Below are 131,047 nucleotides of genomic sequence, written 5' to 3' on the forward strand. Positions count from 1 at the left end.
TCCCCTGCCAGCCCAGACCACCCCCATCTCCTGCATCACACCCTAAGCTGCACTGTGTGTTCCCTCTGGTGAGGAATATCTTATTCCCATGGTTTTGGATAAAACCCAGCACAAGCAAACCACAACTGATGGTAGATATGACAAATAATGATGATCACGGGAATGGTGGCATCACAGCTTCTTCGGTGTTTCTTCTGATTTCTTCCATTAATTAGATATACGTGCAGAGAAGACCACAGAGGTATGGCCATATAAAGAAGAAGTGGGCATATAAAGAAGCATCAAAGGAACATATTACAAAGGACAGTAACGCCAGTCTTCTGAAGACTGGAAGAATGTTAAGAGTCTGAGCTCACCTGCTATTACTGTCCCAAATTATTGTCTGTATTAATGCCACTAACCGCGGTGTTATATGTGCCCACAGGAGGCTCCTAGGCACTATGAGGGGCTGTCACACCATGCAGAGATGCAGCCTTGGCTGCCTTCCTGCCTTCCGTGGGGCTTCCCCAGGACCGAGGTGCAAAAGGACAGCTTTGTGGGATGAATGTGGTTTGCTAATGCTGCAACAGGTCCTGTTTTGTGGCTCTGATGGTCCCAGACAAGCTGCAGAAGAGCAGGACTCTGCCTGCTTTTAGATGGCATTAGAGCATCCAGCCTCCAGATGGTGCCTGGCAGAAGTGACCACTGATGGCTCCTTCCCCTGCACTGCCCGCACCTGGGCAAAAAGGCTTTATCCCTCCGTCTGTAGCTTTGGCTGCAGAAATGAGCTCTCTGTGCACTTTCATTAGATGAAATGAGAGGAAGAACATTTGAGGCCTGGACCCATCTGCAGAACGGGCTCAGAACAGCCAGGGATGGAAATGGCAGGATTTGATTAAGTCCATTTCCCAGGCAGGACAGGATATGGTCCCCTGACAGTGGTGTAGATTTGCCACTGTTCTTACTCAAGGGTCATTAAATTAAGATTTCATGAGACCCCACACTGTTATAAATGTTGCTGAGCTCATTTCCCTCACTAGGCAGTGATTTATCTCACAGGCTTGATAAAATGACTAAGCTAAAAAATGTCACCCAGTACCACTGAGTTGTAAGTAAGGTAGAAGGAACAGGAGAAGAACATGATGGATTTTCCTACCAAGGGAAGCATTAATAGATGGTTTCTTCCTGATGTTCTCATTAGTCCTCTCTCATTCATCCTCAGGACCTGCCGAGCACAAATGACACCACTCATTCTGCACCAGAATGGAGAGCAGATGCCCCTGTGCAACCCTCTTGCCTCCAAAACCCCTTTAGACACCCATTTCTATCTCACCCTGCTTAGCGGCTGATATAATGGAGACGAAGGAAATAAGAGATCAGAGTACTTCAAGAACCTCGTACTACCACATCCAGCTTTGTCTCCTGAAATTTTTTATAACTTCTGGCAGGAATGGTTTAGAGGAGACAGCACCACAGTGCTAGGACATGACCCTTTCTCCTCTCCCAGCAGCGCAGTGGGAGCTCACAAAAAATGATGCCTAGGATTAATTTGCCTTCTTTTCTTTCTCTGGGTAGGTTGCAGACTCCTTTACTTTCTTCAAATCTAATCAAGAATATGTGGGTTTTTTTTTTCTCGAATCCTTACTCCCAGGAACGAATGCCAAAAAATTAACTTTGTTGCTCCGTTGTGACTGATCATGAATCACATTAAATTGCTTCTGTTCCCTTATTGGACATGTTGGCTGGTTCCTGGTATGTGTTATTGAATTACTGCTCTGACAAAGAAGAAATAGCAACCAAGTGGCAAGTGAGTCCAGAAGACCCGGGAAAGAGGCAGATTCGGAGGACCACAGCCCTCTTGGTTCCCCTAATAATCAGAAGAAAGTCAGAGTGTTTATGCAAAGGAGTGTACTTAGAACAGGAATTGGAGCAGTGGGCTTTTGAGGCTTTTTTTCCCAGGGTTTCTGAGCACCCCAAAATCCCAACCATGCATTCGGGGTACACTCAGAGCAGTCCCAAGGTTCCTGTGGAATTGTCTGGCAGACCCCAGAAAGGAAGGACCTGCTGTGCTCACTCAGTGCGTGTCCAGCAAAGCCATTTTTCTTGGGGGGTACCAGATGCACCATGCAACAGCAGAGCCCACGGGCAGGAAAACATGGAGAGGAGAAATATGGGAGCCCAAACACAATACTCCATCACAGCAAAAGGCTTCCTACAAGCAGAGATAATGGTCTCAAGGCATCGATTGTCATCATGATTGTTCAGAGGAGAAGAGCTAGTGAAGAATGGGGGTGTGCAGGAGGTTATACGTGGGCTGAAGGAGGCCTTGTGGGTACCACAACGTTGGAAAGGTATTTGTTTCTAAAACACTTTGTGTAGAAGGACCATGACCCGTACTTGAGCTATTTTCTGTTTCTTTCCTCTTAGTGAGTGGTGCACAGTTTTCTCCTGCGTCGCACGCAGAATCAGTAAAACCTTCCAAACATTATGGCAAAGCAATCAAATGAAGGGAAAACCAGCAGGCATAGAACGGGGCGGGGGGTGTGTGTATAGAAACTTGCATCACTGCAGCTTGCTGAGCGAAGCCACTAAACCACAAATGAGGAACAGAAAAAGAAAAGCAACTTGACATTGCACCTTTATATGACCCATGTCTACAGATCACATGGTTACACCAGCTTGACAAGAGCAAAAATACTTCTTTTTCGGCTCTTTATTGTTACTCTGAAGAGCTTATAAATGCTGAAATGTTGGCTTGCCCATTTCACTTTGCTTTCCTGTTGTGGCATTAGTGTTGCCTTACCCCAGTTAAGGTAATAATAAATGAAGCAAGACCAACTTTGGGCTGTAGAAACCCTTCTTCAGGTGCATCTGTCCGGATTCCTTATTTCCTCACACTATCACAGCTACAATCAGCCTAAAGAAGGCTATATGTGCTGGAAAGCTCATCTGGGTTTCCCAGCTGGATCGGTTAGTCTGCTAGAAGATATTCTCCCTTCTGCCCTGCCGAGTTTGCCGGGCCTCTGGTCCTCTGTCCCTGCAGCTGATGGGTCGCAGGTTTGAGCGCAGCTCTGGGACATCTAGCGGCTGGTAGCACTCACAGTTCCAGGGCTCAGGGCGATTTTGCAATTCTGCAAGAAATCTGGCAAAAAACTGATTTAAAACAAAAAGACACACGCTGTCTCAGTTCCTGGAGCTACAGCTACAGATGACTTCGTTCTTGATATGTTTACGTTTGCAAAATGTTTAGGTATGCCTTTGTGAGGGGTTTGTTATCCCTTTGCATCTCAAACGCGCCCAGCTTGGGGAACCGTCTTCTGCTATTTTCATTTCATCGCTTCTTTGCCACAGTTGCTTCTTTATTAAGGGCTTTTTGTGTTCCAAGGCAGCTGGCATTAACATAGATAATTAGATAATGTTTTGGCAATCCAAGGGTAAATGCGTTAACACGTTCCCATATACTGTCCTGGCCTTTGGCTGATCTGTGAGCATTTGATAAATGAATCAGGACTGAAATAAATATGTTTTACAGACCCAAGCAGATCTTTAATATGAGTAGGGAAGTCTCAGCTGGGATTTTCAAGAAATCCTCAGGCTGTTATGGGCCTCAATCCTTATTCCTGCAGGACTCACCTTAGGCAAGAACCTAAAGAAGTCAAAAAAGAAGCGACATTCCTAGTGTGTTTTTCTGAACATGGAAAGTCTCAGACCAGCTGTAGCATCCTGGCCAGAGATCTGGTGACGGTGGCTTTCTGGGAATTTGAGCAAAAATTCAGCTATGTCTTCTCTTCAGCCTTTAATGCAGCTTGTTCCTTTCCACCCCTGTTGATACTTAATTATCCCTGGGCAGAGGAAAGAGTCTGTCTCAACCAAGATGACTGCCAGGCTGCCACGGGAAACAATGCAGCACTGAGAGGAGCTGTGTAACTGTGAGAATCTCTTCTGATTTCATGTTGTTGTCTGCCCTGCTCCAAAAAGGTGGCCTGAGGCACAGCTGAAATGCCAGCCAATGATCCACAGCAGCCCCCCCTTGCTCTTACCCACGCCAAAGCCCTTGGGCAGCCTGTTGGGTACCTCCTGCAGTGCCTCTAGGACCATAACTCCAGACAATGTATTAAACTCCCGGGTGTCCTGTGCTCTCCAGAGTACACTCTCTGCTGGGTTATAATTTTTTCACCTATACAAACACTAGAAGAGGATCAATTTTCCCTGATTCTCATCTAGGAATCCTGCCGAGGAAACTTGGGTGACCCATGATCAGCCCCGCTGACTTTTTTCTTGCTCTCCTCCTGGAAAGCCGGACTAACCCATACCGTTGCAAGAACGATGCTCACGATGTTAAGAGGTTCATTAAAAGGTGGGTGTCAGAAATTACTCATTTGGAGGGTTTCTCCTGGAGTCAAAGGGCAGTTTAAATTGCTTCTCACAAAGCGAAAGGGAATCTGCAAAAAGCTGACTTGCACAGAAGACAAAGCTCAGGCCACCTCAACTGTCCCACTGTTGCTCTCATCAAGAAGTTGCCAAGAAGAAACTTTTTGGTCACGGTGTTCTTCATTTGTGCCTGGCATAAAAATATGGTCTGTGCTTGGAAATCATGCCCTGGTTTCCAAAGGCTTGTCACTAGATAAACCTCAAAGCTAAAGTGAATCTTGGGTTTGGATTCTCTTTCGTGTTTTGCCAGATGAGACTGTCTTACAGTTCAGCAGGGAGGTGACATTTTGTTTTGTAAATACCCACAGACAGAACTCGAGGTTTTCCCGAAAGGCTTTACCGCTCTGTGAGAAAGTAGAACCATTGTAGTAACATATTGAATTTGGTGACTGAAATTTCAGGAAGATCGGTGTGATGAAATGTCCTTAGTTTGCCCTTGGGAGAAACGGTACCTTCATTATAACAAAACAGCTTTTTCATATGGAAATAGCAGGTGGCAGGAGTAAAAACAGACTTTCATTTTCAGAGAAACAGACGGAACAATTCCAAGAAAAGTGGGATAGCAGAGCTAGCTTGGAACTGTTGGCGGTTTCATTCTGCAAAAATATTCTACTTTTGCCTGATGGAAGTGAGAAAAGGTGTCATCCCATAGCCTCTGCGTTTATCAGTCCAATCACTGTACCTCAAATACAAGAGTCTGCTCTAAAGAGCAGAGTTTAAATATAAATTAGGAAGAAATCTAGTTCAGTTTGTTTGGGAAAGCTCTAGAAAGCCTATCCCAGAGCTGCACACTGCACTTCTGGGGAGAAAAAGCAATTAAGAGCACTGAATATAGGAAATAATCCTCAGTGCCAGTGTCAGACAAAACTGAACTCCCAGCTCTTGGTGCTGTGATTTATTAATCCTTTTATCAGACTTATGCCAACCTCTGAATTATTTTCCAGCTCTGACTGCTGGTAAGCATTTCCTTGGAAGCTGTGGACTGTTAAACTATCAATGGTCTGTCTAGTGGTAGGTGCTTATTAAGGAAAAGACATCTTGAACCACAAAGGAGAATAAAGAACAGAAATCCAGATGGAGACGTGCTACTTCAGAGCTCTCACCCTGACTTCTCTGAGAAAAATGAAGTTTTTGAGAGCTGTTTGCACGGGGAAGTGGAGGAATGGTCACTTCTTCTGCAATTGTTCCTCGCACACTGGAATTTGAGATTTGGGGTAGAAATGGAAGGAGGGAAACTGTTGCCCTATTCAGGAGCAGATAAAACTCCACCCTATGCTGTAAATTCTTTTTTGAAAGTCAGGGTTTGCACAGGATGAAGGCTAAATATTTCATCCATTTATTCTAATTATAAAGAAATTCTTCAGAGCTCTAGGCAGCTTGCATAGTTCTTTAAGCTTCCGTTTTTCAAGCCTTCAGATAGTTTCTATTTAAAAGGAGCAAAGCAAACACCAAAAAAGCAGGCTCAGCTTTGAAGTATGGCCTGAAACAGATACATATTGCCGGGAGAAAAGCTGCCTTTCCCCGGAGACATTCAGAGAAAACATCACGCCAGGCTCTCCGAGGCTTTATACCAAAGAAGGAGCTCCACCACTCCGTGCACTAGGGAGAGGTTTCTCCCATATTTGCCATAAGGGGCCCAGGCGTGTCTAAGTTGGTCTCATCAAACCCCAAAGGGTCCCGTCCTCCTGCCAAATGGAGGTTTCTCCTTTGGCTGCGTCTCTCCATGAAGGAGTCCCGCTGACCTGCACCCGCTGAGGATTCACACCCGCTTCATCAACATTTTAACAGACCCAACTCTGATTACAGCATGGAGGTGTATTTCTTCCATAGCTACTTTTCTAGCAGAAATCACACTTCAAAGGAACCTGGAAGAGAGCTGGTTGTGAGGAAGCTGGAGCTGTGCAAGCCCCAGGCAGCCAAGCCTTGGAACTGACACTGGCTGGGAAGAGCAGCAGAGCCGACTGGTATTAAATACCAAGGGAGAAAAAGAATGAGAAATCAGGAAATGGAATAGTATCGGTATTTCCTAAAGATCAGAGTTTCCTATGAAATGAACGCTTGCCATGCAATTTCAAAATATCAAGACATTTGCCTTTCTTTAGGGCTTGTCAGAAACAGCTAATAAATAAAGAACAGGGCTTGGGAAATTACCTCTTCAAACCTCTCCTCACATGCTGCTTTGAAACTGGATTTCCTTAAGGTTGTTGCGTTGGCAGCTTTGAAGGGCTCGCAACGTGTTCCTTGTCTGGAATGTTTTTTTAGGCATTACCTGGCATCAGATGAACCCGACAGCTCTACAGGTCTCAATGGCTACAAAATTCACAGCAATATATTCTGTTCCATTTCTGCTCGTTTTTTCACTGCCACTATTTATGAGCCAAACATAAATCACCTGAATTTAATTCCTGACCCAGAGTTCAGTGCATTTCCCCAGAAATAGCATTCTTTGTTTGGGACACTACTGCCAAAATTGCATTCTTGGAACTGAATTCCTATCCCATCGAAGACATTTCTTCTACCCATATTTCCCATCATACTATTTTATACTGTTTATGTCATTTATATTTTCGTGCCCTCACAGTTTCTTCTTATATGTCGCTTTGTTGCTTTGCAATTAGGCTCCTCACTGTGTTCTCTAAAGTCACCTTCAGACCTTTAAACACCTTCAAATTAAAATAGCCATTTGACTTCAGTCCAAATTGCATTTAATAGAGAAGCTGCACTAACCCACTTGCATTGCTTGGACAGAAGGAAGAACTGAAAGATGCCTAAACAAAGTATTATTTAGTCTAGCATTTAGCTGGCAGGGACCATAAGGAAAACCTGCTGCTCTTTGCCTTAAATGTTGCTTTAATTAAAGTTAATAATAATTCTATCCTATGCAAGATGTTTATCCCTGATCCCAGTTTTGTTGTAAATTTAATTCTAACTAACCTAATTCTAGTTTTAACTTCATCACAGCTGTCTGTAATGTCACAGTTTATGTACAGAGAAAATACAAGACGGACATGAAATGTAGAAATTCTTCCCTTCGGGCTTTTTTTTTATTTCCTATTGCAGAAATATTAATGAAAAAAATACTGATTGTTTTCCTTCTGTGTTCTGTGTCGCTTCCTCATCTCCACCATGTACAGTTCAAAGCAGCACCACAACCCGCCCTGACAAATGATGAAATTCGTAATTCCAGAGCAGACTTCTGCTGGCCATCCCAGCCACCAGTGCCAGCCAGGTGGCCGGGACCACTGTCACAGGCCACTGCGCTAATTCCATCTGGGATCCATCACCCAATACATTATTAAGTGATCTGTGAGATCCAGCTTGAGAACAAGTGAAACGTCCAGGCAGTAGACTCTCACACATAGAGCAGAAGAGAGAGAAAATGAGTAACAGAAGCAGCAAGAAATAAAATCTGCTTAGTAGGTAACGATTCCATTTCGTGAGTGTTTTTCCTACAGCATAAAAGTGTCACACCTTCCCTTTCCATTCAGAGAAAGGCTGTTGGGAAGCCGGGGAGGCATCAGTTGCAGGGACAGTGATCATGCAGTGCCATCAACTGTTTGCTTCTGGTATCCACATCGACATCTCCTGCTTTCAACCAAAAATCACTGAAAAAAAAATAAATACAAAATTTGAACAATTCATCAGGATTTTATTTCTGCACGAAAGCTTATCAATTTAAACGCAACATTTTGCTACAAATCCCGGATTCTCCTTTCTTGTGCCAGAAGGCTCCGGACCCCCGAGGGCACGTGCCGTGGTGGTGGGAGCAGCACTGGGAGCAGCTCAAGCACTGGTGCCATCTGCTGGGACCACGTTCGATGCTGCTGCTCCCGGCACAGGGAGCGGAGTCAGCTCTCCCTGCTCGGCAACAGGCCATTTTTGACAATGAGCCTCTTCCCCTTCTTTTCACTATTATCGATGCTAAGGAAATTAATGCTGGAGCATTTTGAAGACTGAGACCCTCTCTCTGTAGCGACAGCAGTTACAGATGACAGGAGCAAACTGTCCTCGCACACATTCTAAAGGGGAAGCCTCTTGTGTAGCCAGGGAAGAGCATGGGTCTCACAGTTCTTGTAATGAACCGCTCCTCTAATGAGCGGACTCCATCTTGGCCATGGGTTGTCTCCTTTTTCGGAGCAGAATCCTGTGATTTCCTTCCTTGCAGTTTTACTCCACTCCTGCTTGCAGCTCCCCATGAGCGGGACAGCAAAGTGCACATTCTGGCCTCCACAGGGCCACGGCAGGGTTAACATGAACCAGCTGCTAATGCCAAATATCTTTTGTACTTCCCCAAGCTTATTTACCTGAAATGTGGTTCTTTGGGAACACGCAGAGCAGTGCGTTTGCTAGCGGAGAGGCAGCAGGTTGGTCTCTGTGCTGAGCTTGTTTATTCGTGGATCGAGCCTGTCCCCGAGATAAAGGCTGTTCCTTCACCAAGGTTTGGATCTCCTGCCTCAGACGCTCTGAGCTGCCTCCAGCCGACCTGCACTTCCTCCTCTGAAAGGTGACACTTGACAGACTCGCTGCTGTTGCAACACGTTCCAGAGCTGAGGTTTTTGGTGTTAGTTCCAGCCTTCACCCTTCTGTGCCTGGAGAAGCTGCAGGAGGCATTGCCTGTCTCTCCCGCTGAGCCAGGACTAGGCAGACCCCAGGGTAAGAGGAGCTCATGGAGGAATGAACAACAAGGACAACAAGGAATGAACAACAATGGCCCAACAAGGACCCAGTGGCAGGACCCAGCGTGCTCTGTAACAGCACAGGGTGGTATTTTCACCTCTGTGCCTACACAGCACTGAACTGCTCAGCCTGGACAGTGGGATGGAGAACGCACAGTCCAAAAGTATCAGCGAAGAGGGGTTACCAGCAAGCACTTCAGAAGTGACAGTCAGAATTTGATCTGGAGAAGCCTGAGGAGCAGCAGGAAGGGAGCTGGGAGCACCTTGCTGGAGGAGGAGGTTTGAGCCGTGACAACGTGGGCAGTGACGAGCTGGAGCTGGCAGCAAGGAGAGGAGGTCGAGGGAGGTTCAGCGGGCAGCAAAACGAACAGGCGTTGACAGTGCACTTCGATGAACCCAGGATTATATGGGGATATATGTGAAAGGAAGGGTGAATTCTGCCATGAATCAGCACACCCCAGGCTTTAGCAACAACACTGGGAACGGCCCTGATGGAAACCTGGAAAATAGAGGCTATGGAGAAGATCAGGGGAAAAAACAAGTTTCGCCTAGAAAAGAAAAAAAACTAGAGAGAGATGACAATAACTGATCTAGCTGAATCAGTGTTTGCAGCTTAAGATAACTTGTGGGTGCCAAGTAATTTTCCTCCTGACTTTCCAAAGTAATTAACCTTTGGACCAAGACTAAGCAGGAAACTAATGAAGTCCTTCCATCACCGAAAAGGAATCTGACAGTGACTTTGACAGGAGCAGGACTGTATCTGAAAGCTTAAGAGAAAATCAGGCTCCAGGACACCGTAATTGAGCAGGCTGCCTTTCAGCCCCAATAATAACGCTTTGACGAGCCGTGCTGCTGTTAAACTGGAGACTGGGGAGCGGGGGGGTTGTGTGTTCAGCCAGTTCCTATCCAAAAGGATTACATGCATTATAAAATTGAACTCTTTTCCTTGGATTCCTTCTTGAAGACCAAGCTAGACCTTTCCTCATGCCCCAAAAATGCTCTCTCTCTCCATTTCTCTAGTAAATGTCATTTATTACAGTTGCATAAAACTTATCTAGCTGATAAGGATCTTGTTTTTTTCAGTGAAAACATGCAATTTAAATTTTAGGGAGGAGCCACTACTGAAGCAGTGTTTAAAGGTGACCTTGCAATTCGAAGCATTTGTGAACTTTTACTGGTATGACAGAGTGCAGATCGGCACCCATTGTCTGTGGTCTGCAGAGACGCCCTTATCGTGAGGTTCAGCCAGAGAACAGTAGCGAGAAATGGCAAGAAAACAAAAAAAAAATGCTGTCATCTTGTTGCTGAAGAAGTTGCTGCCTTTCCCAGCCACAGCAGCTCTCTCCCGTGGAAACCCACCCGCCTCTTTATTGTGGTCGGCATGGAGCAGAGCCGCATCAGGGATTGCCCTACATGTGTGAAACGAGCTCAAACAAGACAAAGAGCTCACAGTCTAAAGGGTGCCCAAGGTGTGACAGAATAAGCAGGCCCTGCCTCCGCTGCAGCCCGGGGTGGGCCCATGCAGCGGGAGGGGGGTGCCGGGCCCTCGGCCACCTCGGCCTCCCTGAGGGACCACCGCGCTGAGGAGAGCCCTGCTCCCTCCGGCCTGGCCCAGCTCTCTCTCCGCTGGGCGCTGGGCGCCGGGGCGGTCCATGGCGGGATGGCGGCGGCCGAGGGGACGGGCAGCGGCTGAGGGGAAGGCGGTGGCTGAGGGGAAGGCGGTGGCTGAGGGGATGGCGGTGACTGAGGAGAAGGCGGCGGCTGAGGGGATGGCAGTGACTGAGGAGAAGGCGGCGGCTGAGGGGATGGCAGTGGCTGAGGGGGCTGACGGGATGGCGGCGGCCGAGGGGACGGGCGGTGACTGAGGGGGCGGCGGCGGCTGAGGGGGCTGAGGGGATGGCGGTGGCTGAGGGCATGGCGGGAGCGCGCGCACCGGCGGGGGGCACGCGCCCGGCTCCCCCCATGGAGGCGGGTGGGCCGGGGAGAGTGGAGGGAGCTCAGCTCCCCCCTCCTACCCCCCTCGTTGCTATAGCAACCGAGAGCCGTCCGGCGCCCGGCGGCCCAATGGGGAGGCGGGAGAGGCGGTGGCGCCCCCTGGCGCCGGAAGGGGCGTGTCGGCGGGGCCGGAAGCGGGGCCGCAGCGCCGCAGGGTGTGTGTGCGTGCGCCGAGCGGCCGCCGCGCTCCCAGTCGCCTCGCCCGTCGGGATCCAGGCCGCCGCCCCGCCGCCGCCCCCGCCAGGTGAGGGTCCCGGGCCGCTCCCCGCCGCCACAGCCCGTCGCCCGGGCTTCCCCCCGCCCTCCTTCCTCCGCCGCTGGGGTTGAGCCGCCGCGGCCCCGCGGGAGCGTGCGGGGGAGGCCTCCCCGGCCTGCCCCCCCCCTCCTCCTTCCCGGGCCGGCGCAGCCCTGCGGCGGGGAGGGGCGTCGGAGGCCGCGGGGGCTGCCTGCCTCCCTCCTCCCCGCTCCGAGTAACGGTGTGACCCTCCCTCGGCTGCCGCTGCGGAGCCCGGGCGGGCGGCGCCGCCTCCTCCTCCCCGAGCGGCCGGCCCTGCCCCGCCCGGGGTGAGTCACGGGCTCCCCCGGAGGGCGAGGCCGGCCGCGCACACCTGTGCCGTGAAGGGCTCCCCTGCCCGGCCGCCGGGGAGAGGAGAGGGAGGCGAGCCCCGCCACGGGGCAGGGCCGGTGCCGGTCACAGCCCGCCTCGTCCCCAGGCCCTCAGCGCCCCGCATCGAGAGGGGGCTTGGGGCGACCTCCCGGCTTCACCGCACCGGGAGCGCTGTGCCTGGCCGAAATGCGGGGCCGTTTTGTGTGCCGCTGGGTCTGAGCCTGCTCACCTAGGACCAGAGGCGATCACAGCAATGCCGTGAGCACTGAAGAGACAAAATGATTTTATTGTTATTTTCTAGTTTTGATCATTTGTGTCCATTTGGGAATAGAGGTGTGTTTAGGAAGGACTCCAGAGGGAAGGAAGGTTGCTTCAAGCCAGCCCCAGTCCACAAGAAGGCTGGGCAGTAACCCCAAACTAACAACCATAGGTTTTATTTGAGGTATGTATAATCAGGTATTAATTGGGATGATCAAATGTCAGTGGTAAACAGTCCCAGTGTTAGCATATGGGAGAAAAAAGGCATCTAATGCAAAGATCACAATACAAATTGGTTGCTTTCAGCTATATTTCATTGTTAATAGTTAAAATAACTTGTCTGGTGGCAGGAAAACAAATTGCACATCATCCAGCACTATAAAAGCTGAATTCCTGCATAAAAATATCAGAGAGTTTGAGAACATTTGTAAGGTTTTGTAACTTCAGTGGCTGGAGGAATATTTATGTCTTTACACATTCACTGCTGCAGGACACCTCAGAAATCTTAATACTTACTTGTGAAGAGAAGAGCTTGCTTTTGTTTTAAAATAATAATGAAACATAAACTGGGCTAGAAAAGACAAAAAGAATGCTCATGCCTTTTTCACCCTTCATATTAAAGGACTGCAAAAATATACCTTGTATAATATTTTGTTTATTAAATTGGTACTGATAAAGTGATAGACTCGTTGCACAGATGGGCCTAGTGCAGTTTTCTCAACCTCATTATGTCAGTACCGCATGTTCTGATCTCTGCTATTTTGATGTTGAGTCTTTTTTTTTTTTTTTTTTTTCCCTAAGCAGGCCTTTGCCAGGATGCAGCTTTTTGTGCTGCATGTGAATAAACTCAGATGAGGAGGAGTTAAGTAAATAATGATTTGAATAATGAGGTAAAAAGCTAGCACTCTAATCCGTATCCGAATACATCCCAGTAAGACTAGGCATTATAGTAGCGTGTCTTTTATATGGCCACGCTTTTTGCCCCACCCTGTAACATAAATACTCTCAGTTTATTATTAACAAAAGCGATTTAGCTGTCATATGAATACATTAGTTTGGCATGAACTTTATGCCTAGGGGGGGAAGATTTTTTGGGATAACTCACTATTTCCACCTGGACTCTAGCCAAAACCAATTCTGCTAGTTGAAACAAAAAGGTGTTACCGTGTAAGTATATTGTACTTTGGAACTGTGCTTGTCTCCACTTGCATGAAGTGTCGTAGGTGTGTGGCAGTGCAGCGCTTCTCAGCCTGCAGGCCCTCGCTTAAATGACATTCAGAACAAGGCTACTACTGTCACTAAATTTAAGTTGTCCATACAATGTCGGTGCCCCTACACACTCTTGGTACTTGTCATAGAAATTTTGTAATTGTCTATTGAGATTAAAAATCATTTAACGTTAGTTTAGTCAAAAACTTATGTTGATCAGTTTTAGGAAGCAATAAGTAATGATGGCAGAAAATGGCCAGAGAATGTTTAGGCATGGCTTTATAGAATGTTAATTTTACCTGAGCATTTGCATAAAGATTTGAGCTGAAGGCCAGGGCATACGGTTACTCAGTAGAAGCAGAGGAGGCTAAAGTTATGTGCTGCACAAAGTCAGCAAGAATATCACGACAATGAAGTCATTTTCTTTTCCCTCATCATGTTTGCAGTATATTTTACTGAACTTGCTTTTGACAGTTGTAGGAGATTTCACTGGTCAGATTTCACCAGACACGTTCATTTTCTAATCAGTTATTTATCAATACATGGTAGCCTCTGAGTGAACCAAAATAGAGAAACACAACTAATGAAGAGAAATGCCTAATACTACGATAAAGCAAGGAGGGTTCCTCACGCTCCATTTATAGAGAGTTGATTCTTCTTGTAAGGAATATCTATTGGGAGCGATGTCTGTTTGACAGTGAATGCCATAAACATCGTGCAAATTCTTGTGTCAGCATGTGTATATCTGAATTTTGGAGAAGGATTTTCCATTTGTTTTAGAAATAGTATCTCCAAAGCTCTTACTCTGTAATTATAGAACTATAATTTGAAATACCACTTACCTCATGTGAATGTTTAATTTTGGAATGAACTGCCCATCCAGAAATCAGATAAGGTGTGTTCACAGACTGTTGGAAGATTGAACTACAAATTCTGTACCAGTCTGCTGCTTTTCCTGTTGTAATTTGAATGGTCTCACAGATTCTGTGACTGAGAAGTCTGATTGCATCCCATTTCACCCAGTCTGGTTTCACATTCATTTCTCATGCTGTAACATGCAGGTCTGTTAACCTGCATCTCTACTTGACTCACTAGGGACCAGCGTGTCAAACCAGTAACCGCACTGCTTTCTCACCGTTTTTTTTTACAAAGTGGAAGTGTTTGTCTGATAGATTCTAATGTTTTCTATAAAGAGAAAATACAGTACACAAAAATCAATGACTTAATTAGCATCAGAAGAACAGGTCATGGAGAGCAGCAGACTTCAGGCCAACGTAGGCTTATTGGTATTGTCTTGTCAGTTCGATATGTTATATAAGCCAGATTTTTTTCAGTGTCAGTTTTCGTTTGATTTCTGCAGACTTTAAAGACAGTTACTTCTGATCTGTTTTGGCTTTACTCTAAACAGCTCATGGAGACTGGAAACAATAAAGGCTACGGAGCAGATGTAGTAACTGCTGAGCAGTAAGATGTAGTTCTCGAGCTCCTGCAGTCTCCTGAAGCCCCGTTACCTGTAGATTTTGCTCCTCAGCTGTTGCTGAGGTGTAAATCTCCAGTTCTATGTCCATCCACTTTTGAAATATCTGTGGCCATGCAGACTTCAGGTGCTGTTCCCAGGATCGTTGCACCATCCCTTTCTTACCGCATCTTCCACTAAGAGCAGCAAGGCAGCTACAAACTAATATGTTTTACGGGTTCTGACCCTTGATTCTCTACATCTGATGCTTTCTAATACATTTCAGAGTCCTGTCTACATAGGCATAGAACTTTTCTGGAGGCGGGCAGTAAGCACTTGTAACTTTTAGTACCTTTATATGTGCTATTCTACATTTGTAAGGGAGATTGAAAGAACTTAGGCTGTATGGAAGGTAGAGAAAAAATAATAATAATTTAAAAATTATGTTTTGAGTGTGGGATTTAGGGTGATTCAAATTTCTGGTGGTTGGGTACTATTGGCTGCAACTGCTGGCTAGTGGTTGGCATTCCTTATTGTAAATAGTGGCCAGCCTCTTCTTTTTGGAGGGCTACTAAGTTGTGATTTGACAGAGTCTTAAGAATTTGAAATGTATTAACGCATGTGATACAAGAATCTTCTGCTTAGAATGGGCAACTGTCAGGACTCCTCCATGGCTGTGATCTGCACGTCTCCGCTCCTTTTTCCATCTTCCCTCTTTCCCCCTTGCCGACACGGCATGGCTTCGTTAGTGCTAGAATAGCTCGTTCCCGTCGGCCTCCCGTTCGTCACCTCTGTGTGTGTTGCTCCCAGCTGCAGGTAACCTTTGTTAGATGGCTTCTGTTTGTGGCCTAGGAGTATTTTTAGCCGTAGGCTTCGCTTGTTTGAGCCTGTGGCACACTGATCCATTGTTAGAGTGTGGCTTTCATCTATCTCCTCGATGGGAGGTACCAGTTATAACTGATAGTTGCTTCTTTGCCTTTTCAAACATCACTCCTTTCCTTGTATCTTTTTTCCTTCTGGCAAACACTTCCCTCTTTTGGAGCTCAAGCCAGCATAGCTCTGCAAAGCTCTCTCCAAGCTTCTAACAAGGTAAGCAATGGAGAATCCAATAAGGATTTTAAGTGTTCCTTTACGCAGTGCCCTGTGAACAAAATAATGGTAGGCTTCCTGTCCATTGCAGATGTTTTGGTGTGGGCAATGATTTTTCTTACTGCATTTAAGTTCTGGTAAATCCATGTTATTGAATAATACTTCGTGTTTCGTAGCGAACCTACTAACAGTACAGATATTAAGATGAATTAACGACAAAACTCATGCTCCTGTACGCTGAATTTTTATGTCAAAACTAAGCCAGTGAAGTTCAGAGGAACTCCATCTTCAGTAATCAGTTTGAGTTGCATTTAAGATGTGTATAAATTAGTTACATTACTGAGGAAAGTAGTTCGGTGAGAAACAACATTCTAATGATTTGTGCTGGTATTTCGCCTGTATAATTGATACATCAAACTGGTTTCTGAATCTCTTTTGTCCACTAGGTCTTTATGCCCTTGCAGTTCCCTCTGTGATTTCCTTTGTGTGTCCTTATATGAACCCATTGACTGCTGTGAACTGACTTGCATCTAAAGATAAATATGTTAGTGAGCCTGATAAAACAAACTGCACCATCTCTAAACTGAACTCCATATTGTTTGTAAACATAATTCTGCAGGGATTACTTGTCTACAAATTAGACCGCTATTGGTAAAGTGCAGATCAAAGATAAAGCTGACCTTTCAATGGCAAAATGTAAACTCTGTTGGAGCAACTTGCCTCTGTACTTCAACAAGCAGGCTTTTCCTACATAATAGTCACATTCCGCAAGAAGAGGAGGAGAAGATAAGAGGGTTGCAGTAGAAATGCTGCTAGAAGCTGTGCAGAATGTGAGGAAACTAGAACTGCTCAGAAACAGTTTTGTTTAAATGTCCTGTTATTTAAGTTGGCTCTTGTAACTTTAAAAGCATTCTTCAGGTGTACTTTGTTCACGTTCAGATTTTAGTGAGTGGGTAGAGAAATGCCACTCACAAATTACTTCCTGTGTTAAGCGCATAGTCTAAATTTAGTGCTGAGTTAAGGGAATAGTTTACGAGGTTTGATAGACTCGACAGGGAAAAGTGGGATGGGTTTTCTCAATGGTAAATGGTCTGATGATTTCCTGAGGCTTGTTATGCCTCGGTACTGAGATACACTTCAGAGTAGGGAGAAAAAAAATGCACATCACAAATTCCATTTATCCTGTTCCGTCCTGAGGAACTATCCTTTTCATAAGTCTGCCAAAGCCAATGATAATTTAGCATATCCCCTGTGGTAAAAGCCTCTTGGGGAAGAGAGAGCCAAATTAATCATGCCTTACAGGAACTTCTCACACAACTACCCACAGTCAGTCTGTCTTGTTGAGGGCTTCGATCCGAAGTCTGTGTGTCACCTTTTAATAGGTGCCAGAATCCACTGGTTTATGGAAGCGTTTGAGATGGAACTGAACTGCAGCCCAGCTTTACTTACAAATCTGCAAGAGGTGTCTCTCCAGGAGGCTGGGTTTAGCGTTACATATCCTTACTCGAGTGCCTTACGTGGATGAATGCATTAGGCTAGATCTACAAAGGATCAAACGCAAGCAGGAGCGAGTGTGACTTGAAAAGACATAGCAGGTGGGACATTTGGTTTCTGGGTTTACTTCAAGAGCTTTCATGTGAAATAACAATGTTTGGCTTGATATCTTGATGGTTTTTGGTTTTTTTAGTTTTTTTGCTGAAGTGGAGTATCTTCAGCTGGAGGGACTGAATATGCTCATCTCAAAGTAATTTTGTAGTTAGGAGTCCATCCTTGGCAGTAGGAAACTCTGAAACTGCTCCTACACGATGGGAATTTGGGTCTGCATCTTCTTGTCCTGGTTGAAGATTAAGTACAGGTCTGGTTTCCCTGTATAATAGCGTGGTAGGGGATATTTGGATTAAAATACAAGTAAGCGGTGTGTGCGAGACATTCGCCATCAGGAGCCTGTCAGACTGCGATCTTCACAAGGGAAAGCCAGGGGAAAAGCTACAGCAATCTCTCTCAGCTTGTTGGTTCTTTCTGGTAGGGCTGTAGATGTTTGTCTAATGAGCAGAAGCCTATGAAAGACAGTTGTGAACTTACTGTTCTTGTTTGCTTTTTATTGTGCTTTTAGAAAAGAAGTTGGTTTTAGGCTGTTAGGTCTCAGCCTGAAAACTCATCTGGACAGTGAGGGTCCTGATTGGGATTTAGGGCATAGGAGAGGAATATTATTGCTCAGTACTGACAAGAATAACAGTTCTGAATCTGTCCAAAAGTGAACCTGTGCACCTGGAGAAGTTTTACAGATGAATTTAGGGCATCTGGGAGTTTGTGAGATACTGAGGTCCACTTACTTTATTAAAGACAAACAGACTTGTTTAAGTTCCCCTGTGAACCTGGCCCTTGGTGGTTGAGTATAAGGCTGGTAGCTCAATGGCTGCGTTAACTATATGTTAGCGTTGTCCTGTAGAAGTAAGAAACACTCAAGCTGCCTGCTGCCACGTTCCTTACTAACTTCATTTTTCATTGCTGAAGCTCTTCAGGGGCCTTGTGCTCGTGTGATGTGTTTTTCTTGGCTTTGGTTGCTAAACTGCATTATCAGAAATGATAAACAAGTTGTTTCCATATAAGCAATTAGTTTAGCAGTAGTGACCATCACGTGAGCCAGGTCCCATTTGGGTTCTGTGAATGTCAGTGTTCTTTAGAAGGTTTTGAAAACCTGAGACTGCAGGCATCCTAGCTGTGTAGAATTGTCTATTATATGTATGTTGATGCAGGTATAAAACCCCCCAGTTTTCTGGCAGAATGGCATAAATGTACTTTCCAGAGTTGCCAACAACTACAGCGTTATTGGGTGTGGTTTATTTAAATCCACATATGTGTCTCCTGTAGTGTGGAAAAAATCTTCAGTGTCTGTTGGAGCTGTCCAGGGCTTCCATGCTCCTGAGCAGCTGCTGTTGTATAATACTGGGGAGGGGGGAAACAAATGGAAAAAAACCCACAAAAAATCAAGCCAAAGTGGCAGTTTCTGAGTTAGAACACGCAGTGTCTCCCAGGCTGGGCTGTGGCCAGTGTAGGACAGAGGAGAGATTTACAGAGGGAACATACTGACGTGCTATGCTTAATGCCAATATGAATTTTGCTGCATTTTGAAGAATAATGCTTACATACCTTCAGGATTGTGATTAGTCATACACACCGAAATTATACATATTTGGCAAAAGATCAAACACATTTTTAAAAATAAACCCTTCATATTACTTGATTAGAGTTGATAGATTTCTTACTTATTAGTGACTGTGAGTTCTGCTTCACCCTTCAACACTAACTTCCACAGTGCAGGCAATCAAGAAATGTTTTTCTCTATTTTTATCCCCCGCTAATTACAGGAGAGCCATGGATAAAAGTGAGTTGGTACAGAAAGCCAAACTGGCTGAGCAGGCTGAGCGTTACGATGACATGGCTGCTGCTATGAAGGCTGTCACTGAGCAGGGACACGAACTGTCCAACGAAGAAAGGAATCTACTCTCGGTTGCCTACAAGAACGTGGTTGGTGCCCGTCGCTCCTCCTGGCGTGTAATTTCCAGCATTGAACAGAAAACAGAGAGGAATGAGAAGAAACAGCAGATGGGAAGAGAATATCGTGAGAAAATTGAGGCTGAATTGCAGGATATCTGCAACGATGTTCTGGTAATAATCCAACAGCAAAAATACCCATAGTTGGTTCTGCAGCGTTCTTCAGGGAGGCTTAAGGAGTCTTAGAAGTGCTGTAGACGCTGCAGCACCCTAGCAGGGGAATAACTTTGCGTAGCCACATACTTGGGTCCAGCTCTAGCTCCTAAGTCATCTAGTTCGTTTCTTAGGAAGTTTGTTATAGAAGAGCATTTATTTATTTTAATAGAAAGAAGCAAACAAGGCAATGTTGAATACCCCTAACTGCTGGCTAGGGGTCACCATGAAAACTAATTCAGATCTGGGGCATTGGCATAAGTCCTGCTAAAAGGCCTGCCATTTAAATTCTTTCATTAATGAATGCTGACATCCTGAGACTTGTTTAGTACCCTGTGGTTTTTTGGATGGAGAAGATGTGTACTTCCCCCAAACTGATTTTGCTATTTCTTTACTTAAACAAGAGGGATTCTTTTTATTGCTGTTCAGTTTGCTAAAGATCAGTCAGGATCAGTTGCTGTCCGTCTCTCCACCTCTTTCTGGATGGACACATGCTGGCTGTGCCACTCTTCAGCTTTCCAGCCAGAGTCACAGATAGAATCAGTTTGTTGCGGACAGTTTCACTGCTTTTTATAGAACTCAAGTTTGTGGCAGCAAAAGTGACCAGACTTGTGCTAATGCCAGGCTGCTGCTTTTCATTAGCTCGGTTGTGGACATAGATTTGCATCAGTTTATTTCAAGGAAAATCTTTGCAGTCTTAAGCCCTGATATCCATTAGATTCTGCCGGAGTGAATTGTGGATAGCCTCAACATAGCGAGTTTTCTGCTTTCCAGGGATTAGGTTGCAAATAGTTTCTCTTTCCTTTTCTGACTTTAGACAACAATAGGCAAAGTGATTAACGCATGAGTATTAGTATTAGTCATTGTTAACGTGTTTTAACAGTTCATGCTTACCATTGTAACGAAGGCTCTGTTTCAGACATTATTTTTATGACTTGGAAAAAAAAAAAAGTGATGTTTCCTTTCTCAGGAACTCCTGGATAAATACCTTATTGTCAATGCCACACAGCCAGAAAGCAAGGTCTTCTATTTGAAAATGAAAGGTGATTACTACAGATACCTCTCAGAGGTGGCATCTGGGGACAATAAGCAAAGTAAGTAGAGATGAAGTCTCTCATTCTGCTGAGGGCTGAGCAGAATAAAGTACAAAAAATACTTGTATTCCTTTTTCCATAACATTAAGTATTTATTTCTTTTCACTACTGCTCTGTAGTATTGAAGACAGGTGCAGTGCAAATCACTTCTAGAGAAAGATTTCACTGAAATTATAGAAGCGATTGACAGACATTCATCAAACCAGTCCAATTCTGCTTGCAGCCCTCAGCCTCAGTGACTGATTCTCAAGCATATTTGACAGTGTAAAATCCTTTTCCTGGAGAATGTGGGGTTTTTTTCTCATGGAAAATGCTTTGTTCCTGTCATCTCTTGTTTAAACTCTGAATTTAGCTCACAAATCTTCACTGTTTGCAAGCTTTCTGCATGTAGGTATGGGATAATGGGTTACTGGTCCTAAGCCAATTAATCCTGAAATGTTAAAGTAATGCTGAATTTTGCCTGAGTTCCTGGTGAGTATCTGATGTAGTCCATGTCTTGCGAACTTAGTTTTATGCCATTCTGGACCTTATTGTTAACCACCAGCCAGGAAGGGAGTATTGTCTTTCCTCTGAAACCTCAGAGTGAAATATAAAGTTCATGACCTACCTGCTAAATGTTTCCTTAAGTTTAAATAGGTGGTTTAGATGCCTCCTCTTCCCCATATGGTTTTCTCTGGTTTTATTATTCAGAACTACTACTTCTTCAGGTAGGCTGGAAGTGAGTGTATGCTTTGACTTAGGTAGAGTTTGTATGTGTTCAGATTGGTTGGAATTTATTTTGAATAAATTTCATTTTAAGTCTCTCAAAATGTTGAACTTAATTTCTGTATGTCAAAGCTTTATCTGAACAAATATTTCTGCCTTAATAGCTCAGTCAGTGGTAGGTTTTTACATCTAAAAACATCGAAAGGAGCATCTGTGCATATGTAACTGTGTGAATTTCTGGTGGCACGATAGTCTAGGCCAAGAATGTAATAGTTTCCCAAAAATCTAATAGTTTCCCCTGTAAAGTACAGTGTATTAATATGATTATAATTACTTCTTGCAGCAACGGTAGCAAACTCTCAGCAAGCTTACCAGGAGGCGTTTGAAATTAGCAAGAAAGAGATGCAGCCAACACACCCCATTCGACTCGGTTTGGCTCTAAATTTCTCTGTCTTCTACTATGAGATACTAAATTCTCCTGAAAAAGCCTGTAATCTGGCAAAGACGGTAAGTGGACTCTTCATATTACCATTTTATATGGATGCTCAGGAGATAATTACACGGTTGCAGCAGCACTTTGTAGATGATTATGCTTTTGCATATCAGATTCCTTAAAAATGCCGTCATCTTTAAGCTGTTGTCATCATAATATATTTCCAGGTAAGTTGGCCAGACTGTCTTAGCTTTAAGAAGAGCTAATTTGCTAGTGCAGCTGATCCAGTGAAAGGGGAGACAAAGTGCCTCTTCTTATGTCCATGTAATTCTCTTAGAATGCAGTTGTGTCAAATTTGAAAACACTTGGATTAATTTAGCACTTCTGAAGTGAAATATTTCCTTGAATTTGAACACTTAGCAAATACATCAAGTGTCGTCTTTGTGACTACGGTTGTAGCCCTAAATGTCCGTGTGTATCTGTGTGCATGTGTGCCTTCCTCTCCAAAAAAAAAATCTTGTGTGATGGGTTGTACCAAACAAATAGCAATTCACTTTTTTTTTTTTTTACCTCCTTCTCCCTAAAATAGGATTAGAGCCTTCTAAACAGAGCTTTTTACATCTGTGAAAATTGCCTGGTAGTAACTTGAACAATATTGCATTAGGTGAATCTTTTTGTTCTTAATATGCACTTCAATAATACTTTGTAACAGAAGCAATGTTTTGCTGTGTAAAATGCTGCTGCTGTTCCTGCTATTTTAGTTAATATGCTTAGATCTGTTTGAAACCTGAATGAAGAAATAGCACTTATTCATGGCTCTCAGCTCTCCAACTTGCAGCATGGGGGTTTTCATGCGTAACAGATTGATGGAAAGAATGGCTTTATTAATCTCTCATCTGATATCCTATGCTGTTCTGACAAGAAATCCAAAACTTCCAACCCCACTGTCAAAAAAACCTTGTCTTCCATTTTTTTGCCTACTTACTTATGTACAATACATATATATATATATATTTCAACTTAATGGTACCTTTGGCTTTTCCTGTCAGTTTAGACCGGTGAGACCTTAATTTTTAAAGTATTGCTTTTAAGTGTTGTTCTTACATCCATCTTCAAGCTGTGTGAATCATTCTTCAGTATGACAGGGAGCGCGCTTGTCTCTTCACTACTTGGTATTGGCACGGTAGCAAAGCTGTTCCGGGCTTTCATCTGGGTCCCCTGAAGACTTCTGTTTTCCTGCTGGTTTTCTAGTGTTCTGGTGCTCCCTTTGGTTTATGTTTCTTCTCTTGGTGGAAAATTAAAATACTGGAAGCTTTTGTCCCAGGATTTGAACAGTGATGTGGCAAATTTGTAAGCTCTATGTAAGCAGAAGTGAATGCAGAGAGCAGAGTGTGAAAGTCTTGCGTGTTTTTAGGCGTTTGATGAAGCAATAGCAGAGCTGGACACGCTGAATGAAGAGTCCTACAAAGACAGCACTCTGATCATGCAGCTGCTTAGGGACAACCTCACTGTAAGTATTGCGGGGTGAACCATGGCACTGTGCACTCTTAATTCTTCAGGCTGCCGGACTCCACTAAGGGGGAATCAGCAACTGAAGGCTTTTGTGGTTCTCTGCCATTAAATGCCTTTTCTGAGGCATTAACTGCATGTCTCAACTGCACTGCTTTTTGTAACCAGACCAGTTAGACTTGCTTGTTTAAACCAGAGATCACTTGTTAACCACTGTAACAAACTCAGCTTTTTTTGTAAGAGAAAGTGCAGTTTGTCGGTTCTCAACAGCCACCTTGTCGTTGGGTTGAGCTTGCAAACTTCTGCTGGCCTTCTGTAATCCTCCATCCATTTTCTAGTTCAGTATTCTTTAGCTTTACTGTTCAGTTCAGTTCTGTAGTGCTCTTAGCTGAGAAGATTGCACAGCTACTGCTAATTATGCTGTCTTCCTGACGATTGTAATTAACTGCGTGCTTTCAGCATAAACATGTGTTTGTGTTTTCTTACAGCTATGGACGTCGGAAAACCAGGGAGACGAAGGGGATGCTGGGGAGGGAGAGAACTAATGGCTGTCACGCTTCACTATATGTTCAATGTCACCCTGTATCCTACACATATATCCCTTTGTGCGACAAGCAAAAAGAATAGTACATCGACTTTCACAACCTCAACGTAGCAAAAAAAAAAAAAAACTGTCTGTGGGGTAAAAACGGTTGGTTGGTGTTTTGTGTACTTAAAGCGGAGGTCGGTTATTATAATGGCATTCCGAACTTTCCTATTCTGAACATTTACAGTTATGATTACCGTGTTTATATTTTTAACTGAACACTGTGATTATGGGTTTTGTGATTGCAATTTGACTTTACAAAACTCTTATTGGTAGAAAAGTAGACATCAATTACGTAACTCTGGCGAGCTTAATTTGGCACCAAAATAGTCGAAGTACAATTCTGTTGTAAAGTTGTACAGAAAGTTATAGAGATTCTATTGTGACACTGGGGCATGGAAGGAAAACGATCCGACGTACGGCATTCCAGTTAGTGACACTGCTATGGATTAGTTGAACGGGCACACTCTGTAGACATTTGTAACCCAGTCCGAGGCACCGCTTTCAGTCAAAAGCTCACTTTGTCAGTCCTGTCTTTTCTGGGGATGGGGTTTGTTTGGGGGAGGAGGGTGATGGGGGAATTAGCAGCTTGATTTCCAAACTCTTTACGCTGGCAGATAACTGGGATTTGACTTCTAAAAGCGCTTTCATGCTCATACAACATGCATGACTAAGCCCCTTCCCACAGCAATAATGTACCTAATTATACCTTAGCTGTTCTTCAGTAGTGAGGATTCTTGGTTCGCTACCATGGACTTGCAATAGGAGAAGATTCAATTTTTTGAATGGCCTTATTAGTTTGGATGATACCATGAAGTGATCTCCCACTTTGGCATTACTTTACTCTTAGGTGAATCGAAATCTCCATGGTATTCCCATTTTGAATTTATCCTGAAAACTTCTTAAGCTGAGCCACCTTTAAGTTCACTTTAGAGCAATTTTTTCTCCCATTGGACTCTGTTCATCCTTGACCCTCTCACCTGTTTAAACTCCATTAAAGCAATTTTGGACTCCCACGTACACGTCATCCTTTCTTTGATTATGGGTGATGTCAGGATGGTGGCTGAGACCTGGGCCTGCTGGAGGACAGGTTTCTTTCTAGGATGTTTGAGAGCTGCCAGTGCTCTTGCAGTCTTCAGCTCTTGTCTGCCTCTTTTTTTTTTTTTATTTTTATATATATATTTTTTTTTTTTGGTAGTATCAGGATCTGGCTCAAATATTCAGGATTTCCCATTTATTTTACTGGAATGCAGACCTACACATTTGCAACGCTTGTAACCTGTGATATTTGAGCTCCAAACGTCCTCACCTAGTTATGTTTCAAACATGTCCCATTAAATAAAACCTCATAAGAGTTGGCGTGAATAATGCAGTGGAAAAGATTAGGAATAGTCACCTCTCAGTCCCGCGCTATCATCCCCTGCCTTCACATTCCATTTAGGTATAGGAGCCATCTGTTTGTCTGTCCATCTGTCTGCTGAGGAGAATTTCATGCACTGATTTTAAAACTCCCCTCTACTAGCTGAACAAATTGTGCAGTTAATACTTGGCGCTTGATAAATGCAGTAGTGAATGTGGAACCGAGCCTGTCTGTATATCTGGTAGCTCTTTTCGCTTTGTTTTTACTGACCAGTATTCTGCCTAAAGTTTGCTTCTGTGACGGTTATATTGCCTAGCACACACGTGGTTGTGAGAATAGTATAGCAAAAAGAAATACCTGGTTATTGATGTACTAGATTTGTGTATGTCTTTTAAACAGTTCTAGTTTCACCTTACACAAAATAATCAGGAAAGTGTAAAAGAATTCAAAAGTGAATAATAAAAAAAAATTTTATCAAGTTGTTTGTGTCTGTTATCTTTGCCGTACACGTGGCAAAAAGAAAAAAAAACTTGTGGTAGTAAAATCACCACTTAATTTTATTAAATGCACAGATCTTGGATTTTGTGAGTTGATTCATGGTTTCTAAATGGGACTAATACTTAATTACTCATTGCTTTGCAGAGAGACTTCCCCCCCACACCCTCCCGGATTTGTAGTAGAGAATGTGGCTTCTCTTCGTTTCTGTTGAGGTCGTACTTACAATGTAGTGTCATGGCAGGACTTAAGAAATGCGGCTAGAAATATCTATTTAACTTGCCGTGAGTCATTGCATGTTGCAGGGTTGAGCACAGCGTATGTGAGAAGAGGCTGTGGGTTACACTTAAAGGTTTTTCCTCGGGGAATCCTTTAAATGCACCCTTGGGGATGCAGGCTTAGCTCTTTGGCTGGCCATCAGTCACCCGCACACCCGCCTGCACCGGTGAACTACAGCCTGCCCATGTTCTGGGTGACCGCTCTTCCCCGCTGGTGGTGCAGGAGCACTACTGGGAGTGCAGATACACATTTACGTGGAGGTTTCTCCCTTAAAATCAAGCGCCCAAAGAGCTGGGAGGCTGTAGCCAGGCTGGTTGATACCAGTCAGCCTGAAAGCACCAAGGATGGTGCCGAAGCAAGTGTCCCCCCTGCTCTCCAGCCTTGCGCTCTTGTGGCGAGGTGACATGGAGCTGTGCTCAGTGGGTAATGTCACTCGGCTTCTTTGGATTAACCACTGCAAAGGCCTTACACCAAAATCGAACTGGCTGCTGATGGAGCCATGGTCTGTCCTACGCCATGGCTTTAAATGGTGATCCCTCTGTTTAGGTCTATAATTATTGCTACTTTGCCATTTTCTTCAGCCTTTATAGACACACCTGCTCTGAAATGCCTTTACAGTATACTCTTAACTCCCAGTCTGACTCACGCTGGTGACATTGTCAGCTCCAAGAAGAAAAAAGCCCTGGTCCTGCTTGGGTGCTCCTGTTCCTAGAGCACTTGTCCTGCCTCAGTTCTTTCAGATAACATCTCCCATCCTTACTGTCCATTTTGGGGGAAATGATGAGCCAGGAGACTGGTCTGCAGCAGTGATGAGTTGAGGGAATATCTTAATTTTTCAAGTAATTATATCTTTTGGGGAAAGGGCGTTCCAGCTGGCCCAGCCACAATAAGAGTCTGGGCGTACTCTGTGTGTTTAAACTGATGTAATCGCTGCTGCTGTGGCTTCTCCTTCCTGGCACTGGTGCTCATCTGGACTCTGGGTGAGGCCATCCAGTGTGGGAAACCACCAGAAGGGCTTTTGGGTAAGGTTTCTCCTGATGTGCGCTGCAGCTGACCCTTCTGAGAGTATGGGATGGGGTGGATCTGAGCAACCACACTTGGGTTAGTTTTGCTTTAATGTGTGGGAGCGGGGTGCTGGGTGGTGTGTGCTGCCCAGAGCAGGGCTGATGCAGGAGAACCTCAGAGTCTCCTGAGTAGACTTCATGGCAGCAGAAGAATCACCTTTTTTTCGTCAAATCCAGCAGATCTGTTCAGCTGAAATCAGCATGTGACACTTGTCCTGCTGCACTAGCTTTCCCGCTTAAAAGCCTGGAAGCAGAGGGAGCGGGGAGGTGAGGCATGGGTCTGGATGAAACGTGGAGGTGCTGGTGGTTCAGCCCCACAAACACAGCCCTGCTGGGGAACCTGCTGGTGGAACTGCCCTGCCCGTCAGCCCAGGCTCCCGAGCTTCTTCATCCAGCGCTTCAAGCTGTTTAACGACAAACCATCACCCCACACACAGGTACCATTATGTCCAGCGCATAATGTCGTGATCTGTGGGTGAAGGTGACCTTGCAACCTCCTCATCATCAAAGTGTGTCATCAAAGGTGATGGCAGAGGCCGGGTTCTGTATCCCGTGGGGCTCTGCTGGGTGTTGAGGGAGCTTGCTGTGGAGTTTGGGAGTGTGTGAGTGCCTAAAGATGAGGGGTTTGTACCGAGCTGTGTTACCTTAGAATCATAGAACCACAGAATTGTGTAGGTTGGAAGGGACCCCTGAGATCATCGAGTCCAACCATCGACCTAACACTGACAAAAACCATCACTAAACCATGTCCCTCAGCACCTCGTCTACCCATCTTTTAAATAACCTCCAGGGATGACGATTCCACCGCTTCCCTGGGCAGACTGTTCTAATGCTTAACAGCACTTTGGGTGAAAAAATTTTTCCTAATATCCAATCTTATCAGCTCCCACGTGGATTACTTGACTGTAGGGAATCACCTACCAGAAATGGCAGGTGATTTCCTAAAAATCCGTGGGTAGGACACGCGGTGCCGTTACCCCGCCGTTAATTTGGGAAGACCCGAGGAGGGCAGGCGGCTGCCCGAGCTGCTGTTTCCAAAAATTAGGAGCCCTGACTGCTGGCCCCCTGCCCGATCCCCTTAGCCCCCGCGGGGCTGGCGGCTACCGCGGGGCTCCCGCTGGCCGGCCCAGCCGTCGGGGGGTGCCCGCCCCTCCCGGGGCGGTGCCGGGCCGGGCCGCAGCTGGGGGAGGGCGGGGAGGTCCCGTCCCGCCCCCGGGGCCGCCGCGGGAAGAGGCGGTGGGTACCGGCAGTGGCAGCCGGAGGGGTGCTGCGCTGCCCGCCGGAGTCCTCGGCGTGAGTGCGGGGCCAGGGCGGCTTCTCCCGGGGGTGTCGGTGGCCGGAGCGGGGGTGGCCGGTGGTGTCCCACACGGGGTCGGGCAGGGCGAGCAGCTCCCTCCTCTGCCCGGTCCCCGGCTGGGTGGGCCCAGCCATTCCGCTGCTGCCGCTGAGGCTCGGCGGGGATGGGGCTGCACCGCATCTCTGTGGGCTCCCCGCCTGCCCCGGGGCCGGCTCTCTGCCCGGTCCTCACCGCTCCCACTTGGTCCTCTCTTAACCCCTTTCTCTGGCTCTTTGCCCCTCCGGCTGCAGGGGAGCGCTGTGTTTGCTCTCTCAGCCTGGGTTTTTTTTGCTGTGACACCTTGGGAGGTGCATCTTGGCTAACGGTTGGACTCGATGATTGTAAGGTCCCTTCCAACCTCAACAGTTCTATGGTCTTGGTTGGTCTATGGTTGTGTGAGGGGTAGGGCTCTCTCACGGAGCTCATGCGTGGCTCTTCCACGTCCTGCCCTTGATGGTGACTTGCCTTTGACTGAGGGATTGCTTAATGCACCTCTCCGAAGTTTGAGCATTTATTTTGGGTGTCCATAGGGTATCTTAACAAGTGCCTTGGGTATTTTAAGCTCTAAGGTAAGAGCCCCAAAAATGGGCTTATAAGTTTTTAGGGCAGAAGCTGCATTTCTGTTTTCCTGGGCAGTACCTTGGCGTTCTCAAGCAGTGACTGACATCTTCGCTCACTGAAAACAGTGGGAGACAGCATCAATTTCCCTCCCCTGCTTTGGGGGGGGGGGGCTCATCAGCAAGCTGGGGCTTGTTGCTCTGGGAAAGGTTGGCTAAAATCCTGTGTTTGCCTTGTTAGGGATGAAGACGGTTGCTGGGAGCACTGGCCGCAGTGGTGTGGGCTGCGGGGCTGCGCGGGGGAAGCTGCTCCCCTGGCAGGGCAGCTCTGCTGCACCAAAGCAAAGCCATTCTCCCTGGGTTTGCTCTGGCTGAGCAGCCGGCTGGAGGGAGCCGTCTAGGAGGGATTCAAATGGAAGTCTCGGGTGGGGGAGGGCTGTTTACCTTCTGAGAAATTAAATTCCGTCTCATTTCTCTTGGGGTTTTGAGTGTTGGAAGGCACAAATTGGCATGTGTGATGTGTTGTGTCCCTCTGGCCGCTCCCCAGGTTTGTGGGGGCTCTGACATGAGCGTATTGCCCCAACTGGGCTTTTGTACCAACATTGAAATATCCCTGAAAAAAATCTGGTAACTGCAGCATCCCCAGGGTATTCCTGTCCCACCACTGCTGGTGGGAAGGGCACGGCTCCCACTGCTGCAGTGGGGCCAGTCCCAGCATGGGTCTGTGGTTGCTGCAAGCGATCTAAAACCTGTGTCCTGCAGCCTCGGCTCTCTCTTCCTCCACAGCTGAGCTTTGTGGTTGACCATGAACGCTAGCGGCCCTGGCTACCCGTTAGCCTCTCTCTATGTGGGAGACCTCCACCCGGACGTGACCGAAGCCATGCTCTATGAGAAGTTCTCACCTGCTGGGCCCATCATGTCCATCCGAGTGTGTCGGGACGTTGCCACCCGCCGATCGCTGGGCTATGCCTACATAAACTTCCAGCAGCCTGTGGATGGTAAGCTCCCTGTAACGCAGCCCCGAGGAGCTGCCTCCCAACGGGGCTTGAGGCAGTGCAAGAGAAGGAAGGGTAGGTGGTAGAAAAGTGGGTTTGAGTAGATGCATCAGCTGTTGGGGCTTGGGCAGTATGTTCTTAATGTTGGGTTTTGGTTGTAACTAACCCCAACCTGCTCTCAGATGGTGACCCATCCCATTCCCGTCTCTGCTCTGACTGGGCTTTGGGCTTGTAGGGGGGAGGAAGGTGACTTGCAAGACTCTCCTTCCTCTATGAGCTTATGGAGAAAGCCACCAAAACCCCTTCTGCCCTTCCCCAGGGCAGCCAGCTACCTGCTGGCTCGCAGCATGGGTAAGTGAGGCCCCTCTCCTGGCAGGCATCACAGCGATACAGCGCTGCATAGAGTGGTACCCGACAGGCATTTCATGCTGGAGCGAGGCAGCGGTGAGGGGAAGGTGTTGGGTTAGTTGCCCTGGAGACCAAAATCCTTACTGGGTAAACGAGTTGGGCACCTGCCAAACTGGAGCTTGCAGTGAAATGGATGATCCCGTGGGAGTTGGACATGCTTTGGAGAGGAAAAATTAAAAAATAAAAAGGAATGAATGTTGTAGCTGGAGGGGAGGGGAGCAGAGCAGCCCCTGCCTGGCCCTGCTGCCCTGGGAGGCAGCGCTGCCTGTCTCTTTTAGGTTAACGAGCTCCTGTCCAACAGTATCCCTGACTCCTGTGCCTGCCTCAGCTGCTGTAGGACATGAGAGGGATCTATCTCTGTTACCCTCCCCTCTCCCTCTGTCTTCGCTTCTTTGCCAGCTGAGCGAGCCCTGGACACCATGAACTTTGAAGTGATCAAAGGCCGTCCCATCCGTATCATGTGGTCCCAGCGGGACCCTGGGCTCAGGAAGTCGGGGGTTGGAAACGTCTTCATCAAGAACCTGGATGACTCCATTGATAACAAAGCCCTGTACGACACGTTCTCCGCCTTTGGAAACATCCTGTCATGCAAGGTACATGGGCCCTGCAGGAAAGGGCTGGCTGCAGAGCTGCCCCATGTTCTGGGCCGTGTGCTCCTGCCAGATGAAACTCACTTTCTTGTTTCACTTCCTACAAAGTTTCCTCTAAAGTCCCACCTGCTCTGAAGCCAAAAGTCCCTGCTGTGTTTCCCCTGGGAACGGGGGCTTTCCCCTGCCTCCCAGTCCCTGCACAGAGATGTGTGTTGTCCTCCCTGAGCTCAGCTCAGCGATGGCACTTGGGTCGTCTTGGTGAGCCACAAGCTCTTGGGCACCATATAAAGCACTGGATGTCTGGTGCTTGGCTCACCCAGCTCCCTGCCCTGCTGCCAGCACCCAAACATAGCTCAGCTGCTGTGGGAGTGGGATGTCAGGGAGGGCAAATGCCTCTGGAAAATGACGGTGGGTTTTCCTGCAACTTACTCCTGTGCAGGCATGGAGGAAACCAATGTCCATCTCATTTTGGGTTTGGTGGTTTTTTTTTTCCCCTCCTCCTCGCTCTGCATTTGTAGGTGGTTTGTGATGAAAACGGGTCCCGTGGCTATGGCTTTGTTCACTTTGAGACTCATGAGGCAGCAACTCGGGCCATCGAGACCATGAATGGGATGTTGCTCAACGACCGGAAGGTGTAAGTGCCGGAGAGGAAAGTGTCTCCTCGCTTTGCTCCTCCCTTGCCTTGGTGCACGCTCGGGAGCAAACGCCTGCCCTTCTGGGGCTCCCACCTTCTGCTGCTCTCTTTTTCCTCTCTTCCCACCCGTTCTTGCTGGGCACAGCGGTTCCACTGCTCTCCGGGGCAGTGAGTCACTCGTGGTCGATGCTGGTGGAAGTGTGATAATGGCTTGGAGCAGTTCCTAGCACTGGGGAAGGAGTCCAACCCCGGGCTGTATTTTGTTGCTAAGGCGGTGTAACCAGTGCCCACAAAACAGGGCTGGTCCTCGATCTCGGCTGTCAGCATCAGATAAACTGGGCAGGAAGAGGTTTTGTTGTTCTTCAGCTCTCTGCTTGTATTGCATCACCTCATTCTCTACGTCCCGGTCTCCACAGAGGCAAGTGGCTGCCCAAGGGCTTTGGGGTACCTCAGAGGAAGAGAGCTGGCACTTGGTGGTATCCCTTGGGAGTCTTTTGGGGTCTCGAGTTAACACCCCCTCTTTCTCCCTGTTACCGATCTCCCTGTTTCAGTAGTGCCAAGTGGGATCTGGGTAAAGGAACCCTTGGTGGGACATCAAGGGGAGATTTAGACTAGATCTTAGGAAGAAATTCTTTCCTGTGAGGGTGGTGAGACACTGGCCCAGGTTTCCCAGAGAAGTTGTGGATGCCCCATCCCTGGAGGTGTTCAAGGCCAGGCAGGATGGGGCTTGAGCAACCTGGTCTAGTGGGAGGTGTCCCTGCCCATGGCAGGAGGGTGGAACTAGATGGTCTTTAAGGTCCCTTCCAACTCTAACCATTCTATGATTCTATGATCACCAAGTTGGTGGATGTGAAACTCATGGTGGGCTTACGGGTGAGCAAAGCACAGCCTGAGGTGATGGGGTCTCTCTCGGCCTGTACTGAGACAGATGTGCTTGTGTCCATCTTCCCTCTGCAAAGGATGTGGAGGGTTTCATATCCCTTTCCCTGCTTCCTGCAGGTTTGTTGGCCATTTCAAATCCCGCAAAGAGCGCGAGGCTGAGTTTGGGGCTCGGGCGATGGAGTTCACCAACGTCTACATCAAAAACTTTGGGGATGACATGGATGACGACAGACTGCGGGAAATATTCTCCAAGTTTGGTGAGTAGAGTTGTTGAAGCAAAATATCCTCGTGTCCGATAAACTGGAGCAACTGCACAGAAAGCTGTGGAAAGTGCTTGATGGAAATACCGAGCCCCTTCTCTCAATGGGATCTGACTTACTTAAATACCATATTGTAAAAGGACCACAGTGGCTTAATTCGTCAGGACATCACGTGCACTTTCCTACAATGATGGAGGATAGCTTGTAGTAGGTGCTGTCCTGGGAAAAAAAAAAAAGGAATTTTTTTACTTTCTTTGGGAACAAGAGAGGAGGTTTTTGTTGTGTTAGTCTTTTAAATTGTTTTGAAACCAGCACATCTGGTTATAGGAGCCCTGGGAATAAGAGATGCTGAGTCTGATATTAAAGCACAAGTGGCTTTTCCAGTTCAGTCTGTTACTGGAGGATGCCTTTTGCCACAGAATTTATTGTTGTGCCAACCCATGGACCATACTGTCCATGCTTGGCCAGTGTTTGCTCGAGTAATTTGTGAATACCCTTTGTACAAACACAATATATGTGTTTATATATAAAGGAGATGAGAACTTCGGACTAAAGGAAGTCAGTGCCCTGGCTGGAGAAACCAAAAAGCCAACGGTGATGACAGCAGCATCCAGGGTGGGAGGGATCACAGTTGCTGACACGTGCAGCCTCCTGGTCCTGCCTCGTGGCGGGCATCCTGCTCTCTGTCCCCCTGTTTGGCCTTTCTGTACTGTCACAGCCATCTGGTCTCCTTGCTGAACTGGCTTCGCATGGTGGCTCCCGAGCACAGTGCAGCACGTCACGGCACCCCCTGGTGGGCACCCTTCAGAGGGATACTTTCCTTTCCTCTTGCAGGGAAGACGCTAAGTGTCAAAGTCATGATGGACAACACTGGCCGCTCGAAGGGCTTCGGGTTTGTCAACTTTGAGAAGCATGAAGAAGCCCAGAAGGCAAGAGGCTCCTCACTGCCCGTCTGCTGTCTCAGCCCCGAGCTTCTTGCCTGCTGATGTTCCCACCTCGGGGGGGGGGGGACACCTCACTGGCTTCGACCATGCCTGGATGGGCAGGACCTGGCAAAGGGGAGCAGAGCTGCTGCCCTGCCCTCACCCAGGGGGGTCTCTGCTCACAGCAGGGCTGGACTGGGGTGGTGGGTGAGGAGTAGAGCCGTGGCCGTTGGCTTCCTCCAGCACTCAGAGCCCTTCCCTCCACTGGCAGGCAGTAGCCGACATGAACGGGAAGGAGATCAATGGGCGGATGGTGTACGTGGGCCGAGCCCAGAAGCGGCTGGAGCGCCAGAGCGAGCTGAAGCGGAAATTTGAGCAGATCAAGCAGGAGCGAGTGAGCAGGTACCAGGTAAGGGGAGAGCGGGATGCTCCATCCTGCAGGTCTACACCAGGGACATACCCCCGTGGGCATCCAGGAACATCCTCTGCATGGGGACAGAACAGGGGTCTCCAGAGCAGATCAGTGTGCTGGGTCCCTTCTGCAATTAAAAAAGGCCCACACAGGGGTCCAGTCGCAGACTGGTAATGTCCTGGGAAGCAGTATCAGGAAAGAGGAGAGAGATCTAAACCCAGGATGATGTTGGCAGGTGAATAAACAGGTCTGCTCTTTTCCAGAAATTAAAATATTAGCCTGGAAATGAGGCAGCTTCCTGAGGTCTTGGAGCAGCTTCATAGCGATGTTCTGGGTGCCCTCTTTACTTGGGGTGTCTCATCTATGAAGGGAACACACATATGGTCCTGGCTCTTCTCCACACCACTGGTCCCACAGCAGGTCTGGAGAGGACGTGTTTGTGGGGTGCCCCAACCTCTGGCTGAGCTGCTGGTGAAGCACTCTTCCAGCTTGAAAAGCTGCTGTAAATTTTAGGAGCCTGGAGGCCAAGCTGCTTTTTTTGCCTGTTTGTAGGGGGTCAACCTGTATGTGAAGAACCTGGATGATGGGATAGATGACGAGAGGCTGAGGAAGGAGTTCTCTCCCTACGGCACTATTACCAGCGCCAAGGTGAGGGACCCGGGCTGTCACTGGGGCTCCCGGGGTCAGCCCTTGGAAATGGATCAGGAGTATCATCCTGTTGAGTTATGCTGATGGCTTTGTATTTCAAGCCACGTCTGAAGGACGTGCCACTTGTCCCCCACGCTGTCCTGAGGAGCTTATTGATTCAGCAAATATTTTGTAGCCCCTTACCCCAGCCCTGGTGAGGTCCAGAGTATGGGACCCTAAAGCCACATCATTCCAAATATTGCACAGTTACTCTGTGGTTTGGGACCAATGTGACACTGATACAAGTGGAAATGACCCAAAAACCACCTCCCTCTGAGGAGAGTGGGGTCTTCCTGGCTGACAGGCTGTTGTTTTGCCTTTTGGAAAAAAAACATGAGAAGTGTCAGTCCTGCCACCAGGACTGGTGTCAAGCTTCTCTTGCAGGCTGTTTGTACGGGTGCAGAGGAATGGTCTGGCTTTAAGGTCAGATACCTGTAACCTGCCAGCTGCTGGGGACAGATGCCACCTGGCCCTCAAGCAGGGCACGGTGTCCCACTGGTCCCCAGCCCTTGCTGGCTCCTGTGGCATTAAGTACCGGAGCATTGCTGGCCCTGTGGGGCTGGGGCACAGACACCTGGAAATTCATAGGTCTTGGGCTTGCCCAGACTCTGCCATCTTCATTTCCCAAACCTACTGGTTGTGTGCAAGCAAACCTCCCCTTCCCTGGAGAAACCTCTCCATGGAGCCCCATGGGCACAGCCCCATCCGTCCCACCCTGGGGGTGGGGGGTGCAGTGGGGTGCCTGTGGGTCCCACACACCCCTCCCCTGCCGTGCTGTACTTTGCGGGTGCTGCGGTGATCTGTGGACTTAGCTGTCTTGTTCTAATCCAATTTTAGGTGATGACAGAGGGTGGCCACAGCAAAGGGTTTGGGTTTGTATGTTTTTCCTCCCCAGAAGAGGCTACCAAGGCCGTGACGGAAATGAACGGGCGGATTGTCAGCACCAAGCCTCTCTATGTCGCGCTCGCTCAAAGGAAAGAGGAGCGGAAAGCAATCCTCACCAACCAGTACATGCAGAGATTAGCCACCATGAGGGCCCTGCCTGGCCCTCTCCTGGGCTCCTTCCAGCCCCCCCCGGGGTACTTCCTACCCCCCATCCCCCAGGTGAGTCCCCATTCCCAAATGGCAGCCTCTCACAGGGACCCCGGTTTGCCCTGGACTAGAGGAAGGGGGTGGCAGTGGGGCGGAGGACCTCATGTATCTCCAGTTTATGGAGACCCAAGCATACGTTGGTGTGGGACCAGTGCCAGGCTTCTGCGTAAGCGGCAGGGCTTGCCAAAACGCTGGTGGGGTGCAGGTGTTCCAGGCAATGGGCTGGGGGTTTAGTAGCCACCAACTGCTCCTCAGAGGAGGGAACCAAGGAGGAGTTTGGTGGGCGGGTGTGAGCATGGAGGAGTCATCCCCTGATGAAAGGAGGGGAGGGAGAAGGGTTACAGAGGTGCAAAAGCTGGTGGGGAGGAGATCAGTGGAGCTGCTGGAGGACATGCGGGCAGCAGGACTGGGGATTTATCTTTAAAGCCCTCTGGCACATTACAGAGCATGGTTTTGGCTCGCCTGACTCTGCACGGCAGCCACTGAGATGCTCTGTGTTAGACCTGGCTCAGCTCAGCTCCCAAGTCACCTTGGATAATGTGTTCTCCTTTCCTAGCCACAAACCAGAGCTGCCTTCTACAGCCCCAGTCCAGTTGTCCCAGTCCGTCCTGCCACTCGCTGGAGTGCGCAGCCCTCCCGGCCTCCCCGTGAGTCCTCTTGCCTCTCCCTGGGGGCTCTTGGTGCAAGCTGGACTTGGTTAGGGACTGAGGGTCTCTAAAAGCAGCACAAAGCATGTAACCACGGGTGGGGGGGGGGCATCACCTGGAGAAGCATGTTGGGGTTTGGTGCAGGGGTCATGGTGATGGGCACTGGCGGATGAGCCGTTGGAGTTGACCCCAGAGGTGAGGTGCTCCTGAGCCTTCGCCAGCTCTGTTCACTACCCCCCACACATCTCCTTCCATACCTTTTCTACCAAGAAGCTTTATTCATTGTGCTCCGTCTCTACAGCAGCGTATCCTGCCGCTACCCCCATCCTGAGGGCTGCTGCGCCACCCCGGCGCCTGCTGTCCAACATCAGCACCATGAGACAGGCCTCCACCCAGGTGCCCCGTGTGCCCCCCCAGGCCCAGAGAGTGGGTGAGTGGGGGAAGGACCCAGCTGGGACATCGCTGTGGTGGCTGGGTGTTGGCAAGGGTGCTTGCTGCATGCTTGGATCTGCCTCCAAAGATGGATCGGTTTGTGGAATTACTCGTGGAGGATTCTGGATGGTGCCCTCAGGTGTGATGGGACTGGAGCAGTGTCTGTAGTAAATAAGTGTAACTTTTGGGGAAGGTTGTGGTCTTTCAGATAGTGGGACAGGTCTCCGATATGCAGATTGGTCTTGTTGGCTGCTGCTCCTTGAATACGTTTGTTAAAGATGATGATGATACAGCCACAGGGCCCTAGGCTTAGTGCTCAGACCGAGTTGGAGGTTGGGGGACAGACCTCTTGAGCAGAAGCAGAGGTTCTTACAGGCTCTGGCAGAACCACTGCCAAGTCCAAGCCTCTAGTAAAACACATTCACATTAGAGGTGTTTGGAGTCCAAGAACCAGACATCACTGGCATCCCCAGTGCCTGGCTGTGCTGGGGCTGTCCCTGTGTCCTGGAATGTCCCCTCTGCCTTGCCAGCACAACACAGCCATGCTCCTGCAGGGCTGGTGGGGTGGTGACCAACCTGCTGTCCTGCATGTGGTATCTAGAGAATTCCTAATCCTGAGAGTGCTTCAACCCTATGTCTGTCCTATCACCCCTCTGCCTTTTGTGTGAGTGAGGAAGAGGAGGATGCTTGCCAGGGTTTGCAGCGTAGCCCCCTTTGAGGCTCCTCCATGGATGGGCTTTGAGAAGCAGCAGAAATAACCCAGGGTGGAAGTTGCCCACCTGGTGACTGGGTGAAGTTCTGAGGTCCTCCAAAATGTGGGACCGTCTGGTGGGGCAGTGTCTGTCTACAACCTTCATGGCTTCATGTGGTTTAGCCCAAGGTGGTCTTTGGTGTTGAGTATCTTATCACTGAAATGACATGGGGGACCAGCAGGGCTGTCTTTGGTTTGTCCCTTCTACTCTTGCCCTTGACTTCTCCTTCCTCTGCCCTTACCTCCCTGCAGAAGAGGGGCCGGGTTGGGATGGGGGCACTTGCAGTGCCCTGCCTGTCCTGGGGCTGAGAGCTGCTTTGAGCCCATGGGGAGATTTTTCAGGCCCTCTGGTTGACCACGCTGCCCTTCTTGCTCCAGCCTCCCCAGTGCAGGTCTGTGTTTAAGGGGCTCCTCCTTAGAAATGTTCCTGTCCCCATTGCAGCCAACATTGGGACGCAGACGGTCAGCGCTCGGGTGCCCTCCTCACCTACCCTGCCGCGGGGCGCCCCGCAGTACAAGTACTCCTCAGCTGTCAGGAACGTCCAGCCCATGGGGCACATGCCGCCGGTGGTGGCTCCGCAGGTAAACAACACTCTTTGGGCTTTGGTGTGGCCACTGCACCGTGCATCAGTCCTGGTCCCACTCCGGGTTGGTGTGGCTGATGGCCCCAGGCAACCCCATGGCTCTGTTTGACTGGGGCTATGGGGACCTTTCCCGGGGGCTGCTGGGGTAACTGGGGCTAGGGATCTGGTAGCCACACAGCTGTGATGCCTGTCTCCGGCTTTCTTGGAAACGAACGTTTGGTTACAAGCAGGCAATGCCAGGGTCTGCGTCAGCATCTCAGAAGGGTGAAATGCTCCACTGGCTTTGGGGACCAGCACCATTCCTGCAAGCCAGGCAGCTCATGCATCGCTTCCAGCATTTCTGATTGCTGCTCTTCTCTGTTTGCTTGGGGTTTTTTTTGGTGGGTTTTTTTTTGTTTGTTTGTTTGTTTTTTGTTTTGTTTTTTGTTTTTTTTTTTTTCTCCAGGTTGGAGAACCTGCTGTGCACATCCAGGGCCAGGAGCCACTGACGGCATCCATGCTTGCAGCAGCCCCTCCTCAGGAGCAGAAGCAAATGATAGGTGGGTGTCAGGGCTCCCCTGATGGAGCAGGTCCAGCTGTGGGGCTGCACATGCATGCCAGGACACACGGACTTGTAGGCACCAGGGATAACTTAGCTGCTAGGAGAAGCTGAAAGCCATTGCCGGGTTTCTCTGATATTATGCTGCTTTAACAAAAAATAATCTGGGCTGTGTTGGAAGGGTATGGAAGCAGCAGAACCAGTCCTCATCTATGTTAGCTGCCTGGCAGTGAGTCTGACAAAGCTTTGCAGGAGAGGCAGCTCCATCCTACCAGGACATTGGTGATTCCTCTGAACTCTGAGCCATCCTGCATTGATGCTCTTGGGCACTTGGGGGCCAGAGGGGATAGGGTCAGCCCAAGATTGGGCTGGGAGCAGACCAATTTGGGGAGGCATATGCCCAGGGCCAAGGCACCCAGGCTAAACTATGGTGGGAAGCCTGCCAGTGAAATAATTTTTGTACTGGAGGATGGAATGGCAGGAAGAGGGCAATTAAAATTGTCCCTGGCCAGTCAAAAGTGGCTTTCTTTCTCCATGCTGCTTTCCTTCTATGGCTTTCCTTCCTGGTAAGCATGACCCATAGGTAGGGCTAGTTCTCCCAGTTGTATGGGACTGCGAGCATTTAGCCTGCAGATGCTATTGCTGTGATGTGCTGGAGTAGGTTTCCTTGTGAGCAGTGCTTTTTCCACCACCATCACCACCCTTGTGTCCCTTCTCAGTTGGGAGGGCAGGAGGGCTTGCACTGAGTTTGAAATGTGGGAGGTCTTGCATAGTTCTGATGTCCTCCCTGGGGTTTGGAGCAGGTGAGCGCCTCTACCCTCTGATCCACGCGCTGCATCCCTCACTGGCCGGCAAGATCACTGGGATGCTGCTGGAGATAGACAACTCCGAGCTGCTGCTCCTCCTGGAGTCCCCTGACTCCCTGCGCTCCAAGGTAGGAGGCACTCGGTGCCCGAACAAATTGCATCCCAAAGGCCTAACGACCTGCTGCTGCAAGGAAAGGTGACCATGGCCCAGAAGATGGGCCAAGGACATTGATAGCCATGGGAAGAGCAAGTAGCTGCTGCTTTTTTTTTTTTTTTTTTTTATAAAGTGAAAAAATGTGCAGAAAGGGCCCCGGGTTGATGGCACCTCACCCAGTGCCTGAAGGTCTACCCACCTTCAGCAGAAGGAGAAGCCCAGAGCAGTTCCCCGACAGCAAGGGCCAAGCTCCAAGGGTGATTTGGAGGTGGCTGGGTTTGAGAGGGGAAAAGCAGGGTGGGTGTCGCTCCCTGGAAGGAGATAGGGAGATAATTTTTTTATTTCTTTTTTTTCTGAGAATAGAAGCCAGATAAACACTGCCTCTCTGCAGCATTTCTTCAGTTTCCTCCTTAATCCTGGGGAATATTTAGCTTTGGTTCCCATCAAAACAAATTTTTGCAGTGAATTGACTGCATCTCCTTGTTGCTCCTTGGGGACAGGAACAGGATTCACTTTCACCCTTTCACCGATGTTCGTTCTTTTTTTTTTTTTTTTTTTTTTTTTGAAGGAGCCTGGGCTCTGCTAGGTGACATTAGGCAGCCCCACCATGGAGAAGTCTGATTTCTCTCTGGCAAGTTCTGACTCCTATAGAAAAGGAGAGATGCCCCAGCATTTCCCTAGGGAAGACACAGAAGAGGTTTTTGGGCTGATCAGCCTCCTGCAGAAGCAGCAGATTCGGATTTCATAATTATTATTAAGTCCCTTACCTCTTGGAAGTGGGTCTGTGTGGAGATGGAGACCTGGGGACATGGCATTTCTTGTGCAGGGCTCTCCTACGTTGCAGCAACTCAGCTTCTCCCCTGTCTTGTGCTCTCTGTCCTAAGATGGAGGAAGCGGTTGCTGTTCTCCAAGCCCACCAGGCTACCGAGACCTCGCACAAGAGCAGCGCTGCCGCCTTCCTGCAGTGACTCCGGGTAGGTGCGGGTGTTGGGGCGTGCGTGGTGGGCTCAGGGTCTCTGGTCTCTGACTCTCAAACTGGGGATTGGGTTTCTTGTCCTGACCAAGTATGGCTCGATGAGCAATGTAAGTATCTCGGACTGTAATATTCCACTTCTTAAATCGCATCCTCCATTTCCCAGACTTAATTGTGCTGCAGAGATGTAGTTCTATGTGGGTTTTTTTAGTATGTTCACGAAGGCAATGACTGTGCAACCAGAAGGGAAGATAGGGAAGGACTTTCCTTTTCTGTACGTCTAGTGGGGACTGCCACAATCTTTCCTGGGGTCTCCCAGTGGTTTATTCAGAACTGTGTCAGTAGATGCCCTATAGATTGTTGGTGATCCTGCGTGAGCTTGGTCAGGAGGGCTGGCCCCACTGCTGATGGGGGGCGGACAGACGCATTAACAAGCGATTCAGATTCTCATATACCCCTTTGAAGATACCATTTTCTTGACTTGTGATAACAGGTAAACTGTGTTAATCCAAGTTCAGGTGAATTTTTGTCTGGATGAAGTTGTTCCTTTAGCAGCTGAAAAATGCGTATGTGGGTTCTTTGGGTTGTTTTTTTTTTTTTGGTAGACCTCGGGACTGAGAACATTGCCTTTGAAGAACAGCAGCAGCAACCCCACCATGCTTCTGGAATAGTGCCTGTACGATGACCCTGGTTTGTCTTCAATGCCCCTTTCTATTTTTTCTTGTGTATTGTAAACCTTGCAGAATTCCTTCCTCCTGCACCTGTAAAAAAAAATCCCTACATTAATTCTCTTCTTGCTACTGGAAGGATCTTGTGAAATGTAGTGTGGAACCCAGCCTGGTTCAGTTGCCCAGGAAATGACAAGTGCTGATGAATCATCACTTTTAGTGAATTTACTGGGTTCTGTAGTTTTATTTGTTCCTGTAGCTCACACTAATAAAAAGCTGATGCTTCCACCCCCAAAGCATGGATTGGTTCTCTTTGCAGAAAGGCAGCAAATACTTCTCCTTTGTTTCATGCAGGTGGAGGGATCGACTCAGGTCAGGCCGCTCTAATTAGCGTTTGAAGCTTGTGATGCTGGTGAGGCAGCAGTCCCAAGAGCTGACGGGAGGGGACATACAGAATTAAATCAACAAATTGCCACCCCATAGGCTCTCCTGATCCTTTCCAACTCTCTAGGAGGATGGCTTTAAGCAAATTTCACACCATCTACTTGGATTTTATCCTTTCCAGCTAGTTGTTTTTAAATTCCTTTTGAAAAGTCATCATCTTCCTGTGGTTCTCCTTTTGTAATGGACCATGTATGCCTACAGGAGTACTGGCACCGAGTGTCTTCTGCTGGTCACCACGCTGTGTGTGTCTGGTGTGCAAGACGCAGCTTTTGAGGTATTATGGATGGAGCAGCTATAAATCAAAAGTTGCTTTTCCAATGTGTGTTCCTGACCGGGGGTTTCAAGCAATCACTGATGGGTCTGAAAACGTTCATAACTGCAGTGCATCCCACTGGGACACTTCCTGCTCACAGGAGTAGCTGAGACCCATTATTATTGTGTTCTGCTCCCTGGGCCTTTCCCAAAGCATGTTGCTATCATCATCCTGGCCTTGATGTTCTGCTCTTCCTATTTAGGAAAGGAATTCCAGTCCCTTGAGGCTTCTTGGGACTGGCGAAGTATTGACCTTACTTGACTGGTTCCTTGGGCTGGCAGGAGCACACCTCCATCAGCACCACCTACCTTCTCTCTGTCCAACCTGTGTGCTGCCGCTGCTGGCTCATCCTTCCTTCGTGCTGTATCATGCTCTCGCTCCAGCTTGCTGCTGAGTCACCCCTCCTACCTCTTGTTTGCCTTCCAGCATTTTAATAGAATCACTTACATGTTTGCTCCTGCGTGGTGTCTGTTCTGCTCTGCTGGAGCTCTTCAGCATTCCTTTTTCTTGCTTTTTTTTTTTTTTGGCCAATTTTTTCTCTGATCTCCTTAAATATTTCTTTTCCTCATAGTGGACACCTCAGCTGTGCACTACTTAGATATCTCCTTCTCGGTGAGACACTTATAAAGGACTTTAATCCACTTAATATACAGGACCTTCATTTAATTTGTTATTTCTCCCAAGGTGTAACTGGCTGGAAGCTTTTATGCTTTGTTTCTAGAGGAAAAAAATGTATATTTGCATGAGTGTAACCCATATAAGGAGCTGGAATAGAACTGTACAGGTAAACTTTCATTTGGCTGTTGGCTAGCTTGTCTGCAACCTTGCAATTCAGGTTGCAAGTTCAAGGCAAGTTAGCTTGCAAGACAGGCAAGTTCAGCTGTGTCTGTGACACCACCTGCAATGCCAGATGTCACGGCTTGAGAAGACAGCCGTAAAGCTATAGGGAATTCAGAGTTGGGCCAAGGAACACAGAGACATCAGCAAAGCCCAAGAAAGTATGTGAATGAAGACCAAGGTCTTCAAAAATTATTAGAAAAGGTGAGGTTGGAGCTGCATCCCCACGTACACTGGAGGATACTGGAAAGCTTTCAGAGTAGCTCCCTGGCCAAACTCCTCGGGGCAGCCTGAGGCTTTAGGGAACTGAGGCAGGAGCAGCAATGCAAATGTCTGGAGTCTCAGGTCTGGAATAGTTGCTGTGGCTTTTGAAAGGGGTGGGTGAAGCTGTTCCTCTGACAAGCGCTCCCCACCTGCCCATGGGGACAGCACTGCCCGTGTATGCCTGGGAAGTGTCCTGCAGGGACAGCAGCAGGGAAGGTGGGAGCCGAGATGGCCCTTGGCTTGGGTTAGTATGTCTTGTTGCTGCGCTTGATCTTTGTCTACCTGGTGGTACTGCTGGGGAAAGTCTCAGAGATGATAAGGTACAAAACCGCACTGAGAGGGGAAGGAGATGGCGACTGCCGCTGCTTAGAGGTGTTGTAATGAACTCTGGTTGAACAGGGCAGGTATCTGCCACTCCAGGTAACAGCAAGGCTCTTCAAAGGATAGCTCTTAACTCGGTGAAGCCAGTCTCCATCCTGCGACCTTCCTCTGCTTATCTGTGTACTGTCCTTCCCCAGCCTGAAACCCATCCTAGTCACTCGCCAAGAGCTGGGGCAGCGCTGCCTGCGGGATCGATGGAGCTGTGGCCTTAGAAGTGGGAGTGGAGTGAGTGGAGCAATTCGTGCCCCTCAGGGATGAGTTGTGTCAAGTCCTGGCCCATTGCAGCTGATGGAGTACAGCCCTGGGACCTACAAAAAGCTGCTTACAGTCAGACTAAGGCAAGAGGTCCTTGTCTTTAATGGCATTAGAGGGATTGCTTTCTAAATTCAGTTCAGTGGGGTACCTGCCTGAAACACCGACTGCTGGCAGAAGTCTGGGAAACAGATGTGTGAACCCTGGCTTATGGGCCAGCTTCTGTCTCCTGGCCTGTACGGAGGTCTAGGGTTGTCCAGCATCTTGATTTACCAGTTAAAGCACTCTACCCATGCACAGCGTGCCAGGTTCAGCCACGGTTACAGACCCTGATGTATTGTCACCAGCTGACGGGTGGCTTCCAAAGCAAGGCATTGTACAGCAGTGCTTGAAGCCCTCTGACAAAAAGGGGGGACAGCGTGAAGTAAAGTGGTAAAACTGTTCCAACTCCTTTATATACCATCCATCACAGAAAAACACAGCTCTAAAGTGAAAATAAACATGGCTTTAATGAGAACTGGTTTTAAGAGTTCATAGAGTAACTCCAAATGTCTCTTTACCTACCATTTTAAGTCAGTGCCACCAATACCAGATAAGAAGATCAAAAAGTATAAACATGCATTGAAGTAATAAGCCAGACCTCAGCTGGGATGTTACTGCCTATCTTCCACCCTGTAACACCCCGGAGCAACTGTTCCAAAAGGCACAGAGGAGCTAAAGTGTTTGTTTTTTTTTAAAAAAAAAAAAACCAACACAAAAAACAACACAAAAAAAATTGTAAAATTCCCAAGCACCCAGAATCTCAAAGAAGTAGTGCACAGTGTGACAAGGCAGGCTCAACTTGCTGCTGTTTCCTTAAATGTGCAGAATAATTAAAAATAAAAGAAAGCTGCTACTGCAAACATCTGCCCAGGCACACGAAGCAGCAGAAACTCAGCCAAGGGCCAGCAGGTGTCAAGGGGGAGAGGGAACAAGCCCGGCCCTGTGCAGGTAACTGTGTCTCTGTTACAAGAACAGTCTGTGGTGCTGGTGCAACTGCAGCAGTTTCTGCAGCAACTTTACTTAAGTAATAGCAGCACAAATGCAGCAAAACTGTCACCTGAATAAGGACTAAAAAAAAAAACCTCTGCTTGTAGCTCTTCAGAAAGAGAATAGCCACTTCACATGCATCTTAGCCAACATGGGAAGAGTCCCTGAGGCCAAGAGTTATACGTGAGTTGACTTCAACCAGGGAAGTTAACCTGGATGCCTCTCGGGGAGAGGCATTAAATCTTTGAATCATCTTAGAGCCAGATAATGGAGTTTGATATAGATTGTGTGTCTTAACATCGACTGTGCTAGCACAGAACCTGTTACATCTCAGCTGCAGTGGAAGATATATCTCAACACCGATCCTGCGTTAAGAATGGTCCCTGTAACAACATCAGAAGGGATAAAAGCTTTCTTCTGCAGTGAAAAACAAGGCTTTTCTCGTTGCTTGGTTACTCTAGGCTCTGTTCAGTTCCTGCAGTAATCTCAGTGCAGCTGTGTTCTTTGGTTCAGTTTTCAACAAGCTCTTGATATCAGCAATACTTGATTTGTAATCCTAGAAGGAGAATATATTTTTTTAAGTGTTAGTACATTGAAAATGCAGTCTAAGGGTCTTGCTGCAGAATTACTACCCCACAACACAACTAAGCCCATGACTCCCTCCATATAATTGCTTAAGCGCTGCCATCAATGTAGCTGTTCTAAAACATGCTTAAGCTAGGTCTAAGACAATTTCATCACTTAAGTGGGTTCTGAGTCCAACACCAATGCATTAAGTCTTCCAGTCCTGCCTAGAGGATCTTTCCCCAGACACAAAAAGATAAAGCTCAATGCAACATAGAGCTGCTGCCAGCATCTCCAGAAACAGGACCTGAAAAAACTCATGAGAACCAACCAGCAAAGAGCGATGTGAAAGAAAATCCCTCCAGTCCCCACAGGTCCCAGCTATCCAGTGGCAGATGCTGTCTAGCACAGAAATGAGTTCTAAAGGGCATCTCTTGCCCTGATCATGCATGAACAAGCTTCTCATCCTGGCTTATAACTGTTCAAAAACTCCTGACTTACCTTCAGTTCTTTAAGTGCTTGAGCACGTCTGTAGAGCGCCTTAACGTTTTTAGGATCTAACCTCAGAGCTTCCGTGCAGTCCTGCACTGCTTCCTTGTATTGCTTCAGGGTCAGGTAACAGAGAGCTCTGCAACAGACACCTGGTTAGAGACCCTTGGCTAAAAGCAGCATCTACTCCTCCAGCAGATCTCAGCCAACTCATGCGCAGCACAAAGCTGGACTCCAAAACCAGTCTTTATCCTCGTATGGAATGTAATTTTATTTCTTGAATTCAAGTTTTTTTCAGTTATAAGAGGGGGGAAAAACAAATCAGTTTTTCAGACTAAAAAAAGGAGGATTTTTAGAGCGACCTGCTCTAAAGCTAAGGACCTGCAGTCCCAGGTGCACACTCCTAGCTATACCAGTCCAGAATACGCTGTGATTTTGTGGTTTGTGGGGCAGCAGACACCACTCAAAATACCACAGTCCCAGCAGACAAGCAATAAAGGGGGAGAAACCCTTAGCAGCCCTAAGCAGTGTGTCTCCAAGAGTTTTTGCAGTACTTGATCAAAGAACATTATACAAACTACGGGGAAGACTGCACTTGGGGCAAACGTGTGGGTGTTTTTGTTTATTCATTTATTTGGGAGCAAACATTAGACAGCTCTGTCAGAAGTACCACGGTGGCTTTTATAAAGGGCCAGGAAGGACTTGGGCAAAGAGCCGAGTAGTACCTGTTGGTGTAGGTCGCACATTCCTGGTTGAGCTGTAAACTCTCACTGTACTTCTCCACTGCTTTTTTATGGTTTCCTTTCTTTACAAGTTCATTTCCTTCTTCTTTCAGAGTTCGAGCTCTCTGCGTGCCAGCAGCAGTCTGGTCTGGAAACAGCACGAAGGAACACAGAACGCTATAAAACTGACAAGATCAGTGCAGCCTCTCGGAAAGCAAATATCCCCATACCAGAGGTGAGACACAGAGACATCAAAGGAGCCAGAATCAACCAAAAAGACTGTGGCAGAACCAGGCGCGGGTTTCTCCCGGCCTCAGCCCCAGCTGCAGACACACAAAGCAGGTGGGGAGGCTGCCTTCTCCATCACCCTTCTGAGCTACGGGGCTCCATGCCCGGCCCCAGGGTTCACTCTCACCTGGTTCGCCCTTCGGAGCAGTCGCAGGAGGAGGGTTTGCCCCAGGGGCTCCAGCAGAAGGAATGCTCCACCTCGTCTGGGCAGAAACGGGGACCGTGGGGATTGGCGGGAGCTTCTGGCGCCAGTTCACGCCATCCTTTTCCAGCAGGGCTTTAGTCATCCTGGAAGAGACGGCTGGCAGTCACCCCGTCCGTTGGCTGGACGGGCCATGGAGTGGCCAGTAGGGTCACTTTTTAACCTGGCTCACGTATAGGGACAGCAACTCTCCACTGACCCCTTTACGTGAGCCTAAACTAAGCTCCTTCTACAGACAGGACACTAATGAAAGGACCTTCTTTGTATCTGTAAGGCTAAAAATACCACAGGACAAGGGCTGGGACTGTTGGTGCTCGAGCAAGCAAGAGATGTGCGGGTCCCTCCTCAGCCTGGCAAGCGATGAAGTTAAGCAGAGAGCTCCAGGAAGAGAAAAGGACTACAGCAGCCTGTAAACCCAGTCAGCATAGGGACGTTTACTGGATAGGGCGCTGGAAGCTGTGATTTATTATTTGCTTTAAAACAGGCACTGAGCAAAGCAGAAACAGTCCTCGGGGAACTCATGACCAGCCTGGAACCAGCACCTCGAAAGGAGCAGACACAGGGAGCACGGCCAGGCCTTGCATGAAGCATCCTCAGTCACTTCATCCCTGTGCTTGGGACCCCGCTCATTCCTGCCACAGCACAGGGCCCACAGCCTTGGCTACTGACCCGCCGTACCCCCGAGCCCTCCAGCGTGACCTGCAGCCATGGCTACCGACCCGCTGTACCCCCGAGCCCTCCGGCGTGACCCACGGAGGGCACAGCGTGGTGTTACCTGTTGACGCCGTCGTGTGCCGCCTGTACGGTGCAGTCCACCTGCAGCACGGTCTTGTAGTCCACGTAGGCCAGCCGGTAGCTCTCCAGGGCCTCGTAGGCGGCCGCCCGCCTGAGGAGGGGCTTGATCCCGAAGGGGACCAGCTCCAGGGCGCTGCGGCAGAGGGGAGAGGGACGCCCGGGGTGCTTAGGAGCGGGGGGCGGGCAGCCTCGGGCAGCACCGCGGAGCTCTGCCACGGGCCCGACCCCCGTTGCTCCGGGGCTGTCACCGTCCCTGCCGCGCTTCCCGCCAGACCCTAGCGGTGGGGGAGCAACGAGACCCCTCACGCCCCACCGCCAACCTCGGCCCCGCCGCCCCCGGGCCCACCGGTCCCCGGCCCCGCCGCCACTCACTCGCTGCAGTCGGCGACGCAGAGGCGGCAGGCGCCGTCCTTGAGGTGGCAGGCGGCGCGGTTGGCCAGCAGCACGCTGCGCTCCTCGGCGGCCTCCCCTGCACCGGGACACAAGCGGGACAGAGGTTCACCCCGGGTCCTCCCGCCGCCCGCCCGGCCCGGCCCGGCCCGGGGACGCGCCGTACCTGCGGCCTCCAGCAGCGCCAGGGCGCGGGTGTAGAGCGCGGCGGCCGCCCCGTACTGCCCGCGGCGGAACTCCTCGTTGCCGGCCCGACGCAGGGAACCGGGCGACGCCGCCATCGCCGCGCCGGGCCGGGACCAAGAGAGACCACGCCCACCCCCCTGCCGGGACAAGGGGGCGGGGCTTATGTAGACCACGCCCCCCCCGCCGAGAGACATGCAGAGGGGCCGCACAGGTCTTACCCTTCCTCCGCCGGCGGGGCGGGGCCTGGGAAGACCACGCCCCCTCGCGCAGGGAGGGTGCTCCTCGCTGGCTTCCGGCGGCGGGCGGAAGTGGTGGCGCGGCGCGGCGGGCTGCCATGGAGGAGTGAGGGGGCCGACCGACCTACTGACCGCCGCCCCGCAGCGCCATGGAGACGGTGCAGCTGCGGAACCCGCGCCGGTAAGCAGCGCGGGGGCGTGTGTGTGTGCATCCTCTGTGGGGACCTGGGGTGCTGCTGTCCGGTCCGCCTGTGCGTGTGCTGCGGCCTTCCTCTCTCCGGCGCGCCCCGGGCCTGAGCGGTGCCGGTGCGGGGCCTGAGGCGGCGGGAGCGGGGCAGCCGGCCGCGCTCAGCTCCTGCCCCGCCGCCTCTCCGGGGCCCGGCCGGCACACGCCGTCCCGAGCGGGCGGGCAGTGGCTGGTGGAGGGCTGGGGCTGCCGCCGTCGGTCGCTTCGTAGCGGGGCGAATCGGGCAGCGCCCCGCGGTGACAGCGCCCGAACTCAGGTGGTGGAAAAACGGCTTAAATTGAAATATCGGAGCCCGCGGAGGAGACGCGGGAGGCGCGTCCCGGTGGTGACAGAGCCCCCGGGAGCTCATTCTCTCCTCTTGTCTCTCTTTGGGTGAGTTCCGTGCAGGTTGGTGACCCTCACCCCCCCGGTACAGCCTGCCTTCCGGGCTCGGGCAGGGCGGCGGGGGGCCAGCCTGGCTTGGCCAGGGGTTTCGAGGCCACCTCCGAGCGAAGCTGTGAGCCACCGGTCTCTGAGCGGCGGGGCGGAGCAGGTCGGCGGGGGTTTGAATGGAGCGGTGGGCGGTCGGAGCGCTATCGGTTGTTTGCAGCTGGGGCCTTTGGGCTGCCCAAAGGAAGCCGCTGGCTCTGGCCTTCAGCGACACGGCCTTTTGTTTTGTTAATCAACATCCAGCAACCTATCTTCTACTTAAAAAAAACCTCCTCTGTATTTATTCTATAATTGCTTATGCCTGGAAGGTGATTCCGATGAGATGTGAATAATAACTCGGGTGAGATGGGGTTTGTGTTGCTATTATATCCGTGTTGGATGAACATAAAGTAAAAAGGTAGAGGGTGCCTTTGACAGCAGTGACTGCGCTGGGCAAACTGGACAGGGCGAAGTGATTGCACTCTTGGACTACAGCAGAACTGAGGGAGTTTGGTGCAGTTTAGTTGTCTGGTTATTGTGTTTGGGTATGTGAAAAGCTGCCTTTTTTTTTTTTTTTTAAAATAGCATTTAGGTCTTAACTTCAGCAAGAAGGATCTGCCTCTTGCATCGCCACTTTTTGGGCTCCCTGGAAATGACAGCTTGTGTGATCACTGATACATTTATTTTTTTTTTCCCCTTTTCTCCTCTTCACACACCTCCCCGTTTTCACAAGGACAAGTGACATTCTGTTGTTTAACACTTATCTTTGCAGGGAAGCTAGTGACTACTTTCAGTATTTCACCACTTCCTGAGTCTGCCTCTTTATAATGTTTCCTTTGCTTCAGGAAGCCATTGTACATACTCCACGCCTGAGCTGCTTCTCCTCTACGGCTTTTGTGCATAATAGCTGGGGATCAATGAGCGGTTTCTCACTCTGTTTCTGAGGGAAAAAAATACATATTTAGTATCAAAATTAGCATGCCCGTGGCTGGAGCCGGGATCTTTAACAGCAGGAGTAAGAGGTTTCAGTAGTACTTTGCAGTCGTAGGCGACCGCACACATTTCGTTTTAAGCGCTGCTCACTGTGAGACCAGTAAGTTCTGAAAACTCCAAGACTAACAAGTTTCTGGGTTTCAAAAACTTGCATGAGCTGGTTTGGGGAATTTGGAGGTTTTTTCTTTGGGTGGTTTTTGTGTTTTTGTTATTGTTTCAGATTTATTTTTATTTTTTAGTTTCTGTGAAAATGAAAGAGCATTTGTTTGTGGGCTGTTTGATACTGTTTGTTTGACAGTAAAATACTTTGTTTTCAGAACTTTTTTTTTCTCATGCAATCTTTACCTATTTCAGGAGGTTTCACTGCTCTCCAGTGTGGTAGCAGAGGACTGAAACAAATGTGGTTGATCTTGTTGCATTACGTACTGAATCTCCTTGAAAGTTGTACTGGGGGCGAGGGGGGCGAAGCGAAGGATCACAGTACATACCATGTAGCGATGCGTTAAAAAGGGGGTTGAGCCAAGCAGTATTAAGAACCTGAAAGAGTCAGGTTATCAGTTTTGGGGTTTTTTTTCTTCTTTATGGAATTATCCTATTATATGCCCAGGCCCTCAAAGTTAAGATCTCAACTTCTGGTGTTAAAAATGTATAGGCGATATCAGTATTGCCTCCTTCCTCCCTCTCAACAAATGCATTCCACATGTGCTCTAAGGCACCAGGGAAGATGATGTTCCCTTTTGCATGGCCTTAGTATTTATTCTTCCATTCAAGATACTGACCTTTAGCAGGTATGTCCAATAGCTGGGAGACTCTGGGGTGCTGTGTTGGGATTTGACCACCAGCCCAGAGATTCTGAGATGCGTTTCCACCAAGAGGAACTGTAGATTTGTGTGCCTGGTTAAATTCCGTTCTCTGTAATTCTCAGTCCTCTTTTGCTGTTGGATGCTAATAATATTTGGTCTCCTGATCAGGTGAAATAAACTTACTTCACAATCAATTTACTTTATGCTAAGCCTTGTGTACATTTAAGTGGTGCTTTTTATTCTTCTGTCTCAACAAAGCCCAAACTGCCATAAAATTAAATGTAATAATTTCTCTATTCTCACACATACAGGCAGCTGAAGAAGTTAGATGAAGACAGTTTAACCAAACAACCTGAAGAAGTATTTGATGTATTGGAGAAGCTTGGAGAAGGGTAAGTGTTCTGTTGCAATGTGCCCAATGTACGTTTCTCTAAGAACAAATCTATGTAATGGGGATGTGTTTTGATTTTTTTCACTTCTGTCATGATCCTGTTCCTGCAAAGGTACATACTGACATAGTGACAGTGTTTGGTTAGTAAGCGAATAAAGACTTTGTTTCCCAAGAGTAAGATACCTTAATCCAAACAGTAGCTTACGGCTCAGCAGCAGGGAGTCAACACACTTGAAAAATGCCAGCCTGGAGTCGATAGGGCTCTGTGGAAACTCAAGAGGTTTCGTAATTCATCCCTGGTACCTCTTGTGGAAGATCAGTGTGGTGGAAATGAACTTGTGTTGCATCGTGCCACTTGGTAGGGCAGAGCAGCATGGGAGTGCTCAGTGAGTGACATGTTTGCCTTCTTAAGCAGTTCATTTGAAAAAGCTGAGCTGTAAATTTGCCTGGCTGCTGCAAGTAAAGAAGCTGGAAATAAGACAGATAATATCTGACAAGAATTAGCAAACCTCTCTGACCAGAGCTGTAGTTCTTATTGATGCTCCGTTGGTACTGTTGCTGGAAAAAGGGAGAATTGCATTTGGATTTGTGTAAAAGGCCCTTCCAAAGCTCAGGGCAGTATAATGGTGGTTGGCTTATTTCTGATTGTCTCAGTGTACTGTGATTTATTTGTATTATTATAGTGTTTAGAAGCTAGTGGACTGATTATTTACATTAAAATATAAAACATTTTTAGTAGGGTAGTTAACTTTTACCTGATGTCTGCACTTGCAAAAAGCAAAACCATAATATTTGCATTTTTAAAATGTTACTGTATTCAGTGTTTGTTTAATATTTTGTTTCGTAGTTCCTATGGCAGCGTGTTCAAAGCCATTCATAAAGAAACGGGTCAAGTTGTTGCAATTAAACAAGTTCCTGTGGAATCTGACCTGCAAGAGATTATAAAGGAAATCTCCATAATGCAGCAATGTGACAGGTAAATGTATAGAGCAAACCCCATTATCGGTATGCAAAGAAAAGTATTATCTGTGATCTGGCATTTAATCAAATAAAAGCCACGATGTTGCCTTAAATGTTTTTTAAAAGGCTGGACTTGTACCATCAAGTTACCTCATATCAACTGAGTCATGTTAACTGAGCGTTTGGGTAGTGTTAACCCAGGCAAAGGTAAGACAATACAAATTTAGCTTCCACCGAGAGAGCGTTAAGCTGAGTGGAATAACCTTGCACTTGCTGCCAGCAACGAGCCAAGCGTGTGAGCAGTGACCGCGGTTCCCCCCATGTGCTGTCGCTTGTCGGACGGTGGTAACTTGATTGCGCTACAGCAGCAGCTCCCGTGCCCGAAGGGTGATGACTTCTAATCGAGTTTTGATATGGACATAGAAGACTGCTAGAAGAGGGATTTTTATTTGTTTTTAAGGGCTACGTGGCTGAAAGCCACTGCTGCATGACTGCTCTTGCATGTGCGTAATCTACGTGCTGTCATCTGCTTGGGTGTCAGAGTTGTCCTTCCCGGCCTTTTTCTGCCTGCGCGGGTTCTGGTGCGGTACAAGCTCTCTGCTGATCTGAGCATCCCCAGAATAACTCGCTGGCGGCTCTGCGGCTGGGGGTTGTCTCTCTGGGTTGCCTTTGCATGTTCCTTGTGGGAAAAGATTTTTTACTAACTTCGCTAATGAAGAGCTCGTGGGTGCAGAAGACGACCTCTCCAAGTGTGTCCTGGGCTGAAAGTTCAAAATACACTAATTTACCTGGTATTAGGCATCTAGCCTTAAAAAACACTACTTTGGACTTCAGGCATGGAAAACCATTTAAAATAAGTTACATTAGCAATATACAACTAAGATCCCAGTCACTTACTCTATTGCACTTCACTCTCACTACCTTTAAATGAAGCTGACTGGGTGGCAGACAACAAAATGTCACTTTAAAAGTATTTGTTTGTGAAAAAATCTTACTGCGTAACTTAGAAAGCATTATTATGTGTCTCCTTCTTAAAAGAAATTAAATATTAACATTGTAAGGCCTAAAATGAGAGCTTACAGCTATGAACAGCAGAGGGAGTTGATCACTGGAGCATCTCATTTTCTGTGCAAGTGTTAAGGCACACTGTGCAGCGTGACTGACTTGCTAGTTTTACAGTTTTCCGTTAGAAAATATTCAGCAGAGAATAGATTAAGCACACTATTGTTCCTTTGCTCCATTCCCATAAGATCAGGAACGGTCTTTCTATTAGTTTGCTGCTTTACCTTTCCAGAGGACAGATCCTTATTCTGCCCAATGTACTTTACGAGGTGGTTAGCTTTTTGGGCAGCCAGATGTGAGAGACAGTCTTAGGTTGTTCTGCATTCCTAAAATACATCCTCAAGTAAATTGTAGAAACAAGTAGGTGCATGTGGTAGTGGGGGAACGTTCCTTTTAATGAAGATTATAGCTATTTTCCAGCAAACTTTGGAGACCTTATTTAGTGTTTTGATTTGGTTGCAAACGCTGCGCAGCAGCTTTACCAGGGACTGCCATGGTCCATTTCTCATTCCCGTGTCCTGCCTTCTTGCTTGCCACAGCACTGACCTTGTAATGTGGTTCAGGGAGCTAAACCAGGTTGAAGGCTGGTCACTCCTTATTCCTGTAGGATTTATTTTCAGAGAGTTTAGCTCTGAACTGACTTACCAGCAGGTCAGATGAGCAGCGCTGTGGGGCAGGGGCTTGGCAGGACTGCAGTAGCCCTGGGCGAGTTCAGATTGTTTTGGAATAGTTTTGATCAGGATTCCAGCGCCGCTTCAACTCTGAGTTTCTAAAACATACGTAGGGACTCTGCAGTGTATTTTGGTTACTCAGTTATGTTGGTTACTGGTATTTAACCCTTTGCTTTCTTCTCCTTTTTTCACATTTCATAGTCCTCATGTGGTGAAATATTACGGCAGCTATTTTAAGAACACCGACCTGTGGATAGTCATGGAATACTGCGGCGCTGGATCCGTGTCTGATATTATTCGATTACGAAATAAAACTGTACGTCATTTCTCCTTTGAGTGCATGAATGGGAAGTATGGGTCTCCAGCTGCTGAAGGAAGTAGAGTAGTTTTGGGCATAATTCTCCCAGTGTTCAGTGCCTGACACAACCATTGGCCATGGCTTGAGATCCAGGTCCTTTGTTCCTCTGAAAATGGGAAAACTGATTACATTGCTCGAGTTTTGGTTATCTGGATAATGTAATCAGTGGAGCAGATTCTGGTTTGTTGGCTTTTCTGAAAACCCAGACTGATTCCGAGTAACAGCCTCCACTTTTCCTTACTTTGGTTATTGCAGGATAGGAATTAATAGTTGAGAAAGGGTTTTGGTGTGTAAAATATGGTACGTGTGTATATATGTGCTGGTTGTAATCTAATTCTACTACATAATGCTGTAAGTCACTAACTGATTTCCCATTAGTATGGCAACCTTTAGTGAAGGCAATTAAATGGTAATTAGTGAATCTCAGGAAAACATAAACTGAAACACAATAGTGTTACATCTCAGCAACTGAGAGGTTGGCAGTAACTTTCCTTTTCCTTAGCTCACAGAAGAGGAAATTGCTACAATAGTGCAATCAACGCTGAAAGGACTAGAGTACCTGCATTTTATGAGGAAGATACACAGGGACATCAAAGCTGGAAATATATTGCTAAATACAGAGGGACACGCTAAACTTGCAGATTTTGGAGTGGCAGGACAACTCACAGTAAGTAAACCCAAGGTGGTTGTGTACACTTCAGTTTATCTTTTTAACCTGTATGCGAGTGTGATGTGCCTGTGAAGACTTTGAGAAATTGTTCTAAACTGGTTGTTAGCACTTTACATCAACATAATGAGATACTGAAACAGCAACACATTAGAGCAGAGCTTCCTCTCTGGAAGCTGCTGTACCTGAGTAACGGGTTGCAATAACGCTTGCTGTTTTCTTCAGGATATTTGTAACTTCTGTAAGCGCATTTCAATTCCTCTTTGCAGCCTTCCATATCCCAGTCTTGCTGAGTCTAATAATGTGGAAGTGAAAGATAATTAGGGTGATAATTCATTAATGAATGTTTGTGGCTAATATAGTTACCATTGTCTGGATCTTTATCCTGCTCCTCTTCTCAGGACACCATGGCGAAGCGGAACACAGTTATAGGGACCCCGTTTTGGATGGCTCCAGAAGTGATTCAAGAAATTGGGTATAATTGTGTTGCAGACATCTGGTCCCTGGGAATCACTGCAATAGAAATGGCTGAAGGCAAACCACCGTATGCAGATATTCATCCCATGAGGGTAAGGACTGTGGCCTCTGGAAATGTATTGCTGTATGGAAAGGATTTGCTGTTACAGCTGGCTGAATAACATAGCAACATGCCATCTTGCTTTTAATTTGGAGTAAATGATTTGTTTTCTGTCAGTTCTTTGTACTGGGGACTAAATGAAAAACAGGTCTTTGAGGACAATCTGCACGGGCAGGGAAATCACGATCTTCTGTAAAGACATAGCTGAAGCTCCCTGTGTTGGGTGTGAAGAATCATAATTTCAGCTGTATTATCCAAAGCAATTTTTTATTTTAATGAAAGCACCAATTTTTAAGACTTAAAACTAGCGGATTCACACCTTTTGGGACATATAATGGCTCAAGCAGAAGTGTAAATACCTAGTAAGAGAAGTCTGATTTCTGGCTGCTTGATCCCTCTGAGCACCTTTGTGTATAATATTGGCACAAACTCTTCAGAAGCAGCAAACTTGAAATATCTGTCCTTCTTTAGTACCAGCATATGTTTGTGTGTATCTGTGTTGTATTGTTAGAAAGCTTTAAACTGAAATCTGGAATATTTTTCTTTTTTCAGGCAATCTTCATGATTCCTACCAATCCACCTCCAACGTTCCGGAAACCAGAACTCTGGTCAGACAATTTTACGGACTTTGTAAAGCAGTGTCTCGTTAAGAGCCCAGAGCAGCGAGCCACCGCCACGCAGCTGCTGCAGGTCTGCCTTTTCTTACAGGAATGTAAGCTCTAGGGAAGGCTTGTTGGGGAAGGCAGTGCTGCCTGTCTCTTGAGATGTTGGTTTCATTTCTTGCCGCTCCTGCTCACTACAGATTTTGCTTTTTAATAGGTCATTTTAAGAAATCAACTTCAGCTTTTCAGTTCTTCTGTAAGAACCAGTCTAACTTCAACTTCCTGTCTTTGTCTTCTCTGGGTTGGTTTTGTTTGTTTGTTTGTTTGGCTTTTAAATTTTTTTTACTTTCAAATTCTCACCAGCACTGCCAAGAAACTGTCTCCTAAAACACTAAAAAGGGGAGGCTAAATGAAAGTGATTTGCTTTGGTCTAGGCGTGGTGGTGATCTGTGTAATTAGTTCTTGACAGCTAAGCTGCGAAGGAGCGAAATTACTTAGAGTTGTGGGAGGGGAATGAGCCCAAGGTCTCACAGCACTGGTGCCTCTGGAGCATGTTTGGACGGTGGGAGGTCTCCCTCCTGGGTCAAACAGAAATACTGGGCTTTTATTTTAGTAACATATGGAGTTAAACCTTAATTTTCATTGGAAGTAGGCCATAGTTAACAGTATTTTACTGTTATATCTTGGTTCGGATGTGGTGCTTATTTGTTTTTAAAATACTTCTCAGCATCCATTTGTGAAAAGTGCCAAAGGAGTGTCAATCCTGCGAGACTTGATTAATGAAGCAATGGATATCAAGCTGAAACGTCAAGAGGCACAACAGCGTGAGCTAGATCAAGATGATGAAGAAAATTCAGTGAGTATTTAATAGCAACAGTGTACTAAGTCCAAACTCTTGCTCCTTTCATAAGGCTTAGCTGCTTTGGGTTTTGGTTTTGCAATATTTTGTCCAATTGCCTATGGATTTGACCTAGTTCTTGAGTTTTCTGCTTTATGACTGCTTAATCTGAGGTTTGGCCTCTGCTCAATGTTTATATTTGAGTGGGATAGCCAGTGTGGATGGCTTGCTGCTTAGCTTAGAGTGTAGTTAGAGACTTGTGATTGAAAAAGCCTGCAAAGTAGCGTATGCAAAACACTTGATACGTTTTTTCCCAGTTGGATTATATTATTTATGCAGTAATGAGAATTTTTCTCTTAGACTGTTCTCCTTGTATAAAATAATAATATCATGTGTGATGCACTATGATATAAGTATGTTATGTTGTTTTACTGTTGTTGTGCTTTAGAACCCCCCTTATAGAAACTTTCTGCTACACAAGAGCAACCGACAGAAGCCTGAGGTGAGGGCATGGCAAGTGTTCAGGGGATTGCTGTGAATTTAAGTTCGGGCTCCTTGTTTCAGTGGTTCCAGCATGTGAATATGGAAAGCATGTTGAAAGCTGTTTTTTGAGCCTGCCTGCTTCAAGTTGAATAAATGAAACGGGCAACAAAAGGCATTGAATGCCAGAGACCTTCTCAGAGGCTAGACTTGAATAGCATGGTCGATGGTATCTATGCTGAAGACATTGTTTGTCTGGTTTTCCAGTTTAGGAGTGCCTACTTGTTCCATGTGAAAGTAACTTTATCAATCATGTCGCCATGATGTTGACTCTACGAGTGTTGTCCGTGCCCTCTCCCCTTCATTTCTGACCTATCTGGAGTCAGGCTGCTGAGAGATGGTGTCTATATAGTGGAGCTGAGTGGTTTCTGTCGGTGTGTGTGTTTCCCTGAATCTTCTCTGCTGTCTGCCTGCCAGCAGGAGAGTGTTCCCAAGCACTTCCCAAGTGCTGTGGAAATTTCTGCTCTAGTCCTTTATTAAATGATGCATAGCTAACAAATTTATTACTTCCTCTCACCCACTCATCTCCACATAAAATTACTTTTCCTCCATTAACATCACATGTATTTTTCTCCTCTTGCTATTGGTTTTGAGGTTGGGAAGTAAATTACATTGACACCCGTGGCAGAACAGATAAAATGTATGAAACACCAGGATGTGGAGAGGTGTGCTTCTTTCTTTCAATGACATTGAGATGGAGAATTGCTGTTTGATGTGCAAGACCTGTGTGTTCCCTCTAGCACTAACACAGATCAATAAGCCCATGGTCACATATAAAGAACTGTGAATTTCGTCCTTATAACAAAACATGAGCATCTCATCCAAGGTGAGGTGCTTAGAACTCTCTGTAAACCTGGGGTGGGACTCCTGTTGCTGTAGTTCAATACCTGGTCCACATTTCCAAAAAATGAAATAGATTGTGGGAATTTTGACCTTGTTCTTCATGAGATCGTAGTCACAATATATACTTGGTGAAGCACACACCACCTAATGAAGCTACTACCTCTGGCCAGGAAGTGTTCCTACCAGAATTTGTTTCAGGAGCCTGTGTTTTCCTGCAGAGTCAGTCTCTTAAGCCTCTACAACAATAATTCAAACTTCTATAATATTAGTACCTGTTAAGAAGTAATTTTCATCTGAAAACAATGACTAGACTTTGGTAATTTAATTCCTTTTAAAGATTTGCAAATTCCGTTCTTTTTTTCTTCAGTGCTTCTGAAGTTTACAGCAAGTAAAACTACCTAAATATTCAAAACAAACTCCTAAAAAATAGAGTGATCATTTTTTCTTCAGTGTGCCACACGTGCTTCAGACTTAGACCTGTGGTGCTGAGGGACATGGTTTAGTGATGGTTTTTATCAGAGTTAGGTTGATGGTTGGACTAGATGATCTTAAAGGTCCCTTCCAACCTAGACGATTCTATGATTCTGTAATAACTAATGACTCCTCAGTGAACTGCACCATGTGAGATAGGGGGGTTAGGTCAACTGATAAAACTAGCAACATAAATAGAAACAATAATAATTGAATGACTTTTGTAATGTACTCTTACAGACAGGTCACCAGATATGAGATACAATTTGCATTGAGAAGCTTTTGGTGATTATTTATTTGTTCTCTTATTTATCAAGCTGACAGAAAAGTCTGAAGACTTTTCATTACCTGCTTGGAGATGACAGGGAGAGAATTAAGTGCATAAAATGTCAATGGCTTCTGTGTGTATTTGTAAAAAATCTCTGAATTAGTAAGACTTGCCAGTGTCCTTGAATACAGACACTCTTCATGGGACCTCACCACCATCAGTAAAAATGTATTTATGGCATCTTTGTATAGGAAGAAGATGAAACCGATTCAGGTACCATGGTGAGGGCGAGTGGAGATGAAACTGGTACCATAAGAGCTGTCAACACAATGAGTGATGGAGCCAACACGATGATAGAACATGACGACACCTTGGAATCCCAGCTGGGTACAATGGTGATAAACACAGAAGAGGAAGAGGAGGAGGGCACCATGAAAAGTAAGAAAACATCTTTAACTTCTAGAAAATAACTTAGGACCTACTGTGGGCGATAGTATGTATTCTCAACCTGCTTTGATATTTTTGGTAGCTTATTGTGATGTCTTTTGGTTGGAGGGAGCTAAAAATCTTAGGTCAGTGCTTTCTGGCAGCCGCAAAAAGAGACCCTTCCTAGGTCCAAGTTTCAAGCTGTTCTTTTTAGTCTTGCACTTGGTATAGCTGTGCACAGTTTCCACAAGTTTCTGTGCTGATCAAATATGATGATTCTAGATAGTATGGGGTTTTTTTTGTTGATTCTTTTTTGTCTGTTTTGCCTTTTTCACAGAACGTTGGGGAGGGAGACTCTAGCAAAGGGTTAGTAAAACATACCTGCTGCTTTAGAAGGTGATCTGGCTGTAAACTGGTGTCTGAAAACAGCAAGTCTGTTTCAGAACTGATGCGTCAAATCAAGGGCTACATCTATGAAATGAGAAATACCCTGTATGCTTCCAGCACAGCAAGGCACCGTAGGAGGAGCTAGCATCTCTCCAGGCTTGGAGAGAATTCACTAAGGAAATTCACTAAGGAATTCACTAATTCACTAAGGAAAACTAAATAAACTGCATGTTGTTGTTCTGAGACATTCAAGTTGAAATCTGTTCTACCCTCAAATAGAAAAGCTTGCTGAAACTACAAGCCTTGTCATGGGATGTAAGATTTAAAATGATGTGGCTTTGATCCCTGGTAGTCTGTGGAAGAGCTCACAGCTTGTCCTGGAAAGGGTTAAAAATGCTTTTTTGGTTGAAGAGATGGCAGGGAGAGCCTTCCTGGAAAAGTATGACTAGAAGAAAAAGAATCTTTTCTCAATGATGGATTCATTCCCCCTGATTTGGGTAGTCTGACAGTATTGAGGCAGAGGCAGTCGGAGATGACTCAGCCTGGCCAGCGCGGATGTTTGCTCAAGGACTGAGGAAAGTGCTGAGTGAGGGCTCAGCAGTGGTAAAATATGGCCATCCTAGGCAAGGCTTGTTCTTTTGGCTCTGTCTCTCCTTCCAAAGACTTCCTTGGCCATCTGATTTTGAACCTTTTGCTATTGTGGGAGAGGAAAAAATTCTCCACAGGAATTTCCATGTTGAAAGCTTCTTCCATGTGAGGGCCCTCTAGAGCTTGTGGAAAGATGCTGGTTTTGAGAGTGAAATTTCAGAAGAACCTGTTCAAAGCGTTTTGCAAACTTTGGCAAATGCTGATTCAGCACATAAAAACCCAGAGGTGTCAGCCTGTGTAGCAGCTTGTGGCGTCAGTGATGATGGAGCAATGCCGTGGAGTTTTGTGGAACAAAGTAGCTCTAACAAGGAGACGGAGGGATGCTTAGAGTAGCTTAAGAGGTCAGCCAAAGAGTGGGACATGTTAATGGCCTTAAATAAATCAGGTGAAGTTGCTATTTCTCTACAAATAGACAACACTGTTAATTTCTCATCATCAGTGTGTCTGTTCCATTTCATGCTTCACCATAACAGAGGTTTTGCTGTCTGTGGTGCTGCTGCTCCCGCTCCCAAAGGTGTGTATGTAAAGTACCTCTTCAGTTTATCTTCCTGTGTTTAACATGTCCTTATCTTCCCACCATCTTTTTAAGATTGCAACTTGAAAGCCTCTATTTCTCTAGTGTACAGAGGTTTGAGGAGATGCCTTTGATGGTATCTCTTTTGCAAGGACATGCTCTCATTTGGAGTAGAATTGGTTATGAGGCTGTTGCAGTGTCTTTAACACAGTGTAGTATGTAACCTCGAGAGGGAGCTCCAGAACAAGCTCTCAGAGCTCTAGATCTATGACTAGAAAGTTGAGTTTTTGCTTTTAACCTCGCCTAGACTTCAGACTCCTTAAACCCGCTGTTCTGCTGCTGTGTGACCGCACTCCAAGCTGACGTGCGGCCAAAGTGTGTGAGCAGCTCTGCCTTCCAGAGGAAGCGTTGGAGCCCCTGGGTGCTGGTTGGCACCACAGCCGTGTCCCTCTCGGTGGTTTTCGCCCAGCAGTGTCCAGTGAAACCCAGCTGTTCTTAGCGCTCCCTCTGCTGCAGGTTGAATAACTTGAACCTTGATTCCAAGAAACCTGATGTTAATGAAAATGGTTCTACCAGACAAGAACTTAACTTTTCCTTCACTCCTTGCAGTTTCCATATTTATATTCTCTTAACGGTCAGTTAAATTAATTTAATAGTGAAGCTCATCAGCCTGCTGCAGAACTCTCTGGAGCAAGTTCTTTTTTGTAATCTTAAACATAAACGTAATAATCCTTGAAAACCACTGAGTTTGAAGAAGCTTCATTGATTCATAATTTTAAAGTCTATATTTCACTTGGCAACGTGTTATGGCTTGCAGTAAAACCTGTTTTAAGTCAATAAAAAAGTTCTGATAATTTTTTTTTTCTTGCACGGCATTAGTAGGAGAATTTAGCTTTCCTGCGTGTCTGGGGCTTTTTAACTGCAGGCTTCTGCACTAGTGGTCTAGCCCTTCCTCCTAATTTAAAAAATAAATCTGTGTCTTTGCCAGTTTTTGGCTTGGTTTTATTTCTTTTTAGGATAAAAGTGTTTATAGGACATTGAAATGTAACTCTGTAGACAGGATTGTCTTCGAAATTTCTAGCAAGCAACTCCCAATAGCCTTGAAAGTGACTCTTGCTTAAATCAATTCATAACTTTTCAGGCTCAGAGGAAAAACGTTCTTAAATTCTAGTATTTTACATTGTAGGGGAAGTTTTGTTTAATAGTCAATTGAGCTGTAATTCTGTTTGCTGAAATTCTTTCATTTGCTTGGCTTTTTTCTGGGCACTCAATATAAATATCCAGGCAGCATTAAAAATGTCACTCTGACATTCTGTTACGCATTTTGAAAGCACTCAAGTGATTGCCTGAAACTGCAGATACTAAATTGCGCTGCGACACATTTTACTTATAAATCGATTGCTAACAGATTACTTATGGATTGCAGTTAAACTATTCCAGGAAAACTTTGGAAGAAGCTGAAGAACTATAGATGGACAATCATTTGTAATAACAGACATTTCCATTGTGCTTGAGAGCCAGAATAACTTTTGTACTGTGTATATGTATGAAATCATCTTTTTTAATTTTCCTATGAGAGAATATATAGTGCTAGTAAATAACACGGCATTTTTTACTCTTTTTTGCTTTTTCTGCTTTATTTGCTGTTGGTCTTTAGTGGAAACTTGGCATGAGCTTGTCTCTTCGATTTAAATGAGTGGAACATAATTTCATAATAAAGCAGATAAACATATTGTCTTCCTTGGACGTTGCAATACGAGCGGATCCAAGTGAAATAGGATCTAGTTTGTCTAGTGCTATAATCTGTCTTATTTTCTATGTTAAAATGCCTCTTGCTTGTTTGAGCACCAAATAAAACAACACTGGAGGATGGAGAACTGCCAACAGCAGCATGAGTCGGGCTGTCTGGTCTCTGGGTGGAGGTGAATGAGGGGTCTGGAGAGGCTGGAAGAATTGTGGGTGTGGGATTTTTGTTAATGTGGCACACATTCAGGAGAGCATCTGCTGCAGGGGTAGACCAGAAGCTCTAATTAACGCAGTTGCCTCTACCTTGATAATGTAATGTGTAGGTAAAAATTCCTAGTAGTTTGTGAATGTTTAAAATAAAAAATTCTGGGCTTAATTCTTATAATAAAGTTAGGGGTGGTTTGGGTTTTGTTATGTTTCTACCATGCCCACGCTGCTAAGCCTGGTTGTGTCCTTTTGCAAAGATATTTCCCCTTTTGAGGGGAGATTGGGTTTCATTAGCAAATTAAACGAGCTGAGATGCAAACTTGGCAATTTCCTATTAGAAAAATGATTAAGTGTAAGCTTGTTAGTCTTGGTGGCTTTGTGAGACATCCAGTGGGTGACACTGAAACCTAAACCAGAGAAGTGTTACTGCCAAGACTCAGGAAACTTTTTGTCTCCGCTAATTAACCTGTAATTTTTCATGTAAAGCAATGAGTATAAAAGCTGTAACATGGACAGCAGAATGAATGCGGAAGGTTTATGTGATTGCATTAATATTATAACTGAATAAAGTATTACTGGTATGTAGCTGAGGTAGCTATAAGTGCTGGAATATCAGTAGTTGTCCAAAAAATGCAGATGCAAATCACTAATGCAGGTACTGGAGAGAATAACTCCAGTTTGTCAGGGTTTACATCATGTGTATGTCAAAGATACTGGCTGTGTTTTGCCTCTGTCTTTCTGCGCAGGCAATAGCTCTTCAAAGCTGTTTCCCACAGCTTAGTGTTATTAATGTCCAGTGGTGCATTTCTGTGTTTAAAATAAATTGGTCCATTTAGGCATAACCGGACCATAAAACACTCTTAGCGTTATGCATTTAAATAACACACTGTTTATAGAAACACCTACATTGATTAAATTCTTCTCGGACTGTAAGAAGCATTATACTGCCACTCTTGAGATGTAGAGAATATAAATCTTCACAGATAAGTCTTCCAGCTGTGGTACTTTTTGACTTTTATCTTAATAGCAGCCTTGCTGGCAAACTTGGCATAAACAATGGCCAGCACAGTTTGTTTAAAAATATCAAGTTGTGCAGAAATGCAGACAATTTTCTTGAGCGATGGGAAGTGTAGATGCTGTCATTTTTGTAGCTGGGTTTTTGCTGTAGGTTTTGTTGTTTTCTGTTGGAATAGTGGTGAGCTACTAGACTTCTTTGCGGTGTCTTAGCAATCGAAATACTGGTTCTTTGCAGACTGAAGCGTGAAGAAAAGTCAAGTCTGGGGTCTAAGCTGGATGATTGTCCACCTTTGGTTGTCCTGAATGTTTGGCAAAGCTTTAATTCTGAGGCAAAGTTCATCATCTGTTAATACTTATATTTTCAGAGACACTGAAATGGGAGAAATAGATCTATGTGTTTAACACAGCTATTTTTGCTGTTCCTAACACTTTGTTACTATTCACCCCTACGTTTGTGATGGTGGGGGATAGAAAGTAGGGGGATTTTTTTTTTTCCTGTACAGAAGCATTGTCTTGAGGAAGATGGGAGGTATGACTAACAGAGTCCTGAATAGCATACAGGAGAAAACATCTTTCAGGAGACTCAAGCAAGAGACAGAGTAGTAGAAAATCACTTAGTAAGTATATCTCTGTCCTATACACATGCATATATTTGCACGTACAGGCAAACTGTAACCTACCTGTCTCTTCTAAGAATAAACTCACCTCCCACTGGATCAAAATAAACCATGGAGAAAGCTTTCCTCTGGAGCAGGAGGGAGGAAAACTATAAACTCTTAAATTCCTTAGTCGCAGAAGTTTTAAACCAAATTCATTTTTACCAGCAGACTTTCAAGCTTCAGAAAAAAACCCAAACTGTTCATTGCCACGTTGTTTTCTGTTCTCTCTAGATAATGAGGTTTTGGGTTGTGAATATGACAGATGAGTTTCTGGGTTATGAACAGGAAGGGTGTTAGGAAATGCTGAGTTGGATACGTGCCACTCGGGGAGCCTGAGCTGTTGCACATGGGGCACTGGACCTGAAGACTCCCAGCCCTGTCGATGAGGTTGTTTCTCATTAAGATTCATCAGGACCTGAGCCAGAGGATGCAGAGCATGAAATGTCCACTCTTTTCCTGATGCACCTTCACATCTCCCTGCCTCTGTCCTGTACTGTAGTTGCTGGACTACATTAGCAATTCAAGCTAATGAGGTGAAAGATGTAGGTGTCCACTGGAAATTTGTGATGGAGGAAGAAAGCTGCTCTACATGTATAATCTTTTCTGATTTTTTATGTGAAAGAGATCTAAAAGGAGGTAACCTGGTCTTAAAAAGCTTTCATTACTGTGAGGATTTCCTCCTCGTTCAGAAAGAGTCTTAAATTATATACACCACAGCTTTGGATGAGTGTTGCTACTCTTCCTTAGATGGCTTTGATGTTTTATATTCATTAAAAGAGATTAGTTAGGATTCCTAGCATTGATTTTTTTTTTTTTTTTTTTTTTTATGGTCATTTAGGAGCTCCTTCTTAATATCAGGACCTGTCAGGCATGTTCTGCTTTGATTTAGTTTGAGATAGGCCATAATTATGGAAAGGCTTGTCCTCATAAGCTTCAATAGATACGAAGTGTTATGTGGTCTGCTTTTAATGTGAGGAAATCTCAGCTTGTGTTGCCATGGGGTGAATTCATTAATGATGGAGCACTTTTTGCTCTGGTTGAATAAATTGGTATCTCTCTGCTCTGCTGCATAAAACGACTCAGTCCTGTTCATACTGTACAAATTATGCTGTCCAGCTGTTAAAGTTCATCTGTGATATCTAAGAAATAGCCTGAATAAAACTGTAATTGCATTTGAAATTTAATATTAATGAAGTGTTGCTTGCACATAATCATCAGGCGCTGTTTTGTGCATCCTAAATGTGAGCGTTTTCAGCCTTAAAGGTATATAATTCACTCCAAAGCAGACAGCAGCTCACCCAGGCTGCTGGGGACTCAGCCAGTGAAAGGGCTGTGCTCGTTTGGACCATTGAAATGAAAGATGTCATTGGATATGAGAAAGCTTTTTTTTTTTTTTTTTTTTTTTTTTTTTTAAAAAAAAAAAAAAAAAATCATTAAAAAAGGGCAAGGAGGGAAGGTGAACGCTGTAGAGGAGGATGGTTTGAGCGCCGAAGAGCTGAGGCTTGCTCAAGGACAAGCACATATACACTGGCTGCCCATAAACTTGGGACTGGAAGTGAGAGGGTTCATAACTTCAGGAGAACAGCGAGTCTGTCAACAGCAAAGACAAAGCAAACCAACTGCTTTACAACAGATCTTGGTCCCTCTGTGAAAGGGAGTATATTATCTTGTATAGGATAGGAGAAGGCTGTGCTGTGTGTCCCAGGGGATCCTTTCTGGCGTCACGTCTGACTAAAGGCAGCGATAGCTCCGCTTTCTTTAAAGTTAACAGGAGTGCTCTTCACTGTGTCTCTGCAGAGCTGGTTTGAGCTCCCACTCACAGGGACGCATCTTCCTGGGCTTTGTGCGGGGCATTTGTGACACTTTCCTAGCACAAATAAACTTCAGAATTTTTAGTTTGTTGCTCCTGATACTCCATACTCGCAAACATGAGTATTCTTCAGAGCTGAAGGAGGTTGTCCTTCTAAAGAGTGCAGACTCATGTCATCTTGACAAATACATCTATGTGTACCAGGTATCACGTTTGAGTTTGATCCTGCTAATTTAGCAACTGATCGCTTCATTGCTGTTGATTTGTTACCTTCTTCATAGATGAATTTGTAGCATGATGTCCTGACTGTTCCCAGCCGCAGCTCTAGCTCTGATTTTTGTGATAGAAGGCAGGAAATCTCTCACCGTGGCTTCAAGAATACGTGTTTTCAGTATTGCCAGACTTGAGTAAAGAGCACACAAAATGTGTTCTTGAAGTTATCTTACTCTCTCTTATGACAAGCTTTGTGACTCTAGAATATTCACCCAGGGTAGATAATAGCAATCTCTTTCAAGAGGAAAGAATAACAGAACAGGGATTCTTCTGCTGTTAAGTTTGAGTAAAGAAGAATAATTCTAGAGACAAGCAGAAATTCTAGTTTCATTACTCAGCAAGCTTGTTCAGATAGATAGAAGGACTTTGTAAATCCCACTTTCCTTTTGAAGGTGTCCTTTGAAGCTCATGAGCTTCTGAAAGTTCTCAATTGTGAGAGCTAATTTGACAAAATCAACAAATTGAGTGCTTTGATTTCTGGGACTAGATGATGCCGAGTGATCTGGTTTCACAGATATTCTTTACTGCTGGAAAGAAAAGCAAATCTCTTGCTGGCTTAATTGACTGTGCTATTTCTTCTTGACCATTCTACTTTCTCTGCAGCATCACATGGAAATATGAATGGCTTGAAGGCTCTCCACACCTTCTTTGCCACCTTTTGTGTGATGTGAAGAGGTCTGTGTGCTGCAGTCAGTCACTAAGACTGACATCTTCCATTCCCTCAACTATTCAGACTGGTGACATTTTTGGGGAGGGGGCACACTGTTTAAGTTTTTCCTTAAAAGCTGCCCTTGCTGTAGCCTGGCAGAGGAGAGGATCCAGTATGCCGAGGCCACCGGCTGTTGCTGATGTTGCCTCACCGGCCTCTTGCGGTGCCCTGACTCTATCTGTCCGTTGGCTTTTGGCTTTTCTGGGCTCTTTGTGCTTCGGGTGAGGACTGTCCCAATTTCCATGGTACCCCCGCAGCTGGACTCATGCTTTCCAGCGCTGAAAGGGTAACGCTATTACTAAGGCAGTAAACTCCTTTAAAAATCAATATCTAAGGGGATGGTGGTTGATGCCAGTTTACAGCATTCTCTACCTTTGCACCCGCTGGTTTCACATCTTTCTCTGTTCTCACACAAAACGTTACTGATGTTCTTATGCTTTTCTAAGCATGACTTTATACCGGGCAGCGCTCATGAGTTTTCTGTGGAGGGCTTCTGCTCTTCACCACCCGGCGGGCTGGGCGCCCAGTGCCTGGGGCTCTGCACAGCTAGCCCAAACCTGCAGTCAGCTGGCCCTGCTCCAGCAGAGCTGTGCTGTTCCATTTGCGTAATTAATACAGCTCCTAAAAAGATGACTGCGTATCTAAATGGTAGACCGTTAATGGCTCTGGGGAGCTCTCGCGGCTCATCCTTACAAGCAACTCCTTAGGTTCCAAAATAAATGCATGGAGAAGCCTTTCTTGTCACCGCAGGGTGACCTTCTCTTCTCTGCCACACTTGTGATCTCACTTTCTGTCAAATGTTCATATTTTTGTCTAACCCTATAAAACTAGGAAGTTAAATGCTTTTTGGCACAGACACATTCAGTGCAGCGTCATCTTTCAGCAGCTTCTGCAAATAGCAGTGATCGATTTTTGTCTTCAGCTGCCCGTTATCAAAACCTTAAAAGATATAGTGGGGTGATTCTTGTGTTGAATTAATAGCAGATCGTCTTTGGAAAGATGACACTGCTGTTAAGTGCCAAGATTGACGAAAAGAAATCCAGTCGTGCTGGGATGATAATTGATTTGGTATAACGTCTCTCTGTCTCCGGGAACGTTTCTGTCGGTCTTGCTGCATCCGCACCCCTACTGAGATCATAGCGGCAACTAACATCGCAGACCTCTTGGATCTGTATTTTGCCTGTTTTTCATTTTATGTTATCTTTTTTCCAGTATTTGTTTGCCAGTTAGCAATCTCTATTTTAAGCAGTTTAAACAAAACCCAACCCCTCTCTAAATGAAGATGCCCTGGGCAGGGACACCTCTCACCAGACCAGGTTGCTCAAAGCCCTGTCCAGCCTGGCCTTGAACACCTCCAGGGATGGGGCATCCACAGCTTCTCTGGGCAACCTGGGCCAGGGTCTCACTACACTCAGAGTGGCTTGGCAGGGACGGCTGGAGGCCATCGGTCTGGTTCCTTGTGCCATGGATGGGACCAAGTGCAGTGTTGAATCCAGCCCAGTGCGTGCCCCCTCCAGCCCTGCTCCCTTGCACAACCATCCCTCTTGGGAAAATGTTCTTCCTTGCATTCAGCTGGGGAGAGCGGGGCTCTGGTGGCCTGTTGGGGTAGAAGACCACAACTAGAGCCCCTCCTGCCCTCCCCAGGCTGGACAAACCGCCTGCCCTCCCACCCGTGGCAGGAAGCCCTTTGGTGTCCTGGCAGCCTTCCCCTGCAGCCCCCCCAGCTTTTCCATCACTTGTACTGATGGGGCTGAATATCCAGTTGTACTCTTCAGGATTATAAGCTACCACCACCACTTCACGGGCTTCCTTCTTTGTCTGTTTCATTTCTGCGTAAAGCAGAAGTTTTATTAAATAAAGCTTGTGTTTGGATATGCCTTTCAGCAATTCAGTGATGCTACAGTAGGTTATTGTTCAGTAGACGTAACTAGTTGTTTACAAATATTGCATTTCTTGGTAAAATACAAGTTATAGGGAAAGGACCACTCTGAATTAAGCTCTGGTATGAGCGAGCAGTCTTCTAAAAAAAAAAAATGAAAAAAAATGAAAAAAAATGAAAAAATGAAAAAAAAAACAGATAAGCCTGTGTCACTGGAGTGAACTTGCTTTCCAAGTCTCCTGTGCTGCAAACAACCGTTTTTAAAAAAAACATACAGCACACATGTGATTTAGATCTTATTTTTTTCTCTCCTAGGAAGCCTAAATTACTGTAACCTAGGCTGGCTGTCAGTAAGCTGTGTTTGCATTAGCCTGGGTAGTCATGAATTCCTCTATTTCTGTAAAATTTGTTGATGTTAAACATTGCCGTGCTTGGCCATAACAACTTACCTCCTGCTCCAAACAGGCTGGACTGCAGCAGAATACAAAGGGTGTATTTACCTCAGTCTAAATAAATGTTTTATCACTTAGCAGTAATTGGATTGCTATTGTATTGCAGTAATTATTCCCAACAGCAAATCAGTTCTCCACTTCGTGGACGTGTTTCCTGACTGACCTTCATGCAGCCTGTCTGAAGGTGTCTTTCTCGATCTAATTCTGTATGATGAGGTTTTTGTTTGTTTTTTTTTTTTTAAAAAAAAAAAAGGGGAACTACTGCCAGGGGTCGAATAATTTGTCTTCGCTCCAGTTGTTGTCGTGCGAAAGTGTAAGCACTTTGGTTCCTGCTTGAGCTTTTAGCTGACCCTGGAGAGGCAGCACGAGGCAGCGCTTTATCAAAAGGCATCATGACATTTCAGGCTGTGTAGAACCACCCATCCCTCAGTATCACAACCCAAATATCCTGCCAAGATTTCTCTTACTTTGCGGAAATTTGTTCTGTATTTAACATGTCTGTAGACAAATAACTTCCTCAAGTATCTCGTAGCTGACCAAGGAATTCATACATTTGTCTGAGGATCAGGCAGAGTCTGCCAGGGAAGTTCTGGATCACTGGACGGCAATTTTATGTGGAAGAATAATATTCTGTGATTAAATCTTAATGGGTTTCCAGGGTAGCTAATATTTTTTCAAGCGGAAGGCACTGCTGAATGTCCTCAGTGAGGACTGTCCTGTGATAGCCTGCCTCTGGTAGGAGAGTCTCTGCATTACACAGACCCCACAAACCCATCAACGGACGCCTCTGTCCCCTGTGTGCTTGTCTGAAGCTCTGAACTTTCGGTTGATCGCCTGCCTGACAGATTATATTTATTTCAAATGTGTTGCATTGGACAGCGAACTTATTTCCGCTGTCCAGAATTAGGCTGTTCTGATGTAGTTTTCTGTTAAGTCTAGTCCTAATCCTGCTTTCTGAAAATGATGGTTTCTGCATTGACAAACATATATGTTTCAAGTATGATTAACCTACTCCAGTGTCTAGAGAACCATATTTTATCGGAACAAACCTGTTTTACTAGGTATTGTTACAGTGCTTGCTTCCATTATGCTCACAGGTTTTTGTGAAGGGTTTTATCACCAAGAGCAGCACAGTGGCCTTAAGCTGCCTCTAGCTGTGATTGCGGCTGTCTTGGTGGGGGGGTGCAGCCCTGGAAAAGCATGTTTGCTGTGTGAACCTGCCTATTCCTTTGGATTGAGACTCTTGACGAGGTGTTGGCTGCGCTGTGACTTGCAGGACAGGCCAGATTTAAGGGTGAGGAGCTCAGGCAGCACGTGATGCTTTACTGGTTGTACCAGTAAAGAAATCTTCCCTTGGAGATAGGGAAGGCCTTTTGGTCTTGACTGGCTGTGAAGTTAAATTTTGTGGTTTCTGCCTGTATTGGCTTTTATGTGGTCTCTGTTAGTAATCATTATTTTCGTCCTCTCCCTTTTCATCGCTTCCTCCCCTATTGCGCTGTTGTGGCTCTGCAGCTGAAGCTGCCTTTGTTGGCTGGAGCCCACTTCCTCGCTCTCCAGAGAGCTCTGGGAATCTGCTTTGTTCTGGGAAATTATGGCCCTGCGTTTCTTCCTTCAGGGATGGAAACCTGTTTGCTGAATGAATTGCTAGATTTATATGTATGTTATGGTGCTTAAATCACATCAACAGGGATTCGGATGGTGCGATGGCTAAAGGAAGAAGGGATACATTAGTGCTTGTATCCCTGATCCCACCAACTTCCCAACGTACCTGGGCACCTGATGAAAATGTAGTTTTACGAACTTGTTGTTCTTAGTGGATCAGCAGCCATCTTCCTTTTCTGTTAACTTCTGCCCATTCTAAAAAAATATTTAGGCAAATGAGAATAATGTAAATGTAGTTGTGCTAAAGCTTTGTGCTCTTGGCTGTATCCTTTCTTCTCCCATCAGTCTGGGTGAGCTCTTTGTTATTGAGAATGGTGCTTGGGAGGCTTATGAGACCTGCTCTTAAAAATCAAAGTATTCGTATTTAGGGGATTGTTTTGACTCCTCTGTCTCTCTTTGTATCATAGAATGATTCGGGTTGGAAGGGACCTTAAAGATCATCGAGTTCCAACCCCCTGCCGTGGACCTTTGCCCGTTTCTTAAGTGCAGTCTAGAATTGAATGGTTCGTCTCTTATCTCTGGCTCATTCGAGTAATCCACTAAGAAAGTATGTTTCAAGGAATTAACTTACAAAAAGAAAACTAGAGCAGTAAATTTGAAAACTTACTAACTGACTGTTTATAAAGAAGCTCTGCAAACCAAATTAATCCTTTCTACCCAAGAAACATAGAACTTGACTACTTCTACCCAAGGCAAGTTATGTGATATTTGTGTGGTAGATGTGGTCTTTGAAGGCCTCGCTTTAGTACTGTTCCATTCATAACTACAGAGATGAGTTTCTGCTTGTAAAACAATGCTGCTTAGTTTGGGAATGTTGCGTGTTTTGCAGAGCATACAACCTGGCTGGGATGAAAAAAAAACCAAATCAACCTCTCAAGTTGGTCACAGTTTAGTTCTCGCATTTGGTGGATGAAGCTCGGTTGCCTGGTAGTGAGCTTTGATAGACGGGCTGCAGGTCCAGAGGCCAAGGCCTGCAGCGTTATAGTCTCTTGTCTGGTGGGCTCTGAGCTCCCCTTCTCCAGTTTTCTTGCTGTACAATCAGTTTTATGTCTGAAAAGCTGCTGAAAGAAATAGTACTTTAGCAGTACTATGTGATTTAGTGTGTGCTAAAAAAATAAAATCGCTTTTGGGTCTGATGTAAAGCAGTATAACCGAAAATATATTTTTTCAAAACAACTATTTTTTTCTATTTTTAATATTTCCAGGGAGAGATGAAACGATGCAGCCAGCCAAACCATCGTTCCTTGAATATTTTGAGCAGAAGGAGAAGGAGAATCAAATCAATAGCTTTGGGAAGAATGTGTCTGGCCAGACAAAAAATTCATCTGATTGGAAAGTACCACAGGATGGAGACTATGAATTTGTAAGTCTATACTTTGAAATTCAATCAATGTGACAATCTTTAAGAGTTTTAGTCAGAGCTGCTGTAAGATCATTTCTTGTTTTGACAGACTAATGGAAACTTGAGGAGATTCTAATTGCTAATGTATTTGGATGGGGCATTTTGAAAAACTCATTTTCTTTAGGTATTTCTCGGTAATCGTAACCAGTCATTATCTGTATACTGTCCTTGTTTAAAAGCAAACAAAAGAGCAAAAAAGCCTGAGGACATGAAGGTACAAGCGATCTTGCTTTACTTCCCATTATGCATTTAAAAAAAAAAAAAAAAGAATTCCAGATGGCAGTTGGAAAATGCAGATCCTGAATGTACAGCGTTTGACAAAAAGCAGTGTTAGAACCACTGAATTTCCTTGTTTTTCTCAAGCTTTGGCACTAGGTTTTGTTTTATTATATAAACGTTGAGCTTGTCTTCATTTCTTTTTCAAATCCTCAATTTCAGTCTTCCTAACTAAGGTTCACATGCTCAGAATTTTCAGGAACTTTTCAGAAGCCCAAAGAAAGATCTATTACTTATAAATTGGATTTAATTTTTTTTGTGAGGATGGAAAATTTCTGGTTTGAGTTCAAAATGCGGGAAGATGCCTGCGCTGCTGAATGCTGCATTTTCTTTCAATGGTATTTCACTGCAAGCGCTTTTTGCTCTGAGTGCGCTGTGCACCCTTACGATGTCTGTTCGTGCTGCCCAGGGTTCAGGTTGTCACGCCGCATTCCGGAGCTGCTGAGATTCACTCCACCTTCACAAAGCAGCGTGGAAAGCGAAATCTCTCTGCCAGTCACGACTCGAGGAGATGCTTTTCTTTAAGACTGGAATAATAGCTGGAGCCTTTCATTCTCTTTGTGCAGATTGTATAGGCTACTGCTGTTACATACATTTTGTTGTCTTTGCTGCTGCATCTCAGATTCTCTTATTTAGACCGAAAAGGATGGTGAGCGGGGGGGACCTGCTGCCTTCTCTCTCATAGCCCTCTGCGCTACATTATGTTTAGCCTGGAGGCTTAAAGCCACTGCATAAACATGTTTTGCAAAAAAACAACCTGCAAGCTGCCTGGGTATCACAGGGTCTGGGCCAAACACGATTCCAGTTGAGTCAGATGCTCTGTTTATCTCACTCACCTTACGTGCTGTTACTTAATTTAATGATAAACAATTATTTTTCAATGTGTGGTATTTCCCAGGAAAGACGGGCTGGTTTGGAGTATCTTAGAAGTCTTTTGTAGTCTGCAGAAAATGGCCCAAGGGGAAATTTGCTGTGATTATTTTACTTTCTAATTTGGTTGATAACACGTTTAGCAATTACCCTTATTTCCAGCGAGTAGGATGTGTTCCACCCTGCGCACCGCGAGCTGTAGGTGCAGGCTGCACTCGGTGAGCGCGGATGACACAAGGAAAGGTCGGTGCCTTTCTAGCAAACAGGACCTACAAATATTTTTAGAATGTGCAAAGCAACTGTTTGACATGCCTGCAACCTTGTTTACTGATTTCCATGAGTACTGAAGTATCGCCCTGTGCATAGATTACGAGTGTGCTGGAAGCAATAAAAGCAAGCGATAAAAGCTAGCAATAAATCCGACTTTGGGTCACCTTCATGTAGTAATTTGTAGAAATTCCGCTTCCTGGCTGTATGTATATCTCTAGTTCAACTGTGTATGAATGCACTAGCCCGTCTTGCATGCAAATTTTGTAGCAGAGCTACTTTCTTTTCTGTAGGATGAGGAAAATGCTTGATAGCAACCTTAAGAAATACATGTGGGTATTTGTATAACGCTTATCTGAGCGTTAGTAGGAGCAACCTCAGGTTGTGTAATGTGTTCAGAGATTTAAAACTGGGTATTTTTCCTATTTTGCTGAAAATAGATCAATTTGGCTAGCTATGGGTAAAAGTCATGTTTATTGATTGAAAGCATCAATGCAGTAACCATTGTGGAATAAGAAAATACACATTCGCTAGTAGGTGCATCAAGTACATCTGTCCCATACTTGCCTGCAGCTATGACTTATTTCTGCATTGTCAAAGTAGGCAGGTTTGAGCAGACGTTGCCAGTAGAGTTTCAAGGATTCCAAGTAAAGATGAGATCAGCGAAATGCTGGGTGAATGCTAGCTCCTCCTGGGCCTTAAGAAATGATTGAAATATTATTGCTTTGTGCTACTGCAGACTAGGTAAATATGCCTTGTCTTCTGTATTCCTCTTCCTCCTGTGTGACTAGCACCTGGAGTCTTCTCTTGTCTAAGAAAAAAAACCAAAGGGCAATATTAAATTACAAAAGATTTTTGCTCTTTTCCCCTGTGGCAAAACCATTTGACCTTTTCTGGATTAACATTGTTCCTCCGAAGCAGGCAAGTAAGACACTATTTATATCACAATGGCCATGTCATGTTAGATAAGGGCTAGATCGAGTCAGCCCCATCCACCGCAGAGCTGAAAACCCAGAGATCCTCTTGTGAAAGGTGATGAACTCCATTCCTCCCCAATGTGATGCTCTGGCTATTCCTGGTTGTGGTCTGAGTTGGTGTGAACCCAGTGGATTTCCAGCCTTGGATTTCTGAGGTAGAAGTTATTATTAACTGATTAGTCAATGCCCGATAATGTTAATGTTAATCCCTGCTCATGTTTGAACAAGGATCTCTAAAGACTTAAGCCCCACTTGATTACAAAAAATGTTTTCAAGAACATTATGATTTATTTAACCGGGGGGGGGGGGAAGTACTAACTATGGGCAAAAAATCTTGCTTTCGGGAAGAATATAACAAGCTCTGATAGGAAAATGCTGCAGGGGTGGGCTGTTAATGGGCAGGCTGCATTGTATGTAGGATTCCTAATTGCCATAATCAGATCTCAAAATTTTTGTAGTTGAATTTAATTTTGCCAGTGAACATTAGTTGCGTACTGTTACACAGACTTAAATTAATAATGGTAGATTTGTTTAGACAATGTCATACATTTTTTCACTTTAATCTTTCAGTAGCACTGTAACATATGGCCAAACTAGTTGTACAGTGTTTCCTGCCCTTAGACACAACAAACTCTTTGCTTATTCCTATTTTACAAGCCTCTTAAACTGCTCTGAGCAGGTCAGTATTCTAATATCACCTGTGGCTAAAGTGGGATCGCTTTGGTTTTTATTCTGACCCTGCTTGAAAGGCCTTCAGTCTTGCCAAACCTATTGTAGCGTGTATTTGTGGATCATCCAGTCATGAATGTTGTGTATTATATCCCTAATCATTTTATTGAAAGCTTATTTCGTTAGCAAATTAGCAGGTTCCAGGCATTCATGGCTTATGGTAGCTATGACAAGACTGAAATCTTTTTGTTTTTGTTTCATGAGTGTGGGTTCACTGGCAAAAATGAGTGGTGGTAGATCCCTGTCAATCTTGAATTTTGCCATTGTGATGCACCTCCTGTTTTTCTAATACTTGTGGTGTTGAGCTTAGGTTTTGCTGTAACTCTAATTTATGATTTTTCGTATATCAGTGAATCTATGCTAATTAAGTATCCTAGGGGCTCGTTTTGGATGTGCAGTCAAATAGGACCTGAACTTTTAACAGGCGTTAGAGCAAGAGCATTGCAGGACACCAAGTCTTTCCGCGGGCTTTACATCAGGAGCTGGAGCTGTTTGCTCCAGGGCTTTTTTGCTTCTGGCACCTGTGTATCTGCCGACCATCCCTGGCCTGTGTAAGGCAGCCTGTCAAGAGTTTAATTGGTACAGACACTTTTATGTTGTCTTTAGCTGCTCTTGTTACCTGTGCTTCACTGGGAGTACACCAGGTGATAGCTGAGCGTTTGAAGGAAAGGGTTGCCGTTCACCTGCAGGACCTCGGTGAGGATCTGCAGCCATCAGCAGTCATTTCTCTCCATCCTGCTCCTGCAGCTCTGGAAGGAAGCTGACCTTCAGAAATAAGGTCTATGTCTCTTTCCTAAGAAGTGTCCTGCTCCCTTTGGGAAGACCTTGATTTGTTCGCATCTGCGAAGTTCTTGGTGAATCAGACCTTTCCTATTCCTACAGTTATCAACAGCCACTAGTTTGGGTCTGTCCTTTCTCCTTGGCTTAATGAAGAGGACCTGCTTTCGCAGGATTTCTCATTGAAGCAGAAAAACTTTGGAGCAGAACTTTTTTCTTTACAAAAATAAAGTTAACATGCATCTTTGAAAGTGTCAAGGTTTGCAGAAGAAGGAGGAGCAGACACACTAGATCTCTCTGGTGACTGTGGAAGGTGGCTGTTGTCATGGCCTTTGTTTGCAGGTTCACCACGCTTCAGTCTGCTGTGAGCAAACCTGTGTTTCAGGTTCTGTGGCTCCGTGCTGGGAGTTGCTGGTCTCTGCACTACTTCATCTTTTTAGCTCCCTTGGAGAAGCATCTCGTTGGCTGCTGATGGGGATTTCGTTGGACAGGAGAGATTGGTGTGATTTCCCCTAGCTCCAAAACAGACTTTATCACTTTTGAGTGCAGTGTCGTCTGTTTCTCTGCTGCTGGGGAAGACTGTCCTACAAGCAGCAGAACTGTTGCTTCTGAAATTTTTGCAAGGCAAAAGAAGGGAGGGTGAGCAGGAGGTGTTAATTGTGTCTAATTGGCGGGAAGAATGAAGGTGCTGATCAGCTGCCACTTTTGTCAGGGCTGCAGAGTCAGAGCCCTCGGAGCCCTCGTGTACAAGCATCAGTTCTTGTGTACACCATCTGCTAGAGAGAGATGGGCAGAGAAGGGACTTTGCTGTGTTACGGGAAGGGCTGGGTTTGATCCCACAGCTACTGATCTCTTTCCAGTAACCACTTGTCTAGCTTGCTTCCAGAGTGCTTGGGCCACAGCTTGCTGTCTATACCAGACTTCTCCATGGATTGTGCTCCTTAAAATTCCCTCATTTTGAAATGAAGCACCTTTGTTTCAAAAGTGGCTGTAGACCCCTTGCTGTGGTCTTTGGTTTTGGTTCCTCTGCCTTACGCTGGGTCCTGCCAGGGGCTCCTTGGAGCCAGAGGCTGTGGGAGCTGGATGCTTCATCGAGCCAGTGGGACAAAGGAGTGAGCAACAGTGACATATTTCATACTTGTGATTGCAATTTGTTCAGGTAAGAGACAAAGCAATAGCAAACTGTTGAAGCAAAACATCAAGAAAACACTTACATTTTAATGAAGTCCAGTTTCTAAAAGTATATTCGCGTCTTTTGGAGTTCTTGAATTATCTGCGCTGCACGAGTTCGTATTGCAGCTGCAGCCTCCTTTAAATAACTTTGAATAACTGTATGTCCATTTACACTTACTTGCTGGGAAACCATGATATTTTGTGTGTCTCTGTCTGTAAGCAGCTTCTAGCCCAGAACTTTTAACAGCTACTGCTTAGATCTTTCTTTTTTATAAGTATAACATAAATGAAAGTGAGCCTTCCTCTTAGCTGAGTGGAGGTTTAATTTCTTTTCTTGAAGTACTAAAGAAAAATATAGTTTTCTGTTTACTGAGACAGTGTTTCATTATGCTGCTCTTATCTGGGATATACGGGTTTTTATTAACGTTCTCATTTCTATGCTTTTACTTAGTAGTTTGAAACACTACATTGGGAACAAAGTAATTATAATAAATAAGTAAAATAACTTCTGGTATCTTTACCAGCAGAAAAGGGAAGTGTGTTAGTCTAATGGTGTCTTCAGCTTGTTCAGTTGGACAAATGACTGCTGTTTTGTGGTGAAATCATGAATGTGAATCCTTTTCCTTCTCATTAGACAAATTAGGTATTGGTGTGATAGGAGGAGGTTGAAGTTCTTACTGAAAAGTTTATAGAAACCTTAATTCTTTCAAAGCAAGTCAGATTGCCTTAGGATCCTATTGTATTTTTGAGTCTGTTGGTGGACACCAGCCTGACACTGCCTGCAGATCAGCATCTACTTAGGCATGTGAGGTGTGGTGCAGGCGGTGGGGATGGCAGCCAGGATGGATGGCTGCGGGATGCCCTCCAGCCCAGGGCAGTGCGGCGAGGGATGGATGCTACAGCTCTCTCTGCTGCCCAGCCCGGCCGTGAATCTGCACAAGCTGCAGCTGGAATCTCGCAGTGCACGGTGTCACGTCTCTCGCATCACCCTGCAGCTTCCCCTACACCACCCTACGACTACCATTAAAAATGGAGATCTCTCAGCACAGTATATTTCTTTTCCCAGCTGCATACTGGAACCATCTGTTTCTCTCATTGGAAGTGATTTATAGGGAGGAACTGTTAGAGGGCAAGTGATTTATTGCTTATCAATAACAGTAAACACGTTCTGCTTTACAATGACCAGAGTCTCTAGTTTATTGTATTCTGTCTGTGAAGGTGTCATTTGTCTTGTGAACAGCTTGTTGTCTACCGGTACCTGGAACATTCAATGTCTTTGGTTTCTCTTGAACATTCATTTGGATAGCATTTATTAGCAATCTAATATTGATGCTCTATACTCTATAGCTTTACTGCCTTTTGTCTGTCCTTCTGAAAGTTGGATCGATTCAAAACTTTGGAGTATTTTCTGTTCAGTTGCAGGCGTTGAAAATGATGACAGGCTAAATAATTGGAATTGGGCTTTGGGTCTTTACTAGCAGTAGGAAGAAGGCGTGCTGAGGATACATGGCTGGGGCAGAAACTAGAAGAAAAGTACTTGTATTATATGCGTAAGCTGCTGTTGTGTGGCTTTTTATAGTTTATCATTTTATGGAATTTCCTGACTCTACTGTGATCCCTTGTGCTTTATCTTCTTTTGACTTCTGTATTCTAAGCAGCTTGGTAAAGGTGTCAGGTTCCGCCTCTACACTAATCTTTCTATTCCTCCTTTCCCCCATCCAAATTATTCAAGTGAATAATCTGAGCTGGTTACTAAGACTCCAGGAAGTCTGTCCATTTGGAAAGGAGCAAAAAAAGCTATATTAGAGTATGTACATTTACACGTCATTTAAATGGGATTATTTGAGAACCAAATAATCTTGAGACTTCTACTGAATTATTAGGAAACTTGCAATCCAGTCTTTCTTTTCTAAGAGAGCAAGTTACTCTGACCCTTGTGTGATGAATGAAGATTGACTGTTCCAAATATTCATTTGAATATGTATGGTTTTGCATAGAAGAAAAAAAAATGTTTGCTTAAAGCAGAAATTTTTTCAATAGCATTTTTTCCAAGACTAAACTAAACACTTTGAGTGAATCTTCAGGGATTTCTCTGTCCAAAAGTTTCTTCCCTTCATCTATCATCAACTCGTTTTTTCCCAGTGGTGGCTGGAATAAAAATTACTTCTCAGGCACTGATTTCTTCCAATAGTCTTACTTTGATCGTAAAGTCAACTTACATGCTGGGGCATTCATCAGTTTGAGAGAGAAAGCCAGATCTGGGATGGCTGATAGATCACCCTGTCTAGGTCCTGTGAAGCTGGGGCTGATTCCTAGTTGGGAAACAAGTAAACTTGTTTGTGCTCTGCTGAATCTAAACTAAAGCTTTCGTTCAATGGGAGAGCAATCAGACCATAATTTTGGGGGGGAAAAAAACAGACTCTAATAAAAGAATATTTTTCTGACAACAGAAGCAGTCTGGAATAGACAGCTATTAATTTCCAAACTCCACGGTATCTCCTGCTAAATGAGAGAGATCTTAAAGTGTAGTACCTACCTGTAATTTCCAGTGTGAAGTATGATTTATAAAGACACAGGATTTTGTGATGTTTTATTCATTGGTTTTAAATGTCACCTGCCTTGATTCATAACATTGAAGTCCCTTAAATGGATTTCCTTTTTTTTTTTTTTTTTTTTCCTTCAGCCATCTGCCAAGAATTTTTAAAGCTCTGGTAATTGTATGTGTTTCTTCTCAGCGTTACCTTTTCAGCATATTTGGGGTGTTCTTCCCAGCAAATGCTTTTAACTAGAGGCATCTTTATTAAGGAAAAATGGTTCATTTTGTCACGTTGTAATCAAACATACAGTCTTTTTAAAAATAAGCCCAGGAACAGCTTGTTTATCTCTTTTATTGTTTAAGTGGTCTTGAATCTTTTGTAACGTTATCATAATGAAGGCGCTCTGAACCTTACTGCAAACCTCAACTTCATGGCTGCTTCAAGCCACTAGTGGGATTTACAGCAAGCTCAATGTATGTAGGTTTTATAAACTGTTCTAAATTCCTATTATAACAACAACCAAAAAAAAAACAAACCCAAAAAAACACCAACCCAGAAGATACCACATTTGGTTTTAAGATTTGTTAGTGATATTTGAAATTGGAGAAAGGTGGTTTGGTGGTTTGACTCTTCTGTCTGTTGCGGAAGAGGATAGATTTCTGCTGTCTTACATTTGGTAACAGGGTCATTGTTCACCGCCTGCTTTCACTTTGGTGCATACTGACATTGATTGCGAAGCACTTATTGCCACAACTTGCTGTCAAAATTTCATTTTTGCTATATTTCTGTATATAGCAGGCCTTCTGTGATATAAGGCTTTTAAATGAAACTTGTGGTGAGTGGGAAGTAAAATGAGTTGCTGTTGTTTGTGTTGAATTGCTTAGGTCATAGCCCTTAATGGAGACTGAAATAATGCAACCTGAAATCAACTTTCTGTGAGAGTATTCAGACTTGTAAATTCAACATCCTGGACTATCTTTGAGGCCCATTTGCTGCTGTAGCATTTAATCAGCTGAGACGTTGACTGAAAGTTTTGTGGATGAGCTGAGTAACCAACAGAACTTCAGCCAGGCTCTTTGATCATGGGATTTGTTCTGCTGCTGCTGTGTGTTTAAGGTCAGGCTGTAACGTGCATTTCTGCTTTGGGAGAAAGGGAAGAGGAATTAATAATTGAAGGTGTGACGTTGGAAAAATCTCTGAGCATACCGAATTCTTTAGAAAACCTGTTTGAGCCTTGTTACGCCTTGAGATCTGTTTTCAAGGCTGGGCGTGTTCTTGGCAGAGCATCTCCCTTAAAGAAAGAACACTGCTGCTCAAACGAGATTTATTTGAAATGCTTCTAAAATCTTCTTGCAACTCATCTGTCAGTACAAATGTTTGTAAAGGGTAATGTGGCTTAAAAAGACAAGCTTGTCCAGGTTTTTTTCATCTGCAGCAAAATGGGTTCCTTTTGGGGACTCTTTGTGTAAGGAACCTAATGGAACTGCTCTGTGTTGCCTCTTGGAGGGTGGAGTCTCTGGACCATAAGGGAGAGGCCTGGGGATAAAGTCTCCATCAAGCCTCTGTGATTACTTTCCAGTGGGCAGGGGCTCATCCAGGCAAGTGCCTGAAATGAAGTACTTTGGAGGAGCGAAGTTACCTCGGCTCTGACTTCTGGACCTGGTGTGTTTGCCTTTGTTCACCCTCTTCTTGCTTTACTATAAAACCTGCAGGAAAATCTTGATGCTTCTTATTGCCAGTGTTGTTTGGTGCGTGTAATTACTGGGTGTACCTCACCAGGAGACTTTGAAGGGGCGAGTCTCATTATGTGTGAGGCGTGTTTGAGGTCTTGCTCATCCAGAGAAAGTGACACAGTTGGCTGTGGCTGCTTCCAATGGCCGGGGTATCCGGGAGGTTTGCCCTAGCTCTTATTTCAATAACCTCAGCGACCAGATAGCTTCAGAACTCAAGCTTTGACCTTCAAGAAAGAGGGAGAAACAGTAGCTCAATACATAAAGACTGATATAGTCTGAAAGGAATATTATTCAGAAATTAAGTACTACTTGGTTTGTGTCTTGCCGTTATGCAGGATCATTATAAATAGATGCCCAAGTAATAACAAATGCTTGGGAAAACCTTGCATGGCAAGACACACAGGTTCATGCGACGTGGATTTTGTGGAGATGGTTCACTGGGGGACTGTCCCCCAAAAAAATATTTCTCTCTGTGATATTAAACATATGCCCCTGGGTTTAAAGACGACGGCCTCTCCCACGGTCATGCAGCTATTCATTTTTCAAAATGCCCTGGAAATCTCTGTAGTTCATCAGTCTTTCCTCAGAAAGCTTTTGATTCTCTCTCCTGTCTTTCTTGCTGTCAAACTGGGAGTATTTCTTCCTTTTCCTGAGTGAAGGAGGGGGAGGCAGAGCAGCACTGGAGAGGGGGTTTGTGATGAACCTCACTTTCAGGTGCACGAGGTGGGGAACTGGTGTGGTCCCCCTGGAAACACACCGCCATCAGCAGCTCTCCTGGAGTCGGAAATAAATTGGGAGACCAAGACTCAAATAAAAAACATGTGTTGAATAAAGGTTAATAGTCTTAACTGTTAAGATAGATAGGCCAAAGTTGTTTAAAACCATAACGGCTCCTTACCATGGATGATACAGTCTTAAGCCTTTGAAACTGAAAACTGTGTCTTAAGCCTTCATTGTGCGTTGCAGATTTAAGTGTGTGAAGTTTTCAGATAAGTTAATGATGTTAATACACCAGTAGGAAGCTCCTCGCTCCACATTATTAACGAAGACTGTATTTGCGTACTGATTTATTGTTAACTAATTGGTTACCACTTCAGTTACATTTGTGTTTCATGATAATAGTACACTGAGCAAGATTGTATAAAGGAATCGCTCTTACTTCAGGTATTTTTACTTCTTATTCAGGATAAGTGATCCTGAATAAATAAATCAGTTGTTAACCCTTAAGTGACCTTAGTCACTTAATCAAGTAGAGCCCTTAAGAGCAAGGTAGAGGGGAGGAAAGAGTATGTCGGATTGGAAAGAAGCTCCATTACAGACCCACGTACCCTTCCTAGCAGAACTTAAACCACTCAGATTTGTAGAAAATTCTGTTTGATTTAAAGGAATCAGCGTTTTCTGACATTGCTTTTCTTAAAAAAGAAAGAAAAAAAACCCACCACCATGTTGGTCAGCTGTGTACTTTACAGTTGATTTGTGCAGCAAGCTAGATCTTCAAAGCCCAATGACATGATTTATTTTAGCATGTCTGGAGGTATTTTGGTACTCTTACTTAAGAAAATTAAAAGCATAATCACTTAGAGAAGGAAAAAAAAACCAACCTCTGCTGTGTTTTTCCTTAATCAAATCTCAACAAGTGTTTTTTATAAGCAAGTGATGCTGCTGCTTTTTTTTTTTTTTTCTTGTCCAGACAGGCTGACCTTTTAGCTTGGTTTCTAATTCAGTTACTGAAAAATACCCAGTGAGATAACTTGCCTTTGTGGTTGCAGGATTAGTCAGCCACTTTCTAAGTCTCTAAAGGATTTTAAGGTTTGGACTTCTTGAAGTTCAGTGCTGTAAAATACCACTGACACAATTTGTCATTTCCTTTGTTTAGATTAAGTGTGTATGGTACTTGGGATGATTTTTGGAAGTGAATAAGGTTATTCATACTCATAATTGATACTAAGGCTAAAAAAGGAAATTTAATCTTGGAATTCAGCAGATTAAAATGCATTGGTCTTTTTAAAAAAGACTTTTTTATGACCACTCATATCATTGAGTAGAGCTTTGGATGGGTTTTCTTCCTTAATATAATTTCTGTACAATGCAGAGGGTAATAACAGTATGCAGAGGTTATACAGTGCTGGCTGTAGCACCAAAAGTTTGTTGAGCCTTTTAGGGATTACAGTGAGGATTGATGAAAGTCCAACTCTTGGCTAAGAGCATCCTGGGGATGGCAGCGTTGATGCAGGCTGCAGTGTTCCCATGGTGGTGCTGTCTTCTCTGCTCCCTGGGTGACTGCTCTGCATAATCACTGTGTAGTCAGGTGTGGGTAGCCGGGGTAGATCTGTAGGTGTCAGTCAGGTGTGGGTAGCCGGTAGATCTGTATGTTTGCTATAATCCTCTGAAATCGGTTTCTGTATTGGGAATTTTCTTGACATCTTGCCGACCCCTGGCTTTTACAGGCTTTTGAGAAACAGGGGAAAACTTCCATACTGTGGGGAGGGTGAGAAAGCAAAGATAACTCTTAGCTGGTGAAGGAGCAGTTGTGTGTCTAAAGCATATGGAGGTATCTAAAAGACAAGTAGACATAGTGCTTAGCGACATGGCTTAGTGGTGGTTTTTGTCAGGGTTAGGCTGATGGTTGGACTCGATTTGAAAGGTCCCTTCCAACCTGGACAATTCTATGATACATATATACTTTCTCTCTCATATAAACGCTTTAGATACCCTGGAATCAGAAAATCAAGTATCAGCACAGGATGTATCAGCTGAGGAATGGGGGGTGACTGGGAAAACGTGTGAGTAACTTCCAGTGAGCACCTCTCAGCTATTACCTGGCGCAGGCTAGCAAGCCAGGGCACAGCAGAAGCCCCCAGCCTGGAGGTGAGCTGGTCTGGGAAGGGTGGGGGGCTGCCTGGCCCCAGGGTATGGCAGAGCAGTCGTTCAGGCTGAGCTGAGTCTGGGTTCAGCTTGAATCCACGGTACAGCATTCCGTTGCTGCCATCCAATAGCCAGAAAGTCAGTATTGATGAAGCTTGGGCTTTTTTCCTTGTCTGCCTCGGCAGCCACTGGTGGGTGAGGTTCCATAGTGAAGTGGTACTTGGTGCCACCAGCAGAGGGGCAGCTTCCTGAGAAGTCCGTCAGGCCATCATGGTGTGGCCAGCTGAGGGAAGCCTTGCTAAGCTAGGAAGGTGCCAAGGTGAGGAGAGAGGTCCTGGCAGCAGTTCTTCCTGTGGATACAGGGCAGAGGGAAGTTTCCAGTTTAGATGTGGTCTTCACAGTATGTCTGGCAGGGAGCAGAATAGTACACATTGCCTTCCAGTCACTCTGTGGGAATAGTACAGACACAATGGCCTGGTGTCACGCACATAGAAACTACATTGAAAATAACTCAGATCCTCACTGGCATTGCAGCAGCAAGATGTCTCACTTTCAGTAGCCAGAAAACTCCACGTTTGTGAAAGTAAGATAGAGCTGCCCAAACACGTCATCCGAGAAGGCCTGGGTCTCCTCTGATATAACTCTATTAAAATACTTTTTCCAGTTTGCCTGGAGATCAGATGCTGAGTGGGTGTTAGTGTCTGTCTGTCCTCCACAAAAAGCCATGCTGAGATTGTTCTCACTTAACTGTTTCAGCTGCCAGACTTGCACCGGCTTAAGTTGACTTGGCTCTAGGGCATGTGCTGATCTAGTTGAAACTTGGGAGTTATTTCTCTGTGGGAAGTCATCTGATGTCCAGATGAGGTGGCCTGAAACAGCTCTCTCCAGATGTGCATGGGTGATAGATCCTGTTCTCTTTCTGTGGGAAGCTCCAGCCGCAGTGCTGTTTTGACTTGCGCTGGATGCTGCAGCCCATGATGTGTTTTGCTAGCACATTGCCTAAATAATTAAGATGCATTAAAAGCAGAAGCTTGTGCTGCTGAGACTTATTTTTCAAATCCTTTGAAAGATTAATATCTGTATTTTTAATCTTGCATGAAATCCCACAGTGAGTGCATTTCATCCACTGCTTTCATAACAGCGAGAAACTTCACTGATGTGCTATGGCTAAAAGGGAGGGAAAACCAAGATAATTAATGTTTGTGGAGGCACTGGGGTTTGTTCTGATTTACTGTAGCCCCTCAGTAGCGTGGCTCCTTGACAGATTTGTGAAGTTGTAGGGACCTGACAATCACGATGAAAAGTGGGTGGTAAGTGCCTGTAGGTTCTTAGGTTTTTGTGTCCCTTGCATTGGACAACTTACAGTGAATAAATAGTTAATGCCTGCTCATACATTACATCAAGGCCTCCTTATGCTAGAAACATAAATGAGAACAAGGCACTTAATTTTTAGATCAGTGATTGAAAGCATGCCAAGTGGTACTGAGCCAGCATTTCAGGAAAAATGCTAAGGAAAAAAATGGCATGCTATTCCAACACCAATTTATATCACCGTTTTCGAGACCTAAAGTCTGGAGCACTGCTTAGCATGAGAAATCACCCTCTGCGTTTAATTTTGGCCAGAGAAATTGAATGCTTTTTTTGCTGGTTTATAAAAAGTGCATAGTACTATTCAGTGATCTGTTCCCTCCCAGTATATTTGATACGAGCATTTAATTGATACCGTGTTTAACCAGTCTTTCAAGTTAGAGAAGGGCTAATTCCAGAATAATCTCAGTTCTTACACTTGTCAGAGCTCACATTCATGAATCCCTGAGTTCTGACACCTCTCCCCGGCTCGCGGTCTGTAGCACCCATGCACTCTCACACGCCGCAGCCTGAATTGCGCTCAGAGGTGGTTGCTACAAATAGTTGCAGCAAGTGGCATCCAATGGGCGATCTCCTTCCAAAAATAAAACCCTGCTTGAGGAGGTGAGAGAAGAGAAGTTCAGAAGTTGAGGTGTGGATATGCATCAAACGGGTCTGCAGGATGCTGGAAAGGAACCACGAGGTTCCCTTGGCTTTATCGGAAGGGAAGCATCTTGACAGCCTTGCTGGTAGCCAAGGTCAAACGAAGTAAGAGTTTAATTAGTCCCTTTTGTGAAGAGCCTCCCTTCCCAAAGGACATCTGAACACTTAATAGACTATTTGTAGGAATACTTTTCTTCTTACCTCTAATACGCAGCCGTTTCTGGTGGGGAATGTGATAATTAGAAGCCTCCTGTGAGGGGCTCAGCTGTGCTTCCATGCAATTGTGGTCCTGGTTGGTTATTTTCTTTTCCATTTTGTTTTTCCAAAGTAGCCTGTTGCTACTGTATTACAGTGGTAATATTTTTCATTGTCTCTAGCAGAAAGTTTCTATTTTGCATTTAATGATTAGCGTAGCTTGGATAACTTGGTTTGGAGAAAAACCCTTTTTAAGCCCTGTTTAGATTTTACCTGTCTAAATACACACAGGTAAATGAGTTGTGCTCCCTATTGCTGTGGTTCAAGATGATTTGAGTTTCTTTGCAGGGCTTTGATTTCTGGGCATGCAGTCAAGAACTGTTAGATTGCAGCATAAAACTAGGCAGAAAAGGGAGATATAACAATAAAAGCTGTGCTAAATAGACAATTAATTTGTTTTTTTTCTTTAGTTCCTATCTAGCTCATATCTTTTCCACTAAGAATTTATTTCCCTGTGTAGCGTGGGAAGCTGCAATTTTATTACTTCTGTATTTTAGTCTTCAAACTCCCACTGCCCCTTATGAAGTGATAATTGCTGAAGCCATTTTTTCTAAAGGCTATTTAAAACTTAAAAGTTTGCCATCAAGTTATGTTGGACAGTAAAGGCCACCTGGAATATTTGGGTTAAAGGCAGAGCGATTGCTGCAGCTGGGTGTTTCCCCTCTAAAAAGCCATGGGCTATTGGTGGTAAAGGTGGGGGGAGATTCAGAAAATACTCTGCGTGAGCATGTGGAAGACGAGTGTTCAAACTGGCAGAAATTAGAGGGTATAAGAGGTATTAGAAGGCAGAGTGTTATGACTAGAGGGCTAAGAAAGCAGAGAACAACTTCCTAATTTTATTTGTAGGATTTGCTGTGGTTTCAAGATTTGAAAATATCCCCCTTCTACAGATCAAATACTTTCACCATGGGGAAAATAACCCTATCTTCCCAATATCATATATATTCCGATTTTGTTCCAGAAGTCAGATGGTAGAAGACCTGTAGCCTCTCCCTGGAGATGGAGGATTCACGTTTGGCACAAGCTTCAGGACTTCTAAGACAGTATTTAAAAACAAAGCCCAGATAGCATGAAATGTTGCAAAGATGCAAAGAAAAGACTTTGCGCTAAATCCAGGGATCAGATTCAGTGTCAGCAAGTAAAAAGAAAGTTGCAGGAGGAACACGTTTTTTCGCTTGCCCCAGGATAATATGTTTTGATTCCTGTGCAGCCGGTGAGTTAGTGCTCTGCTTGTCGGGGAGAAATGTGCAAAAGCTGCTGGGAAACAGCTCGTTTCTATTTGATGCTCGTAATTCATGCGGCAAGAGGTTTTTGCTGGCAGTGTTTTTGGTAGAAGAGCAAATAAGAACGATAGCTGAAGCGACTTGGGGATTACTGGACGACACGGTATTTATGTTGGCAGTGCAGAGTCAGTGGTGACCTCGTGCTGCTGAAGGGCCGTTGAGGGACCAGAGGAGCATGTGAGGTCCCAAACTGGTCAAGCTACAGCCCCTGCTGTAGGAAAACCAGGCACGGGCGCTCTTCAGCTTAAGGACTGTGGCTACCAAGAGAACTGTGATAAATCCTTTGCATCAGCTTCTAATTCAAAAAGTTTTCACTGTGAGTTTTTTGTTTTTTCTTGGGGACAGGGAAGGGGCTGAGGTAACTCTCTAGGCTTTGTGTTTTACAGTAGATCTCCTGTGAAGCATAAATCTGGCGTGGTCTGTTTAAAAATACTGTGGCAGGTTTTCAGACTGCCTCTTGCTCAGGATAGAACTGCATAGGTATAAATTTCAGACCATGGTGCCCTTGAGTATGGAACCTGTGGCTGTGTCTAACGTGTCTGCAGAGAGCCTTTATTTATTCTCCTTTTGCTGCTTAGATTCATTTACATTCAGTAGAATATCATGTTGCAGTGACACTTTACCTGACTGTAACAAATGCAAGTGGTAGGGTTTTTTTTCCCTCTGTTTTTAAAAAGCTGATTTGAAAGGACGGTAACTCAGAAGCAGTTTGCTGAGGTGCACGTTGTTCAGCAGAGTAGTTATCCACAAGTCTGTCTGAAATGCTGGCAAAGGGATGGCAGGAAAAGCTTACAAATCTCCTTCAGGAAGAAATTGTATATCAAATGGTGTGTTCCTGATTTGTCCATCGTCACTATGTATGCATGGAAAGGCTGTAGGTTATGTCCTCCTGAAGGATGTAATTATCTACGTCCTTCTGAATTACACAGTAGAAGTCATCACCGTATTCGAACAAGATGTTGCTGCCAGGGGTGTCTGCAGCCCGAGGAGAGCGAACAGTGTGTGTGGCTGTGGGCTTTCACGTGCACGTTTGCACCTCTGACATTCGTCTTCAGTTGGGCGTTTTTACAGAGTTAAGATTGTTCTCAAAACCTGGAGTAAAAATACAGCTGTTAATCAAATGGTTAAAAATTAGCTTTCTGCACACAAAGCCTTACTTGAACAGTTTTGCTGTGCTGCCACCTCTCCCTGTTGTGTTTGACCAACCTTAGAACAAGTATTTTATGTCGGTCTTTACATTTGAAATGAGAGTCCTTCCTTTAAAAGTTTGTCTTAGCTATTTGATCGCTGTGGACAAAAATAGATGGCTTTTACAAAGACACTTAGGACTTCTTCCAACAGAAGGGTTGCTGAGGAGAAGTGAGGAGCAGAATGGGACTGAGCCCCTGGCTAAAACCCGCTCTAATTGCAGCTCTTCAGCGCCAAGATTTACCCTGAGTAACCGTCTGTCATGAGATGCTCTGTCCTTGTCCTTCTTTTCTTATTTTGCTTCTGGCGTTTCTCTAAGAGAATAATGTCAGTATCCCAGGAGTCTACCGCTGCAGAGACAGATATGCCAGAGTTTAAAAACTTCATTTCTGGGAGAAAGTCTGTCTCTGGCATTGGCTCATGGTGAAATGCCACGCAGCAAAGTGAAATGGAGGCCATCACATTTTAAACATTATTTTTTAATTTTTTTTTCCTTTTAAAGATGTGTGAGTGAAGGACAAGCTGGGTAATAGCCCAGCCCAGGTCACAGGGCTGGTGGTGTCGCGGGGCCGAAGCACGGTGGGAGCAGAGGGCTTGGTGTCCTGCCGCTGCGTGGGTGCTCGTTAGTAATTAGCGCCTGTCAGTCCCTTGTCAGTTCATCTGTGGTGAGCAGTCACATTTGGGACCTTTTACTAGTGTTGCTCTTTGGCTTCTCTGCCTCTTTTAGGAGCAGCATGGCATTCACAGCCACCCTGATGTTATTCCAGCTGAAAACTCTGTAATTAGTTCACCCTCATCAACACACAGCATTGCTGTGGGGTGTGTTTCTCTGCTCTTAGGTTTTTACACGGCGTGGACTTGCCTCTCTCCCTTCTCCCACCGTCCCCGTTGTGGTTAACCCGCGATCAGTCTCCTTAAGCAGCTACTTTGTTCTGCCTCGCGCGTCTGCGCAGGTAACCCACGTCCCGGTTTGTTCGTATTAATATCTCTCTGTAGGCTTTTGCCCACTCCAGACTCCGCTGTACTTCCATACTGTTAGCCATCTGTCCTGACAAACACGCAGTCCCAGGAATTGTCACAGCCATTGTGTCCCTTGGCAAACAGCCGCTTACAGTTAGCAGAAAGGCTTTGCGTGTCGGTACCCATGGATGCTAGATCCTGTTTGAGAACATTAATAGGACAATTTTTATCTCTCACTGCCCCGTTCTCAGGGTCTGGAGAGCCCATGGCTATAAATCTGCCCTGCCCTCTGGTCCGCCAGCTCTGGCAATTTGTTTCTGGCTGTAAGCAGCCCCCAGCACTTCAAGAGGATGCTGGAGGAGGCTCAGGGGGCATCCATGGAAGATTGCAGCCCTAGGACAATTTCTGACATCTAATAGTTGATGAGGTATTTTAGATCTGTTCCAAAACTCTCTTTCAGCAGTCTAGCACTGGGTGCTCTGGGAGAGCTGACAGCCCTTTGCTCTGATACAGCTGCTTAGTATATGTGCTCAGTGCTTAAATTAATGGTTGGTTTTTTTTCTTTTTTACGTTTTTATTTGACTGTTCAATTCCCTGGACTGTGAGGAAGGTGAATGTTGAATAATTACCTGCTCCATAATAAATTAGTGTGAAAAGGCAACCGGTGCCATGCATCAACTTAAACTGCTGTCTGGTAAAGTTGCATTAATGTGTATAAATAATGTATATCTTTGTGGAGGAAGTGCTTTGTCTTTCTAATGATTGGAGAGGCCGAAAGACTGCATACCCTTGCAAGAAAGGTTTTGTTTCGCGTGTGCCTGGATTATTAAAGTGGATTCGTGATCCTGTAACTGCAGCTAGGAAATACCTTTAGCAGAATATACTGAAGAATTTCAAAAGACCTTGTGAGAAATGACTAGCAGATGACTTTGTGGTTTAGGGACTGGTATCTCTTTCACCACAGGAAGAAGGATCAGGATTTCCGTATTGTAGTATTTAAGGACTGATGCAAACTATACAACTGCCATCAAACAGCCAGTAATTCAGTTGTTGCTTTATAATAGTCAGCGAGTGTTTCACTGTGTGTTTTGGTTCAGAAATGCCTTGAAGAATAACCACAATAGCTGACTAATTAACAGCTAAACCAAGACAGCAGCATCGCTTGCATTTAACTGCAGTAAGGATAAGTCACTTAATTACGACATTTGTTGAAAGTCTAAAAATCAACACTTCTTTGTTCACAAAAAAAACCCCCAAATTATTTTGCATGTTCTTAGTATCCACAGCAGGTGGTCACTGAAAGCAGGTGGTGAGGACAGTCATTCCCATCTTCTGCAGTGGCTGTTAAATAGTGGATCCGTGTGTTTCTGGGGGTCACTTGGTCTTGTGTGGGAAAAGGACAGATGCTTAGGTGAATATTTGAAGCACTTCCAGTGTCCGTGTTTTTAAGTATTATCCCAAAATCCTGTCTGTTTCACAGGTTGTAATATTATAATAATATGTAAAGGGTGTAGCTCTGGTCAGTCTAGACTATCCCAGGCCACACTTGGCATCTCTAATCACAGAATAAAACTTTCCTGTGCCAGTGCTCAGCAAATTGGCATGCACAAGGCAGCCAATTAACCAAAGGGCAGGCAGACAGGGAATACGGTGAAGGGAAGCTTGTCCAGACTCGCCTGACATCTTCACGTGTACAGTGAAATACAAATTGTACTTGCATATTTTATCAGTGTGAGGCTGACCCAAAGTGACCTGGAGCCTGTGTTCTGGGATTTCTAGCTTAGAGGAGTCTGAATTCCTCACCATGGCTGAGGTTCAGCCTGACTGCACATAAATGCTTTTTTTTCAAATGCAACTTTTGTCAAATGATTTCTTTTTTCTGTTCCCTTCTGTCTCCTTTTGTCACTTGGCAGAAGGAGGTTTAGTTGCAGGGAAAGGGGAGGGGGAGAGAACTTCACTTCTGTTCCATCTCAATACAGTATTTCTGTTCTGAGCCTGCAAAATGAAGCGTTAGGAAAACAACTCAACGGGGGAAACATTTCCCTGGTTGTTTTATACATTTTATGCACTCGCGCTGTCACTAAACAGAGCATGTAATGTATCTGTAAAACGAGCAAAAGCAGCCCAGTATCCTGAGGCTCACGCCAGTCTCACCGAGAGCAGCGTTCTGGAGCAGAACTCTGCCACCTTCTCCTGCTGAAAGACGTGTTGTGACCATGGGACGGGCAGCAGAATCTCTGTAGGTGTGTGGATGGTGGCTGTACTGATGCCGATGTCTGTCCTTCTTTTGTCTCCCTGCTAGCTGAAGACGTGGAGTGTCGATGAACTCCAGAGGAGGCTCTCGGCCCTGGACCCCATGATGGAGCAGGAGATTGAAGAAATCCGCCAGAAGTACCAGTCAAAGCGGCAGCCCATCCTCGATGCCATTGAAGCCAAGAAGCGGCGGCAGCAGAACTTCTGAGCCACTGGTAGAATATTCTTCCATCCTCAAACAATCAGCTCCTCGCTTTTATGACTACTAAACATACTGATTTCTATTGAAATACGCTAGCAAGATAGAGGGCAATACTTCTGCTCATTTATTTTTCCATAGCACCTTTGTGAACTCAGGAATGCCACTAAGTGCAACATCCTGATGGTGTGTTTTAATGTTAGATGTATATTTAAAACATTATTCCAAAGGAGTTTTGTTACTGGTTTTAGGGGGATTGTTTTTAAATCAGAGGAACAGATAGAAATAGGCTAATGAAAGTTGGCTCACTCTCTTTTCAACTGAACTTTCAGGAGTCCATTTTGGTTTAAGTTAATACGGATTGTGGCATTTAATGGCTGCATCTTTTGTGGTTTTTGTTTTTGTTTTTCTTTGTCAATGCACAGACACAATTTCAAGCTGTTAACTATATCCTTCTACTGTTAAGGTACTGATAAGTTTTAGGTCACTGAAGAGAGCAGGTGAGAACACGTGCAAACTGTTCCAGCCTTTTGAAAGAAACTTAGATCTCATTTTTCAAAAAGCCTGTAATAAGCCTCATGCCTTACACTGTGTGCTTTAAGCAAGTGTGGTTTCTTCAAGACCTCAGTTTTGTCCTGTTTTTGCGTACTTTATGAGTTAACACGAGTAGATAAAGCATGTTGTGCCTCCATCAGATATTACATTCTGCAACTTAAAACCAAAAGCCAATCGGCGAGCCGATCCCCCTTCGTCTGTCTGTCTGTCTGTCTGTCTGGAAATGTCCTTCAGGGAGACTCTGCTGACAGTGGAGTTCAGGAACAGGAAACAGTATTCGAATGGGTGGAAGTTGTGTGAACCTCTCTCAGGAATTAGGTACTTCTGCTCTGACTGAGAGGACTATCTCCACAGTTTGTGAAATATTTCCTGGGCTTCATTTCAGATTAGATGCTTGAATAAAAACCTAATTTCACAATCCTTCACATTTCTGCGAGGTTTAGCACATCAGAAAAGTTGAACTGAAAGTAAAGACTTTGTTGAATTAGCAAAGATGTGCATTGATGGTGGTGGAGCGAAGGCGGAGTTGGTCTGAATGAGAAGACAATTACTGATGTCCTGCTGGAAGAGATTCAGTCTCTTCCCGTTCCTCTGGATGCTCTTGTGTTCTTTCTTTACATTTCCCTGCCGTTCCTGCCGGGTATAGCTCAATCAACGGAAACGCCCCAGCGTGTACAATCGCTGTGAGGATGGTGCAATGAACTCACACCGGTAGAGTGGAGAGTGAAACAGAAGCAGCGGAGAAGTGAGCCTGGTTTGCAGGGCAGAGACCAAGTGATGCCTCTGCCCCACGGGCTGTGACAGCAGAATTACGTAGTTTTAGATTTATCTGGGATATGATGAAATATTTGGACAGAGCAAGTATTTCTACCAATTTATTTTGCTCTGATAGAGGGAACAGTTTCCAGTCATTCTTCTGAAACAGGCCTTGGTACCTCACCTAGGTAATTAACTAAATAGCAGTGTCTCCTTAATCAAATGCTGCTGGAGAGGTGAAGTGTTCATTTCACGCCTCTGTAGGCTCTTCTTTTTTTTCCCCTCGGAGCAGACTCTTGGCTACTGTTAACAGGTAAACTCCATTGCTGTGAAAGGAACCAAGCCATTTTTACCCCCTCTGCAGATCTGGTTGCATCGGTTTGTGTCGGTTTGATGCGCAGTGCGAGCACGGCTGTTCAGAGATCAGCAAACCGGCTCCCCGGAGGGAAAGGGGAGGCGGTGAGCCAAGGTACTTCCTGGGATAACCAGCCGTTTGATAGCCTCAAGTATTGGGAAAGTTTTGAATTAGGAAAACCAAGTAATTAAAAGCTTTGTTGCTGTTAACGGACTAAAATCCCTTAGTCCGGACTCTGTAATGAGGTCTGGTGAAGTGCTGCGTGAACATCAGGGCTCATACAGTGCTCCTCTGAAATCCGTGCAATGCCTTTTGCCCTAAACACGTATTTATTATGAGCAATATTCATGAGCGACCTTTGCATCAAAGAAACTCCCACAGCTTAGGAGGGAGTTCTCTGGTCAAGGGCTGGTCTTGGATTTGTCACTCGGGTGGCTCTGGCCCAACAGAGGTGTGGATATGGGACAGGGTAACTGGGGCACTGCTCGCACGTGGCATGGACCAAGCAGATTCTGCTGGGAGTAGTTTTACCTCTGCACTGTGTAGGTAACTTTCTAGTGATCGGAGGGCATTAGAAAACCCAAGTTTTAGGTGAAACACCACAGGGTGGTGTCTATTTACAGAATATGCAACCTGTGACTGCTGTAACTGAATGTAAGCACTCTTGAAATACTCTGCTTTGCTGATGTGATTGTCTTAAAATACAGCAAATGAACCAAAATAAGTACAACTGGTCCAATGGCTTAACTGTCTTTGAACCTTTCTTAAATGCTTGCAGTGGCTGAGACTTGATGATGTTTCTTGCGCTTGGAGCTCAAATGCAGAGGAATTATTTTCTCCTTCATTGATTTTCAATCTGTTAGAGAAAATAATTCCCTTTTTGGTCCCTTTGTAGAGTGTCTGGGAGCGTAGTACCTGCTCGCTTTGAGAGTCCTCCAGGCTAAGAACAAGGCTCGTACCGTAAGGGAACGCTGTTCCGACAAAGTTTTTAAGCAAAAAGCTTACTTAATTGTCAAGCTGCATTTGTGTGCTCCTTGGGTCCACCTGCATTGCTGAAAGTGTTCTGGACACAGACCATTATCTTTGCTTGTAAAACCCAGAGATACTGATGATGTCAGTCATGTGAGACTTAAAAATGTGAAGTTTGTAGCTTTAACTTTTTTTTGTAACAAAGAAATTAGCAACACTGGCATAAAGTGCTGACTTGAAATGCTATTTTGTAAGATCTGGCTGTTTGTATATAAGTGTTGGGTCATTAGTTTGTATATGTATGAAATAGTAACTTTTATTGCATTCCTCTGAGTTTGATACAGGAGACTTTGTTTGATCTTTCTCAAATATCTGGCCTTATTTGTTCAAAGGGGCAAATAAACTGTCCTTACCTGAAAGCATCGGTCTTGTGACTCGTATTTATACATTAAAATACTCTGATTTATCAGGTCAAGTTTAAACATGTCAGATATGCATTTATTTATTTTTTTCAACAGGCAGTTCTTTAGCCTTAAATCGTTACTAATTTTGTACCTCGAGGAGAGATTTGCTTCAGTTCGGGGTCAGGTCCGTGTGCTGCCAGCTCCATGGTGGTTCCGAATGATGAGCTATGGATGTTCAGGCTGTTTCCCCGCATGGAGGAGCGCTGGGAGCCCTTCCTGGCACTGTGATCCCCCAGGAGGTTCGCTCTGGCAGATGGGGAGGGTGTGCTCTGCTGTAGCTACTTGCTGTCTCTGCTCTCACTTCGCACTGCAGCCACTTTCCGGAGCCCGCAGTCAGGTTTGGGATGAGGTATGTATCAATTCATCCCCCTTCATACCCAAGAGGTGAGGGTGGATGCTAGCTCTCCTCATTCTGGCTGACTTGCTGCACTTCCAGCTTGGATGAAGATGAAGAAAAAGATGAAGCTGACAGTGAGTGGGTGCTGCCTTCCAACAGTGAACTGTTGGCTTCTGCGTGGTTTCCCTGAGCAGTTACTAAATCTGTCCTGAAGGGATGACTAACTGAAGCGGAGACAGAATTCATTCAGGACTCAGCTCTGGTTAGCAATCCCGGAAGAAACAAAATAGATTTGAGCTTTTAAATGTTAGGAAGGAGCGTGGAAATCAAAGGGAGGGAGACCGCGGGCATTTCTAGTAACCGGGAAAGCCTGGAGCTCTCCCATATTCTCAGCAACGTTACCGGGATATCGGCGAGCCCCAGCCCCAAGGGAGGGTTATTCTCCCAGTGCCCCAGCAGCACCGCAGCCGCTCCAGAGGGTCTTCATGCTGGGAGCAGGGCTCCTGCTGCACAATTAATTGCATATAACTTAACAGAACCAACACCTGACAGGCAGCCGTGAGCTGGGGCTGATGTTTAACCAGGTTTTTCCCCATCGTGAGGAAAAGTCAACTTCCCATGAAACCACAGAACCAGCAGTTTTTCTCCTCCCATAGTGGTTATCAGGACTAAGGTACAGGTGTTGCTGTGCCAGTGTCCTTTATGCCCAGCTACTCTTTCCTACATCCTCATTTTGTCCCATTTCCTCCTGTCCACAGGCCAAAAGAGCCTGAGCATGTGCTTAGATAAATGCTTTGAGTGTTGGCTGACAGCCCTGACTTGAGAGCTGACAATTTTTCATTGCATTAATCACTCTGGCAAAATTTTTAAAGAGTCAAACCAGGAAACACCCATCAGCTCTTTCCAGACCAAAAGTGACTTAATTGCCCTTTAATTTAAGAGCCCAGGAAGACAGCCAACTTGTTTAAAAACTTTAAAACAATTCAATTCCATCTACGAAGCACAGTCTGTTCCACTCCCCTCTGGGCTGTCGCTGTTAAAATCAATACAGCGGAGGGAGCCCAGAGTCCCTGAATCCCATCCAGGGTGGCCGCAGCAGCAGAGCAGCCTCTCGCAGACCTGTCTCTGCACAACCAAGGGATGGATGAGCCTTTTCTCAGCCCCCAGCGGCTCACGAGCTCTGGACCATCACTCGTTGACCATAGAGGGGAAGATCTTGAAACAAAAGAGGGACAGGGTTTCCCCCTCTGCGCTCTGACCAGATTCGAGGTCTGGCTGTGGGCAGGCATCGCTGGTGCGGTGCTTCTCGGCACGCCTGAAGCTGAGAGACCTGTTCAGGCAGATTTAATTAACTTAATTCCACCTCTTCAAGGCTATTCCTTTGGCTATCTCAAATGATTAGAATGGAAGCCTTGAGTTTACATGTGTCTCACAACTAAGTTGATAGCAATGGTTCAGATAAAGGCTAAAGTAAACCCAAGAGTATATACAGACCTTGGGGATTTCTTACTATCAGAAGAAAGTGTTTTAATTTTGTTAAAAAAAGAATTGATTTAGAGCATTGTGTGTCTTTACTGGTCTCCATACATAGTTCAGCAAATACAGGAATTAGCGGGTAATGCTGATTTAACACCTACCTACTCAAGCAGCCAGCTGTGATTTTCACTCCCTGAGCTGAGATCAGCGGGGCTGTAGGAGCCTATGAGCAGGAGGGATCCCAGGAACGCTGCTGGCAAGGAGCCTTTCCTTCCTACAGGTCGAGCCCTGTAAAATCTCCTGGTTTTCCCATAAGCAGCCAAGTGCACAGACCACGCTCAGGGTCGTCATGGGTCTGGAAGCTGGCAAAGAAGTTTTAAAGAGAAATAACAATGTTTACTTTGTCTCTTTGGAACAGAGTTGTCTGATTTGCAGCTGCGTGAAGTAGCTTAATAAGGTCACTCCTTAATCACCATTCCCCGGAGGCAAAAGAGTCACTCTTTCATCAATCATTTTGTGAGTGGGGAGAGCAGTTTTTGTAGAAATAACCTGATAAAGTGTTTAATTGATTTACCCACTGTACCAAATGAAAACGCAGTCACTCTCAGGAAAGCTGATTAGGGATTAGACAAAGAACATGAAATTTCCTACTTGCCTTAGAAATAGTAAGTCAGAGCGGTCCTGGCAGCCCATCGCTGCACACAAGTGTCTGGTGGAGGCGAACGTGGGCTGTGACCACCCACTCCTGGTACCCGGCACCTTCCCGCACCCCGCTCTGCAGAGCTCCGGCTGGGCTGGATCTGCCTGCGCGGCAGTGGGAGGATTTTCCCGGTGCGGTTACTCAGAGCCGTGCAAACCCTGATGTCTGCGCAGAGCAGAGCAGGAGGCTAAAAAAAGAAAACGTCTTTCATGGCTTTCCCCAACCCTGGAGCTCTCGTACACCAGCCCCGCTCCGAGGGCAGCCGCCGGTCGCAGCACGGCAGGGGGGCTCACAGGGAGGGTCCTGCCTTGTTTTTAACCTCCGAATTGGGGGAGCATTGGCCTTGGAGAGATTAGCAGCATGCAGATTTTTATTTTTTTTTTAATGGAAAAGCTCTCAAAGGAATAAAGATTAAACTCTATTTTTAATCCTCCCCTCCTATCACATCTAGCAGAGGAATGCACTTGATGCAGGGAGAGCGGCAGTAAGTCTTCCCCTCCAGACACGGAGCCTGGAGACACCCCCCTCATCCCAGAGCATCAAAGAGGCCACTTGCAGCATCGGGAATGAGCTCAGCCTTTTATGTTGCCCTCAGGATAAAGGAGGATAAAGCCCAGGCAGCATCAGAGCACAAACTGCACCCCTGAAGCACAGGAGAACCAGCTCCAGAAGAGCAGCCTGTCCCCTCCTTGTCCTAGCGGGATGTACTTTGGGGATACCACCTCCCTGGAGAGAAAATTGGTGCTGGGTTTGGCTGGGGATGCTGCTCCTTGTGTGCTCAGCTTCTGCCTGGGGGGTTGAAACCCTCTGCAGGTGCAAAGGTATTTCCTTGGGGAGCCTGGTGCTGTGTGCTGCTCTCCTTTGGGCTCTTCTAAGCCTCCCAAGGGACAACTGTACTTTTCTAAGCCTACAAGCAGCGTTGGCCAGGGGCAACCTGTGATAACGTAGCTTAATTAGCAATAGCTCTCATCTGCTGATGACCACAGTCCCTACCACGGGCAATTTGCTGGCTGGAAGCCCGTCTGAGCTTTGCCTTTGCAGCAAGGAAAGCAGCGGAGGCTGGATGTGATTAGGGCCACTGGAGCCGAGGGGAGGTTCTCCATGCCAGGAGATGGGATATAGTCACAGCTGCGGTGTCTGAGCAGCTGCTGGCCTGCGCAAGGTGGCCTGAATTTGTCTGGGTGGGCTTCAGTCCTCCTGGCTTTAGTTCTCTGAGCTAAGGAAAGCAGCAGGGATGAAGGGGGGATGAATATCGGTATGATGGACCAGCTCCTCTCAGATTTCTGAAGCTGCAGTGTGGGGTATCCCCTCCTCACCCCGAGCACTGCTCCCCTGCCCTCGGAACAGCCACGACTGCGAGCGAAATGCCTGGGAAGCTATCAGGGAACGTGCACACACATCCTCCAGCCTTCTGCTGGCAAAGGTGTGCCGAAAGCATTGTTTAACCGAGTTAAGCAATTAACACTTGTGCCCCTAAACTATATTGTCTTTTAAAACAGAGCCTTTTCAGTCTTTAGTCCAGATCATGGCCCACAAGCCTGGGGTTAAAGTCGGTTTCTTAAACCAAGAGTAGCTGTTAGGGGAATTAACGGCCGGCTGCTCCTCGGCTCCCAGCGCTGGGTTTTTTCACACCGATGGCTCAGCTCTCGTGTCCCTTGGTGCTACTGATCGCAGTGTGTGCCTTTCTGCAAATTCCTTCTCCTCCCTGCCTGCTTCCCAGATTTCATGGGTGCGGAACAAATGGGATGGAGGAACGAACCATGCTGGGATGGAGCAAGCTCTTTGATTTGGGAATCATCCTGCATTTTTAATGTTATTTGTAATCCATTCCCGAAAGCCGCTCTGTGCTTCCCTCCCTCAATGCCTGTGTGGCTTGTCCCAGTGCCCTCCAGCTCCTACCCATTCCCTTGCACCCCGGGGGACGCCTGTTCCTTTGGGCCTCCTGGGAGATATGTTATCCAAAATGCCAGGGTGACACCAGTGGTCCAGGCACGAGGAATAGCTGTCACCTGCCATGGGGCAGGGATGAGGTGGGGACTGTCTCCAAGACGGTGCTGGAGCTGGCTCTGGGGACCTTGCAGCGGCTCCGGGAGCAGCCTGGCACCCACCCCCTGCCCTGTCCCCGGCTGGGCTGATGTGCTGTACGAGCACAGGCACCCCGAGCTGCCGCCACACAGAAAACCAGCCTCCAAAGCGGGTCACTGAGGTCTTTAATAAAATATACAGTATGCATCCCATGCATAGATAGAAAATTAATTTACATGCTCTTTTCATTATTTGCATAATGCTTTTTAATTAATACATGTAATTCAGTCTTCACATTTTAATATACTTTGCTACTGGAATATTTATGGAGAGAAGGGGAAACTCCTTCCTTTATTCAAGTAACGGTGCAGCAGGAGCTGGCGGGAGCAGAGGATGGAGCTCGCCCGTCCCTGCTCGCAGTCGGAAGGAGCACAGAGGGGACCACAGACCATCCACACTGGAAGACTCAATGATGCCAGGAGCTTGAGCAACCCTCCCATCCCACACCCCCATTCCCTGGGGACCCCTCCCCGAGTCCCAGTGGGGTTCAGAAAGGCCGGACCCGGCACTGGCATTGGTTTGTCTTTTCTTCCCCACGATCAGCAGGTCTCTACGTGCAGAGCCAGCGCCTGCAACTGCGGCTGTACCAAAAGCCAGCCGGGGCAACCGAAAGCCAGCCGGGACAACCAGCACAACCACCATTCAGGTGCCTGGGGCCATCATCCTGCCATCAATCTATTTTTGAGCCGATGAGGTGACTGCAGGGCACACATTTCTCCTGCTCAGAACGGGCATGGCTGGGTGCATTCCTCGGTGCACAAAGATGCTGCACGGTTTCCAAACAGCGAACTAGGGGTCAAGGAAAAACTCCACAGGGAATTAATGCTGTGCTGGAAACAGCCCCAAACGTGCTCAGCCGGTCGGGGATCCGGGTGGGAGTGCCAGACTCCCCTGCCTGGCTGTGAGGTGCTCGGAGGCTGCGGTGACGAGGAGCAGTGCAAGGTCCCCCCTGCCCTGGCTCTCCCACGGACACGGGGGTTGCTCCCCACCTGCGGAAGGAAGGTGAGTGCATTGGCACCCGGGGAGCTCGGCTCCCTGTGGGGACATGGGTGATGCCCAGGGCAGTGTGACCCCGCTCCTGCCCCTGCCTGGTCCCAAGGCAGGGAGAGACGAGGCAGCAGAGCGAAGCTGGACTGGGGCTTGTGGCGAGGGGGACTGGGGCATGTACCCAACCCAGATGGCTTTGGTCATCTCCTCTGCCCCGTCATGGTCTGCTGCAGCCCCGGGGCTCCCTGGCAGCTCTTCCCGCAGTGGAAATCATGAACGTACGACAATGGCAGAGGCTCCATGCCCAGGAGCATACCCCCCATGTCTGCTTCCTGACAGCCCTTTGCAGGGTCTCTGCCTCCTCTCTGTCCTGGGGGCTGCATGCCAATGGCTGCAGAGACCAGCGGCTCCTCCAAAACAAATGCCCCCGTGGCTTGGGAGCCCCATGGAGCAAAGGGCTTGTCGGGGACACCCCCACTGGGGGTGGCCCCTCAGTTCCCCCAGCCTGATCCCCTCTGGCTGCTCCTGCCTTGGAGGACAGGGTCCCTTTTGCCCCGTCACTCCCTGTGGGTGTCCCCCAGTGCTCCCAGCTGTGCCACGATCCCGGCACAACCCCAGACCCACATTCCTGGGGGTCCCAGCGGTGGCAGTGCAGGAGCGCAGTTAAACCCCACCTGCAATGGAAGGAAGATGAGGTCCAGCCGATCCCACTGCAGGGGCTGGGGACAGTGGGGCTCACCCTGGGCTGGACACCACATGTCCTCTCATGCAGACTCATTTCCATCCCATTTTCCCCCATGACCAGCGGGGCAGCTGAGCCTTTCGAGGCTGTTTCCAGCTGGGGGTAGGACAAGGTTGGGGCTGGAATTGATGCTGACCTGGCACAGGACCCGCAAGGGCAACCAGCCTGGTTGGGGGCTGCATCACCCTCAGGCTACTTAAACTCACCCTGGACAACACTAAAGCTCAGGGAAGAGGCAAATCCCCCTTCACGCAGCTGCGGCAGTGCCTGATCAGGGGTCACCTGTCTTTCTTTTTTCCTCACTCCCTTTCTGGCAGGCGTATGTCCAGCGCTGCAGCCTCCGTCTGCAGCCACGGGAGAGCAGGGCCATCACCAGGTGAAGGCTGAAACACGTCCAGGAGGACCTGGACGCTGCGTTCCCAGGGGCTGGAAGCAGCCGGCACCCGCTGGGCATCTCCTCCAACCCCTCCTGTCCTTGGCAGGGCAGGGACGATCCCAGGCGCAGTGCCAGATGCGGAGAGCCTGGCTTCTCCACTGTGTCCCGGTGCCACAGCCGTACCACACTTGCGGTGAGCAAGCGGGTCCCGTGCGTGCCCCGGTGCCACGGGCACGGTTGGGGTCAGGGTGCGGGGTGGGCGCTGGGGGTCAGACCGCGGCGGTCGGGGCTGCCTCTGCCCAGGGAGGTCTCACTCAGAACCTCCGAGTCTCGGTCGCGGCTGGAGATGCTCTCCACGTCCTCGGGGTCTTTCTTCCCGCTGTTCCTCACAGCCGCCTCCAGCGCCTTCTGCTTGCGGTAGAAGTGGGAGAACTTGTTGAAGATGATGGTGATGGGCAGCGCCACGACAAGGATGCCCCCCAGTATGCAGCCCGAGGCGGCCAGCTTGCCTGCCACCGTGACGGGCACCACGTCGCCGTAGCCCACGGTGGTCATGCTGACGGTGCCCCACCACCAGCACGCCGGGATGGTGTCAAAGCCGACATCTTCCTCCTTCTCAGCTGTGTAGGCCACGCCAGAGAAGACAGAGACGCCCACAGCCAGGTAAAGCAGCAGGATGCCCACCTCCCTGTAGCTGTGCTGGAAGGCAAAGCAGAGCGGTGGTCAGTGGGTGCCACCACACCCATCACGGCCAGGACACTGGGATCCCACAGCACAAATACAGCCCTGCACGCCTCCGTCGGGGGTCTCAGTGCCTTCATCCGTCTCTGCCGTGGGATGTCCTGCTGTGGGGCCGGGCTGAGACAGGTTGGGGGTGTGTGGGTGACCCACACCTGGAGCGAGTGGGGCAGCTGGGAAATCAGTCCTGGCACCCACAGCAGCCCCACCAGCAGCCTGCAAGGAGGAGGCAGCGCTGGGAGGGAAAGGGGACCTCTGCTTCCCAGCCAGTGTTCCCTGGCAGAGGCTACCCCCCTGCCTCCAGCGCTCGCTCCAACCCCATCTCAGCTAACAATATTTAGACACATTTTCCCATTTTCCTTTTATCTTGGCAGGTCCCCAGAAACCACCTAATAGGCAGCCTCTAAGTGAAGTGATTTGTATTTTCGCGAGACGCTGGCGATGCACTCACAGGGAAGATGTGTGCCTCCGCTGCAGGCTCAGCTCCAGCCCTTCAGCCCTGGGCTCCCCGGCTGCTGGGGACCCCACAACCAGAGCCCCAGGGACCCTGGTCCTCCTGTACCCCAACACCTTCTACAGTCTCAGTGTCCATTTGACCCTTTGTGAGGGGGGAATTTTCTTGCAGAAACTACTGTTTCTGAGATAATTACATTTCCCTGCTGGTTTTGCATGGGAGACTCAAAGCGAACCTGAGAGCTGACAGGAATCCAAGCAGCCCTGGTCATCAGGTCATAGAATCACAGAATGATATGGGGTTGGAAGGGACCTCTGGAGATCATCTAGTCCAACCCCCCTGCCAAAGCAGGTCCACCCAGAGCAGGTTGCGCAGGAACATGTCCAGGCAGGTTTTGAACGTCTCCAGGGATGGAGACTCCACCACCTCTCTGGGCAGCCTGTTCCAGGGCTCTGCCACCCTCATAGTGAAGAAGAACCTCCTCATGTTTAGCTGGAACTTCTTATGTTCAAGTTCGTGCCTGTTACCTCTTGTCCTGTCACTGGGCACCACCGAAAAAAGACTGGACCCATCCTCCTGACACCCACCCTTGAGTATTTATAGGTGTTGATCAGATCCCCCCTCAGCCTTCTCTTCTCCAGTCTAAAAAGACACAAGTCCCTCAGCCTTTCCTCATATGAGAGGTGCTCCACGCCCCTCATCGTCTTTGTGGTCCTCTGTTGTACCCTCTCCAGCAGTTCCCTGTCCTTCTGGAACCGGGGAGCCCCAGGTCAGTCCAGGGATCCATGCAACGTCAGCATGGGCTGGTGTCAGCCCCTGGCTCCCATGAGGTGCTGCACCCCCCGGCTTGCCAAGCCCCAGCCCAACAGGTCTGGGAGCCCTGGTGGGAATGGGGCCATGGGACACTTGACCTCCCAGGCAGGTGTGCAGGACCTGGGGGGACAGGCTGATGGCAGGGGTGTGCAATGCTCCTTGAAGAAGCCGTCATTTCTCTGGTTTCACACTAAAACATCTGTGTTGCAGTCTGTCATTGGAAATTCGTAATTTTTGAGTAGAGTACAAACCTGTGCCAAAAGCCCGGGAGGAAAAAAGGCAGTGGGCAGTTAGGGGACCAGACAGTGAGTGATACTGAGAAGGGGACTGCCGATGGACAAGCTGGGACCAGGCAAAAGGCTACGGGCCAGTGCTGGGACAAATCCAGCAACCATCTCCCGTCCTTGCCCTCGCGAGGTGTGAGCTGAGAACCTTCTATGCAGCAGGGATGGGGACCCCCGCTCTGAGAGCCTTGCGGATCAAGAAGGGACCACAGAGCCCTTGTTTACTGGCAGGGCCAGGCCAACAACCCGCCAGTGCCAAAGCCGCCACCGTCCTCACAGCACAGCTAGTCCCCTCACTTTTTGATTGTCACAAGCCAATTTCTTGGCTGTTTCTGCCCACTGCTCTGCCAGCTTGCTCTTCATCTTTTGGGGAAAGGAAAGCCAAGCTCTGATCTTGGGGGGGCGGTTTCCAGTCTCCTAACAGCCAGAGAATGCTTTATTGGAGACCACATAATGACTAAACAAAACAACACTCGAGCAAAGCAAACAGCAGAAGACGTGGGAAAAGAGCTTCCATGATCAAGACGAGACTTAAAGGAGGTGGATTCATGGCAGGGAGCGAGAAGACTTTGCTTAGACTGCTGGCAAAAGCTGCTCAGCTAACACCAGTAATACCGAGGGGAAATAATATCCGCCGCCATCACCTGTGGTTGCAAATGCCCTATAGCAGCTCCAAGGGAGCTCCTTGAGAAGGACAAACAGCTCAGAGCCACTGAGTTTCAAGGATGTATCTCTTGGCCACGAAAGGGTTGTTCCTGGCTGGAGCTTAACAGCACGTCTGTGGGTCCCAGACGGGGAGCAGCAGAGCCGAATAACCTTATACATTTTTAAAGAGTGTCAGTTATGGCCCTGGGATGTGTTGGAGGGTGAGGGCAAGGGAGAAGTCAGGCAGCTCGATAGCTCCGGCTCCTGCTTTAATTTACAAGCAGACGCAGCTGGGGTTTGGGTGGGATGCAGGATTAGCTGGGGTTTGGGTGGGCATGGAGTTTTAGCTATGGTTTGGATGGGATGCAGGCTTAGCTGAGGTTCAGGTGGGATGCAGCTTTAGCTAAGGTTTGGGGGAGAAGCAGGATTAGCTGGGGTTTGGGTAGGGATGCAGTTCTAGCCATGGTTTGGATGGGACGCAGGATTAGCTGGGGTTCAGGTGGGATGCAGCTTTAGCCATAGTTTGGGAGGGGTGTAGGCGTAGCTGGCATTCAGGTGGGATGCAGCTTTAGCCATGGTTTGGGGGGATGCAGGCATGGCTGGGGTTCAGGTGGGATGGAGTTTCAGCCATGGTTTTGGTGGATGCAGGCATAGCTGGGGTTCAGGTGGGATGCAGGCTTAGCTAGCACCCTGGGGAGGCGATGCTGGGTAATGAAAGGCTCCAGCAAAACCACCACCCCTCTTGGGGTCTCTTTGGGCTGTTGCCCTGGGAGGAGGTCTGCCTGCCCTTGCGACAGCCATGGGTGGGCTCCTTCCCCAGATGAATGTACATCTCTCCTCCAGCACAGCAGAAGACAAATGAAACGGAAAAGCCTGGTTTGAGCCTGACTGGAGATACCAGCATGGGGACCGAGCACAGAGATGGCCCATGGAGATGGTTACAGCAGCAGGGTGATGCATGTGCTGTCTGGGAACGTGCAGCTCCGGCTCTTCCCACCTATTTGTGTATTTAGGCCCCTAAGGGGATAGACAGCAACTCCTGGAGATCCCTGCAGATGCCTAAATTACTCAGTGCCTGACACCTATTGACTGCCAGTGGGAGACAGGAGCAAACCCGCACCCGGGAAGCTGCAGTAACAGTAATGGATGTTGTGCACGGCAGGGAGGGAGAGAAGGGACCTGTGGGAAGCCTCTCCTCAAATTAAATAGACCCTGGATCAGGCCCCAAGCAATCTGAAGATGGTTCGGAGTTTATGATGCACAAATGGCAGAAATCCCTCTGCTAGCACTTTGGTGGCAGGGGAACAATTACTTGCCTTGCCAGAGCCATCGCTCCTGCTTCCTGGCTGTTAACAGCCTTTACCCCTCTGCTGCTGCTTTATGCTCTTGCAATAGGAAGTAAATTATGATTAACAAGACGTTGTAATTTATGTGCCCAGTAAATCACAACGCCAAGCTGCTGCGTCAGATTTGTGTCTTCGCTCATCCCCATTTACAGCTGGCTCCGGAGTCCCCGGGAAGCGGTTCTTTCCAGCACGTCACTGGGTGAATCAGCGGCTCGGCAGAGGCCGGAGCCGGGATGCTGCCGGCTCCCCGGATCTCGTCTGCTGCTTAATAACATGCAGATGAGCCCATCAGTCCCTGCTCTGCTGCAACGTGTTGTTCACGCTTAAATGGAGCACAGGGTTCAGGGAGCCCTTCCCACGTGTACAATTTTATTTAAATTCCACAAGGTCTGTCACTTGCTAATTGTTCTCTCAAGGTGAGTGTTCAGAAGTATGATGCAGATTGGACTTCAGTCATCTTCGTTTCAAACAATCCTCCCTGGACCCTGTTTTCAGCAGGCTTTGAGGATGCCAGGAATTTTTTCCTCCCCATTTTTTCTGATGCTCTGTGAGATTTGCAGGATTAATGCTGGGCTGGGCTGGTCCTGCTTCACAGCAGAAGTTGGCAGAAGACCTTTCCTGCTGCCCATCCTCATCCTCAGCCACAATTGAGGGTTGTTATTCTCCACAGCTCACCCACGGGAATGGGTCCAACCCTGGCAGTCGAGTCCTGCCGACACCAGGACATCCTATGCCAGCCCTGCCACTGCTGCAGCGGCAAGAAACAGGGTGCCCCCAGCTGTGGCTGTGCCCACTTCATCCCTGCAATGGGCCCTCAGAGGGAGCAACACCAGGACCTGCAGCTCCAGCCCCTGCCAGGTACTGAGTGGGAGGAGAGCATCCCTTTGGTTGAATTTCAAGCTCTGTTATGAAGATTGCTTTCCTTGGCCATTTTTTTGGTACACCACTTGTTTGAAGGGAGAAAAAGTACGGGGACATTTGCATGAGCAATGCTGAAAAACCAGTCTTCTGGCTTGAATGTGGGGACGAGCGGCAGTCCCACGAGCAGAGGAAGTGTTTGCCCTGGTGACCATCACCCCATGCCCAGCAAAAGCCCCATGTGTAGTGGGGACTCAGGAGAGTGTGTCACTCTGTCCTGGCAGGCTTGAGGACTGGCTTTTGGATTTGTCTTGATGCGGTCGCCAAGAATCAGAGACAATTAAAGACTGAGTTTAATTGGCCTCTGCATCAGGCTGGATTTTCTGTGTAAGTGCAGGAGGTGAGGGGACAGTTTCACCCTCCCCAGATTTGGGCACGTGGCCCCCAGCAGGAGGGAGATGGAGGAGGGAGGGATGGATGGTGGGGGAGAGTAGAGACCTGCACAGGGCACGGAGGCTGGTCCGTGCTGCACAGCTGAGCTGCAGTGATGGAGGTCTGGGCTGCAGCACCAGGCTGGTGAGGATTCCATGATGGCTTCATGCTTTGACTCTTGTCACAGCTGCTCTTGCTCTGTCTAAGGAGGCTGGGGGTGCTGCGGAGGGGGTCTGGAGAGCCACAGCCTTGAGGCACACCACTGAGAATGAAGAACTCCTCCCACCAAACCTGCAGGGGTGCCACCTCTTAGCATGCCTGGACCCTGGTCCTTCATTGTCTCAGCATCTCCTCATCCAGCTCTTTCTCCTGAGGACTGCGTGGTCCTGGGCACAGCTTCCCCCATCCCTGCATGCTGTGCTTTCCCCAAGATTTCCAGCACGCTAAGGGGCAGCAGATGGTAGCCCAGTCTCTGCTGAAAGCATGAACCTTGCCGTGGGCTGGTTGTCCCAGGCCCTGCTGCTAACCCTTTGCTTTTCTATTGCCACTCTGTGCTACCCATGGCTAAATATGTGCCAGTCCCATCTTCATCATACCCTGGAGCATCCAAGTGTCAGCCCAGCTGGACCAGGAGCTCTATGTCTCCCTAGAGGGACAGACACCAAGGATTGGATGCTGGCCTCTGGCCACCTGGCAGTGTGCTCTTAGGAGGCTCTCCCTTCTCCCAGACCGGGGACAGGAGCAGCTCCAAGCCACACACTGGTGCTGGCACACCCCGCAGCTGCTGGCTCAGCTAGGCACTGACCTGCTTCTGGTGGGATGTCACCATCCACCCATGCATGGCTGAGTCCGTTCCACCACCGTGCAACAGGGCTTGCACACCATGGTGGAGAAGGGATGGCTGAATCCCTGGAAGCACCAGCTCTGCATGAAGCAGAGTCTGCATCCATGGAGTGACTTGTTGTTTGCTCTAAGCTTGTGGACAAAGAGGACTCATGCGGTGCTCCCCATGCTTGGTTGCTTTAGCAGACACACAAACCAATAGCCCAGCCCACCACACCAAGCATGCTCACCAGACACCACCCCGAGCTGGTAGCTCACTGGGAATGGGAGTGTCCACATTCCCCGGCTGCATCAGAGGTTTCCTTCTCACCCAGAGACCTCTGATGATAGAGGAGATAGATAAGAAGATAGAGAGCCAGTTTACCTTCAACGTGGCCCCCAGTGACCTCAGTCCAGTGGAGTGCCGAGCCAGCTTCAGCACCCGGAATATCCTCATGAGCCGAAACACCTGCACTACCTTGCCCAGGTTGCCCAGCTCCGAGTCACTGCCCATGGTCACGTCTACCAAGAGGGTGAAGTAGAAGGGCAACACTGAGACAATGTCAATTATGTTCAGCGGGTGCTTGAAGAACTTTCTGGGGTTGGGGGAAAGCAGGAGACGGGAAGACACTTCGAAGGTGAACCAGGAGATGCAGAAATACTCCAGCTTGTGCAGGACTGGTTCGTCGAGCACATTGCCATTCTCATCCACCTCCTGGTACTCGGGCATGCTATGGATGCACATGGTGGCTATGGAAACCAGCACCACGCTGATGGACACGAAGCTGAAGAGCTTGCTGGGGATGGAGTAGCCGGGGTTCTCCATGGTGAGCCAGAGGCGTTTGCGCACGTTGCCACAGCGCAGCGTGCTGTAGCGCAGCAGGTCATGGTTGATGTCAGAGATCTCATCAGGGGACGTGTCCACACTGCTGACCTCGCTCTCCTCATCCCAGTTGTGGTGCCGGCTCTCTAGCTTGCGCTCATGGTAGCGGTAGCTGCAGCAGGAGTCCAGGAAGAACTCGTTGATGCCCCAGTACTCAATCTCCTGGCAGAAGGAGAAGACACACAGCTCCTCCATGACGTGCAGCTTCCCCGTCTGGTAGAAGTGGAGCACGTAGAGGAAGAAGCCAGGGTTTCGGTCAAAGTAGAACTCCCTGGCGCTCACGTCGTAGTCATCGCAGAGCTGCAGGATGGACTCCTCCGAGTCGCAGGAGAGCAGGCGTCCCAGGCGGGTGTCGGGGAACTTGGAGAGGGCGCTGGAGCTGAGCCGCCTTCTCAGACCCCCCACATTGATGTTGATAACGTCCTCCTCAAAACTGGGACCCCAGTAATTTAAGGACTTGTTGACCATGATCAGCAGAGCGGGAGCTGGTTCCACCTGCGGGCGAGACACAGTAGGGTTGGAGAGGACACAGGGCTGTAGGGGACACAGGGCTCCCCCTGATCTGGGTGTTCCCATGGCAGGGGGGGCCAGAAGCAACCCCAGGGGAACGAGGGGAGATGTCTGCACTCTTAAAATTGAGGACCAGGGAGAGGGTTGGGAAACAGCTTCCGGCAGTTGTTCTTTGGTGGTATGGAAGGAGAAAAACAAAAAACAAAAAGCCAATGATTTTTCCAGGTCAAACTTTTCCTTGCTTTTTATTTTTTACCTCTTAAAGTTTCTCCCTTTGCTAATGGCCTAAGGCAGGCAGTTTACTGCACCTCCAGCACCTCATCCACGGGGATTTCCTTGTTCAAACAGGTAATTAGTCACTGAAGGGAGGATTTATCCCTCCAAATGGGCTCCTCAGTGGAAAAAACATCTCCTCAAACCACCACCGCAGTGATTCTGCCAAAGAGCTTTGTAGCCTGACTACCCATGTTGCTAATTAGACCTGGTCAAAAAGCCCTTAGATGGTGCAATCTTCCCAGCAGCAAAAGCAGTTTTGCCAGAATCAAAGTGTTTTCACAGAAGGTATCAGTTTTAGGGAGAATCTCAGGGAAAAAGTGTCAAAACAATTCATCTGCCTGCTTTGTTTCCTCTTGTGTGTTCTGTCATGTAAAATATTAAGATTATTTTTATAATGTTGAAACATAACAAAAACATGATTCAGAATCATTGATGACTGAATTAAAAATCTGTATGTTGGTAGGAAAATAAAAACCAAAGTTTTAGTTTCTATTGTGTTTCAGGATTTTAAAAGTTTCGGGGAGCTGGGCTTTTCCATGCAGCAGGAATTCCATTTTCTAATGAGCAGCACTTAAAGCATCTAACAAAGAGAAGCAATCACACACCTTCAAATGCATTTACCCATCTTGACCAGAAGCTTAGAATAAAAAGGCAAATAAAAAGGTTTGTGATCTTTCAGCATCACCTTGAAATCAGACTTCTCCACCTACCTTATTCATCCAAACACCTGGGGAGGTGTGGAGCAGCCCATACCCACACAGTCCCCTCGCTCCTGGTGCTGGGCGTCCTCAGGAGGGGCACAGCATTTGCTCTCTTGCTTGAGGAATTATATTTTCCCACACACATTGGCTACTTTGGAAAAATCCTGCTATTAGGTGTGACTTGCTCCTGAGCTCTGCTTGCTCTTCAGGGCGGCTACTGGTGCCAACATGACTTCTGCAGCCCTGATGGTTGTGCTGCAGTGGTCACTGAGGTGTTTGTGACCTCCAGACTGGCCTGTGTCCCATCCCAAAGCCTTCCCTCCCTGGTTTTAATCAGCAGCTTGTTAGAGAAATCCCTCACCTTCTCCATCTTGTATCACCCAGTGAAGTTTTCAAACTTTTAGGTGACACAGGAAGAAGCCACAGCCACGAGGAAAAAGGCTGCAACAGACCCTGTGGTGATGCCAAGATGCCACCAGACACCACACAGGACAGTCCGGTCCGACAGGAGCTGCTAAGGGCAGGTCAGTGACATGAGGAGGGTCCCCCTCCCAACCAGGGGAATCCCAGTTCCTCTGCAGACCCCATTGCACCCCAGCCCTGCCTTGTTCACTGGACATCTCATGGGGTTTATGGGGAACACCAAAGCAGGGGAAGGGCTCTGGGTGTTTTCCAGTGTCTGAGAAACACAGCGTAAAAGGTTTGTCAGACCGGGAGGGACCTGGAGGACATTTTCACGTCTAAATCTGGAGGTCAGAGCAGAGCTGGAGAGGAGCAGGTACTGGAATAATGGTTAGAAATGAACCCCAGAGGTATGTTTTTAAGCTGAGCAGGGCTGTGGGAGCAGCAAATGCCAGATTTGTGCCAGGCAAAGGCATCTGCTAACTCCACTGCATCTCCCAGCCAGGGCTCCTTAAAGACACAGGCTTTGCACCACAAAGCCAGCGCTTCCCATCACACCATGTCTGGAGGAGGGAACCGGCTTGTGATAAGCCTCAGAGCTTAATGGGCTAATTGTCTCGCTTTCCAAAGGGGAGGAAATAAAATGAAGGATCAACTTTTTGAATGCTTAAGACAAAAGTGAGAGAGAAAAAGGGGTGTAAACACTCCTTTTGCAGGGATAAATTGGAATTTCTGTGACAGATTAGCTTTTCCAGGGAAGACATCACACAGCCCATCTGTGGGGTGGGGATGACTAATCCAGGTTCCTTCCAGAAGGATGCTCATGCATTCAGGCTACAAACACACACACACACACACACACACGCACAAACAGGACCGTGGGGGTGGTCTGTGGGATCCAGCTTACCCCACACCTATCCTCAGCCTTTCTCTGCACCTTCCCTGCACAGCAGCTGCCCTGGGAGGCCAGGCCAAATGTCACCGAAATCATAGGCAAGGTGGTTTTGGGGCTGGGCTGGGGTACCCGGGTGGCTACAGGGGCTATGCTGGGGAGGCAGGACAAGCCTGAAGCGTGGTCCAGCTCAGCAGGACCATCCTCAGCACACAGCTCTGGGTGAGATGGCAAAACCCTGAGAGCCAGGAAGGAGCCGGCTCCCATCTCTCTCCCAGCTCAAGAGAAAAAAGTGGGTGTCAGGACCCTGTAAGCCTTTGTACCCCAGGGAAATCCGTCCATCCCTCCATCCCTCCCACACAGGAAGCAGAGCGAGGAGAAGGGTCGCGAACTGTCTGAGATGCTCCTTTCTGATGTTCTGTTTCTGAATAGAGCAAATTATTTCTGCCCACATACAGCTTTCATGGAGGAATCTAAAGCAGCAATTAATAGTTTTATAACTCTTTTCCCTGCTCATTTCATGACTAGCTAAGCTCAGCTTTAGAACAAAACTGAGGTTTGAACTAAGACCTGGCGTGATCTCCCCTGTTGGATGATCGAAGCATGCGCCCAGCTCGCATTTGCAGGGGTATCTGCTGGGAAACAGAAGCTTACGTCGGGAAGGTCGGGTGTTTTTTATTTCAAAACACAATGGACAGAGAATACAAATGTGTCTGTCTGGAATAATGTGAATTTGCAAAATTTTCCTTTAGTTGAAGCAAAATTTCCGTAAATGACTGGTAAAATAGAACAGATAAAGCCAATTTCTTTCTGATAAATTTTGAAATATACTGTAAGCTATTTTAAGGAGACAACCACCAGAATTACACAAGCCCAGTGCAAGCCGGGTGTTGGGCATTCAAATGAATATGTATCTTGTGGAGAAAAAAATCTCTGATACATGCATTTATGACAGTAAAAAATATAAAACCAGATCAAGCATATCTGAAAGAAATGCTAGAAGAGTTTCCCTTGACAACGTATTTTTTTCTTAAAGCCTTTCAAATGGAAGTTATGTATATTTATTCTAACTGAGAGAGGGGACCCAAGGGAGTGGGAAGGAAGATGCTAATAGATATTCAAGAGAGGATGCAGCAAGTGCAGGGAGTATCGCACACAGGGGCTTTTCCGACCAGGTACAATGGATTTAGATTAACAGTCCAAATAAAAAGCCCTGTACTTACAGCTCAGCGAGGCTTCCCAGCAGGGAGTCGTGTGGCTTGTCTCAAAGGAGCCATTAGAAATGCGTAGAGAAGGAGGAAACCCTTCATCCTTTGCATGTAGCCCAGTCCTAAATGCCCTGTCACCCTGGCCTTGCGACCCTGCAGGTCCCAGGTGTGTAGGGCTGGTGGCTGCAAACCGCTGGAGGAAGTCCTGTGCGGGATGCCCATGGGGCTGTGGTAGGGCTGGGGGTCCCCCTCTGGGTACCTGGGGGGGGCAGTGGGGCTGTCTGACCTCCCAGCTCCTGTAGGATGCTCTCCCTATCAGCCATGAGCTGGGGAAGGACTAGAGGGGGGAGACGCCTGCTTTCTGGTCAACCAAAAGTGCCCATGTGGAATCCTGTCCCCATCGCTGAGGGTCCCTGTACCCATCCACCTGAAGATGCTCAGGACCAAGCCCTTCCTTCGGCAGTAGGGGGGGTTTACCAGGCGGGCAGGGGGGAGGATGGAAGGGGGATTCCCATCGCTGGCTGCTCCCCGCAGGCAGAGCATAATCTCCTGCTGTACACTGAGAGGCCACCGAAACGCCCAGGGCTGGGGATGCAGATGACGGGGAGAGCCCTGCTCGCTTTGGGGTGCGGGAAGAGGTGATTACCAACAGTCGGGGTCTCTACAGCGAGCGGGCAGCCCAGTGCCCGGTACAGATGATGCCCTGTCCTGTGCCAGCCTCGGATCTCAGGTCCCAGGCAGTGGGTGCCACTCTCCAGCGGGGACCCCCGTGCCCTGCCCAGCTCCCTGGGAAGGGGGAGATGCACCCCCCCGTGGGGACAAGGCTTCGGGGAAAGGGTCTCTCCTACACCCACCTGCGGAGAGATGGGAAGGAGTATCCCTGTGCTCCGGGTCCCAGCAGCATCCCGGGATGCGGTCGCTGGTTTGGCAGCTCCCTGCTCATCCCGGGATGTCGGTGCCTCGCTTCCCCGCTCACCCCGGTGTGCCGCTGCCCCCGTCCCTGCTCATCCCCCCCCTTCTCCCCCCTCCCTCCCCCCCCGGCATGCCGCTGCTCCGGTTGCCCTCTCACCCCAGGATGCCGGTGCCCCGGTTGCCTGCTGCGCCTCAGAGTGCCGATCCCTGCAGTGCCCGGGGATGCCGGTATCCGGGGGTGCCTGCGCCCCGCTCCCTGCTCTTCTCTGGGTTGCCCATCTCGCCGCGCCCCGGGATGCCGGTGTCCCGCATCCCCACCCTGCCCCGCGATGCCGGAGCCCCGGGTCCCCGGGAAGCCGCTGCCTGCAGCACCCCGGGACGCCGGTTCCCGCAGCACCCCGGGATGCCGGTGCCCCGGGTCCCCGCGATGCCGGTGCCTGCAGCACCCGGGGTACCGGAGCCCGGCCCCGCTCCGCCGCTCACCTGCCTCGGCGCCGCCCCCGCCGCAGCGTGCGCGCCCGGCGCGGAGCCGCGGAGCCCTGCGGGGCCGGCGGCGGCGGCAGAAGCTCGGCGGAGCCGGAGGGGACGGGGGTCCCGCCCGCCGCCCCTCCCGGTGTGCCGCCCTCCGGCCCGCCCGCCCGGAGCCGCGGGGTGGGAGCGGGGAGGCGAGGTCTGTCCCCGGTCCCCGGCGGCTGCGGTGGGGCTGGTCCCTCCCGATGCTCTGGGGCGGCCACGGGGGCGGCCCCCGAGCTCTGTGCAGGAGAGAGGGCTGGGAATGCCCGGGGATGCCCCGGGGGAAAGACCACCCGTTCCCTCGGGGAAGCCCACTGAGAGGGCAACACGGGGGACCCGATTTTGGCAAAACCGGCTGGCGGGTTGGCACAACTCCGGTGTGAGGCAGGTGGTTTCTGGCAGTAGGGTGGGAAACCTGGGCCAGGCATGGGTACACCCGCTCCGATTGCCTTACCTGACCTGCTGGAAGCGCCTGCGGGACAGCTGGTGGGAGCCGGGGTGGGGATACAGCCCTCGTCTGCTCCTGGCCTACCCCAGCTCTTTGCAAAGCCACCCAAGTGGTGAATGCTGCCCTTGGGGGGCTGAGCCCCGGGAGCTATATGGGGTGCAGCGTGCTGTCCCGTGCTGCGGGTGCTCAGGCCGAGCAGGGTCCCAGCATCGGTGCCTCCCTGTGCTGGGCAGATGATATCCCTCTGCCCTCGCAGTCACCCTCCATGCGATCCAGCTCCATCTTCCTCCTTGGGACTGGGGATGCGTAGGGCACCGGGGCAGCTCCCCGGGGAAGAGCCTCCCTGGCTGGCTGAGCTCCCCGTTGTCTCTTCAGATGCTCGTTGGGAGGTGGGTGAAGGCAGAGAGTCCCAGGCATGGCACACACTGCGTTTCAGGTCAGCGAGCTGCCACCGCCACCCAGGGCCATCCCTGCATGGCCTGGGGACCGCTGCAAGCACACCAACTCCCCCAGAAGTCAGCGGCCAGAGCAGAGAGACAGCAAAGAGAGGATGGGAGACCTTCCTGGGGTAACAGCCGGGGCTGCATGTCCGTGCAGTGATGGCTCATTGCTCCGGCAGCCGGCACAGAGCCGCTGTGTCAGACAGGCGACTTGCACGGGGCGAGACTTCACACCACCCTCCGCATCGGATCCATCGGCTTGCTGATTCCAGCCCGAGGGGCTGGAGCCTGCAGGCCCTCACCCTTCTCTGGGCTTGCATGCGGCTGGCTGAGAGCTCTTCTTGGTGGGGAGCATCCTTCCCCCTGCCCGCACGCCCGCCTCCTGCAGCCGCGTGTGCTGCCAGCCCTGTCCCTGCGCCAGGCAGCGCTCGCCGCTGCGGGGCCATCAGCGTGTTTCCATGTGTGTGATGTGTCAGACCGTGTGTGCTGTGTGCTTGTTTACATGGGAAGGAGGCAGCAGAGGGAGGGGGAAGGGATGACTTTGAGGGAGGCCTCAGAAAAGAAAAAAAAAAAAACCCGAGGAAAAAAAAAAAAAAACTGAGGGAAATTCCTCTGTTCAGTGATATGGAGCAAAAAGCATTTATTTTTATGGCAATTAGGGATGGCTGAGCATCCCTGGAAGCTGCAAGATAAACATGCCCAGCTTTGTCTGCTCTGGGCGCTTGCAGCAGACACCTTCAGCCCAGCTTGCAGCGGGTGCTGAGCCCCAGCGGGGTGCAGCTCGCGGGGTGGGAGGAGGGCTGGCTCCCGCACGGGGTTTTCTCCGCCTGTCACTGACATCCTGTGATCAGCATGAATTTTCTTCTCCCTTCTGAAAGTATTTCTCAGCCAGCCATTTTTTCAAGGAAAGAGCCATGTCTCGCACTGCGAGGGTGCCCACTCTGTCTGGCACTTTGTCTCTGCACCAGGACATCATTTACACGGTGCCACAGAGCAGACCTGAGCTCCGTCCCCCCAAAACCCATCTCTCCCAGCACCGGCAGGTTTGCTGAGTGGTCCCTGGACTGTGCAGAGGAGCTGAAGCATGAGTGGGAAGCGAGGCAGGGAGCTGCAGGGGCTCTACCCGTAATGCCACCAGGCTGGAGGGGTCACCCTGGGAGAGGTTGGGATGACACAGAGGGAAGATACCTCCATGTCTCTTGCTGCAGCCCAAATCCCTGGCTGGAAGTGGCTACAGGAGAACAAAGTTCACCTTTTGGGCTGCAGAGGCCCCGCGTAGGCTTGTGCTGGCATCATGGCATCCTTCAGGGGGGGACTTGGCTGCAGCATCAGTGGCTCCTGAGGTGAATTTTCCCTTTGCCGCACAAACTCAGATGCGAATGGCCAGACTCCTCCATTAGCCAGCCAGAGCTTGTTGGCCTGACTTCACACTGATGCTGGCAAGCCATGGCAGGAGAGGGAAACTCCCATGTTAAGGCTCTTTCCCAGCAAATCAAGGTGCAAAGGCCCTTCCTAGGCTGTGCTGGGAGGCTGTGGGTCGCCGTGGCAGGGGCCAGCCCTGCGCCTCCGCCTCCACTCCTGAACTAACTGGCAGTGATGTGGCGATGGGAACAGGCAGAAAATCAGGTCAGCTGGAAACGCCTCGCCATCTCTTCCTTTCATGTCTCCCCTCATCTTCCTCTCCTGGGGAAGGTAGGTCTCCTCCCGCCGAAGCCCCGGGGGGGATTTTGTCGATAACCACATGGCAAATCCTCCACACAGGGATGGGGGATGAAGCCTCTTGCCGTGGTCTCTTCTGCAGTCTGGAAGCAAATCGCAGAGGCAGGGTGAGTCTGAAGCCAGCAGCCATTTCAGTGCTGCAGTGAGTCATCCCGAAAGGCGCTCAGCTTGTGGCAGCTCCGCTCCTTTCTTCTTTCTGCCTGTTTTTTTTTTTTTTTTTTTTTAATAGCTGATGTAGCAATAAATTAAAAAATAGGCGAAAATATATATGAATATAGCATGTCTGCAGAGCTCCTTTAATTAAAAGAAAAATCTTCAAGCACTTTTCAGCCCCTTGGACATCTGTTGTGAAAGGCCGGAGCTGCTGGGTACCTGCCACGTGGGAGGGTGGGACAGAGCGGGGCGAGCGCTAGCACACCTGCGAAAGCGGGGGGATCTGTGGAGCTGCTGACGGGGGCTGATTAATTCTGGGGACACGAAGACAAAGCATTTAACAAATAGTCCTTTCCAGAGGGAAAGAGCTAAATTAGGGCAGACACAAAAGCCTGGGCTTGCAGTTCTCAGTGGAAGTGGAAAAGACTTCTGGGCTTTCCTTAATACTGTTTTTTTTCCTGGTGGTTTCTTTGCTTGCTGGTGTGTTTGTCCCTCCATGGATTCCTACGAGGCCTGGAAGGGGATAGCTCCAGCCAGAGGGGTTTGAGCTTCTCCCTCCTGTTCTCGTGCCATCAGCTGTCCCCATTCCTGTGCCATCAGCTGTTCCCATTCCCATGTCATCACAGTTCCCAAGCTGCCTTGCCTCTCCCTGGAGCTGGCCCACAGGGTAGTGGGGAGGGAAAGCCGAGTCGTCATTGCAGCATCCTCCAAGCAGGAGGAGGGGAGTGGGGACCACCAGCTCTGGGAGTCGCATCCCCACAACCCCCATCTTCCTCCCAGAGCCACAGAGTGTCTGTAGGTGTTGCTGATAGTGGGATCTCAGCCTTCTCAATGCTAAGATTATTTAACCAACCTCCTTCAGATTTGAGCCTCCCCAAGGCTGTGCCAGAGCCCTTGGATGCACCCATGGCATCCAGCCCCTGCAGAAGGTGACTGCGTTGCCATCCGTCTGTGGTGGGCAAGGGACAGGCTCATGGTGCATTACCTGGCTACAGCCAATGGCTCCAACAGCCTGGAATGTTTTTGGCTTGGAGTTTTACTGAGCCCACTTGGTGCCTAAGCCAGACAAGATTAATGAATGTTCCCTGAACTTGCTGGAGATCTTGGCTTGCAGTTGGGCTGTGAAGCTGTAACCAGAAACATGAGGAAATTTTGAGAGTCTTAATGCAGCGGTGGCTATTCTTTATATAGATGGCCAACCTCTGGAGAGGGAGCATGGAGATGCTGCGGTGTAAGGTCTGGAAGGCTTCCACTTCCCCCGAGGACGTGCATTGTCCCCGTCTCACAGCAATTTGCAATCTCCAATGTGCTGCGCCCCCTCCCTCCACTCTGTCTGTGCCCCAGGATGTTTCACTGCCTTTCAACGCCCACGTCCCCAAAATCAGATTCAACAAAGCCAAGGGTCGTTCCCAGGCTCATCATTAAGCTGCTGGAACATCTTGGGCCAGGGCTTCCCGTGGGGCCAGTAGCCCTCTCCAGACCATTCCCAGCAGGGCTAGGAGCCACCATGGGCAGGGATGCTGCATGGTGTTAGAGGAAGGCCCAGGCTAGTTCACTCCCCCTAGGTGGGTGCTCTCGCTGGCAGATCAACCCTGCCGTGGTTCAGGGCTGGTGACTTACTGCTGGGCCCAAGAAGGCTGCAGAGCCTCCATGCAGGGAGCAGGGGTGTCTGACGGCTCCTCGGCCTCCTGATGGATATTCCTTTGCTGCTGCGAGGAGAATCACTGCTGCCTTTGTGTCAGAGCCCAGATTTTACAACACCAGCTATGGATTTTTCCTGCCGTACAGCTGGTCTGGCTGCTTGTTGCCATATTTTTGTAGTTTTAGAGGTTTTTTTACCAGCAGCCTTTGAGCAAGCAGTAAAGGAGCAGCCAGGGATGCAGGGGCAGACCCAAGGAAAAGAGCTCGCTGGCTGAGCCTGGCTGGTCGAGAGAGGCTCGGGCACTCGGTCCTGCAAAAAGCACACAGGACCCCACGCTTCATCCCCCTCCTTCCACCAGCATCACCATGGGCTCCCCTCACTCTTTGATTGATTTAAGGGATCCAGGGCTTGCTTTTTAGGCATGTGCCCTCCAAGAGAGAACACATCTACCTTCTTTCCAAAGTCTTGGAGCAGTGGAAGAAGCATTTGCATCCCCAGAAAACACCCAGTGGTGGACAGCCTGTGCTGGGACACAGCGTGACACTCAGGCAGGAGCCCCATTTGCCTGGGCGCTGGAAGGAGCCTCCCGATGACATTTCAGAAAAACATTTTGTCTATTTTTAGTGGCCGTAGTGCACAGAGCCAGGGAGGCAGTATGTGAGTCCTGAGCGCTGGTCCAGCCCCGTGCTGGAGACCAGGGCTAATGTGACAAGCAGTCGTGCGTCTCTGAGGATGCTTGGAGCAGCAGCGGGCTGCCCTTGGCTCATTAACGTGATCCAGTCACAGGAGCTCCTGAAGCAGAAAGGTATTTGGGCAACAGCCCATTGCCTGCTTTTTGGTCTCCGCTTGGCCACGCTCTGATCATGTTGGGACCAGGGTGTTTCTCTGATTTGTGCTCTCTCTCTGATTCGAACCTCGAAGGTCCAAACCTCTCCATTTGCCCGTCTGTGCAAGAACCCGACACGACGGTCTGCGATGCTGCGTGGCTTTCACCCATCTCTCCCTGATTAATGTGAAACCCAGCTCCATGAATCATTCATGAAGCTTTATTTAGTATAATGATTTCTGACATCCAGTGCCTGGGAATAGCATTTTGGGACAGACCGCTTGCGACCAGCAAACTCCAGAAATAATGAGCTGACGTTTATCCCATCTGAACTGGGAACATGCAGAAGGGAAGGGAGAGGGGCGAAGCAGCCCTGCCTCCTTCAGAGGGAATCACAGGTTGCTCTCTAATTAGCCAAATGTGTAAAAGCTAAATATTGATATAGCTTTGCGATTCCCTGTGTCTTGCAATCACATTGCATGTTATTAACCTACATAGTTGTCGGGGAAAGGAGCATCTGTGTGCGCCTTGGCACAGGCAGGGCTGAAGAGGCAGGAATTCCCCCGTGTGATGCTGCTGGCACTAACGGGGAGCCGGTGCTGGAGCCCGAAGGAGCTGGGAAATTACTTCCCCTCTGCAGCTGGAGCCAGAGAGCGGCAGGATCTCGTCTGGGCTGCCCTATAGCATAAATGGTCCTTCCTCCCTCCACCAGTGCTTTGCTATGGGGAGGCACTGGTGTCAGTTGGAAGGGTCTCCCTGCAGGTGAGCAGCCCCATTTTGGAGGGGGTATGTGGGTACCCTGCTGCCTGTGCTGGTGGGTTTGGGGGTGATGGTGGGTTTATGACCCTGACCTTGCCTGGGGCATGAGTGTTGGCTGTGAGTTGGGCCTGGGCTGCAATTTGGTGGGTGTGCAGGGTCCGCTGAAGGGCAGGTGCCTATGGGAGGTGCTTTCCTTTCTGCAAACTATTTCATGTGAGAGTCCTCAAGTGCTTTACCAGCCTTTGCCAAAGCTGTTATTTTTGTGACATCCCTTCTGCTCAGCTGAGGGGCTGTGGGTCTGGCCCTGGAGTGGAGAACTGGGGCTGCAAAGGGGGTGTGGGAGAGGGAACTGGGCAGCCCTAGCCCTGCCTGTACCACTGCCCAGCCTACTGCAGAGAAAAGAGTTTTCTATCTCCTCTGCCCTCTTTCTGCATGGGGACAAGGGACTGCTGGCATGCAGGGATCTCCCCCAGCTACAGGGTGCTGCCAGTGCCTTGGGGTTTTTTGCCTCCCTTTCCTTTTGGTTCCCTGGCTCAGCAAAGTCCTGCCAGCATCTGATGGGCTTCCTGGGTGTGCAGCATTGTGCCGCTGCAGCAGAGAGCTGCCTCATGAGGCTTCCCGGTGGGATGAAGGGAAGGATGGAGCCAAGTGGCGCAGCTGAGCAGGGCACAGCTCTGCTCCCTCTTGGCCATCAACAGAGACTGTGGTTTCTGTGCCAGATTGAAGGATGCTGTCACAAGCTGCTGGTGAGGCTTGGGGACGCTTTAGGCAGGAGAGAAATGGCAGTGGGCTGCTCTGGCATCCCTGGGACCACAGTCCTGTCCTGCCAGACCCCATGGCTCTGGGCGTCCCTACCAGGCAGGGGACTGGGTGCAGTGCACAGCCAGGGTGACATGCTGGAGCCATACAGAAGGGACAGCTTTCACCCTGTCTGTCTCAAAGCCTTCCCAGTGGCAGCCACACCTCTCTGGCATGCCAGCCTGGGACCTGGCTCCCCCTCTCCCCTCCCAGTGCTGCGGGAGCTGGTGCTGTGTGTTCCCCCTCACTGTGTCTGGGGAGAGCACTGGGGAAGGCTTACCAGCACATCGCATCCTGGCCAGGAAAGCTGAGGCGTGATCATGGCAAGACTCCAGGGCAGGAAAAATGCATCCCTGTGTCTTCAGAAAGAAAATGCTGGAGAGCATCAGCTGGTGTGAGACAGCTTGGGCCTTGACCACCCTCTCCCTGCGACTGGAAGGTGACTCGGTCCAGGTGAGGAGCTGAGTTTATATAAATCATCCCACAGAAGAAAGCACGGAGTGAATTCATACATCTGTTGACCTTCAGCAGTGTGAGGATGGTTAATTTTTCTGCAGAGGTGTATATATATTTCTTTTATGGTGGGGACCAGAATGGCATTGGTGCCTTTTACCACCTGAAATACTGCTGCTTCTCTGCAGAGAAGATGGGGACTGTGTGCAGCACCCAACCATGGGCAGAGCTGCTGACGGGTAGGTCTGCTCAGCCCGGGGTATTTTCTCCTCTGGATTTGGTGATTGCCACATAATACTGGGACTACAGCTTCCCACTCCTGGGCCAGGCTAGTTAAATAACCCTCCCTTTTCAAAGGTTTTCAAAGCTGTAGTAAGTCTTATTAGACTGGTTTGAATCATCTCTTGAAAAGGTCTCGCATCACTCTTGAGCATCAAACTGTTCTGTATTCAGACCCCGATCACCCAGTCTCCTGAGGCGGAGCATGAAATATGCAGGGAGAAGGCGCTGAGAAAATATTAAAAAGACATTCAGGTGTGCTGTGGGTGAGCCCTTCTCCATCCTCTGCCCTGTCTCTATCTCAAGAGTGGAGAAAAGCTGCCTCTGTGATGCTGATGGCTCCCCAGGGAGGCCCTCGTCCTATTGCTGGAAAACACTGAAAAGAGTCCAGCTCCATCCTCCTTCAACCCACCCTGTAGGCACTTGTAAACAGAGATAAGGTATCCCCTCAGCCTTCTCTTCTCCAGGCTAAAGAGCTCCAGCTCTTTGAGCCTTTCCTTGTAAGGGAGGTTCTCTAATCCCTTAATCATCTTAGTTGCCCTACGCGGGACTCTGCGGTAGTTCCCTGTCTCTCTTGAACTGGGGAGCCCAGAACTGGACACAGTATTCCAGTTGTGGCCTCACCAGTGCAGAGCAGAGGGGGAGAATGACCTCCCTCGACCTACTGGCCACACTCTTCCCTATGCAGCCCAGGATTCCACTGGCCCTCTTGGCAACAAGGGCACATTGCTGACTCATGGAAAGTTTGCTATCCACCAGGACTCCCAGATCCTTCTCCTCACATCTTCTCCTGGTAGTGCTAGATGTCCCCATAGCATCCTCTAGCCCCACAGCCATCTCCTGCCTGCCTGGGCCAGCAGCTGGGAGGCAGCGGTGACACAGGCAAAGCTGACTCTGTCTCAAGGCAGGAGGAAGGACCTCTCCAGGTCATCACATGGAGAGCTGGAGGCCCCAGGCAGCAGTTTTGGGGAGGGAGGATGAGCCCCTCCTGGGCTGCTGCCTTGTCCTTGTCTCCATGGAGGAGCTGCTGCACTGCGGGGCCATGAGCGCTACCAGCCAAGAGGCACCCCATGCCTGGAACTCTGTGCTTAATCAAACCAATTAGCAATTTAATCTTGTTAACAAACCAAGATAATTGCAGCATTATCAAATTAGCCAGCTGTATGGAAATGCCTGCTTAATAGCTGATAATAGCTGGCCCTGATGGAAGAGGGAGGCCTGTGATCTGTGACTAATGATGGGCGGGAGGTGTAATTAGGCTTCTCTGCCCTCAACCTCTGTGCCAGCCCAGGCTGCCTTGGTGTGGAGATGGCTAAGGAAGCACTGGGGCTCTGTCCCTGTCACCCCATGGCTTGTGTGGCACAGTGCTCCCCACTCAGGGGGATGGGTTGGTGTAAGGGTGGCAGAGTTATTATTCCCCTAGTTGGACACTGTACTGGTGAGAAGCGATATCTCTTTTTTACACTGAATTTGGCTGATGTTCTTGTTCTGCCTGTTCCTTCTGGATCACCTGGCATTTCCAGCCTCCTGCACAAGCTCTCCAGTTAGCTCGGCCAAGGGAGGGCAGAGATTAAGTGGAGAGGTGGTCCTCCACCATAGGACTTCTTCCTTCTTAGTCACTGAATAATTTCTGAGTCTTTGCCTCCCTCCTTCCAGCAGGAGTAGGGAAGTGATGGTGCCTCTGTACTTGGCCCTGGTGAGGCCTCACCTCGAGTGCTGTGTTCAGTTCTGGGCCCCTCACTACAGGAAGGACATTGAGCTGCTGGAGCGTGTCCAGAGGAGAGCCACCAAGCTGGTGAGGGGTCTAGAGAACAAGTCATATGAGGAGAGGCTGAGGGAACTGGGCATGTTTAGTCTGGAGAAGAGGAGGCTGAGGGGGGGACCTCATTGCCCTCTACAACTACCTGAAAGGAAGTTGCAGAGAGGTGGGTGTTGGACTCTTCTCCCAAGGGAATAATGGCAGGACCAGAGGAAATGGTCTGAAGTTGCGGCAGGGGAGGTTTAGATTAGATATTAGAAAGAATTACTTTACTAAGAGAGTGGTCAGGCACTGGAACAGCCTGCCCAGGGAGGTGGTGAAGTCGCCATCCCTGGAGGTATTTAAGAAACATGTAGACATGGCACTTCAGGGCACGCTCTAGTGGCCGAGACTGTTGGTTTGTGTCTGTTTGTGAGTGGGGTGGGGTGTGGTTGTGGGTGTTTATTTTGTTTTGGTTTTGGTGTTCTGGGATTTTGGTTTTGGTTTTGGTGGTGGTTTTTTTTTTTTTGTTGGTTGGACTCGATGATCTCAAAGGTCCCATCCAACCAAAAATATTCTGTGATTCTGTGTGATTCCAGTTACTTCATGGGGGTGACCATGGAAGGACTCACCCCAGCAGGTGCTCTCCCCAGCCTTGGCCAGGGAGCTTCCAGTGTCTGCCCTGGGCCATGTGAGATGTCGATCCCGCAGCTGGAGGTTTCATCCTGCTGCATTTGTGGGTGGTTTAAACACCTGGCCAGTTCACACTGCTCTCCAGATTGCCTTGGTTGTGCCTGGCAGGGGGGATTTAGCTCAGCCCTCGGGCAGCAGCAGCACCTTCCCAACAGTGCCTGCAGGATGCTCCTCTCCGGGCAGGGGGGTCCCAGGGGCCAGGAGATGGGCTGATTGCAGGGTCTGCCTGGCTGGGACCTGCAGGTCGAAGGCGATGGAGTCAAAGTGTCTCCTCCCAGCCAGCCACCCTAATGCTCCTTTCCCCTGTCATCTGGCACCTGCTCATTTTCCTCTCTGCTCTCTCCAGTGCATGCAGACACAGCAGGCTCCTCTCCCAGCCTGGGCTGGGTCTGCTTGTTGAGAACATGATGATGGGACATGCAAGCCTGGCATCAGCCGTGGCTCCATGTAATGAGGTTGGGGAGGGGCTGGCGGGGGCTGTCTGCTGGGCACGGGCACCGGCTGGGAGATGCTCTGTCTCAGCTCTGCATTGCAATGGGCAGATGCTGGGCAGGTCCCTCAGGCTGCACACACTTTCTCCTGCTGATGTTTCTCAGCATTTCCTGGATTTTTGGCCCCAGCACTTGGCTGAACTAAAGAAGAACCCCTCAGGGCTGTGTTTGTGTGCCCTGGCTTGAGGCTTTCCCAGGCAATTCTCTTCAGCCGAGTTTTCCCCACCAGCTCAGGCTCAGTGAGTGGTGACGATCTCAGCACCACTTCGGGTTTAGGTCTATGTAACCCCCCCTCCTCTGCCCTCCAGCCGTGCCCCATGGGGAGTACCCATGGGGATGGTCTGCCTCCTGCATCCCCTGGGTGGCAGGGTCAGTCCCCTGCCCCCAGCCCTGCCTGTCTTGGGGTGTGCCCAGGGGGTGTACGTGCTGCTCTCCGGGACCCCTCAAAGCCCTCCAGGAGCATCCCTTAAATCATCCCATTGTGTTTTGCTCCATCCCCTTCCCATTGCCCTCTCCTCATGGGGTTTGTGTGCCTCTGGATGGATCTGTTCCCCCAAACCAGCCCCTACCCACACTCTGGGTGCGCAGCCGGACTGTTTTCACCCTCTTCCCTAGGGAGAAGTTCTGGGGTGAAAGCGGCGGTGGGAGCATGTGCCAGGATGAGCCTGGAGAGAGGCAGGAGGAGGTGCGGAAAGGAGTTGCACTTCGTGAGCACCCCTGGGACAGGATCTTTTATTTGTTAAAAGAGCAGCGGGGAAGCAGAGGGAGGGGGTGAGCCAGTAACACCGTGTGGCAGCTGTCAGCAGGGTGGTCCTGGAGCCGAGGTGGTCTCTGAGCGTGGGCTGGTGGCTGTCCCCATCCTCCCAGGAGCTGGCATCGGGCAGGACAAGCCTTAGCAGAGGCGTGGGCAGCTGGCTGGTGCCAAGGTGGCACAGGGATGCTGAGAAGACCTTGGGTCTGTCCTGGGAGCAGGAGCTCACACTGGGGAAAGGGAGAGAAAGCAACAGCTTGGGTCTGGTGCTCAGAGTGACCCCAGCCCACATGTTTGGCCATCAGCCCCCCCAACAGGCTGGCAGTGGAGGGCTCTGGCAGCTGCACACAGCTCCCTGCCCAGAGCCACCATCACCGTATCCCCCCTTTGCTACCCAGGGAGGTGGGTGCAGGACGGGGGGCTCCTGAGACCCTACCATCGGAGACGGGGAGGGCAAACCAGCGTGAGAGGCATCTCATCCCACAGGAGGATGGGCAGCACTTCTTGTACCGTGGGCACTGCTGGTCGGTGTAGCACTGGTTGGGAGGGTTGGGTATGGCGCAGGTGATGCGGACGGGCGGGCAGGACCAGGCGCTGCCTGCAAGAGGAGGGAGATGTTTGTTCCAGGCTGCCAGCAGCTGAGGGGCCCTAGGGAGATGCCCCCCCAGCAAATGCCCCCCTCCTCTCCCATCCCATAGGATCCCTGCAAATATAGTTCCTTCCCAGCCCCTGTGCTTTTCCTCCCTGTACCTTATCCCAGGACATCTCATACCTGTTGGCAGCTCTGTCCAGAGGATGAGCATCCCCACCAGCAGGAGGGCGGCCACTGACTTCATGCTGCCGTGTCCCCGAGAGGTGTGAGCGTGGAGAGCTGGGGGACACCAATATTTAAACCCTTGGGGAGGATGGGGGTGGGGAGCTGGGCTGGGCATGTGCTGATGTTTGTACCCCTTTCCTCTGTCATTGTGTTTTCCGGAAGCCTTTTGCACAAGATAGAAATGGAGTTGTTCAATTGCTCAAAAAGCAGTTATTCCATTGCACAACTGTCCCCTGCAGCCACACCTGGGGCTGAGGGACAAGTCAAGGGGAGACGGTCCAGGGCATCATCCCCCAAGCAGCCTGGGGGCAGTGGAGCTGCTTTCTCCTGGGCAGGTATGTTTCTCCAGGAGAAACCATTGTGGTGACCATGCTGTGTTCCCTTCCAGAGGTCTGTTATGCGGGTTTCCCTCTATACCTTGCTTCCACATGGACCTGCAAACCAAACCTTACAGCACAATCCAGATCTGCGTGGGGCTGCCTGTGCCTTCCCAGGGATGATCCTTCAAGGTTTTCCCAGAGGAAACCTGCCCCAAGCCCTGCTGGCTCCTGCCCCACTGGTGACATAAGCAAGTGTGGGGAAAGCAGCTTTGGCTTAGCCAAGAATGAGTCTTTCCCAAGCTCTGTGAGGGTCACTTGAACCCCAACATCTTCTCTGGGTGGCTGCTGCCATGTGGGAAGCAGGTTGGTGCTGGAAGAGAGTGGCCTCACCGGGGTAGGACCAGAGGAAATGGTCTAAAGCTGTGGCAGGGGAGGATTAGATTAGATATTAGAAAGAATTACTTTACTGAGAGGGTGGTCAGGCACTGGAACAGCCTGCCCAGGGAGGTGGTGGAGTCATCATCCCTGGAGGTATTTAAGAAACGTGTAGACATGGCACTCCAGGGCATGCTCTAGTGCCTGAGATTGTTGGTTTGTGTCTGTTTGTGGATGGGTGTAGTGTGTGGTGTTTTGTGGGTTTTTTGTGGGGTTTGTTTTTTTTTTTTTTTTTTTGTGGTTGGACTCAATGATCTCAAGGATCCCTTCCAACCATGAAGATTCTGTGATTTGCTCCATAAAGCCCTGCCACCAGCCAAACATCCCTGCTGTGACCGAGCCCTTGCTCTTGATGGCTGTAGGGACAAGGACTATAGTCCTGGCTCAGAGGGCAAAGATCTCACCAGCCTTCAGGCTTCCATCTTCTCCCTCACAAGGAGATTGTACCCCCGCTCTGGGCAAAGCTGTTTTCTTTAGGTGCTCTTGGGCAATGGGAAATTACTCCATTTCCCACCAATGGGTCAATGTCCCCCTCACCTTGTGTAACAGGCTCCTGGGGCCTTTCCTTGGGATTTCTGGGGCTGGCAGGAACCCGAGCTGTGCTGGAAACAGGTGCTGGGAATGTCCTGGGAGGAGAAGGCACCCTGCAGCCAAACACCCCGTGCCCCTGCAAAGCACCAGCTCAGGCTGATTCACAGCTGGGCAGGGTGAGGAGTAGCAGAAACCCAGGCATCACCCCTATGTGCTCCACACAGCCCCTGAGCCATTGCTCTGCCCCTGGAGCCCTTGCTTTCCATCCAGGGCGCGTTGGGATCTCACCATGTCCTTTCCTGCTCAGACTTCCCTTCTCATGTCTCTGTATGCCATGCTAACTGGACCCTAACTTAGTGGATATCTGTTAATTATTGTCCAGTTTCCCTAATGATTCTGTGGCTGCATTTACCTCTTTGTAAAGTCATTTATTAAATAACTGGGAGAGTATTTAGCCAACCCAAATAGACTTTCTGGGCTGTGCACCAACAATTTAGCACTTTTAATGAGAAATACAAGCATTGGATTAATTTCTAAGCAATCCTCTGGCGTTCAGCTGCTGTGGGGGCTGGAGAGGACAGTGCTGCGCTCTGGTGCTGGGATCCAGCTGAGGTGGTAGTTGGGGCTGCGCCTCCAAGAGAGGAGAAAACACCAAGGGGCAAGGCTTGGATGCAGCTGCAGAGAAGCTCAGGTGGGGGAAGAAATCCTTCTGAAGGACTTTTGATAGCGCTTTATCCATAGCAAAACCATAGGGGAAAAGGCTAAAATCTGCTTCTATTGCAAAGTCCCAGGGAACTCAGACTATGGCTTTTCCTGTCATCCCTGTGTTACACTGCCACATGTACAGCACCCATTGCCCCAGAGTCCCGCAGAGCTGTCCCCATCCCACACTGCTCATAATCCTCTCCATGAGCAGTGAGAGGAGCTTTGTGAGCCTCCCCCCCAGGCAGCAAGGCCTGAGCTGTGCAATGCCGAGGATGCCGCTGGCTGATGCTGCAGTTTCCCAGCCAGGCCAGGGCTCTCCAGTGTGTATTTCCCAGGGATGGCAAGGAGGGAGGACAGCAGCCCCTGGCCCCCTGGCTCAGGGCTTGACCATGGCCAACCTGCAGCACAAAGCATCTGCAGGTTTCAAGGTCTCAGTTTTTTTAAGCCTTGCCTGGTGCAGGGATGAAGAGGAGCAAGACCTGGGCACTTGACCCAGGCTGCCAACAGGATTATTTCATACCATGAACATCACATTCAATAAAAATTAGACAGTTTGCTGTGTAGTTTCTCTCTCTCTTGATGGCTGTGATCCTGAGAACTTCTTGCCCTGGTGCAGGACTCCTGAGTCCTTCCCTTCCTCCCTAAGCCACAGAGCTCAGTGTCTGACACTTGCTGTCCCTGGTGGGAGTGCACACTTTCCTCCTGATAGAATGGGCTGAGGATAATCTTTGTGTACCTTGTATTAGTATTGGGATCAATATTGGTTCTCTAGTATTATTAATGATAATTATTTAGTATTATTCTATTAAATCTATCCATATTTCAACCCTTGTGTTTCCTTGGGTTTTTTTCCCTGATTCCCCTTCCTGGGTGGGGAGGGATCATTGGGTGATAAAATAATTGTCTAAACGACAATAATTATCTATGGGTTCTTCAAACCGTAACACCCTCACCAGGCGATGCAATGCTTTGCCTGATGCTGAGCTCTGTCCATCCATCCCAGCTCATGGCTGAGGATGCTCTGCTCACCCCTGGGCCTCGTCCATCACCTCAGGGTGCCCA

General features: G+C 48.0%; 5 protein-coding genes across 7 annotated transcripts; 3 read left to right on the forward strand and 2 right to left on the reverse strand.

The window, feature by feature from the left end:
* Nucleotides 1–11,203: 11,203 nt before the first annotated feature.
* Nucleotides 11,204–25,571, forward strand: YWHAB (tyrosine 3-monooxygenase/tryptophan 5-monooxygenase activation protein beta). 2 transcript variants are annotated; one of them, XM_074156825.1, is made up of 7 exons: nt 11,204–11,325; nt 19,069–19,369; nt 20,379–20,502; nt 21,551–21,714; nt 23,055–23,150; nt 23,638–23,731; nt 24,461–25,571. In XM_074156825.1, exons 2-6 carry the CDS (start codon nt 19,076–19,078, stop codon nt 23,692–23,694), a joined length of 735 nt encoding a protein of 244 aa, XP_074012926.1. In that variant the 5' UTR covers nt 11,204–11,325; nt 19,069–19,075; the 3' UTR covers nt 23,695–23,731; nt 24,461–25,571. The 2 variants fall into 2 exon arrangements, with proteins under 2 accessions (XP_074012926.1, XP_074012927.1); XM_074156826.1 differs by lacking the exon at nt 11,204–11,325 and adding an exon at nt 13,357–13,366 and having other exon boundaries at nt 19,074–19,369; nt 23,638–25,571.
* Nucleotides 25,572–29,631: 4,060 nt separating this feature from the next.
* PABPC1L (poly(A) binding protein cytoplasmic 1 like) lies at nt 29,632–40,589 on the forward strand. Its single transcript, XM_074157082.1, has 14 exons — nt 29,632–29,824; nt 30,629–30,822; nt 31,338–31,453; nt 32,453–32,592; nt 33,430–33,524; nt 33,790–33,927; nt 34,483–34,578; nt 35,455–35,721; nt 36,266–36,356; nt 36,658–36,786; nt 37,982–38,121; nt 38,569–38,662; nt 39,465–39,595; nt 40,506–40,589. Exons 1-14 carry the CDS (start codon nt 29,632–29,634, stop codon nt 40,587–40,589), a joined length of 1,908 nt encoding a protein of 635 aa, XP_074013183.1.
* Nucleotides 40,590–44,239: 3,650 nt separating this feature from the next.
* Nucleotides 44,240–48,524, reverse strand: TOMM34 (translocase of outer mitochondrial membrane 34). Of its 2 annotated transcripts, XM_074157395.1 has the most exons (7): nt 48,399–48,524; nt 48,215–48,311; nt 47,823–47,975; nt 46,973–47,133; nt 46,561–46,705; nt 45,848–45,974; nt 44,240–45,338 (listed from the first exon to the last, which is right to left on the reverse strand). In XM_074157395.1, the coding sequence occupies exons 1-7, from the start codon at nt 48,511–48,513 to the stop codon at nt 45,240–45,242; spliced, it is 897 nt and encodes a 298-aa protein (XP_074013496.1). In that variant the 5' UTR covers nt 48,514–48,524; the 3' UTR covers nt 44,240–45,239. The 2 variants fall into 2 exon arrangements, with proteins under 2 accessions (XP_074013496.1, XP_074013495.1); XM_074157394.1 differs by having other exon boundaries at nt 48,215–48,524.
* Nucleotides 48,525–48,715: 191 nt separating this feature from the next.
* STK4 (serine/threonine kinase 4) lies at nt 48,716–96,546 on the forward strand. Its single transcript, XM_074156824.1, has 11 exons — nt 48,716–48,835; nt 51,417–51,497; nt 52,344–52,472; nt 54,391–54,505; nt 55,050–55,214; nt 55,616–55,783; nt 56,344–56,481; nt 57,121–57,249; nt 59,605–59,791; nt 72,948–73,105; nt 93,347–96,546. The coding sequence occupies exons 1-11, from the start codon at nt 48,804–48,806 to the stop codon at nt 93,503–93,505; spliced, it is 1,461 nt and encodes a 486-aa protein (XP_074012925.1). The 5' UTR covers nt 48,716–48,803; the 3' UTR covers nt 93,506–96,546.
* Nucleotides 96,547–103,541: 6,995 nt separating this feature from the next.
* On the reverse strand, nt 103,542–115,054 carry KCNS1 (potassium voltage-gated channel modifier subfamily S member 1). Its single transcript, XM_074157276.1, has 4 exons — nt 114,990–115,054; nt 112,352–112,355; nt 110,076–111,068; nt 103,542–103,997 (listed from the first exon to the last, which is right to left on the reverse strand). The coding sequence occupies exons 3-4, from the start codon at nt 111,039–111,041 to the stop codon at nt 103,542–103,544; spliced, it is 1,422 nt and encodes a 473-aa protein (XP_074013377.1). The 5' UTR covers nt 111,042–111,068; nt 112,352–112,355; nt 114,990–115,054.
* Between the last annotated feature and the right edge of the window lie 15,993 nt (nt 115,055–131,047).

The sequence above is a fragment of the Numenius arquata genome, chromosome 12 (genome assembly GCF_964106895.1).
Source record: "Numenius arquata chromosome 12, bNumArq3.hap1.1, whole genome shotgun sequence".
Classification (NCBI taxonomy): Eukaryota; Metazoa; Chordata; class Aves; order Charadriiformes; family Scolopacidae; genus Numenius; species Numenius arquata.

What these genes read in the sequence shown, in the direction of transcription:
- YWHAB (XM_074156825.1), top strand. Translation starts at nt 19,076, where the DNA reads ATGGATAAAAGTGAGTTGGTACAGAAAGCCAAACTGGCTGAGCAGGCT. An exon ending in CCTGTAATCTGGCAAAGACG is followed by an intron (nt 21,715 to 23,054) that starts GTAAGTGGACTC and finishes GCGTGTTTTTAG; the next exon opens with GCGTTTGATGAAGCAATAGC. An exon ending in TGCTTAGGGACAACCTCACT is followed by an intron (nt 23,151 to 23,637) that starts GTAAGTATTGCG and finishes GTTTTCTTACAG; the next exon opens with CTATGGACGTCGGAAAACCA.
- PABPC1L (XM_074157082.1), top strand. Translation starts at nt 29,632, where the DNA reads ATGAACGCTAGCGGCCCTGGCTACCCGTTAGCCTCTCTCTATGTGGGA. An exon ending in CCCCCAGGCCCAGAGAGTGG is followed by an intron (nt 36,787 to 37,981) that starts GTGAGTGGGGGA and finishes TCCCCATTGCAG; the next exon opens with CCAACATTGGGACGCAGACG. An exon ending in GGAGCAGAAGCAAATGATAG is followed by an intron (nt 38,663 to 39,464) that starts GTGGGTGTCAGG and finishes GGTTTGGAGCAG; the next exon opens with GTGAGCGCCTCTACCCTCTG.
- TOMM34 (XM_074157394.1), bottom strand. Translation starts at nt 48,513, where the DNA reads ATGGCGGCGTCGCCCGGTTCCCTGCGTCGGGCCGGCAACGAGGAGTTC. An exon ending in GCACACGACGGCGTCAACAG is followed by an intron (nt 47,134 to 47,822) that starts GTAACACCACGC and finishes CGTCTCTTCCAG; the next exon opens with GATGACTAAAGCCCTGCTGG. An exon ending in TGCTCCGAAGGGCGAACCAG is followed by an intron (nt 46,706 to 46,972) that starts GTGAGAGTGAAC and finishes TGCTGTTTCCAG; the next exon opens with ACCAGACTGCTGCTGGCACG.
- STK4 (XM_074156824.1), top strand. Translation starts at nt 48,804, where the DNA reads ATGGAGACGGTGCAGCTGCGGAACCCGCGCCG. An exon ending in CAGCTGCGGAACCCGCGCCG is followed by an intron (nt 48,836 to 51,416) that starts GTAAGCAGCGCG and finishes TCACACATACAG; the next exon opens with GCAGCTGAAGAAGTTAGATG. An exon ending in GGAGGAGGGCACCATGAAAA is followed by an intron (nt 59,792 to 72,947) that starts GTAAGAAAACAT and finishes TAATATTTCCAG; the next exon opens with GGAGAGATGAAACGATGCAG.
- KCNS1 (XM_074157276.1), bottom strand. Translation starts at nt 111,041, where the DNA reads ATGGTCAACAAGTCCTTAAATTACTGGGGTCCCAGTTTTGAGGAGGAC. An exon ending in CACTGGGGGCCACGTTGAAG is followed by an intron (nt 103,998 to 110,075) that starts GTAAACTGGCTC and finishes TTTGCCTTCCAG; the next exon opens with CACAGCTACAGGGAGGTGGG.